This window comes from Sminthopsis crassicaudata, chromosome 3 (assembly GCF_048593235.1).
Source record: "Sminthopsis crassicaudata isolate SCR6 chromosome 3, ASM4859323v1, whole genome shotgun sequence".
Classification (NCBI taxonomy): domain Eukaryota; kingdom Metazoa; phylum Chordata; class Mammalia; order Dasyuromorphia; family Dasyuridae; genus Sminthopsis; species Sminthopsis crassicaudata.
Window position 1 is genome coordinate 515,362,574 of NC_133619.1, and position 144,179 is coordinate 515,506,752.

At 37.4% G+C, this 144,179-nt stretch overlaps 1 protein-coding gene across 1 annotated transcript; it reads right to left on the reverse strand.

The window, feature by feature from the left end:
- Positions 1-1,423: 1,423 nt before the first annotated feature.
- GUCY2F (guanylate cyclase 2F, retinal) lies at positions 1,424-60,825 on the reverse strand. The gene is made up of 18 exons (XM_074302242.1): positions 60,213-60,825; positions 57,482-57,783; positions 55,933-56,287; positions 51,322-51,355; positions 50,772-50,862; positions 50,539-50,667; positions 49,357-49,437; positions 43,389-43,565; positions 41,816-41,972; positions 40,197-40,346; positions 32,688-32,836; positions 30,772-30,935; positions 27,018-27,210; positions 17,529-17,703; positions 14,954-15,052; positions 11,404-11,498; positions 10,209-10,294; positions 1,424-2,237 (listed from the first exon to the last, which is right to left on the reverse strand). Exons 1-18 carry the CDS (start codon positions 60,823-60,825, stop codon positions 2,129-2,131), a joined length of 3,159 nt encoding a protein of 1,052 aa, XP_074158343.1. The 3' UTR covers positions 1,424-2,128.
- Between the last annotated feature and the right edge of the window lie 83,354 nt (positions 60,826-144,179).

The following is a 144,179-nucleotide window of genomic DNA, read 5'->3' on the forward strand; positions in this document are numbered from 1 at the left end:
GTCAGGGAAGCCTTCCTGCAGGAGATGGTATTTGAATTGTGCTTTAAAGGTTAGATAAAAAATTAACAGGTTAAAAAAAAGCAGAGAGAGTCCTATGAAGAAATGGAACAGTTGAAGCAAAGTCACAGAAGTAAAAAATGAAATGGGCTAGTTTGTCTAGAGTGTAGACAATAAGGGGCTAAAATAAAAATGCTTGGGAAGGGCATCGAATGCCAGGGAGAGTAGTCTGAACTCTACTTGAAAGGCAATAGGGACACACCAAAGAATTTTGAGTAATATGACCAGTCTTTTGTAAAATAAATTTGATTTGAAAAGAATAGGCTGGGGTGGAAGGGCAGAATGAAAATGGTAAGGCCATTTAGGCTATTCTAGTTTTACATGCCTGAAAAAGGTCTAATGAATTTATCACATAGAGAAAGAAGTTTGAGGAGAATGGTTGAAGCAGAAATATCTTTAGAAAGGAGATAAAGGTATTGGCTGCAGATGTTTTCAAAAAAGTGAATAGAATCCTCAGAATACATCTGAATTAGCTCCTAATTAAACAGAAGAGAAATAGAGACAAGCCATTCATTCAAGTCACATAGCTAAGTAATACCAGAGCTGGGACTCTATCTTAGGACTTCTGGCTCCATACCTGAGCCATTCTACAACATAATGACTCTAGGTGCACTGCCCTCTTCAGATGGATAAAAGTTCAGCAAGTGTAGTTATGTGTTATTTGGGGAGCCTTATGTCTCTATAGCACATGAGAATTTATCCTTCCATCTTTCCTCCCTCTTTCTTCTTCCTCTCTCTTCTCCCTCTCTCCCTCTCCCTTCCTTCCTTCCTTCCTTCCTTCCTTCCTTCCTTCCTTCCTTCCTTCCTTCCTTCCTTCCTTCCTTCCTTCCTTCCTTCCTTCCTTCCTTCCTTCCTTCTTCCCTTCCTTCTTCCCTTCCTTCTTCCCTTCCTTCTTCCTTCCTTCCTTCCTTCCTTCCTTCCTTCCTTCCTTCCTTCCTTCCTTCCTTCCTTGTTCCCTTCCTTCTTCCCTTCCTTCCTTCTTCCCTTCCTTCCTTCCTTCCTTCCTTCCTTCCTTCCTTCCTTCCTTCCTTCCTTCCTCCCTTCCTTCCTCCCTTCCTTCTTCCCTTCCTTCCTCCCTTCCTTCCTCCCTTCCTTCCTTCCTTCCTTCCTTCCTTCCTTCCTTCCTTCCTTCCTCCCTTCCTTCTACCCTTCCTTCCTTCCTCCCTTCCTTCTACCCTTCCTTCCTTTTACCTTTATTATACACATACAATATCTCTGTGTTCTATCCTGGAGAACTACAAAAATTCAATAGAACATGGTAATTGACTTTAGGAAGCTTACAGTTGTGAGTACAGAATATTATATTTTAAGGTAAATAATAAAATTCTTGATTTTACAAAAAGAAAAGAAAGGAGACAGAGAGATATGTCACAAGTCAGGAGACAGGTGAAATTTGATACAACAGGATGGGATTACTCCCAACTGGAGGGTATCAAGGAAGGTTTCATAGAAAAGAGTGCAAAGTGTCACAAACTGCACTAAGAATTTTGGGACACACTGTAATTGAATTAAGACTTGAAGGATGGACAGTATTTCCACAGATAGCATTCTAGGGAAAGGCCTTCCTGGCACAGAAAATAGTGGAAGCAAAAGCATGATAGTAGGAAAATAAGGGAGTGCTAAGTTATGTGGTTAGCTGAGGATATGAAGGGGAGCAGTGTAAAATCAGACTGAAGTTAGATTGTGAAGAGACTAGTCTGGCAGGTCTTGGGACTCCTCTTTCTGAACCTCAGTCTCCTAATTTACAAAGTAGAAATAATAATAATCCTTGTACTACCTCCTTACTGGATATGGGAGAAGGCTTTTTAAATCAACTCCTGTTGATGTGGGAATTGTTAATATTATAATGATAATCCCTTTGAGGGCTCAGCTAATAATAATTTTTGAAAATCTACCCACTTACTACCTCAGGGCAGTGCACTTGCTAATGAGCTGTGTTTCCTATCAAGGGAGAAATAAGTGGGATAGTTAATCAGGGGCAGGGGAGCTGTGGGGAAGGTGAGGTCAGGTTGCTGGAAGTGGCTCCCCAGCTTGTGCAGCATGCTGTGCCCTGTGCCTGTGGCTTCTCCTCTCAGGGGGCTGGTTCTGCCTTTTCCGAGCTCTTGGGTCTCCCATTGCTTCGGCTGGCTTTCCTGAAGGATGACTTGATCTCCTGGTTCACCATTTCTTGCCAGGCATCACTGGAAAGGAGAGAAACATCAAGAGATGGGTGGATCAGCGTGAGAGGAGGAAACAACTTCGGCAAAGAGGAGCCAGTAACACTCTTTAGGATGATCTAGGAGTGTCGACTTTGAGCTAGGAGTGCTGGTGTGTAGCTCTGGCTCTGGTTGTGCTCTCATTTCTCTGAATCCCAGGCTCCTCATCCACACAATGGAGTTAATGACACTTACCTTACCTCAGGGCATCATGGAATCAGGTGAGAATGTGTATAAGTGTTTTTATGACGAATATGGAAATATGTTTAGAAGAATTGCAGATGTTTAACATACATTGGGTTGCTTGCTAACTTGGGGAGAGGAAAGGAGGGTAAAGAGTGAGAAAAATTTCAAACATAAAGGTTTTGCAAAGGTGAATGTTGAAAAATTATCTTTGCATGTATTTAGAAAAATAAAATTCTGTTAAAGTAAAAAAAATGTCTGTATTCAAATTAGGAAAAAAGTGCTTTTTAAATATATACAATAGAAATATGAATTATTATAAGCATGAGATAATGAGCTGAACATTGGCCCATACATCAGGAGATCTGGACATGGCCGCTAACTAACTATATAATGTTGGATAATTCAATTCCCCTTGCTGGGCCTCAATTTCCCTATCTGTCAAATGAAAAGAATTGAACTAAATGCTCTTTCAAGACCCTTCTGGATGCTATAATCTATGTTCTCCAGTCTCTTTCATCTCTAATATTCTATTTGCTAAGGGCCCCTTCCAGCTCTTTTTATTTCTTCCAGCTCTAACATTCTGTGTTCTAAGGTCCCTTCCAGATTTGACATTCGGTGTTCGGAGGTCCCCTTTCACTGGTTCCCGTCCAGTGCTGGAATTCTTTATTCTAAGGCTCCTTCCAGCCTGATATTCCATGTTCTAACATTTTGCCTTCTAGGATTCCTGCCAGTAGATACTCTATAACTTCAGGAGAGATGGCACCATGCATACAGAAAGACTTCATGGATCAACAACCCTCACATCAGTCCTAACGACTGATCTGTCTTAATGGTGCATGAAATAGCAATGTTCACATATAGAAACGAGGAGTCTGTTACAGAGTTCACTGGTTGGGAGGTTAATCTGAGATGCTCCCATCCTCCAAGAAAGGCTCTCACAAAGCATTCTGGATCTGGGTAGAAAAGATATCGGGAAGGGATGGAACTTTGAACCAGGTCTTTCTAGATCTCATTCTGAGACTCAAAGCACTATTTCACAATTCCTGGTATGTAGTAAATACAAGCAAATGCTTGTCAAATGAATGGATATAATCACTGACCTTTAAATTATTAAGACATCAAAATGTCCCAAGCAAAGCTTCAGAAAGTTGGAGAGAAGCTGTTGATTGGGTCACACAAGAGACAATGCCAAAGAGATCAGTCTTTGTTGGGAGTTCAAAGCTGTCTGGCAAACCCATCAGAGCTTCCCAGCCCCCATCTCTGACAGACCTGTCCCAATCACCTTCCACCCAAGTTGCGGAATGCATTTTCCAGATGTCATCATTGGCCTCTTGGGGAGGGTTGTGTCTGGGCCCGTGGCTGGATTGATGCATCGGAGGGAGGCGGGGGGCATGGTGAGCAGGTCCCAGCAGTAGAAGAGCACTATATCTTGGGTGGGGGAGTTATGTGAGACAGTCTCATTTCCCCCTCACAAAACATGATCCTCTCTGTAGTGCACTCACCCCAAGAGTCCCCCTGCTGACTCCCAAGGCACTGGAATGAACTCTGTTTCCTACCTCCCATCTCTCCTATTAGATTTGTGACTTTATTGACCTGTGACTTGACACGGAAGAGTCTCTCATTTACTTTTTCTGATCACAACTTGTATCACAGGCTCTTTTCAAAAGTGGGTCACACCCTCGGACCTTGTTGATTCCCTTTAGTCAGCAGCTTATATTAGGGTCTGTTAACTTCAAAAAGAGCTCCCTTTCTGTAACAATACCAGTATAAATATAATAGCTAACTTCTCTATAGCACTATGAGGTTTGCAAAGCACTTTACAAACACCATCTCATTTTATGTTTAGAGACACACTGAAAGGGAGGTACTAATATTATCCTCATTTTACAGATGAGGAAACTGAGGCAAAGTTTAAATGACTTATACAGTTACTATCTGGATTTGAATTTAGGTTCATGTGACTCCCGATCCAGTGTTTTGTCCACCTCTCCACCTAGTTGTCTACTCTAGGATGTGCTGAGGTGAGAGACTGGAAGATCCTGAAACCAAACACTACAAAAAATGTCCTTTAGCTGGTTGAAAAGTAAGTAATTTTCCTATGTGTTCTGGTAATAACTGGGGGGATAGGAAATGGCAAATCTCTTCAGTATCTGGCAAATGAGGCCATGCTGAAATGACTGAATAACAGAAAAAGTAAGAAAGCTAAAATGACCGGTTATGGTTGTCTCCTCCTTAGCCCCTCTGACACTGACTTTCTCTAACCTTCAGAGTTAGGTGTAAAGGTCTCTGCTTGTCTTCCAAATCTAGAAGTGAAAAGCCAAAATTATTAAGTATCTAAGATTATTAACTAATAATTATTATTATCTTAGATCAATAATAACTACAGAAAGGATTATTGCTTAAACTGCCTCTGCAGCTACACCATCTTAGTGATGGAAGCCAGCAGTAAATTTCTTACAGGTGGTACTCCTGAGGCAATCTGTGGCAAGCCTCTCCCTTTCTCAGAGCCTCAGTTTCTTCATCTGTGACATGGGGATAATCATGTTTGTACCTCACAGAAGTGATGTAAAGTAAAGGGCATTGTAAATTCTTCAGCTCTACCGAGATAGGAGCTGATACTTATTTTGGACTGTATTTTATATCATTGCTCCAGCATTGCCTGCTGCCCATATGGGAATGGGCTTGATTGGGAAGGAAGTAGACCAATAGAAGCAAAGGAGAATCACTAGCAGCAGGAATCCCCTAGAGGGCTGAGCCCATCTCTACAGCTGCCTCATGCAACACAATAAGTATGGAAGAGGAATCAACTCAAGAATGTGTGTCCAGACCTGAGACTCCAGCCTCCACAAGTCTCTTTCCCACAAGCCTTTTAATGCTTACTGGGCAATCTGTCAAATTAACTTCCCAAAGTACTCCGTTATCCAAATAATGAACAATCAGTTCTTACCACCACCCTCTTACTCATATACCAGGGCCTTTTGTGCTATTATAGGAGCGAAGATTTAGGACTAGAAGGGACGTTAGTGATCAATAGCTCTGTTGGCCATGGAAGTGCCCGTAATCCCTGCTACGTTAGGTCGAGGCTGGTGGATCTCTTGAGCTTGGGCATTCTGAGCTTCAGTGGTTTATGCTGAAAGAATGTCTGCACTAAATATGTCATCAATATGATGGGTGGGGTGGGGAGAAAAGCACCAGTTTATCTAAGGGAGGAAATGAAGCAGGTCAAACGTCCCTGGCTTTAGAGTGGAACTGGGTCCATGAATAGCTCCTGCTTTTTCAGTCTGCACCTGATGGGGAGACCGGGTCTTAAACAAAAAACAGAGATCAAGTTGTTCAACCCCCTTATTTTGCACAAAACCAGAGAGTGCAAAGGACTGGCTTCAAATTACCCAGCTGGTTAATAGTAGAGACAGGAACAGGATACCTAGGAAGCCTAGCTAAAGAAAGGAAAAATTTCTTCAATCAAAACCATCTCCTCCACTCTGATACCCAGATGTCATAAGTGACTGCTATTAAAACTACTCCTTGGGATTATGATTTTGATTTCTTCTGTAATGGTGAAGAACATATTATAGGAATGGGGAATATTGGCAAATAAATATTTCCTTGTCAAATTTACAAAAGCTAATAGCCATAACAATGCTAAATCCATATCAATTTGCTTGCCTTCTCAGGAAGAGAGGAGAGGAAAGCTGGAAGGTGAAAAACTGGAATTCAAAATTTAAAAAATGAAAGTTTAAAATTTTTGTTTACGTGTAATTGAGAAAAATAAAAATAATTTTATTTTAAAACAATTATGTCTTAAGATTGGGTAAGTGCTTTACTTAGGTTATTTTACTTGGTAACAACCTTATGAGGAAGGTGTTATCTGCATTTTACAGATGAAGAAACCGAGGCTGAGAGAGATTTAAGTGACTTGCTCAATTACCAAGCTTGAAATCATTTGAGGCAGCATTTGAACTCAAGTCCAGCCCTATACCCATTGTGCCATAATACCTGGCTACCTGTGGGTATGAGCCAGACTCTAATTACCACGTGCACAGCAGTCAATCAACAGGGATTAATTGAGACCCACTATGTGCCCAGACTGGCACTGTAGGGATGCTGAAGAGAAGCCCCTGAGCTCAGAGAACTCTTGTTGGAGGTGTGCCTTCGTGTGAATCAGTGTTTGTATGTAATCATGAGTGAAAATGTACAGGTGTGCATGGGAACCTGTGAATGTGAATTTTGCTAAGTATAAACATGTATGAGTAAGACTCTTGTAGAGGTGAGGGTCTGGGTGTGAGCCTGTGTAAATGAAATCACTTGTCAAAGTGTGTGCAGATGTGAGTGAGTGTCTAACAGATGTCCCTGAGTGTGAATGAATGTGCGGAAATGAATGTGTGAGTGTGAATGCTTATACAAGTGTGTGGAATAATAATTTTGTTGTTGTTGGGTCATTTGCGTCATGTCCCACTCTTCATGACCCCATTTGGGGTTTTCTTGGCAGAGATACTACAGTGCTTTGCCATTGCCTTCTCCAGCTCATTTTACAGATGAGGAAACTGAGGAAAACAGGATTAAGTGAGTTGCCCAGGGTCACAAAGCTTGTAAAGATTTAAGACCAAATTTGAACTCAGGTATTCTTGACTTTAGGCCTGGTACCCAGCAGTCCATAATAATAATAACTAACTACTAATAGCCAATGTTACTATATAATCACACTGATTCGCATACTCAGACATATTTATGCTCAGACTAATAGATACTTACACATTATCTCACATACCTTCATAGGATCATGGTATTTAAAGTAGCCTTACACCTTAGAGATTGTCTATTAAGCAATTAACAGTCAATAAGCATTGATTTAACACTAAGTACCCGGCAAAGTGCTAAGAGCCGGGGACACAAAGAAAGGCAGAAACATTCCCTGCCCTTAAGGAGTTCACATTCTAGCAGAGGAGATAACATATAAATAATTAGGTATATACAGATACATACATATAGAGTAGATGGAATGTAGCCATGGAGGGAAGACTTACTTTAACATTTGCAAGGTGTTTTACAAATATTATTTCATTGATCATCCCAACAATCCTGGGAGGTGTTGCTATTATTATCCTCACTTTAAATGCTTATTGTTTAATTTTATAGGTGAGGAAACTGAGGCACAAAAGGCCAAGGTCACAGGTCACAGAACTAGCATCTGAAATATAGTGGAAATCAGCTATTTCTGACATCAAGTCCAGTGCCTCCCAGGTAAGTTCAGGAACTCAGTTTCCTACTCTGTAACAATATGGAAGCTAGACCACATAGTCTCTGAGGTGTCTTTTGGGAATAAATCTATGATCTATGCTAAAGACTTCCCTAGTTTCAGATTCTTCCCAGAGATAACATTCTGCAATTCCAGGAGTAATTTTCTCAAAGAACACAAATAGGAATGAGTTAGTTGCACCTGGAGACAAAATGGCACAGCAAAGGGTTGGGGAACCACTCCCATATTCCCAACTATTGGAGGATAGCCTTCAAGCATCCAGGCCAGTGGGGCACGTTGCCCAGACTGCTCCATCAGCAGGAAGTGCTCCCCCCCCATTACATTCCCCCACCCAAGGCCCTAAGCCTTGGCACCCCTCATCAGCATCCACGGGGCGGAAGTACAGACTGATGTAAGCTTCCTCTGCCTGGAGAAAACAATTGGACCCTTTCAGAGAAGGTCCAGCCCTGTCTGGGGTCAGGGGAGTGGGGAACAAGGTCTTCCGCCCTCCTGTCATTAATCTGTCCATTTGATTTCCCCATCCTTACACCCTTCTGGTAAAGCCCTGGTGATGAATGGGAGGCCCTGGGAGTGCAACTCAGCAGGAAAACAGACCAGAATGTTCAGTAGTTTATATCATTCCTGCCTTTTTTTTCTCCCTCACTTCAATTAAGACTCTCTATACTTTCTGCCTTTTTTCTCCCCTCTCCAAACCTCATTCCAGCGAGGAAACCCCTTTTACCAATGCAGATGGGCACATGCTCTGCAACTTAAATCCTTAGAGAGTTCTGTAGCCAAGAAGAGCTTAAGTGATTTGTCCAGGATCACAGAATATATTGGTGTCAGGACTGGAACTTCCTCCAAGATCCCTTTTCTATCCTCTGCTCTATCTCTCAGTGACACACTAGCCTGGTACAGTCAATGATGTAGGTACAGATGGTTAGTTTAAGGTAACCCCCTGTGGTAAGGATTCTTAAACTGGCTCCATGGATTTCAGGGCGTCTGTGAACTTGAATGGAAAAAAATGGCATCTTAATTTAACTTTAACTCTAACTGAAGTTTTTAGGAGTTCGGTGGATAGAGCACTATGCCTAGAGTCAGGAGGAGTTGATTTCAAATCCAGCTTCAGACACTTATTACCTGTGTGACCCTGGACAAGTCACTGAACCCGCTTTCCTCAGTTTTCTCATCTGTAAAATGAGATGGAGAAAGACATAGAAAAGCATTTCTTTGCCAAAAAATAAAACAAAACAACCCAAGTGGGGTCACAGAGAATTGAGCATAACTGAAAAATGACTAAATAACAACAACTGAAATTTAGCATATTCTGAAAAGTACAATCTTCTTAGGTTTTACCTAAGGGTCCACGATGTGAAAATGATAAAAAGAAACTACAGATTTAGTAGAAATCTGCTCCCCATTAGTAGGAATGATCCAGGAGTTAGGATACATCACATAAAGTCATCTACACTTTCTTACCCAGTCCCCACCTTCCATAATATCCTGCCTTTTTCCAAAAAAAAATGAGGACTATTTGGCTTCTGAGGTCATTCTAGGACCTGGATCAACTCAGTCTGGGTCCTAAGGTCAAGCTTCAGTAGAGGGCTAGAGTCAGGGCTTAGAATGAGGATATAGCATTTATTCCTGCTACCAATGTAGAAATCAAATCTCCCCCTCTCCCCTTTTCCCTATTCCCTTCCCCATGCCTTAGTCAGGATGCCCAATACTGGCCTTTACCAAATTCTCTCATATCTGGCGTTAGAGCTAGATAGAGGAAGAGGAGGTTGTCTTGAGACTAAGACAAGCAGTCCTCTCCTGCTTTCCTCTGTACTCCAAAGTTTTGTCTTTTATTACCCCACTGCTCCTCCACTTAAACTACTACTGAACCTTCTAGGGAAGTACTTGGGATAATTGACTGGAAATTTCCCCAAGTCCATCTCCTCTCCAAATCTCATTCATCTTTCAAGGTCTCCCTCCTTCAGGAAAGCTTCCTTCACTACCACAACCCTCCTCTGAAGCTCCATGAGATTTTAAAATGACTTTTATCTATTATCTATATGAGATTTTAAAATGACTTTTATCTATTATCTATAGTGGATTACTCCTTGCTCCAGAGGTTTGTGAGGTCCCTGAGATTAAGGTTTATAGCTTCAATTAAAATTCAAGAAACATTTATTAAACGAGCTTCTACTGCATGGACCTCTGTGAGAAACACTGGGGGAGATGCTCTTGTGGAGTTTATAGTCTAATACTGAATGAGACAAAACATGTAACTCTACTGTGTGGAAAATGCACCCGAGAGGAGCCAACTAGATTCTATGGGGAGTCCAAGTGGGAGGGGTTCTTAATAACTGGTAGGAGAAAGTAGGATTCTGGCAGCTTTCCTGGAGAAGATGGGCAAAAATTCAGTAGATGAAGAGGTCAATAAAGGATATTTTTAAGGATAAGGGGCAGAGCCACGTTTTCCTGCCTGAGACGTCTGAGCCTTGGAGGAACCCACCACCACCTCCCCTTGCTAAATCCCTTGTGCTCACCCTGGTTTGATGTCCATGGGTTTAGGGAGTTCTTTTGGGAAGCCTGTTTTTCCCACTAGCCAATAGGTTTCTTCTATACCTTTGCCCTGGAAGAAAATGAAAAACTCTTAATGTTAATGTAAAATCAAAACAAATAAACATTTCTTTTATAACCTATTATAACTTGAGAATTTAGAATCATAGAATTTAGATTTTTAGAATCATAGACTCAGACAACCTCCAACCCTTTCTGGCCAACTTATTCCACTTTTATAAAAATTTTATTAGTGGTATGCATATCAAGTCGCTGAAAACTTCATCTATCAACTATTAAAGAAAGTAGAGACTTCTCAGTACTTGGCCCTTTTCTAATAAATGAAATCACGTTAGTGTCAAATCTGTGAGCTCCTCCAGGAGATCCTGACCTCTAGGAATAATATTGTGTTAGTTGCCTTGAATCCTAAGACAATACAGGTCTCCATAAGGAAGTCCCTGGCCATAAAAGATCAGTCTCATCTTTCATACATGAAAAACCAAGTGGATGAAGAATGTATATTTTCCGGTTGCTTGCAAAGATTGGAATTGAGGGCTGCCAGTTTGTGTGGGTGTGCCTAAGACAGAGCATAGAGAAATTACACAGTGAGGTAAATGAGGTGGTAAAGAAAAGAAGGCTCTTAGCTTTAAATTATATGTTATTACATACTCTGTTATAATATGTATAGTTAGGTGACTAATTGGATAGAGTGCTGGGTCTGGAGTCAGAAAGACTCTTCTCCTTAAGTTCAATTCCACCTCAGAGACATATTATTAGCTATGTGCTCCTCTGTCATATAATCCTGTTTGCCTCAGTTTGCTCATCTGTAAAATGAGCTGGAGAAGGAAATGGCCAATCATTCCAGTGTCCTTGCCAAGAAAACCCCAAATGGGGTTATAAAGAATGAGACACGACTAAAATGACTGAACTGATATATAAATGTATGCAACATATGGTTTCACACACATGGCTTTGTCAAATGTTGGCCTTCTCTAATGTGGAGTTAGGAGGGAGATAGTTTAGAACTCAGATTTTAAATAAAAATTAAATAAAATTTAAAATGCCATAAATCGGGTCTTTATTTCTCCAGTTTCCAAAGTCACACTAAAAATTTGACAATTGGCCTGGCTGTCATGAGCCAGTACATCTGGCTCCAGCACCCCTTGGAAGAACTCTCCTTACCTTCAGTTCAGTCTGACCTCTGACTTCAATTTTGTAGCCTTCGTTCAGGCTGGCCAGGGTCTGGACAGTACTTCCGCTGACATGGATCCTGTAAGCTGGCAGAGGAGAAGGAGAGTCAGGACATGGGTGAGCTTTATCTTCACAACAGGTTCATCCTTATTGACAAAATCATGGCAATGGAGAGAGCCTTGAACTTGAGATCAGAAGACCTTGCTTGACTTTCCTGTGTGATCTTGAGTAAATCACATCATACACACAGTATTACTACTTTATGGGGCAGAGGTTTTGCTATTACAGGACCTAGATTCTGATGAGAGCTATTCAATTTATTACAATCTTGGGCAAATGCCTTTACCTCTCTCTAATCTTCAATTCTCTCCACACTAAGGGAGTGGAACTAGATAATCCATAAAGATCCAGGTTTAAAGCTATGACCCAAGCTCCAAAAATGAGGGAAATAATCATTTTGTTTCTTACCTCATGGGGTCTGGGGTAAGGATCAAATTAAACTGTGTATACAAAACTTAAACATTATGGGATCAATGTTCTATTAGCTTTCAGAAGTATCCCTGGTGCATTTTCCACACATTATAGTTACATGTTTTGTCTCATGCTGATGATGACCTCTTTTGGGCCCTCATGGCTACATCTCCTCTGCCACAGCTACCTTTGGTTCTTCTGTGGAAAGATAGAAACTGGACTTGGAGTGGCTATCTCACAATTTCTTCCTAGGAAGTTCATTTAAGATCATTAAAACAATTTTAAAAACCAATGGTTCTAGTAGGACACTGGCAGCCAGTAGTCAGACACCACAGTGCACTAAGGTAGTGGGAGAAGAGGCAAGTCCAGATCTCCTCCATATTCATAATATTATAAATAGTAATAGTGATATTGCTTAGGGATAGAGGAAGTTTAATGTTCAGCTAATTCAATGTCTTCATTTTACAGGGAAGGAGACAAGCCCAAGCAAGAGGAAATCAACTTTCCCAAAGTCACACAAGCCAGTCTATAGCAGAGCCAGGTTTTTAATTTCATTTTTCTGCTTTTAAATCCTTATTTGCTCTTATCACAGCCCCTAAGGAGAGATATGGTTACCTAAGGCAGAGCCCTGAGAAGCCCAATTCATAGGTCAACTGACAGATTGAAACCAGCTGAGTGTCTGCTGAGTGACAGTAGACTACCATGCATACTACCGCATAGACAAACATGATTGTCCCCTTTGGGAGACCTTGGAAGACTTTGTCAGAGCAGTTAAGTTCGGTTAACACCTCTTTAAGCATCTTTGCATTTTGCTCTCAGGAAGCTGAAGTCCTTCACACTCCTTCAATTGCTTTGGCTAAGCCGGCAGAGTGACTAGGATGATGACAACCAGAGCAACCCTCCAGAGGATAATAATGTTGGGAAACACAATACCTTACCATATTGACTGGAATACAGACCTCCCTAGAATGAATGGATGGATGGATGCATGGACATACTTAGTTATATAAAGATAGATGAATAGATGGATGATGGATGAATGGATGGATGGATGGGATGAACGGATAAATGGATGGATGGAAGGTGGTCAGCCATATTCTTAAAATAAGTTATACTTTCAAGACAAAATGTATATAGGTAGATGATGGAGAAGAGTAGTCATTTTAGGAATAGGACATACTCTTGTTTTATACAAACATTATATAAGTCTCTGAGGTGGAATTGAACTTTAGAAGAGTCTTTCTGACTCCAGACCCAGCACTCTACCCAATTAGCCATCTAGCTATACATATTATAACAGAGTATGTAATAACATATAATTTAAAGCTAAGATCCTTCTTTTCTTTCACACCTCATTTACCTCACTGTGTTATTTACATCAAGAACTAGTCATCCCAGGATAACTTCCTTTATTTTTAACAGGGGTTGCTGGATTGGTGGTAGAACAGGGGAATGATATGGAAGTAATTTAACTAGATTTTAGTACAGCATCTATAAAATCTTTCTTTCAGTTCTTACGGAAAAGATGGAGAGATGTGAGCTAGTCAGGGATGACCAACACATGGCTTGCTAAGTGACTTCAACCAGATTAAAATATAATTGGGAAATATTTAACCAAATAAGTAAAAATATAATAGGATGTAGATAATATTAAAAGAAGACTTTCTAAGTCAACATGTCCAGATTTGGTGGTCTACATTTCTACCTGAGTTTGACACCACTGGGCTAGATAGATTATATTATAATTGAGTAATTTGGGAGATGGTTTAAAGTCATTTATGGTTCAATATCATCTGAGAAGAAAGACTATAAAATAATGATACATAGCTTTTATATAGTGCTTTAAAATTTCAAAGCCCTTTAACAATATTATCTAACTTTATCTTCACAGCCAGAATGGAAGATTGTTGCTATTATTATCCCCATTTTATGGGTTAGAAAACTGAGGCGGTGAAGGGATTTACTCACACAGTGAGTGTCTGAGGTTAGCTCTGAACTAAAGTCTCCTTAATTCCAGCTCTACATGTCCACCCGCTGTGCCACCTGGATGCACAGAGCAGCATAACAGAGACCTGTGCATAGCCCAACATCTTTTTCTCTGACACAGATAAAGGCATAGATGGTGTGCTTATCACAATGGCAGAAGATACAGAACCCGCTGAATCACAGAACCAGGATCCCCAAAGATCTTGATAGGTCAGAACAATGAGCTAAACCTAATAATGTAAAATTTAATAGAAAGAAATTTAAAGTCTTGCATGTGGGCTCCAAGAAACCAGCTTCATGAGTCCAAGACGAGACAAGAAAGGCTACACGGCGTCAAATCTGAAAATTAATCAGTCCTCTTGATGCTGAGAAAGTCCCATAATGAGAGTGTGGAGACATGGGTAGCTGGGTGGTGCAGTGGATAAAGCACTGGTCTTGGAATTATGAAGATTCTTCCTGAGTTCAAATCTGGTCTCAGATACTTACTAGATGTATGACTGTAGGCATGCCATTTCACCCTGTTTGCCCCAATTTATAAAATGAGCTGGACAAGGAAATGGCAAACCATCCCAGTATTTCTGCCAAGAAAACTGAAAGAAGAGTCACAAAAAATCACACATGATTGGAACAATTCAACAACACACATGCTGCCACCAGGGATAGCTTTGTTACAACCTAAAAAACTGCTAGCTTGTGTCTGTTCAGTTAAAAGAAAAAAATGAATTTATCTTGGCTTTCTGTAAGAATAAAGAATGATTTTTATGATCATTTTCTCCACAGAAGCCCTCCTTTTGTGCTTTCTTGTGGTGTGCCTGTCATCTTGGGCTCTCCAAGGGTTTGCTAATGGCTCCAAGGTCAAGAAAGAACTTTCCAAATTGGACTGACAATGGATTGTCTACCTATTGAGGCTCTTGCTGGTTCAGTATGGTGGTTAAAGTTGTTTGGAAATAGAGAAAATTTAAAAACAAAATTTACAAAGGCACAGAGGGCCTTATTAGATCTATGTAAGTGGAGGGAGGAGATATGCAGATAAAATCATGGGGGCTTGAAGTAGTGACATCTCATCATGCAATCCCCTACTCACGTAGTCCTGTGGACTCCATCCTGGATGCAGTGTTTACTGTGTCTCCAAAAAGGCAGTAGCGAGGCATAGTGAGACCCACAACACCTGCCACACAGGGCCCTGAAACCCCAAATCCCACCCCAGTGATCAAAGGAATTAGAAGCAGAAAGGATGTCAGCGATCTTAGATCTTAGATCAGCCAAAGGCTCATCTAAGACCATAAATTTCTTGATATTTTCCCAACTGATTAAATCTGACTTTATTTGTGTGGAAAGTGCTTTGTAGTTGTGTTCATATAGTTCCTGACTTTCCCTTGGCAGATAGATTCCCAAATATTTTATACTATTGACAGTTATTTTGAATGGAATTTCTTTTTTGTATCTCTTGCTACTGGACTTTATTGGAAATATAAAAAAATGCTGATGATTTATGTAGATTTATTTTGTATCCTGTAACTTTACTAAAGTTCTGAGTTATTTCTAATAGTTTTTAGTGGATTCCCTAGGGTTCTCTAAAAATACCATCATATCATCTGCAAAGAGTAATAATTTGGTTTCTTCATGACCTACTCTAATTTTCTTTAATCTATCTTTTTTCTCTTATTGCCAAAGCTAACATTTCTAATACAATTGACGAATAATGGTGATAGTGTGCAGCCTTATTTCATTCCTGATCTTATTGGAAATGATTCTAGTTTGTCCCCATTACATATGATGTTTACTAATAGTTTTAAATAGATGCTACTGATCATTTTAAGGAAAAGTCCATTTATTCCTATACTCTATAGTGTTTTTAAAAAGAATGGGTGTTGGATTTTATCAAATGCTTTTTTCTGCATCTATTGAGATAATCATGATTTCTTTTAGTTCGGTTATTGATATAGTTGATTATGCTAATTAAGATCACACATTTCAAAGTAGGGATTGGAACCCAGGTCCTCTAACTCCAAATTCAGTGATACTTCATCTGCCTCCCCACAGAGAGACAGCCAGGTGGTGCAATGAATAGAGCACTGGATCTGTAGTCAGGAAAACCTGAGTTCAAATTCACATGCTTATTGCTATGGGACCTGGATAAATCATTCTGTAAACTTCAGTTTTCTTAACTGTAAAATGGGGATAATAACAGCACTTGCCTCATAGGACACTAAAGGTGGATGTGGTGAGGATCACATGAGATAGTATCTTTTTTTTATATTATGCTAAGTCACATAGTAGGTATCATATCAATCTTTATTCCCTTCTTCCTGGTTTCAGGATTTGGGGAATGCAAAGATGAGGCTGGGGTCTCCCTCCTGTTCAGCTGATACTTGGAGCAGAGAGTAGATTAATAGGAAGCTCTCATTGGCATTTGGAGGCTAAAAAAAGATCATCACCTTGGTATGCTGACCAGTTCCAGCCTTCCAAATCTGATCTCTTTATCAGATGCTTAACACTGGGCTACTTCCTACCTTCCTGACCCTTTCCAGTCCTCTGCCCTTCTCCCACTTTCATCACTTGGGAAACACTTGGAACAGTGTTGGTGATAGCTTCCCTTCTGAAGCACAATTGAATGAGGATTAGATTTGAAATTAGGAAAATTAGGCTGAAATTTCAGATTTAATATCTACTAAGTATGAACTATATATGATACTGGGCAAGTCACTTAATTTTTTTTTTTGGGGGGGACTTCTATATTCTCTTCTGTAAATTGTAAAATGTTTGAGAAGAATGTTGAAAATAGATCCAGGAAAGCTGGATTAGAATCCAGACTCTGGCCCTTCCTGGCTGTGTGGTCTTGGACCATGTTATTTTTCTGAACCTTATTTTAAAATAAATTAAGTAAAATAGCTATATTTATCTGGCGTATTTAGGTTTTTAAAGTGCTTTACAGACATTATCTCATTTGTTTCTTGCAACAGCCCTGGGAGATAGGTGCTACTTTTATCCTCACTTTATAATTGAGAAAACTTGAAGCAGCATTTTAGTCCTTTATCTAGTGACACATAGCTAAAAAGTATCTAAGGAAGGTTTTGAACTTCAGAACTCATGGGAATCATTTCAGCATCTTGTTCCCTGGTCTGTCAAAGAGGGATAGCCAATGTGGAAATATGTTTAGAAGAATTGCACATTTTTAATCTATATTAGATTACTTGCTGTTGGTGGAAGGGAGGGAGAAACCTGCAGCCCAAGGTTTTGCAAGGGTGAATGTTGAAAACTATCTTTGCATGTATTTGGAAAAATAAAAAGCTATTATTTTAAAAAAGGGAACTAACCATCTTAATACAAAGTATTTCACAGGTAATTTGGAACACTGGATAGAGCCCTAAGCTGGATCAGGAAGATCTCAGACACTGTGTGACCTAACTTCTGTCTGTTTCCTCATCTATAAATTGGAGATAATAACAGCACCTACCTCAAAAGGCTGTTGTGAGGATAATGTGTGTAAAGTGCTTAGTATAGTATTTGGCACACAGTAGGCACTTAATAAGTGCTTGCTTCTTTCCTTCCTTCTTAATCTCCCCTCTTCTCTCCGCCCCCCCCCCCCCTTCAAGGTGCCACAGCCCCTAGGACTGGCCTGGCCTTTCCCGGAGCCGGAAAACCCGGTACCCACTTACCTGAATGCAGGCCAGCCCGGATACGGACGGGCACCTCAGGCACGTGCCTCATGCGGAAGTCCCCCACAGAACTGAGGATGTCCAGGGCCAGATTGGCGATTTCAGCCGCATGCCGGGTGCCATTCCGCCGAGGAAGCCCCGAGGCCACCATGTAGGCGTCGCCAATGGTCTCCACCTGCACAAGTCAGAGCCCCTCCCCTCAGAGACTGGGCTCCGGAAGCAGCCTTCCTCTCCCTCCTTCAGGTTGCTCCTTCTTGACTCAAGAGCTTAAGGCCCCGGAAGCCTTCCTTGGAGAGCTCTACTCGCTTTTCCTGTCCAACCCCGACCCAGCCCACCTCCTGGATGGGGACTAGCCCCCTGTCTCACATCCCTTTGCTTCCGAGCTTCATCTCTTTCACTGAAGCACTGACTCTTCATTAACGGGCCCACGTGCCTTTCTTATGGTGGTGTTCAGCCTTTGTTTTCGAGGAGGACAAAAGACAACTTGGGGCGCTATCCTGCGTGCATTGGATTTAAGGGAGCCTCACTGCCTCTTCCTGAGTCACTGGATCCCAGTGGCAGGACAAAAGGCAGGATGACCGATGACTGTATGGATGCAGTGGTCCACCTTGGCAACTTTAATGTCTGGCCAAGCTCTAAGCTCTTCACAGTACCTGCTTTTGGTACTTGGAATAAATTGTTCTCATTCATCCAATCCGCTGAGGGAAGTCTTTGGGGAGGGGGAGGCTTGGAGGAGGCACCCCCTAACTCACTGATACATTTGAGGTTAGTCATTACCCTCAACCTGGTTTATTCCATCTGCTGAGATGGTTTTACTGGGCTGTGGCCATCCCACCCCTACTGCTTTCTGGAGCCTCAAGTGGAAGCTGGATCATGGCGCACACCAAAGGTAGATGGCAGCCATAGTGCATAGATTACGGGGCTATGGGTCAGAAAACTCATCTTCTTGAGTTCAAATTTAGCTTCAGGCACTTATTAGCTATCTGTCCTCTGCAAGTCACTTAATCCTGCTTACCTCAGTTTCCTCATCGGTAAAATGAGTTGGAAGAAAAAAAATGGCAAACAACTCCAGTATCTTTCCTAAGAAAACTCCAATAAGGTCACAGAGAGTCAGACATGACTGAAACGGCTGAACAATCTTTTCTATAATTAATAGTTTTAGAGAAGCAGTTTGGTGAGTGGCTCAATAGGAACTTGGAGTCTGAAATCAGGAAGACCTGAGTTCAAATATGCCCTTATGCCCTTACTAGCGGAGTGACCCCAGACAAATCACTTAATCCCATCTCAGTTCTTTCACTTGTAAAATGAGAATCACAATAGCAGCCACCTCCCAGTATTTCATGATGATGAAATGGAATAATAATTTCAAAATACTTAATGCAGTGCCTGCAATATAGTGAGTGCTATATAAATGTTAGTTATTATTATTGTTACCTGAGTTCAAATCAAAACACTAACTGCATTATACTGCACAAGTCATGCAATCTTATCTGTAAAGTGGAGATATTAACAGTGTTGAGGATCAAATACGATAAGGATTATAAAGTGCCTGGCACATAGCAGATACTTAATTAATATTTGTTTCCTTCTTATCCTTCCTTTTTAGAGAGTTCCCTAGAGGCATTGGAAGGTTAAGTGATTTGCCTGGTTTTTATGGTCAGTCTGATTTTTAACTCAAGTCTTCTTGAATACAAGGCCAGCTCTCTCTCCATGATGCTATCTGCTTCTCCATTGAATCATAGAATCTTAAAAATGAGAGAACATTAGAATCAGTCACAGAAACTCAGAACAAAACATTTGGAGACCCATGCTTGTTTCTCCTGCCTTCCTTTACACAGATGGAGGACTCTTGAGTGCAGAATATTATACATACTGTCCTATTAAATTGACTGACTACTTATTTTTTGCTGACCCACTTTTCCTCCCCTCTTTTTTATTCTATGTGACAAGAAAAAGGTGAAGAGGGAGTCTTATATTTGGAAATGAAGGCCACATAAAAATAAAAACTACTAATAATTTTTTTAAAAAGTCACAGAATCTAGGAGTTTAAAAATAACAGTATCTCAGATCTGCAATTGCAGAAACACAGGATTCAGGAATGTTGGTACTAGCAGGGGCCATGGAGGTCATTTGGTGGAACTTCACTCTCTGTGTAAAAACTCCCATTATAGCATCCATCCAGCCGCAGCTCGAGCGTTTCCAGTGAAGCTGAAAGCTCACCGCCTCCCAAGGTAGTTGATTCTGTTGTTGGACAGCTGTGATAGAAAATTCTTTCTTCTATTAAATTGAAATCTGCCTCTATGGAATTTCTACTTTCTGCACATGATTCTGCCTTCCGAGGCCAAGCAGAACAATTTTAATCTCTCTCCTCTGTGATGACAGCTGTCATTTCTACGCACTTTCAACCCTACTTCTCCTTGCACCCCCCCAAAAAAAACCCAACTTCCTATAGTACAGGCACTTCTTTGGATATATTCCAATTTGTCAATGTCCCAAGCAGTTGGCGTTTGCCAGAACAGGCTTGCCCAGCTGTCTTTGTTGTGCTATCTCTGCTTTCCACTAGCATCCCTTGAGGTGTCTTAAAAGGCTGGGTATTGTGATTCTTAGCTGGTGTCTAGCAAGACTCCTCACTCTTAACTTTCACCTTCGGCTACTTTGAAGTCAGGCTTGACTCACTCCTTTCACTAAATGACTTGAGAAACAAGAATGCACAAGACTGCTGCCCAAGAGCTGTGGCTCTCTCCATTCTCACTGCTCAGAGGGTGACTCAGGAGCTTTGGTTTAATGGAAAGGACTCCAGACTCCGAGTCAGAAATACAGAGTGCTAACATTTACAAAGCTGTGTCACCTTGGGCAGGTTACTTTCAGGGTGCTAAATGAGACAAAAGCCAGCCTCTCCCCTCATAGAGCTTACAATCTAAAGGGGGAGACAACATGCAAGTAAATACATACAAACTATATAAAGAATATATATGGAATAATTAAGAGAAGGAAGGCACTGAAATTAACCGGGTTTGGGAAAGGCTTCTTTCTTTTTTCTCTTCCATTTCTGAGAATCTAATCGAAAACTGTGGTGAGAATCACTTAAGAGAGTGACATAAAGTCCATTGGAACCCAAAGAGTGTCTAGTCAAAGAACATATATAGCGTCAAAAGATATGGATTATAATTTTAGCATTGCAACTAACCAGCCACATGATCTGACTCGGTTTCTTCTTCTCTAAAATGGAAATAATCACAAGTATTATCTAGTGTTCAGAACTGTTTTGAAGAGTGTTTGTAATGCACTGTCTACTTCTTAAATCTGTTTTGAGGTGTGCCATAAAAGCAGAAGCTTGTAATTATGGTTATGCTTTATAATAACAATGATTATTATAAATAGTAATAATTGAGAAAGAGAGACAAAGAGGAAAAAGGATGGATTATAAAACTAAAAAAATTGACGATGCTGCTCACTGGCTGATTAAGTTCTGGGTGATTAGAGCCTTCATTTTATCCTGGTAATGAATATGCCATGTGGCTATGGCCAAGGTGTCAAGTCTCTCTGCTCATCACACTTCATTTTGGGTCACAAATAACTCATTTTCAATAGAGTTAATTGTCCTAACTATTCTATTAGAACTACTGTGAGGATTAACACATGAAAATGGTTTCCAGCCTGTTTTGCAAACAGTGCCAGATAAACAGTAACGAGATCCTGATGGAGAGAAAGTCCACCCCCTGAGGCATGAGCTGTGAAGGAAGATTTCTAGTAATGCTGGAAGGAATGGGCCTCTGGACATCTGGAAAATGGTGTGCATTTTTGGCAGAAAGCTACAGAATGATTGGAGAGAGATCAGAGAAAGGCAGCAGGAGGGATGATTCAGGAAAAGGGGAGATCTCTGTGTAAGGAAAGATTAACCCAAAAGGAATGAAATCACCCCAGCCTAGCTCAGGGTGGGAGCAGGAGTGACTCAGTACTACATCCAAGTCTGGTTGGGGAAGTTGAGGAATGATGCTGCATGACCCTAGTAAGATCTTTTTCTTCTATGGGCCTCAGTGTTATGATCTGTAAAAAAGGAGAGCGAAGTCTGAACTTTGTAAATTCCACATCTCTTCTAAAATTCTCTATTCTGTCTTCTAAAGTCTGTTTTTACTCTAACATAATATGCTTAAAGATTTTCTCCCTCTCCAATATTCTCAGCTATAACATTTTCTGTTTTAAGATTGTGATTTTCTCTATTCTAAATTTCCTTTCTATTCCAATATTGTGTCCTAAATAGTTCTGACACTCAATCTTCTAGTATTTTTCTATTTTAATATTCTATGTGCTAAAGTTCCTTCTGCCTCTGAAATTATATATTTTTTGGATTCCTACTCCTATACAAGTACATTTGGTAGAGAGAGAGTCCTTTTAACTATTGGTATTTATTCTATTCTATTTTCCCCTCCAATATCACATAGTGGTACAGAGAGGATCCTGAATTCCTCTTGGTCTGGCATGTTCCTCCAATTTGAAAAGGCTTGGCATTCAGGCTTGTGATTGCAGACACTTATATATTTGTCACCAAGGACCAGCCTATCCAAATTTCAAGAATACTTAGCCCTGAGGATTTGCTGAGTACCATTAAAAAAAAAAAACTGAAGGATATCTTTTTGGCCATTGTAGGATGTCTTCTACTAAAGAAAAGGGAGGTTGGATGCTCCATCAGCAGTGGTTGAATCCATATTGATGAAATGAAAGGGTTAAAAATATCCAGGGACTTTTCATCATGATTATTGTATTTTATCCTTCTACTATATTGGAAGCTCCTTGAGGGTAGGGACCATCTAACGAGCACCATAGGGAACTGATGAATGGAGCATGTCCCAAAGAGGGTGACCAAGAAGATTGTGCTATTTAGCAAGTAGTTGAAATAACAAGCCTTACTTAGCTAGAAAAAAGAAGGAATAGAGCAGACATGTCTGCTGTCTTCAGATACTTGAAGGTCTGTCATATGGAGGGATTAGATTTATTAAGCTTGTCCATGAGAGTAGAATAGGACGATGTAGAGAGGCAGATTTAGACTCTATAAAAGGAAAGATTTCCCTAGACAGAAGTGGAATCAGATGCCTCAGGAGGCAGCGTGTTTTCCATCATTGACCATCTTCAAGAAAAAGATAGGAAGGCAATAGAGGGGATTTTTGGTCGGGTATGCATCAGGCTAAACAGCTTTTACATTTCCTTCCTATTTTGAGATTCAGTGATTCTTTATTTGTGGCTAAGGGCTTAATGACAGCTAAGTGGTACAGTAGATAGAACACCAGGCCAGGAGTCAGGAGCATCTGAGTTCAAATACAGCCTTAGACACTCACTAGATTTGTGATCTTAGGCAAGCATTTAACCTTGTTTGCCTCAGCTTTCTCACTGGTAAAATGAGATGGAAAGGAAATGGCAAATCTCTTCAGTATCTTTGCCAAGAAAACCTCCCAAAAGACTCATGAATACAATTGAAAAATGATTGAACAACAAAGGGCTTAATGGATATTAGGAGACAGAATAGTGTATTAGACCTACATAGGACTTGAAGATTTCCTGGGTTAGAATCCCACCTCTTCTACATACTATGTCACTTTGACTTTGGCCATGTCTCTCAGCTTTAATTTTCTCACCTGTTAAATAGGGATGATCAGTATCAATATCTATTTACTTTATAGCAAAAACATTGTATCAGGGTTATCCAAAAATAGAATATATGTTTCAGAAAGTGATGTATTATCTCTCACTTGGATATGTCCAGTGGGAATTGTTTTGAGATATGATTTGGACAGTGTGATAGGCAGCGTTTGAGACTGGGTTCAAATACTGCCCCAGACATTTATTAGCTATACCAGTCAATCATTTTATTAAGCATCTTCTATGTTCCAGGCACTGTACTAAACAGTAGGGACACAAAAAAGATAAAACATGATCTCTGCTCTTAAGGACTCACAGTCGAATGGAGGAGGCAAAATGCAAACACCTAGGTACAAACAAGATGTAAATAGGTGAGAGAATATATTATTATACTATTATATAAGTAACTAAACATTAATTTGTGACCCAGGCTTTTCTCCCTAGTTTATGTTTAAAATCCTAGTTCCTTTTAGGGTCAGTCTGTCAAGGACATGGCTGGTTGATGAGCTTAGTCAAGGAACAAGGTTACCAATCTTGGCTGGGACTCATCTAACTAGGTATCTTAATTTCTGTTTAAAGTGTAAGCAAAATCTAGTCTGGGATGGCCATTATACCGAGGAAAGGAACCCCTGTCCTAGATCCCCTTCATTAGAGTGCAGGATGACTCAGCTCATAAGGGAGAAAACTAGGCAGAGAGGTCCAGATGGAATGCAGTTTGCTGAAGGCTGCTGAGCCTCATGATCAAGTTATGTTATCTGCAGGAGAACATCTCATTTAACCCATTTAACTCATTGAATGTTCACCAATCAGGGTTAAGCTTCACTTATTAGGGGTATTTTCATCAGAAGGTATCTCAGGGTTTTTGTTTGTTTGTTTGTTTGTTTGTTGTTGCTTTTTTTTTTCTTTTTTGGCATACTTGGTTACCAAGAAAACCACTATCAAGTTATTGATTGCTACCTAGTGTAATTAATAAATCAATTATTAATTACTCAGAAACTCTTTCTAAAGGGGTTTTATTCATCACAAAGGATAACCTGGAGATAATCAACAGAGGCAAGGCATCAACATCAAGAATATTCAGGAAGGGCCTCTTGCTGAGAATGGGTAGCTGGAACTTGAGAAAGCAAAGGAGGCCAGGAGGCAGAGATAAGGAGGAATGATATTCCAGACATGGGGAAAAAAAACAGAGAAAATGCATAGAGTCAGATGATGGATTAGCATGTTCCCAGAACAAAAGGAGAACTTCTCTGTCACTGGATCAAAGAGTAGGGAAGAGGAGGAGAGGGTGTAAGCAGACTGGAAAGGTGTGGAGGGAAGATAATTAAAGGCTTAGAACATCAGAGGAATTTATATTTGATCCTAGAGGTGATAAGGAGCCACTGGAGTTTACTGAAAAGAGTCGTGTTTGGTGGAGGGAATCATGATATAGCCAGAGCTGACTTTATAAAGATCACTTTGACTGCTGAGTGGAGGAGTGGGGGGAGAATTTAGTCAACAGGATTTTGCAATAGTCTAGAAGTAATACAAGGAGGATCCATACTAGGATGGTGCAGTGTCAGAGGAGAGGAGGGAGCATATACAAGAGATGTTACTAAGATGAAATCTAAAGGTTTTGGTAGCAGGTCCAATATGAGAGGTTAGAAGAATTGAAGTTGATACTTGGATTGTCAACCTGAATGATAGAAAAGATAATCATACCCTCAATGGTAATGGGGAAGTTTGGAAAGAGAGTTTTGGAAGAAAGATAATGAAGTTCAGTGTGGGATATGTTGAGTTTAATTCATCTATGGGGCCTCCATTTTGATATGTACAGTAGGCAATCTGAAAATCATTAGTATAGGATATAATTAAATCCACGAGAGCTGATGAGATCAACAAGGAAAATAGGATAGAGAGATAAGAAAGGGAGACCAGGACAGAACCCTGTAGGACACCCAATGTTGATAGGAATGCTGTACATGAAGATGCAGAAAAGGTCTTATGGGTTGAAGGAGAACCAGAATAAAGCAGTGTCACAGAAACCCAGAAAAGGAGAAGAGGGTGATCCACAGTGTCTAAGGCTGTAAGAAAAGTCAAGAAGAATGAGGATTGAGAAAAGGCATTGGATTTAGCAATTAAGAAAGTAATGTTGGAGAGATCAATTTCATTTGAATAATGAAGTTGGAAGCCAAATCATAGAGTTTAAGAAGATAAAGAAAGAGTTAACAACAAGATTATGTGATGATCATCTATGATAGACTTAGCTGTTCTCAGCAATGCAGTGATCCAAGACAATTCCAATAGACTTGGGATGGAACATGCCACCTGCATTCAGAGGGAGAACTATAAAGAGCGAATATGGATCGAAACTTACTATTTTTACTTTTTTGTTTTGTTTGCTTTTTTTCTCATGGTTTTTCCCTTTTATTCTAATTTTTCTTTCACAACATGACTAATATGGAAATATGTTAAAAGTATAGTATACATATAACTAGTATAACCAATATCAGATTGCTTACTGCTTGGGGAGGGGGAAGGAAAGGGAAGAAGGAAGAAAAAATTTGGAAAACAAAGTCTTACAATAATGAATGTTGAAAACTATCTTTACATGTAATTGGAAAATACAGTTGAGTAAAGAAGAGGAGGAGGAAGAGGAGAAGGTAGAGAAGAATACTGTGAGAGGAAAAGAAGAAGAAGAAGAAGAAGAAGAAGAAGAAGAAGAAGAAGAAGAAGAAGAAGAAGAAGAAGAAGAAGAAGAAGAAGAAGAAGAAGAAGAAGAAGAAGAAGAAGAAGAAGAAGAAGAAGAAGGAGAAGAAGAAGGAGAAGGAGAAGGAGAAGGAGAAGGAGAAGGAGAAGGAGAAGGAGAAGGAGAAGGAGAAGGAGAAGGAGAAGGAGAAGGAGAAGGAGAAGGAGAAGGAGAAGGAGAAGGAGAAGGAGAAGGAGAAGGAGAAGGAGAAGAAGAAGAAGAAGAAGAAGAAGAAGAAGAAGAAGAAGAAGAAGAAGAAGAAGAAGAAGAAGAAGAAGAAGAAGAAGAAGAAGAAGAAGAAGAAGAAGAAGAAGAAGAAAGGACGAGGAGGAGGAGGAGAAGAAGAGAGAAAAGAAAGGAAGGAAAGAAGGAAGAGAGAAAAAGAGAAAGGAACGAAGCATGGAAGGAAGAAGATTATGAGAGGAAAGAAGGAAGAGGAGGAGAAGGAGAAAAAGGAAGAGAAGGGGCAGACATGGGGAATGAATTACAACTTGTATCTTTGGAGAGAATTCCCAAATGAATAAGATCATAAATCTACTTGTGTTATTTGAGCTTTTTCTGTTTCTTTGTTTTGAAATATAAATACTGTCTCATAGTTGTAACAGTAGTAGCCAAGAGATTGGGATTCAATTTTGATTCTACTTATTTTTAGCTGTGTCATTCTTGACAAATCACTTCCTTTCTCTGGTCCTGTTTCCATTATTCATTAAACAGGCATATTACTCCTTTCACAATCTCTTTCCCTCAAAGAGCAGTTAAGAGGAAAGCACTTTGTAAATTTAAAATACTAAGAAATGGGTATTATAACTTTCATATTTCATAGTCGGTAACAAACATTTATGGAATTAAATCAAATAAAAATGACTATGTTCAGCTGTCAGTTACCTCACCCTCCTGCTCCTCCCCTCTCTACCTCCAATTCCACAGCAGTAAACATCATCCTCTGACTTTGATAATTATTGGCTGAGTGGCAATGGGCAGTTCTCTTCATGTTGAGTCTCAGTGTGGTCATCTGTAAAATTGTGCTTTAAGCCTCCTAGGGCTATTGTGAAGAAAGTACTCTGTAAATTTCACAGTACAATCAGATATGGGTTTTATTAGATCTAATCTGCGCCTGGAGCTCAACTCACCTTATACACATCATGGCTATTCAGGACAGCATCAAACAGTGTGTAGAGGTCATTTAACAGGTCCACAACCTCCATGGGCTCACTCAGAGCTGAGATGGTGGTGAAGCCAACGATATCACTGAAGTAGATTGTTACCTGGTCAAAGTACTCTGGGATCACAGTGGTCCCAGCCTTCAGAGCCTCCGCCACAGACCTGGAAGAAAAAAAGGATGAAGCAAGCCAAGTCAAGGGGAGAATTGGCTTTGTTTTAAGGGATGGGGTGAATGATGGGCATTGTATTACAACTCCCTCCATAGTATCTTTCATATCTTTGTTCCTTTCCATTGATACAGCTGCTACCCTAGTTCAGATTGTAATAATTACCTCCTAATCGGTCTTCCTGCCTCAAACTTCTTCCCTTTCCAATCCACACCTGCCTAAGTGATTTTCCTGAAGTACAAGTCTGAAGATGTTGCAATATTGCTCAAAAGATCCAGTGACTCCTTATTTGATTTTAGGGCAAAATACAAATACCTCCATTTAGCACCTTACATTCTAGCTCCAGTCAACCTTTCAAGATTTGTTACACATTGCTTCTTTCATACACCCTGTCAAAAGAGACCACCCTGGGCCTTTTATATTTCATTTTATCTCCATCAGTGTGCCTTTAAATTGACTGATCTCCCCATGCCTAGAATGCATTTGCTCTTCACTCCACTCTTAGACTCCTTACCATTCTTGAAAGATTTGTTCTGATGTCAAGTCCTATGGGAAGCCTTTCCTAATTCCTCCAGGTACTAGTACACCCCAAATTGTATATTTTTCATATTTTCAAGAACCTTTTAATCTAGGAGTCCGTTTTTGTCTTTGTATACCCTGTCTGTAACAATCTCTGTCTCTGTTTCTCTGTGTCTGTGTCTCCCTCTATTTCTATATTTGTTTCTATTTCTCTCTGTGGGTGTGTCTCTATATAAAGTCATGCAAAACACATTTTTACATTAGTTATATTGTAGGGTGGAGGGAAGCAAGAAAACTAATGAAAGTAAATGAAAACATTTCAATCTGCACTCAGTTAATCAGTTTCTCAATTTAGGGGGTAGATAGCATTCTTCATCATGAATCCTTTGAAATTGTTGTGGATCAATGATTGATTATAGTAGCTAAGTCTCTTACAGTTGATGATAATTATATTATTGCTGTTGCTGTGTACAATGTTCTTCTAGTTCTACTCACTTCACTTTGCATCAGCTCATATAAATCTTTCCAAGTTTTTCTGAAACTATCTCTTTGTCTTTTTTTATATAGTATTCCATCACAATCATCTACTACAACTTATCCAGCAATTCCCCAGTTATTATTAATGGGCATCCCTTCAGTTTCCATTTCTTTGACATAACAGAATGAGCTTCTACAAATGTTTTTTTTTTTTTAAATGCATAATTTTTCTTTTTCTTTGATTGCTTTGGGGGTATAACTTTAGTAGTGGAATTGATGGATGAAAGGGTATTCACAGTTTTATAGCTCTCTGGGCATAGTTTTGAATTGTTCCCCAGAATGATAGACTATTTCACAGCTTCACCAACAGTACATGATATATCTATTTTTCTACATTCCTCCAACATTTGTCATTTTTCTTTTTTCTCATCTTTCCCAATCTTATGGATATGAGGTGGTACTTCAGAGTTGTTTTAATTCACATTTCACTAATTATTAGAGATTTAGAACATTTTTTCCATGACCATTGATGGCTTTGATTTCTTCTGAAAACTGATCGTTCATGTCCTTTGATTATTTATCAACTGGAAAATAGTTTTTATTTTTATAAATGTGGCTCATTTCTCTCTACTTTCTATAAAAAATTTCCCCTAATGTTCTACTTTCCTTCTAATTTTGGCTGCATTGATTTTGTTTGTGCAAAGCCTTTTTTATTGAATGTAATCAACTTCACCTCCCAGGATCTCTTGTTTAGTCATGAATTCATCTTCCTCAGAAACATAAAAAGTAATAAAATAAGAAAAGAGAAAACAGAGAACATTAATGTATTATTTTGTGTCTTTAAAGGTAGCCTATGGATACCCTCTCCCATGTGTGTGAGAAGTTGAACAAATTATTTCCCCTTTGAGAGCATTGTTTTTCTCAGCTCAACAAAGATGCTGAACTCCATGATTAAGACAATCCTAAGTTTTGGATGCAGTCCTTCCTCCCCTTTGCCTCTCAGAATGTTTAGTTTTCATCAAAGCCTCACATTAAAACTTATAAAATACATAAAGCATTTCCTACCCACTCTGCCCCCTCTCAGATGTTAGGGCTATTTTTCCCTTATCCCTTAAAGTAATCCTGCATCTGTTTTGTATGTATATTGGATATGCTTTGAGTATCTGTTATTTAAGGATTGGTTGAAAGAATTAAGCAAGTTTATTCCCTCAGAGGGGACTTGATAGTGTTGTTCTAGTATCTTTAGACTAGTCATGTGGGTGACTAGACTTGTTCCCTTGATCCCAGAGGGGAGGAGTAGAAGAAGAATAGCTATCATTTATAGAGCTTTTAAGATTTGCAAAGCTCTTTATACCTGTTATCTCATTTGATTTTCCCACAATAAACTTGCAAAGTAGGTGCAATTATTATCCCCTTTTTACAGATAAACACTTAGAATGAGTTGCTCGTGGTTACACCACTAAGAAGTATCTGATGCAGGATTGGAATCCATGTCCTTCTGAAAGTCCAGAACTTTATCTACTTGTTCTGGACAGGGAGAAATGAGATCAAATGGTAAAGAGGCAAACACTTTCCTATGAGTGTTCATAAGTGGAATTAGTTGCCTTGAGAAGTGGTCAGTTCCCCCTTCTTGAAGAACTTCAAGTTGATGCCAGATGACTGTTGTATGTTAAAATGGAGGCTACATTTCATGTAGTATTGTTTAGTCATTTCTGTTATGTCCAATTCTTTGTGACCCCATTTGGGATTTTCCTGGCAAAGATATTGGAGTGGTTTGCCAATTTTTTTCTTTTGCTCATTTTACAGATGAGGAAATTGAGGTATACAGGGTTAAGTGATTTGCCCAGGATTTGATCGGGTTTCCTGACCTTAAGTCTAGTGTTCTTTCCTCCATTCTATCACCTACTAAGAGCTCATGAGATTTCCCACAACAAGACTAGCACAAACTCTCTGGGGGCTTATTTGGGAGGCACTGGATCTGAAGTTAGGAAGCTTTGTTTTGAATCATCATTTTGTCATATTAGCTCTGTAACTACAAAAGTATCTGAATCATTTTTCTTTGCTCATCTGTAAAATAGATAACAATAGGTGCACTCCTTGTCCCACACAGGGTAGTTGGGAGGAGAATACTTTGGAAGCATTAAATCAATAGAAGAAATCTATTTATTTCAGCTGTTTAATTTTATCTCACTCTTCATGATTTCATTTAGCGTTTTCTTGGCAAAGTACTGGTCTGGTTTGTCATTTCCTTCTCCAGCTTCCTTTAGAGATGAGGAAACTTAGCCAAGCAGGGTTAAATGACATGCCCAAAGTCATATAGCTAGTAAATGTCTGAGACCATATTTGAACTCAGGAGTTTGAGTCTTCCTGACTCCATGTCCAGCACTTTGTGTACCACGGCACATTTAAACTATAGAAGCTGTTAACAATAATAATTAATTATAATGATAATGATAATAATAGATTTGCCTAGAATCTCACAATAAGTAAGTAGTTATGATAGAATAGATAAGAGTCTTGCTTAGGGCTAACTGCACTTAAGCTGGTCCTTCCTACTTACTGGGGAAGCATCTGTGAGAGCAACTTCTCTGTCTTCTGTTTCTCCAGCTCCAGTTCTTCTGTTCTTGCCTGGACCAGGTCCTCCAGATCATGGGAATACTTCTCTAGCAGCCGCAGCATTGAGTCTGCCACACTGCTCTTCTTGCCTTGGTTGATGCTTTTAAACTAAAGATGGAAAGAGATATAGAATGGTCCCCCCCCAATTGAAAAAGGCAGGACCCCTTCTTTGGAAATTGTGCCCTACAATTTGGAGAATGCTTTATAATACTCCAAGATGCTTTATAACTAGTGTTTTGAAGTTTATGTAGCAATGGTGCATCATAATAATCACCATAACATTTATGGAGCATTTTAACATTTTTGAAGAGTTATTTACAAATTATTTCTTTTGGTTCTATAATCCCAAGATGTAGGGGCTGGATGTATTGGAGAGAAACAGAAACAGAGAGAAACAAAAACAGAGACAGAGAGTAACAAAGACAGAGACAGAGAGACAGAAAGACAAGGAGAGATAGAGAAATTATAGGGTGCTACATAAATGCAAATATAGATAGAGATGAAGGAAGAATGTAGACTTTCCCACTTGGGAGATAGCTTAGAACACAAATTATCAGGGCAGAAAGCTTCCTAGAACAAAGATTGGAAGAACTGGGAAGAATTTTACCACAGTATCAGAGCAAAAAGGGATCCTGGAACATAAGATGTCAGAACTGAAAGGAATCTTAGAACATAAAACATCAGAGCTAAGACAAAGTTTTAGAACATAGACTGTTGGAACTGGGCAGGATCTTGAAGTTTATTTAGTCTAGGAGTGCTAAACTTTTTTTTGTCTCACATACCTTGTTTGACAACAGCTTCACAAGTCAAAATAATGTTTTTAAACAAAATACTTGTAGGAAATATTTATATCAATCACTTATTAAGTACCTACTATGTCTGGACACTCTGCTAAGTGTTGAGGATACAAAAAGAAGTTAAAAAAAGAGTCCTTGTCTTCAAAGAGTTTAAAATCTAATGGGAGAATGAAATAAAATAAATAATATACAAAGCAAAACCAATTATATAACATATAGAAAGTACATAGAAAATCAATTGAAATACTTATCAAAATATTAAAATTTCCAAGTTTGTAGACATACAACCTCCACATTTTGGCATTATAACCCAGGTTAAGAACTTCTGTCTGATGCACTTCAATCCCCTCGTTCTATGGAAAGGGAAACAGGCCAGAGAAGGAAAATTTATTGCCCGAAGTCCCACAAGTCAGTGACAGAGCTTTGGACTCCTCTCCCTTCTTCTAGCCCAGGCCTTTTGCTGCATTCCTTCTCTCACTTGGTTAACCTCTTTTCAACAATTTTTCTAAGAGTGGGGTGGGGATGGGGATGAAGAGGAGGGAAGCTGATGAGGAGGGAAATCAATAGAGGAAGTCATACCAAGTGAAATCAGTTGGTCCCCCAGGAGTCATTACCCAGTTCAGTCAGGCTCACACAATCCATCACCATGAGGAATATAACATGCACAAACTTGTTGGGTCCCCTCCCCTCCTAATCTCTGCCCTCCTGGGGCTACTACATCATGGACCACAACAGAAGGCCTCACTAGGATTAGAATTAGGGAATGTTAGCACTGGGAGGATCCCCTGAGACCAAGCTGTCCAAGCCCCTTATTTTATTGAGGAAAGAACAAAGACTCAGAGAGGGAAGGGACTGGGGAGGCAGTGTATCACAGTGGAAAGAGCACTTTTTTACCATCAATGGACCTCAGACATTTAACAATCTGGGTCACTGAAATTCTCTGTAAATCCCTAGCCTCTTAATTCTGAGCTCCATTTCCTTTCCCCTTCATCACACTGCTCTAGACAGAGCAGACTATTAGTGCAGGGGAGTAGGAGATGAGAAGGAGGGGCTGGCTACTTACCTGGCTGAAGATGTCATCCAGACTGGGTCTGTCTTCTGGATCCTCACTCCAGCACTGTTTCATCAGCCTGAGGCACTCAGGTGGTCCCTGGTCTGGAGACACCACCGGACGGCAGAGGGGAGGAGGGGACACCAGCTTCCTGATGATTTCTGCAGCAGAGACGCATGGGGGTCTCTCCTCTGCATTTCCATGCAGGTGACCCTCCCCACCCCATGCTTGGAATTTATTCACTCATCACTGATACCCAATGAAATCTTAAGGTCTAGCTTGGATAATACTTCAACCACAAAGCTGTCCTTGATTCTCCAGGAAATCTCTCCTTCCTCACCTGATTGAGAGTTCTTTGTATGGATCTCTCTTCTAACTTGTGTCATATTTACTTATGTCCATGTCCATTTATGTACTCCTCTTCTCCCCCAGCTCTGAATCAAATAGGGGGAAGGCAAATGGATACCAAGCCTTAAACTCAAGAGATAAGAATTTGAATCCCCATCTTGAACTATTATTAGCTGTAAACTCTAATCCAAGTTCTATAAGTTGCTTAAGCCTCAGTTTTTCCACCTGTCAAGTGGGTTCTAAGGACTTCTTCAGATATCACCTTGAAGTTTGAGTTCTTGAAGGCTATACCATCATTCTCCTTTGTTTAACAGGGAAAGACAGTGAAATCAGAATCAGAGGATATATAGCAGGTTACAGCTAGACAGGACCTAAGAGTTGGCTGAATCCATTCCATAGATGGAGAAACTGAGGCTCAGAATGCAAAAAATAATGTGTACAAGGTCACACAACTGGAGCACAGCAGCACTGGGAATAGACAACACTGCTCTATATAATGATGAACTCTTTGAACCTCTGTGCCAAGTGCCCAAACATGGGGCACAGGGCAGATGCTTAAGAAATATGGTTTGAATTTGTCAGCTGTCTTCAAGGATCTTGGGATTTTATTGATATGGGAGGCTGTCCCAACAAACCACCAGTTCAGATCCTAAACCCTCTGTGACTTAGTAGAAGGTTTGATGCGTTTCTGTGGCTGAAAAATTAATTCCTGGTGGCCTGCCCTCTGGCGGTGAACCTCTCTACACTCAGCTAATCTAGGCCTCAAACTGCAAACCCTGAGTCCTTAAACCTTTTCCAGCTTGGGATGGCCAGCTGTGTACACCTAGCCTTTGGGAAACCAGAGGATTCCCTCCTACCAGGAGGAAACATCTTTTAATTAACTAATCTTTTAAATTTATTCAATTCATATTTTAAAAAGCAAACACCCAACTTTCATTGCATAATAATTCCAGGTAGAAATTTTCATTCAGGATAAATAAAAAATAATTCATGGCAAATGAAATCAATCTTAGAATATGTATATTTAATATCTAACAATAATGATGAAATATAAAAAAATTAGACAATACCTGCAATCATAATATAACAGATAACAGTTATTCACTTCTTGGTTAAGAAATTAAAACAATTATGCCCTGCTAAGGTAACTTTTTTTTTTAATTTAATTTTTATTTTATTTTATCATTATAACTTTTTTTTTGACAGTACATATGCATGGGTAATTTTTTATAACATTATCCCTTGCACTTACTTCTGTTCAGATTTTTTCCCTTCCTCCCCCAACCCCCTCCCCCAGATGGCAGGCAGTCTTATACATGTTAAATATATTACAGTATATTCTAGAAACAATATATGTGTGTAGAACCGAATTTCTTGTTGCACAGGAAGAATTGGATTCAGAAGGTAAAAATAACAGTTTACACTCATTTCCCAGTGTTCCTTTTCTGGATGTAGCTGGTTCTGTCCATCATTAATCAATTGGAATTGGATTAGCTCTTCTCTATGTTGAAGATATTAAGGTAACTTTTTTTTAAAATCACATATAAATATATGTATATATTTATATATGTATACCTATACATATGTATATACATACATATATGTTTATTTGCTGTACCATCTTACTCCCAGTGGGTAGACCATTGAGCCTGAAGGCAAGAAGACCTAAATTCAAATATGCCCTCAGACACTTCTGAGCTGTGTGATTCTGGCTAAGTCATTTATTCTTTGTTTCAATTTTCTCAGCTTTAAAATGGAATAATAATAACAGCGCCTCTCCCACAAGACGTTGTAAGGCTCAAATAAGCCATTGTTTGTGTTGTATTGTGCTTAGCATAGTTTCTAGTTCATAGCAGGCACTATTTAAATTTGAATGCTCTTGAGCCTCTATTTTCCCATCTGTTAAAGGAGCATAATTGCACATATACTGTTTACATTACAGAGTTGTAAGGGAAGTTTTGCAAATTTTAAAGCCCCATAGAAATGGGTGGTATTATTATTGTGATGACTGGTTTATATGCCTTACCTTGCTTTTGCGGGACTCAATTTCCTGATGTAGAAAATATTACTTCCTGATCTAGAAAGTATTGTTATTTCATATTATATTGGGGCTACCTATATTTTAGAATATTGTAAGGAACAATTTCCTAAGGGAAGCCTTTTCTGTTCCCTCCAAATCTGGGTATTCTCTCCCTTTTCAAATTGCTTTTTTTGGCTTATTTATAAGCATGTACCCATTTATCCCCAGTAGAATGTCAGTTACTTGGGAGCAAGTCTGTAGTATTTTTAGTCTTTGTAATTGCAACACCCAGCATATATGTTCCATTGCCCCCAGCTTTTATTTTCCATGTCCCATGTTCTAAGCAATAGTTGGTGCTTACTTAATAGATGTTTCTTGCAAATGACATTTTCCTTATTTTCTTAATTTAATGATAAATAGCCCAGTTTTACATAAACTTCCAAGGAGTGATGTCTGGCCTCGTTTCTAAGTCTTTGGGATTGACCTCTGGAGGCCTAATGGGGGTTGTTGGACAAATGACTGCTTAAAACCCCTTCCTCCTTCCTTCTCCTCCACCTCATAAATATTTGGCAGGAGCCCCAGCACCTGGAACACACATTCTTGCCTCTGGGTGAGTGTTTGTGGATGGGAGAAGGAAGTCCAAGAGGCTGAGGGGTGACTGAAGCTCACTGTTCCAGCCTAGGAGATGCTTGTACAAGACTGAAAGGTGGCAAACATAACTCTGCTCTCCCCCCTGCTCTGAGTGAGGAGAGGTTAACATCTGCCTGGGGAAAACTCTCTGCTGAGGGAGGAGTAGGAGGAGAGTAGCAGTGCTGAAGGAGGGAGCAGGGCAACATCTGGAAAAGTAGGCTGTGGACCCCAGCAGGGGGGAGACATCATGCTGGGCTTAGTCTACAGGGATTCCTTAACAATATAACTGCCATGATGGATAAGATGAAAAGGGATGTAGTGTTTCATTCAGCCTGGTCCCCAAGCATCCAGGTCAGAGGCTGACATCTGAGGCTAATAGAGAGAAGAATATCTAAAGTCCAGGAAACCACAGTAAAGTAGTTCATTATTTTCTTATAATGTCAGGATCATAGTGTCATAGAAAGAAACTCAACTCAATGAATCATCAGATTCTGGGTCCCACTGACTTACTGTATGAACATTGGCAAGACCCTTTCCTTCTCTGGGTCTCAGGTTCATCATCTGTAAGAGGAGAAAGATTGTACCTCTTGATAGAGAGGTGATCAACTCAAATTTTAAAATGAGATTTTTGTCATGATCAATTTATTTTACTTGATTATGTATATTTGTCACAAGATATTAGGATTACAAGGTGCTAACTCAGGTTGTCTAAACAATTCTCTAACTCAGAATTCACACCTTTAGTTCAAACTCTCCAGTTTCTTTTTTCTTTTTCATTGCAGAGCATGAGGAGGTAGTACAGAGAGAAATAAATGCTTATTAATTGAAAAATGTAATAGGAGTCTTTAAAAAGATGAGTCAGGTTGAATTAGGTAATTTCTAAAGTAACTTCTAGCCATAATATTCTATTTCCAAAGGACCTTTCCATTTTATGTTTTATACTGAAATTGCATTAAAGGTTTTTTCCCCTACCATTATATGTTCTATTATTTGAGGACTTTGTTAGGCCTAAAACACTATTTTTTATCTTGTAATTTTCTAGGTGCTAATGTCCCTTCAAGCTCCAAGCTGTATGATCCCTCCCAACTCTGACATTTCATATTCATGTTCTAAATTCCCTTTCTGTCTTGCTATCCCATGTTCCATGTCCTCAGCAACCCAAGGCAGAGGATAGTAGAACAATAGGGTATCTTGACCTACACAACATAATTTTATTTTTTTCTTTTATTATTATTATTGTTATAGCTTTTTATTTACAAAACATATGCATGGATAATTTTTCAACATTGACCCTTGGAAAACCTTCTGTTCCAACTTTTCCCCTCCTTCCCCTCATCCCTTCCCTTAGATGGCAAGTAGTCCAATACATGTTAAATATGTTAAAGTATATATTAAATACAATATATGTATACATATTTATACAGTTATGTTGCTGCACAAGAAAAATCGGCTCTAGAAAGAAAGTAAAAAAGCCTGAGAAGGTAAACAAAAATATAAACAACAATAACAGAAAGAGTGTAAATGGTATGTTGTAGTCCACACTCATCTCCCAGAGTTCTTTTGCTGGTTGTAGCTGGTTTCAGTTCATTACTGCTCTATTAGAACTGATTTGGTTCATCTCATTGTTGAAGATGGCCACGTCCATCAGAGTTGATCATCATATAGTATTGTTGTTGAAGTATATAATGATCTCCTGGTCCTGCTCATTTCATTCAGCCTCAGTTCATGTAAGTCTCTCCAAACCTCTCTGCATTCATCCTGTTGGTCATTTCTTACAGAGCAATAATATTCCATAACATTCATATACCACAATTTATTCAGCCATTCTCCAATTGATGGGCATCCATTCAATTTCCAGTTTCTAGACACTACAAAAAAGGATGCCACAAACATTCTTGCACATATAGTTCATTTCCCTTCTTTAGGATCTCTTTGGGATATAAGCCCAGCAGTAACACTGGACAGCAGAATTTTAATGAAGGTAGCTTCTACATATTAGATTTTTAAGCTGTGTGAAGAGTGGGACTATACTCACCTTGCTTATATTTTGAATCTCCTCTCAAGATTACCACATTTCTAATCTGGAATTCTGACCAAAAAGCTACTAAATTGTTTATGCTTTTTGACCCAGCAATACCACAAATAAATATGTAACCCAAAGAGATCAAAGAAAAAAGAAAAGGATCTACATGCACAAAAAAATGTCATAACACTTCTTTTTGTGGTGGCAAAAAGTTGGACATTGAAGGAGTGGTTATCAGTTGGGGAATGGCTGAACAAGATGTAGCATATGATTATGATAGAATACTATTGTATTATAAGAAATGATGAAATTGATGATCTCAGAAAAAAATGGAAATATTTATATGAACTGATACAACACGAAGTGAACAGAACCAGTACTGTGATTAGTACCAGTAATAATATGAAGATAATCAATTATAAAGGACTTAGCAATCCTGATTAATACAATGATTCATGACAATTCCAAAGAACTCATTATGAAAAATGAAAAAAAGTTCTAGCAAGAGAACAGATGAACTATGAGTACAGATTGAAGTATATTTTTAACCTTAATTGTTCTTGCTTTTTTGGTAATATGGCTAATGTGGAAATGTTTTGCATGATTTCACATGTATAATGGATATTATATTACTTGCTTTCTCAGTGGGTGAGGCATAATGGACTAAAGGGGAAGGAGAACAATTTGGAATTGAAAGTTTAAAAATTAATATTTAAAAGGAAATTTAAAAATAAAAAGATGAGCACATTTTTTTGTGAGCAGTGAATATTAACAAATTTTTATTTAATTGATTTTACATTTATTTTCCCAAGTGACTGACTCATATTGAGTTTGCAGTCTTCTGAAGTTGATCATATCTCATAAGGAGAGTATGAACCTTCATAGCACACATGAGCAATAAGAAGTAAGGGCTATATGCTAGTTTGAAAGCCAACACTCAACATACTACGTGAAGAACTTTTCAGTAGTGGGAAGTGGAAAGAAATGGCAGATGAGAACTTATCACAGTGGGATTGAGAGTTTGTGTGTACAATCTGTAATGGGGAGGTTATAGTCACTTGTTTCTTAGCCTCTCTGCCTTATACTTGTTGGTACCTTCTCTGTTTCTCTGAAGATTTGTGTGTCTTGTGCTATGTTGCTAAATTGCACAAGTCCTTAGGCATAGATGATGTAGCAATAATAAATAAGCTCTTGGCAGTGTTTGAACTCAGAGGAGCTTTATAGGCAGAGGCTAAAGGACCTTTATAAATACTGATTTCCTCCACCTCCATAAAATAAACAGTTACTGAGACCTCACAATTTTCTAATACTCTATATATGGCAGCACAGAAAGCTATATTGATCTAATTAGGCCCAGGAGTCCTTGGTTTGAGGACTAGCTCTAACACTTATTACCCAATAGAATGTCAACTCCTTGAGAACAAGAACTATTTTTTCCTATCTTTGTGTACCCCATGAATCTAGCAAAATATCTGCCATTTAATAGGTGTTTAATAAAAGCTTGCTAAATGGATGAAAGAATGAATGAATGGGCAGCCATGGGAAAAATCATTAAACCTCTATGGGCCTTCATTCCCTATAAAATGGGGATATTGCTATTGTTCAGTCATTTTTGACTTTGTGACCCCATGGATTATAGCACACCAATGTATCCATGGGGTTTTCTTGGCAAAGATATCGCATTGGTTTGCAATTTCTTTCTCTAGTGGATTAAGGCAAACAGAAGGCAAATAGCCAATAAGTGTCTGAGGCTGGATTTTAACTCAGATCTTCCTCACTCTATGCCCTACACTCTATCCACTGAGTTATCTAGTTACCTCTAAATATGGGGATAATAACCCTTAACTTATTTCCTTCATAAGGTTGTTGGGAGAGAAAGGGATTTTTTGAATCATAAAGAATTATGGCAATAGGAATTCTTGCATACATATGTGATCATGAGTCAGAGTAGCTTTACAATTTGGCATAGAGAGCTCCAACTACTGACATTCCTCCATCCATGCAGATCAGACACTTGTCCATAATGTAAAGTTTTAGAGAATTATCAGAGGCCTTGAGAAGTTATGTGTCTTGCCAAAGATCACACCGATGTATATGCCAGAAGCAGAGCTTCCTACCTCTAAGGACAGCACTCTTGGTCCTTTGTGTTACATTGCTTTTCTATCCTTGATTACAATATAATCATTGTTGATTATAGTTAATAGTTCATTGATACATACAGTTCCTACCAATTTTAAGGAAAGGGACATTTCTTCACCAACTGAAACAATTGGGAACGTGTTAGTCATTAAAATGGGCTAATTCTCGGTGCTGTTTAGTTCTTTCAGCACAATGGACAGCGGTTACCAAAGCCAAGATTAATCCCAAGAAATAGATTTCTAATGGTGACATTTAAGATGTTAGTGGGAGAGATCATTTTGTATCTGTGAGAGGAGGTGAGGGTCCTGGATGTACAAGGCCAGTCCTATGGAGAACAGAGGTACAGAGGATGAGGTCCTACCTTCTGCAGAGAGTCCCGATGTGCAGTAGGGTGGTCCCCGAGCCAGCACCTCTTGCAAAATTATGGCAAAACTATAGACATCGCCCTTGAAAGTGCCTCTCCAAAGCCCTTCAGCCCCCCTGAGCAATTCTGGTGCAGTCCACAGCAATTCTGCAAAGAAGGCATTAGGCCAAGAGGAAAGGGAAGAAAGATAACTATGGATTGTCTGGAAACCTTTGTTTAAATCCAAGCTCTGACACTGATTAATTGGCCCACTTTGTGAAACTCATTTTCTCTCTTCTAGATCTCCCCTATTAAATAAAGAATATGGACTGGATAATCTCTAAAATTCCTTCTAGCTCTGACATTAAAAATTCTAGCATTTCATGTTACATGGAATGGAATAGCCATTCAGTGTTCTAAACAAATGTCCAGTTCCAACTTTCTAAAATTTCAAGGAACTTGGCAAGGTATTTCCTACTTATCCCACCTATTAGATTATAAATTCTATGTGATGAGAGAATAGGTCTTTTTAATTTCTATCTTCCCTTAGCACTAAAGTATAGGTCTTTTATAGGAGAAGAACTTCAGTAGGGGGCAGTGGAAACAAAATGAATTTAGAATCATAGGTCCTGAGTTCACATATCAGATACTTTAATGTACATATATCACCTCACATCTCTAGTCCTCATTGTTTCTCATGAAGAATTAAGAGATTGAACTAGGTATGGTCAAAACTAGGTATGGTCTATAGTTCTATAGATCATAAGATTAATAATGTGTATTGATGGACAGAATAATAATAGCCAGCAGTTGCATGACATTTTGAGGTTTACAAAGCACTTTAAAAATATTTAATTTTATCCTCCTGGAAAGCCTAGAAGAATGCCCATTTCACAGATGAAGCAATTAAGATCAAAGATTTTTCAGAGGCAAGATTTAAACTCATTCAGGTCTCCTAATTCCATTATTCTATCCATTGTGGCTTACAGTATTAATTGAAACCTATAAAGGAAAGGCAACATCATGAATAATGATTATGATGATGAAGATCAGAGGGCACCTAAGAGGAAAATGGAACTAGACATAAATATTAAGGAAATCAGACTTTTTTTACAGGGAGCCCTTTAGAATCTCCTTTGGGAAGCCTTCTCTGATCCCTTTTCCCTAGTAGAGTGTAATTTGTATTATTGTTATATATAATAGTTGTTTGTGCTTATGTTATCTCCTTAATAGACAATGAATTAAATGTCTGCATGTGAGGATCTAATGTAAACTCTTTATCTCTTTCAGAGTAGGACAGGGATTTGCATACAATAAATACCTGATATATGTTTACTAAATTAATGAACACTTTTCCATTGGGTCCTCCAATATATGCATCCAAATTACAAGAAATTATAGAAGGAAAGTAAAAGAGATATTTGGATGGATGGGGTAAGTTACTAATCTAGATCACCTCATGATTTATAACAGACCACCTGTAGACCCTAAGCACCAGATTAAAAATAAATGCCTACCTGGTCAAGAGTTCTCTAAGGAATAAGATTTCAACCTCCTGATGGTCAAAATACCACCTACTAGACACAGTAGTTCTGAAGGGAGAAAGGACTTATGAACAGCCCCTGGTGGACACTGACCTTCTGGCAGGGGCTGGGAATAAGGAACCCGCTGCCTCTCCAAGAGATCCAAATAACCATGGTCTGTGACCTTCAACACAAAACGCCCATCCACAACACAGTTGCGAGACTTGAGGGAACCATGGGGAAACCCTCGATGGTGGAGATACCGGACACCCTGTAGGATAAGGAGAAGATTGCTCTTTTATAATTTGCTGTAGAACTGACACAGAACCTTCAAGTCCAAAATGTCTCACATCCCCATTTAATGGTAGAGTCTCAAGAAGGGGATATAGCAGTTTGGAATAACAGAATATTTTTGATTAATGGAAAACTTATGATCTAGAATATCAAAACTATAAGGATCCTTATACCCAATAATTTCAGAGTTAAAAGAAACCTTAAAGCATAGATTATCAAAGTTTGAGGGGACTTTAGAAACTAGAATGTTAGAATTAAAGAAAACCTTGAAAAATTGCCAGAGCTGGAAGTGGCCTTAGCACAGAATGTCAGAAGGAACCTGAGAGCATAGAATATCAAGATGAAAATAACCTTCCAGACCATCCAAGACAACCTCTTCCTTTTACAGATGAGAGAACTGAGGCATAAAAGGTAAACTTAATGCCAGAACCCTGAGTAGAACAGGTCTTTTGACTTCCATTTTAGCTAGGGTTCTTTCAATTAAAACATGCTCCCTATAGAGAAGATTGTACTTATGGAAAAATGCATTGTATTCATGGTGAAAAGACCTGATTTTGAATCCTTGCTCTACCAAGATGTGTGAGGCTTTCCAAAAGGAATTAAGAATTTATTGATTTTTCAGGATTTCTGGATTGATGCACAAGCTCTATTCTTTGGACATATACTCTATAAGGACCGCAGATAAGTTATCTGCTCTCATATCAAAATAAGGTCTATTTCTTAAAAGAACCAAATACTATATATGAATGAACTCTCATACTATGTTCTTGATGAATTGCTAGGGATATGGCATTTCTGAGAGCACAAACTCTATATTTTCATATTAGTTTCCTAATAGGCAAAATAATGCAACACATAAACATAAACATTCTATAAATAAATGGTCTGATTTATAAAACAAGCTATGTGATCAAAGTAAAAGCAAATAGACAGTAGATTCCTACAAAATTAGAGTTTCAAGAAGAAAAGTTCTGAATGGAAATTTTCTCCAGTGAATCTCTGAAAATGCATAAAGGACCTCAAAATTATTCTGGACAATCCCCTACAAGATTCTAGAAATCATTCATAAGTTCTGAATTCTCTTCAGGGCCCAGTCATTTAAATACTTTAAAAGTATGGTTAATTCATTTACTCAGTCTATCATATTATTTTCTTATTGACTCAATCAAAGGTATCTTTTAGTATTCACAAAGGAACCAAGGAATTCGTGCATCCTTTTCAGTTTAATATCTCATTAATGTCCTATGACTATATTCTGCATCTTTCTTTACCACATTAACTTGGGGAAGGAGGTAGAAGAATATCCCCTTTATATAAATAAATGGTCAGAGCTAACCATTGTCCATCATCTTGTTTTCATGACCACAAACACCTAAAGAATTGCTTCCCTTACTTTAATCAAATCCATCAGGAGGGATGACTTGAAAGTCCAGTCAAGCCTCAGGGCCTCATTTTTCAGCAAATCCTCCAAACTGCCTCTGCAACAGTGCTCAAACACAATGGCAGAAACACCCAGGTCAGTAAAGAAGCCCAGGCAGAGATTCACATTCTCATGTCTCAGATCCCTCATCTGTAGAAGAAAGAGAGAAGAAATATAGAATATACTAGTGGGAAGCAATTGAGGGTTCTCTTATCCTGGTGAGTGTAATGGGAAACTGAGGACTTCTCAGAATAATAACTGTTCCCACTCTTTTCAATTGTGAGGAATTATGTGATTTCTCATAAAATTATTAACTAAGGTAGATTGAACCTATAACCTAAATTTAGTTTATGAAGGTCTGGTGGTTTGGGAAAATAAAATAGAATGCTCTTACTAGCTCAAGGAAATAGTTGTAAACCTTGTAAAACTGACCATCATAAACCCATAAACTTAGGAAAACACACCTGCAAACAGTTGTAAACCTTGTAAAACTGACCACCATAAAATTTAAGTCAACCATATGGGCCTGACTAGAATTTAGCAAACCAGTGCTACTTCCAAGCACTAAGCAAGGTAGTGAGAATTAACCACATAAGGGGAGGGTGTGTGTGTCATGGATTCTTGTGACTTTTGACTTCTGTGGGGGTTGACCTCCCTTTACTGAAGAACTCCAATGAATGGACTGTCCATTTCTTGTGAGATCCTAATAAAACTTCTATTCTTCACTTTGAGATATCTCTGAGTATTTTGAATTGAGTTTGGCATACCACATACTGAGTGTCTTAGAATTCCAAAATTGGAATGATTTTGGAGACTCTTCAGTAGTAAAGGCCTAGAGTTGTAAGACATTTTAGAAATGTTCTAAATCAAGTCTATCCTATCTCCTTCAGCAGACTGCCCCCTCATCAACCCTGCTCTCTCATCTTTAATTTCTTCCTATCTACTGTCTGCCTTTCAAATACCCATAAACATGCCCATGTTTCTCCCATGCTTAAAAAACCTTCTTGATTCATTTATCCTCACAACTTCTCATATCTCTCCTCCCTTTTATGGCTAAACTCTTTTAAAACACTATCTATAATATGTATCTCTAACTTATTTCCTCCCATTTTCTTCTTAACTTTCCATATTCTGGCTTTCCACCTCATCATTCTATGGAAATTTCTTTCTCCAACTTTATTAATGATATCTTAGTTACCCCAAACCCTTCATTTCCTCTCTTTAGTGCACAGACAAAACAATTGGGGACCAGAAATGGAAAGTCACATTCCAAAGTTTCATAGCAAATTCACGAGAGAACCAAGACTTCTGACTTTTCCATTGTACCCATTATCTTTTATTCAATTATGGGACTGCCTTCTGTTTTCCCCCATTGGGGACATAGAAGACCTTCTCCAATTCTTGCTGATTGGTTCATCTTTATGTATGGAGAGGGCAAACTTAGAATGCTCTTTGAAAGGCACCACCAACTTCTGTCATTCTTTCCTTCATCCATAGTTTACAATTTTCCATTCACTCATATCTTTAAACTATTATTAATTATTCATTCATTTGTTGTAATCATTTCCTTCTCTGAATAATGTGTTTTGAGATACAAAATTCCCCTGTGAATGAAAATATTTCTTTTTTCCTCTGATAAAAGAATTGGGACAGCAGGAAAGGTTAAAGATCTTGAGTATGGGCCTGAGTGAATGGAAGAAAGGGTAGATGAAATGGGCAAATAGAGGCACTGAAGACAGCATTTTGCCACATCAAGTTTTCTGATTGGTTTGTTGGCTTCTTTTCTCAGCATTTTTCTGTTTTTTCTTTCTCCATGACCCTCTTGGCATTAGTGGCTACATTATGTCATTTCTAGAGAGCAAAAATCCCAGTGTTTAAAGGACAGATAATACAATATATATTTTGTTCCAATGCAACAAGCATTTACTTAGCACTTACTTGAATATCTCCACTTACCCCCTTTCATTTTCTTTTCTTCCCATTTATCTACACACAAACCAGAAACCTGCATCTCTATATATCCAGTAACAAGTCAAGTCTCTGGGTGCTTTTAAGAGGTGTTCAGTGAATGCTTATTGAACATACATTATGTACACTGGGACCGGAATCATTGGAGATATAGAGATGAAAAATCTATGGTTCCTGTCTCAAAAAACTTATATTAGATGTAATTAACTAAAATACAAAATGCTATCATGAGGGAGAAAGGTGGTGATAATGGTGTAAGTAATAATGTTGATAATGGTAATGACAACCATCATGATAATGTGACTATAATGGTGTTCATGGTGCTATTGGTGATGATATTTATGGAAAGTGGTAATTATGATGATGATGTTGATGATAGTGATAGTAATATTTATGTTATCACTGATGGTGATCATATTGGTAAGGTGCTGATAGTAATATTGATAGTAGTGGCCACTGTGCTATAGCTTTTCACCCTGTACCACTTATCATTTGGGGACTTTTCAACCTATAATTGCCATACCTATATTTTGATATTTCTACCATGCCTTCCCCCTTCTCCCATTTGGGGACCTCCATTTTGGAGATGAATCTAGGCTAGTTATACTTCATTTTCTTTATTTTCTTTGTGATTGTGCTTTGATTTCTCTAAGTTTAATTACTGTGCCTCTAAATGTATATTTTCTCTCCCAACTCCCAGTTTTTCAATTCCCTTTTTGTGTTGTTTATCACTCTTCCCATTTAAATGTAAGCTCTTTGAGGGCACTGAATTCCCTTTTTTATTTTTTTTTGGCTTGTGCTTAGCACAATGCCTGCCATTATGAGCAGTTATTAAATATTTGTTTTATTGTCTGTCGCTTAATAAAAATACGAGTGATAATGGTGGGAGTGATGTTGACCATAAAATCTATAATGGCACATATGATCATATTGGTCATATCAGATTGAAGTTAACAAGATAAAAATTGGTAGGAATAAATATATAATACAACATTTGGATTTTTAAAAATCATCTGAGACAGCTGGTGGCACAGTAAATAGAATAAGGGGACTAGAGCCAGGAATATTTGAATTTAAATTCAATCTCAGATACTTATCTCCTCAACTGTAAAATGGGGACCAATAACAGCACCTACCTCCCAGGATTGTTGTGAGGATCAAATGATCTATTTGTAAAAGTGTTTGGCATATAGTAGGTACTACACACACACACACACACACACACACACACACACACACACACACACATACACACATCTGTACATATGTTTAAGCAGGAGATATTAGCATAAAGCAGTTTATGTGGGGGAAAAAACCCAAACACATAAATAATAGGTAAGGAACTATAAGCTCAATATATAAATAGCTTTCAGAAAATGGCAGAGCATTCAAGAATTAGGGAAGTGACCAGCCTATTGTTCTCTATAATGATTACCCTATGTCATGACCCATTTCAGCCTACGCCATCAAGTGCCTTGACTTTTGTCTTGCCACTAGACTTTGGAAGTCTCTCTGGAAGAGAGAACAAAGCTAATGATTCTGTGCAAGTATGCTTTATTTAAATCAAATTCTCATGCAAGTCAAGACATCAGCCTATGATGTCATTGGTCCTCTTTAAAAACAAAAAAATGAACAACTCTATCCCTAGGGAGTATGAAGCCACATTTTAGGAGAGATATTGACACACTGAAGCATGTTCAGGGGAGAGCACCATAAATGACTGGATCATGAATGACTTTAGACAAGGCATTATTAAAATCAGTTGAAGACCTGAGAACAATTAGAATGTAGAAAAGAAGATGTGAAGGAGATGTATTCAGTTTAAATATTTGAATTGCTGCCTTATGGAAGAGGAATTTGATTTTTTTTATGATTAGCTCCAAAAAGTAGGTCTAGGAACAACAGGATAAGTGAATTTTGTGAGGTGGATTTGATTGAATATAGAGAACATTTTTTTAAATAATTAGAACTTTCGCAAAATGAGATTGGAGCATTCTTTATATCAGGTTTGGATAGTGGTAGTGAGCATCCATCACTGGAAGTTTTAAAGTAGAAATGGTTGGGCATTTGTCCAGGATGTTGTAGTGAGATATCTGCTTTATGTACCTACTCTAGTTCTGGGTATTCTTTTTGATTTTCTGATGAAAGTAAAAGTTATAAAGAGATTGACTATGTGGTGATGGTGATGGAGGACAATGGTGATTATTGCAATCTCAATGTTGTTGATGCTAATGATAGGAATAGTGATGAAGGTAATGGTGAGGGTACCATAGCATTACAGAGTAATAGAACTTTCATGTTCATTAATACCTTAGGATTACTAGTCCTTACTTAATTACTTACTTAGTCCAAATCTCATTTTAGAGACAAATAAAATTAAATCCTCAAAGAAAAACTGAAAGTAGAGTTAGAATTCAAGCCCAGATATTCTGACTTTAAATACAGCACCCTGTGAAAATGATAGTGATGATAATGTTCATAGAAATACTGTTGTTCATGGAACTAAGAATAGGGACTGGAACTGTAATTTTTTTTAAATTAGAGAATTCTCAAATGGGGAAATTTTCTCTAGCAATATAGATTATCATCTTTTGTGAAATTTACAGTCTTAGAAAGTTGTCTAGACATCTATCCCAAGGAGGTCATTGATAAGAAGATAGTCTCATATTAATTAACATTTACAGTAGCAGTTTTTGTGTTAGCAAAGAAGTGGAAACAAAGTAGTCACCTACTCATTGGAAAATTAATTGAATTGATTATTAATTGAAATTAATTAAATGAATGCAATGCAATTCTACTGTGCTGTAAGAAATAATAAGTATGATGAATACAAAGAAGCATGAAAAGATCTATATGAACTGATGCAGAATGAAGCAAAGCCAAGAAAACACATACATAGTAACTACAACAATGTAAATGAAAAGAACAACAGACACAAAATGACCAATATGGAAAATTGCAACTATCTTGACTATACAAAAAGACACTTCTCACTATTTTGTCAAAGTACTAGATCCAGATCCAGAGGATAAAAATTTGTGTATATTTGCAAACTTTTTTTTAAGGCTAGGTCTCTTTATCCCAAGGAGGCTTGAAGTTCAAGAAGCTATTCATAATTCTGATCAAATTCTGATAGCTAGAAAATCCTAGACCTACTTTGTTTCTTACTAAACTAGTTCTTTTGTCCTTGGACAATCTGGTAGCCCACCATTTCTGGAGGTTCATCACATTGGTATTAGACTTAGCATGGACACCTGATTGTTTAAGCCCACTATACCTTAGAACTCCTGAACCTAAGAAATTCACTAGCCTCAGCCTTCTGGATTACAAGGAATACATGCTTTACTTTTCAGAATTTTTCAGGGTATTGATTGATTTTGCTGATTTTTTTGGTTCCTTCTTTCTCTTTTTCTTTTTTCATTTCTAAAAATATCATTTGTTTTAAGAGATGACTCTCTAGAAGAAGGAAGAGGAAGGAACTGTAGGATAATTTTTTTAAATATAAAAATCATAAGATATTAAAATTCAAAATTTTTAAAAATAGAAAAGTTATCTAAAACACTGAGATGCTAAATGATTTGTTCAGGATCACAGAGATGAAATGTGACATCAGTGAGACTTTGAACCTGGGTTTTTCTATCTTCAAGACTAGTACTATGACCTCTGTAAGACAGTGAAAGATAACAGTGGCTATAGTTTATAGACTGAACCTTCTGGTCATGAGTAGGACTTTCTTAATGAAAAGGAAACTGCAAGTTTTTGAAACTACCCTTGTATCTCAGCAAGTGTTCCCTCTATATACAGGGATCATGCACACACAGAAACACACACATATGCACACACATACATGCACCACATACATGCACACATCAATGATATGACCAAGAGTTTAGGCTTTCCTGAGCATTATTTCCCCATCCCTGCTCTGCTCCCTCCCACTTTATAACAGAGGAGTGTCCTTCCTCAATGGTACCTTTTTCAGTAGCTTCACAGAGCTCTGACGGAGCTCCGAGGATGTTCCAGTCTTGAACTTCTTCAGCCAAACCCAGTCCCCCTGTTGACAGAGCAGCATGACTCATCAGGCCCAATCTTCCCAAAGAAATGTCCTGCTTGGGGACTCAGGCGTTGGGCTAATAGGTTCTTATCAGGACTCCTGGCATTCAAACTGTCTTCAAAAACATTGTTATCACATATACAATCATTACCCAGGATACCTAACTTTCTAGTGATGAGCCTTGGGGAATTATCCTACCTTGTTCAATCTCCTCCATCCCACATATGCCACCTGTGATCAGATCTTGTCATCTGTACTTTCACATTTTTTTCTATATACTTCTCTCTTTCCACTCACCCTGCAACTCCCTGGGAATTGTAAGGAGACCCTGGAGCTCATTGAAGTGTTGAGGAGTGACATGGACAGGCCAGTGACAGGAAAATCACTTTGGCAGCTAAGCGGAAAATGGACTGGACTGCAGAGAACCCTGAGACAGGCAAAGTAACCAGCAGGCCATTAAAATAGTCCCAGCATGAAGTGATAAAATCCTGAACTAGGTTAGTACAAGAGAGAATGTTGAGTGGAGAGAGTTGGTCACCCCAGCAAATGGAGATTGATTTTAGCCAGAACAACTCAAAGTTTGTGAGCTGTATCAGTGACTTACTAATCTTACCAATAAGATCATTGATTCTTGAAGTATTATGATCCTAATATTGAGGCAGCTAAGTCATGCAGTGAATAGAGTACTGATCCCAGAGTCAAGAAGATATAGGTTAAAATTCAGCCTTAGACACTTAATAGCTGTGTGACACTGGGCAAGCCATTTAATATTTGCATGTCTCAGTTTCCTCATCTGTAAAATGGGGATAATAGTAATATCTACCTCATAGGGTTGTAATGAGACAATATTTGTAAAGGACTTAGTTTAGAGCCTCTCACATAAGTAGTTAATAAATGTTTATTTCTTTACTTCCTCCCTAATGATCACTACTTTAAAGCTTTATGACTCTAGGCAAGTTGTTTCACCTGAGACTCAATTTCCTCATCTATGAAATGGCAATAATAATGTATATAGTACCTATCTCCCAGAACTCTAGAGCAACTCTAAGTGTCTTGCTTATCTAATGCTCTCCCTAACGGACCGGTGATGTGAGGCCTCACCTGGTACAAGGCCATGTTGGATGTCTCTGGTGTGGCTGGGAGGACCCTCCCTGGAGACTGGACCTCTGAGCTAAGACTCTTGCCATCTGAGGGACTCCGGGAATTGCTGAGGGTGTCCAAGGTGAGTTTCTGGGAAAGGGTCAGAATCAACCTCTCAGGACAACTGGGGTAACAGCCATAACCCCCTCCCCAACCCTCACCACAAGAGGCCCCGTGAGAGCTGCGGAGTTTACCCGCTGGTTCAGTCGAGGATGAGTGAAGGTGAGGTCTACCATAGTCAGTATAACCTTGTTGGGGCCTCCTCCAGGCTGGAGCTGCAGAGTCCTGAATGTGGGAGAGATATTTCAGCTGGAAGATTCTATAATCTAAGATTCCTTCCAGTTCTGATATTTTGTTTTCTGTTGGCCCCTTCCAGCTTTGATATTCTAGATTCTGAATTTCTTAATATGCTATGTCCTATGGTCCATTTCAGTTCTAAGATTCTATTTTCTAAGGTTAGTTCTAACTTTAATATTCTATATTTTAAGATCACTTCAAGTTCTGAAATTCCTGTTCTATAGTCTGACCCTCTACCATCTGTGTAATAAGTTTCCTTTCAGTTTTAATAGTATATGTTCTCATTCTCCATTCTAAGATCTCTAAAATCTCTAACTGTTCTAAGATCCCTTATGGTCTTGACATTGTATAAATCAATGAGGCAAATGCTGAGGGGAATGAAAGGGGGATCTTTAGAAAGGAATCATCTTCACACACAAGGTCTTAGTTTTATTTGAGAATTCTTACCTCATAAGGTAAATGAGACCCAGACCTCCAAGCACTAAGGTAGACAATGATATCACAATCAGGAGGGGAACCAAGGACCACCCATCTGCAGAGGGAGCAGAAAACAGAGATGCCATTTGGTATATCCCTGGAGAGTATCCATGAGTATACAGAGCTCTTGGGTTTGGAAAGGACTCTTTGGGCCTGCAGGTCAGTTGCTATCCTATGAATAACCTTGATGAAATAGCACATTATGAAGCACATTGACTTGGGAGTCAAGAAATAATGGATTCTGGATTATTCAATGGATAACGTATTCATACTAATTTAATGTGTAACATTATTATTGCACTGTACATGTAAGAATCATAGTTCTAGTCTTAGGAGCAGAAAGCAGAGCAAAGAGAACCTACTTCTTTCAGACTCTATTTCTACCTGCAGACTACTCTTTCCTACCTGGACCAGCCTAGCTTTTTCTCAGGATTTCTAAAGGGGCTAGTTGAAATGAGACTGACATCGAAGGAATGAGGTTTTCCTTCTCTTTACCAGTTTTTTCACATCTTAAGGGTATATGGCCTGCTCATCACCACTCCCACATAAAATAACAACTAGAACCCACCGAAAGGAAGAGGGTTAAAAATCTCTGCTTTGTCATGGTAACCAAGGAATGAAAGAAAAAGTAAGTGCATAAAGTGTAGGGCTTAGAATTAGAAAGATTCTGGGTTTACATTCCTCCTTTGATACTTATTAGCTAGGTAACCACTGGTAAATCACATAACCTGAGTTTCAGTCCCTAAGACTGTAAGGGACCAATGGGTCAGACTTTAATATATAGACCTGGCTAGTGTTGTGGGAATAACAGAGGAAGGTAGGTAAAAGCCAGGGCCAACTCAGTGAAGGGAACTGTGGTCTAGTGAGAAAAGTTCAGAGATTTGGTGACAGGAGACCTAAATTCAAATTCTCTTGATTCCTCTTACAAGCTGTGTGACTTGACCCACAGTTACCCTTGCATTTCCTATTTTACAGATGCAAATCAAAAGATCAGTATCGATGCTCTTTGTCAATCCCGCACCAATGACTAGGGCTATTCTTGAGGGGTTTAGCTAAACATCAGCTAGCCCTTTGACCAGTCAAGAATCACATCCCAATAGAAAAATGAAAATCTTTTTCTGAGTTCTCTTAAGGCTGGGAACACTTTCATTACAGTAGTAAGGTATGGGGCTGACTGGGGGTTATGGGGATGGTGGAGACAATCAGTCCTCTAAACAGAGTGTCCCTTCCCCATTGAAGAATTCCTAGAGTTTACATGTGAGAGTTTAGAGAAATCAGAATACATTATTGTGTTGTAATATATCATGATATATTATTATATTATAATGTAATATAATATAAAATAGCATACCTTGGGGAAAGGGAAAGGGAGAGCAGGGAGTTTTATAAGATTTATAAGAATCAGAAAAGTGAGGTAAAAAGCATTAAGCCTTAGGGAACTCTACACTAATAAAAAAAAAAAACTATACAGAATTTAATCTCCAAGGGATTGTTTCTGGAAATGTCTTCCACTGTAACCACTTGCAGGGATTAAGAACAAATGTTCTAGTCAGTAGATCTGTCTTATGTGTTGGAGCTGGGAAAATTCCTTTTAACAGAGATCATGGTATGCCAAAACTAGAAAAGCTTTTAGAAAAATGGAATACTAAATCTGGAAAGAACCTTAAAATACTAGAAGGTTAAAGCTGGAAGGTTACTATGGAATGTACAAAATAGAATGTCAGAGCTGGAAAGAATCTTAATATATAAAGAGGATTGTGGATACAAGGCTGAAATTTTCATCAGGAAGACCTGAATTCCAATCACATCTCAGACTCTAGCTACAAGACCCTGGGCAAGTCACTTGATTCAATTTGCTCATCTATAAAATGAGTACAAAAACAGCACCTACATCACAGCTTTGTTGTGCATCCAATGAGATAACATAAAGTGTTTACAAAACCTCAGAGTGCTATACAAATGCCAGCTGTATTTCTTATTTGAATTTCTTATTCAATATTTGAAGCACTTGATTCTGTCTTACAGATGAGAAAAGTGAGGCTCCAAGATGATGTTATCTAAAGAAAGCACTTTGAAAACTTTACTATTACTTGTGTGCCAGTTGTTCTTGTCATGATGTCATTCTCATCTCTTCAATGTGATTCAGAGAGAAACATCCCAGGGACAGATTATTATCCCACTATTATGCTTAAGTTAATGTTCTATGAATTATTATACAGGGGAAGAACAAACAGATGCTTTTTGTAATTACATAAAAGTATTAGGCTATAAGTATATCATGTGCAGGTTCTTTGGGAGGCATCCTGTGCTTGGTACACTCCAATAGTCCACAAGATTACAAGACTGAGAAGCATCTTATCATTTATTTCCCCATGTGATTTTGATTTCCCCTTCTAGGTCTCAACATACATTTTGAAAGTTTTTCTTTCCTCTTCTCTTCCAATGCTATCAAGCTTAGGTATTAAATCTCCTTGGTATTTATTTTTCAAATTGCTCACCTTTTTCTGGATTAATGTTATCTCTCATTGTGGGCAACAGTTCAATTAGTGAGGATTATTATTAAATGGGGGTGAGACAGTCACATGTGAGCCAAGGTCACATGGCTAATAATTAGCCAATGCTTGAATCTTGATCTTCTGATACCTAGACCAGTTTTCTTTTTACTACATTCCATATTCTAGGACTTGACAAGAGCTTCCAACAGATTAAAAAATATTCTGAAGAGAATTTTGCCGGAGATTCTCCCCCTGTTTCCCTTCATATCTTCCAGGAAGCCTTTCCAATTGTCCCAAACCCAGAAGGAGGAATTTCTAGTGTGAATCTTGTACTCCTTTCATGACCTTTTCTAAGACCCTTATCACACTGCCTTGGGCAGTAATTACCTGTCTTTTTATAGTGTATTCCCTAAAGACAGGACATCTAACTATGTCTTATATAACTATGCCTTCCACATAGAACCTTCACATAGAACTATGACCCTGCAGAAAGCATGTTCTCAGAGAATATCTGTTGAATAAATTCATTCAATACTTTTAATGATGAAAAGAAAAATCCCCAACCAGATCTTGTCAAATATTAAGGAAAGAAGGATCTCAGAAGCTATCAATATAATCTGCCTGTGTTCCTCTGTACCTTTTCATCAACTTGATTAGTCACACCATTCTACATGGAAAAAAATCCTCTCAATGGAAAGATTTGATTGGGTCCCAGGAAGAGTTTTCTAAACCCTAGAGATCTCAATACAATCCCTGTTATTCCCCTATTGTAGTGTCAATCTATTTTCCTTCTTTGATCTCTTTGGGGTAAAGGTATAGGTGTGGTATGTTGTTGAATCAAAGGCTTTATCACTAGCTTTATCACCATTAATTTGGGTATAACTCCAAATTGCTTTTTAGAAATTTGGGCTCACTCATAGCTCTATTAATAGACATTAATAAGCTTATGTGCTTGTTTTCCTACATTTTTGCCAATCTGATGGGCATGAGGTAGAACTTCATAATTGCTTTAATTTGCATCTTCTGACTTGAAGCATTTTTTTCACATGACTATAAATATCCTGAGTTTCTTCCCTTAAGAAATTCCTGTTCATATTCTTGGACCATTTATTTTTGCAGAATGGAGGGATCTTGGATTTTGAAAACTCTTTTTTTCATTTTCCAGAGTCTCCTGCACATAATAATATCCCTGGTAAAAATTGTAGCCTAGAGCTTATTATGATCAATTAAATTCTTAAAGATCAGTTGCAATCATCACAGAGCAGAAATGAAACACACAATTAGGATCAAGGAGTAGAAAGAAAGAGAAGGAAGTTAATCTTCAGCAATAACTTGGATCTGCCCATGCCTGGCTTTTCAAAAGATGTCATGCACCCCTCATCTTTTGCAGAGGCTGAAGACTAGGTATCTAGGACATTGTCTATGCTAACAGAACTGGGTGTGTATGTGTGTTTATGGGTGTATATACATATATGCATTTATACATATGTATATGTTTGTATCTGTACTTAATTGTAGTCTTCTTGGGGGAGGGGATGGGAAGCAAGGGAGAAGAAAGAATAAAGTAAAAAAAGTACACAGAAAGAACAAAAGAAAACATATAAGGAAGCAAAGAAAAGATGGACAGTTATGAAAACAATATTTAGTATTTATTATATAAGCTTTTAAAATGTTTTATATTTTGAATCCTCTCAGGTTCTGCTGTACACATGGCTGTGTTGTTTTCTAGTTCATATTTGTTTTAAATTAGTTAATTTTAAAAAAGAAAAAATAATTGTTTACTGAACTAACTTTTTTGAGTAGAGGGGAGGGATATATTTAGAAATTAAGGTAGCATAAAAACAAAAATCAATTGAAAAACATTTTAAAAGAGTGTTGGTCTGACTATAATCCACTTCTTTCTTCATGAAGAGGTTTCTACATGACTCCTAATCAATAATGTTATTGAGTGTATATCTCTACATTTTTTTTTATTTCAAAGATTAGACTATGACCTCCATTCAGATGTGGTCTATATTTTGATTAATACAGGACTTTTCTTTCTCAAAATTCTCAATAATTCTCATTGAATAAGAAAACGAATTACCTCCTGTACACAGAGTATCTGGATCAAACCAACAGTTGGAGTCAGGGGGAGGGGGTGTTCCTTGTGGAAAGTGAATAGGTCTTCCCAGTGATTGTACTGATAGAGTGGACATGTCCAGCAAATGGGTTGGAATAAGCTGATTTTTCTGACCATCTGTATCCAAGATCACATAGCGGGCCAATCTATTTCCTCTCTCATCTGTCTGGATCCTCTGGCTAAAACCAGCCAGGTCCAGAGACATAACGTGATCCTGAAGATGGTTTCCTGAGAGCTGACCCCCTTCTTTCTTAGAATGATTCAGAGCATTCACTAGAAGAAAGATGGCATCATAGATGGTCCCAAAGAGTGGAGATACCTGTAGGATCAAAGGCAGTATTATTTGTTCAGCATATAATAAGAAAAATTCCCCTGGCTTAGGCTGCTCAAAAATCTAGGGATTTTTATATTCATTGTCATAGCTTTAATACTATTACTTTCTCTAAGTATCCTTTTTGGCTGGTTTGACCTGATCTCATCATAAAGATTATTAGGACCATCAGGACCATTCTCCCAATCTCCATCACTGTTATTGTTATTACAATAATAATCCCCATCATCACCATCCATATCATCAGATCATTATAATTACTAATACTCATCATGTAATTACCACCATCATCATTAACACCCATCACTAAAAAAACATCAGGCAAGCAGGCAAGCAAATAAAGACACATAGGGAAAGGGGAGAGAGAGAGAATCAGAAAGAGACAGACAGAGAGAGAGAGAGACAGAGAGAGACAGAGAGACAGAGAGACAGAGAGAGAGAGAGAGAGAGAGAGAGAGAAAGAGAGAGAGAGAGAGAGACAAAGACAGAGAGAGAGAGAGAGAGAGAGAGAGAGAGAGAAGAGAGAGAGAGAGAGAGAGAGAGAGAATAATGATGATGAAATCTGGAGAGAGGAAATAATGGGGGGGAACAACTAAAGAGACAAAAAGCATTTTCCCATCAAAAAGGCATAGGAATAAAAAGTAGGACCTATGATTTTAATAGTGTAGAGAAATTTTAAAAAAAGAAATTCCCTCCACCAATGCATATCAGCACCATCTCTGCAGTTTATATTTTAAAGGAATCACTTAGTCTTAGAGCATTGAAAGATTAAGTTACTTGTCCAAGATCACACAGGCAAAATTTATGAAAGTGGGAACCAACCCAGGTCTTTTTAGTTCCAAAGAGATCCCTCAATCAAAGCAAAAAAGAAAAAGTACTCTCCTCAGGAAGCCCTAAAAAAGGAAGGAGGAGCAGAAGAAGGAAGAGGAGGAAGAGAAAGGGGAGGATGAGAGGAGGGGGTAAAGAAGGAGGAGAAAAAGAAGAAGAAAAAAAGAGAGGGAAGAGGAGGAAGTGGGGTAAAAAAAGTTAACATGCCAAATAGCACATATACTGGCAAGTCACATATAGGTGTATGCACACATACTGTTAATTGTAGAGTCTAGTGTGTGGCTAGATGGAGGGAAGCAGAGGGATCTTCTGCCCTACCATATTGTTACTTAACCACCATGGGTTGTGACTGACTTGCTCAGGCTCTGTGTTGGCAGTGATTTCCCCATTCTTCCTGGCAGCTGAGAAGGCTCCATCGAAGTCAGTTGTACCAGACTCCAGACTGATAGTCAGCACGGCATCATAAGCTTCCAGAAGGCCACCAGCATCCCTCAGCACTGGGTAGGACCGGTTGCGATAGGGCGTCCCATAAAGCAGCGCATCATAAGGGATGAAAACATACCTGCCATCCGTCAGTCCAAGTGCATGAGCTTGGGCAAGCAAGACTTCCTGCTCAGAACCACCAACAAGAAGCGAGTGCATGCACATTACCACCACTGCAAAGCAAACAAGTGAAAGAGTATTAGACCCAAGATTCCCACAGATCCAAGGTAATGATCCAAGAAGAAAGAAAACAACAGCAGCAGAAGTATGATAGAGGTTTTCTTCTCAGGGAGTGGTTGGATTAAATCCAAGAATGGAGTTGGAGACTTTCAATACAGTCCTGGACATACCATGAGTGTAGAAAGTAATCTTAGCAAAGACCTTTCCCCGATTTTGGATTTTGGATAAAATAATGGGTTGGAATTAATGATGTCTAAATTTAATTAATTAGTTAATAGGATCATATCATCCCAGATCTTAGAGTTACAGGGAGTTCAGAGAATGTAGAATCCAATCTGTATATGATCAGGTATCTCTTCTATGGCACCCCTAAAACAAACGACCATCCAGCTTTCCATGCTGACACTCTTCCAAAGAAAGAAAATTCTCTAAGCTCCTGAGCCAGTTCATCCTTCTTTTGTTGTTGTTCAGTCATTTCAGTCATGTCCAATTCTTCATGATCTCATTTGGGGATTTCTTGACAAAGATACTAGAATGGTTGCCATTTCCTTCTCCAGTTCATTTTTCAGATGAGGAAACTAAGGGTGAAGTTATACTAGTAAGTGTCTACGGCCAGATTTGAACCCAGGAAAATGAATCTTCCTGACTCCACACCAAACTCTATCCATTTGGAAGCACCAAATTTGGAGAATTAGACAGCTATTTGACTACAATTTCCTCTCATTATGTTGGCTTCTCCTTTCTAGGGTCAAGTGGAAGAAGTACTATCTCTCTTACATAAACAGCAATTTAATCCCCTTTAGTCTCTTCTTCCAAACACACCCAGTTCTTTCAGCTTTTCACTGAATGCCCAGCTCTTCTCTTTTGGTCCTGTCATCTTGGTGTAGGCTTTCATCATTTCATATCTAGACTGTTGCAATAACCTGCTAGTTAGTCTCCAGTCCATCCTCCATTCAGCTGTCAAACTGATATTCCTAAAACAGATCTAACCATGTCACCAATTATTCAATAAAGTATTCCTATTACCTCTAAGATAAAACATAAAATCTTCTATTTGGACTTTAAAACCCTTTATGGCTGTAAATGGATCCAATCATTCCAGAGAGCAATTTGGAAATATATTTAAAGGGCTATAAAACTGTGTGTACCTTTTCATACAACAATACCACTACTAGATCTATACCCCAAAAAGATCATAAAAAGGGGGAAAGGATCCATATGTACAAAAATGTTTATAGAAGCTCTTTTTATGGTGGCAAAGAATTAGAAATTGAGAGAATGCCTATCAGCTGGGGAACAGCTGGATAAGTTATACATATGAATGTAATGGAATATTATTGTGCTATAAGAAATGATAAACAAGTACATTTCAGAAAAACCTGGACTTACATGAACTGATGCTGAGTGAAGTGAGCAGAACCTGAAGAACATCATACACAGTAACAGCAGATTGACTGTAATAGACTTAGCACTTCTCAGAAATACAATGATCCAAGACAATTCCACTGGACTCATGATGGAAAATGCTGACTACATCCAAAGGAAGAACTATGAAGTTTTAATGTAAATTGAAACTTTCTTTCTTTTTTTTTTTTTTGGTTTGTTTCTAGTGGTTTTTCTTTTTGTTCTGAGTCTTTCATAATGTACCTAATTTGGAAATATATTTAACATGATTGTACCTGTACTATATAAGATTGTTTGAGGTCTTAGGGAGGGGAAAGGAAGGGAGAACCGCCTCTGGAAGATTCTAGCTCACCTAATGACTGTCTTGAAACATGGTGCCCAGAATTGGGCACAACACTTCAGATGTGAACTATGAGAGAATAAGATAATCACCTTCCTTATTCAAGACCCTATGCTTTTATTCCTTAATATGTCCTTTAAGCTTCCATATTACACTAGGTATGGAGCAAACTAAAATAGGTCTTTGGCTGGTATTTCCTCCATCTAGTGCTTGTGTAGTTGATTTTTTAACCCAAGTGGAGTACTTTACATTTATTCCTTTTAAATTTCATCCAGTTATAGTCACCCTGTAATTTCTAGACTATCAAAATCTTTTAAACTTGTTTTTCTATTATCCAACATATTAACTTTCTTATGTCATTCACCAATGTGACAGGTGACTCATTTATGTCTTCATCTAAATCATTAATTAGCATTTTGATTGAAAAACTAAGTGATAAGTCATTGGGACACTCTACTAATGTCCCATATTGACTTCAACCATTATTGTGTTGTCTTTGATTTCAGTCATTCAACATATTCTGTATTCACCTAACCATGCTATATCATCTAGCCTACATTGGAATATTGAGGAAGACAGTACATGTCTGATTAAGTCTGAAGGATGTTTACTAACACCTCAAAATAAAGAATAAGATTTATGCAATGGAGGGATGGAACAGGATGTAAGTTTACTTACCCTTCAACCTACTTGTATCTTGAAGCTGCTTCAGGGCTCTAATAGCTCCCTGGCCTCCAGGCCCCAGAGAGGTTACTGGCCCCACAGGCAGTCCATGAGTCCTGAGGGCTGAGATAACCTGTTGAGCTGTGTCCACCCAGACATCTTGATGGGAGGAAATGACGGCCACATGAGCCCAGCCAAAGTGCCTTAGGACAGCCAATAGGACCTGGATGGTGGAAGGCAGAGTGGGGACCAATGTGCCTCCTGATTCTGGGGCTCCACATGCCCAGGAGAAAAGGGCCTTGCCCCAGTTCTGGCCCAGGAGTGCTGCTGCTGGGCAGTAACCAGGATTGGAAGGCCCCACAAAGGTGGACACAGCACCTCTATAGGAGAGAAAAGCAGCCAGGGACTGGGCAGTATTGCAGCCCTCCTCAAGGATCACATAATCCAGTCGGGTGCTCAGCTCCAACAAGAAATCTCTCTTGGCTCGTGTGATGGCTAGGTGGGCAGCCACATGGGGGAGTGCTTTGGTGAAGAGGAGGTCACACTCCCATGGACCTAGCACTCCCACAGTGAAAGAGTCCTCATCCTGTGTTGAGTTGGGGCTCAGAGGAGCTCCTAGGAGGAGCATGACACTGAGTAGCACCAGCCAACGGGCCCTCAGAAAGCTGAAGGGAAAACCCCATAAAGGTCTGGGAAGCCATAGCCACAGGCTATTGTACACCAGGCAAAGAAGGTCCAGAATCTTTCCATTCAGAAGATCCCAGAGAGAAGTTTCTGGTATCATAGTTCCCCAAGGTCCTGGGAAAAGTAACAGAAAGCAAAGTCAAGGTCATTCTCAAGTCCATCTTCCCATCCATACCCAGCTCTGACTCAAGCAGGAAAAAAATTGTCATCAAATTTTAGAATCTTTGATGCAGAATTTCAAAGTAACTAATCTAGACTGTACCTATCCTTGCAACATCCATTCATGTAAGCCTTTCTATGATTATTCTGTTTTCTTCATGTTTGTAGTTTTTCTGTTTGTTTTTTTAGTTTTGTTTATTGTTTTCTTTTTCTGGTTATACATGTACATTAATTTTTAATACTCATTTCGTTATAAATCATGGTAGGAGATAAGAATCAGAACAAAAGGGAAAAATCATGATAGAAATGAAAAACAGAAGAAAAAGAAAAAAGTAAATATGGCATATGTTGATTTATATTCATTCTCCACAGTTCTCTCTCTGGATGCAGGTGATGTTTTCTATACAAGGTTTTTTGGAATTGTCTTGGATCATTGAACTTCTGAGAAAAACCAAGTCTTTCATAGTTGATCATCACACAATCTTGCTGTTATTGTGTACACTGTACTCCTGGTTCTACTTGTTTCACTCAGCAGCAATTCACATAAATCTTTCCAGGCCTTTCTAAAATAAGCTCATTCATCATTTTTTATAGAACAACAATATTCCATTACTTTCACATACCATAACTTATTTGATCATTCCCGAACTTAAGGGCATCTACTCATTTCTCAATTCTTTGCCAACACAAAAAGAACTGCTAAAACATTTTTGTATATGTGGGGTCTTTTTTCTTCCTTTATGATTTCCTTAAGATACAGATTCAGTAACAGCACTGCTGGATCAAAGGGTATGCACAGTTTTATAACCCTTTGAACATAGTTTCAAATTTCTCTTCAGAATGGTTGAATCATTTCACAATTCCATCAACAATGCATTAGTGCCCCAGTTTTCCCACGCCCCCACCCATATGTATCATTATCTTTTCCTATCATGATAGCCAATCTGAGAGGTATGAGGTGGTACCTTAAAGTTGTTTTAACTTGCATTTCTCTAATCAATAGTGATTTAGAGCATTTTTTCATTTGACTATGGATGATTTAAATTTTATCATCTGAAAATTGTCTGTTTATATTCTTTGACCATTTTTCAATTGGGGACTTGTATTCTTATACATTTGACAGAGTTCTTTATATATTTTAAAAATGATGCCTTTATCAGAAACATTGGCTATAAATTTTTTCCCCAGCTTTGGCTTCCCTTTAAATATTATTTGTGTTGGTTTTGTTTGTGCAAAATATTTTTAATTTAATATAATCAAAATTGTCCATTTTGCATTTCATAATGTTCTCTAGTCCTTCTTTGGTCATAAATTCCTCCCTTCTCCAAAAATGTGATAGGTAAACTATTTTCTGCTTTCCCAATTTGTTTATGCCCAAATCATGTACCCACCTTGATCCTATCTTGGTTTAGGGCATAAAATTTAGGTCTATGCCAACTTTCTGACATGTTACTTTCCAGTTTTCCTAGCAATTTTTGTGAAATAGTGAGTTCTTATCCAAGAAGCTAGAGTTTTGGGGTTTATCAAATAGTAGATTATTATAATCATTGATTGTTGTGTCATGTGTAGCTATTCCACTGGTTTACCACTCTATTTCTTAGTCAGTACCAAATGGTTTTGATGACTGCTGCTTTATAATACAGTTTTATATTGCTATTTATACCCACTATGAGCCATCAAAATCCAAACAATGAGCAAGTGAGAGCTTCCGCTAGGACCTATTATTGGTCAATCAGTGATAGCCAGAGTGATTTGAGTTTAAAGGCAAAGTAAAGTAGCTCTATTTGAATCCCTATGAGCTTTATCAAAGCATGGTTTTCCAGAGTTTTCTTTCAAAAAATCATAAATGAAAAATACATGAAGCAAAAAACATTGTCCCAGTTTAAAAAAAAAAGCAATGATAGAATAATTAAGTAGGAAAGGAAAAAAAATCTAGCCTCCAAACCCCAATGTATCTTGCAAAGTTTTAAAGCTTACCACATGTAAGGGTTATGATTCCCCTCATGGACAGAGGAGAAACTGATACTAACTGACCTCAAAACAAAGCTAAGACAGAGAAAGACAGCAAATATATGTTGGAAAACATGTATCAGGAGTAAGGAATAAGAAATCAGGACTGATATGCTCTTCAGAAACTGTAAGCCTATATTTTATGTATATGTTTTTAAAGAAAAAAAATCAAAAGGTGGTAAATATGGAAAATACCTAAGAAAATCACAAGAATAATACTAATTTTATTTTGAAAGGAACCAGCTTGTTCCTAATGTGGAAACCATTGCCAAATACAGTCAAACCATCTTTATGTTAGGAAAAAAATCTCCAAACTATTACAAACAATAAAACTGAGAAAAAGATGGTATGCTATTAAAAGACTGCATCTTGGCATATTTAAGCAAGTAATGGTTGCCAGGAAATGGTAAATGGATGGAAGAAAAGACACTGACAATGATTACAACAATTTTATACAGATGTTTAACCTATGTAAATCAATCTCCCATAATTTACAAATCAAAAAAGCCAACATATCACCATAGTCAGCAAATGCTTGGCTTACTTGCCAAGCAAAGAGAAGGATTCCAGCCAAATAATATAAATTGTTTCATAAAGTTTTACAGAGAAGAATGATGGAAGAGTTTGAGCAACATTATAAGAAATTGCAGAGAGGTACCCTCTGGTGAGAAGCTAGATGAAAGAATCCACTAATAAAAATCATCCCAAGAGAATATAAGGATGAAATCTAAAGGACAACAAACAGACAAATTATGACAATCATTTTCAAGATTTTATACCAAACTCTTCTTATGATCAAGCTTCCCCTACCCTCTCCTAGAGTCTCAAAGGAGTACCACTTCTTTTAGACACTCACTTCCCAGCCTTGGGAGGAAATGAAAATAGAATTGAAGAAAAAAAAAAGATAAAAAAGCAGCTGGGCCAAGCCAAAAAAGACAGAACGGGTTGGTTGTACAATATCTGAAGAGAGAGAAGCCCCACATATAATCACAAATCCTTGAAAAATTGCAGTAAGTTGGGATGCATTAATCAAGAAGTAGTTTTCCCTACTGCACTGGACATAGGATTTTCTCAACCTCTAATGATTTTAGATAGGGAAGCATTTCTTTCCCCTATTTATAAACCAGATTTTAAATACTATTTCTACCTAGAACAAAAACTGAATTTTGCTCCAAACACACTCATACTATATCACCTCCATACCTTTGTTTATTGAATTCCCCATTCCTTAGAATGAACCTCCCTTCATCCCACACCTATCTCTACCTATTGATATCCTATTCATCCTATAAGACTCATTCAAGTGCCTCCTCCTCTTGGAATCCTTACATGATTCCCATTTGAAAAAAACAAAACTTTTTTACTTTTTCTGAATAACAATTATAATGAGAGCCAACATTTTAACTGTATTTCATAGGTTAATAAAACTTGTTTTTTTCTGATTTCATTGAATTAACCAGTCAGAATACCAGTTATTTGTATTTCTCCCTTGCTCTCACCATGTCCAGCCTTATTTTGCAACTATATATTGTATTTTCACTTCTCTTTGATTATAAACTCCATGAAGGATAAATCTTCTCACAAGGGAATAGGGCCATATACACAGATGGCTCTTAATAAATGTTTGCTGAATGACTGAATTATCAAGCAACAATTTGTTGAGCACCTTCAGTGAGCAAGGTGCTCATACCTCTGGTGAGGTATGTAGGAGAAAAATAATATGGGAATCCTCCAGTTATTTCAAGTAAATATGATCAGACCCTACTATATACTAAGTTTAAAAAAATTATTATAGCCTTTTATTTACAAAACATATGCATGGGTTAAATTTTCAATATTGACCCTTGCAAAACTTTCTGTTCCAAATTTTCCCCTCCTTCCTACCCACTCCTCCCCAGATGTTAAATATGTTAAAATATATGTTAAATGCAATATATGTTTACATATTTATACAGTTATCTTGCTGTGCAAGAAAAATTGGATCAAGAAGGGGAATGTAAGTAAACACCAACAGAAAGAGTGAAAATGCCATGTTGTGGTCCACACTCAGTTCCCACAAACCTCTCTCTGGATATAGTTGTCACTCTTCATCATTGAACAATTAGGACTGGTTTCAATCATCTCATTGTTGAAGAGAGCCATGTCCATCAGAATTGATCAACATATAGTCTTGTCACTGTGAATATACTAAGTTTTAAGCTAAGCCTAATGGATCCAAAATTAAGCTAAACTGACATCAGCAGCTTACAATTTTTTTCTAGGAGAATGGGTAATGGAAGTTAAAATGGAAAATAATTTGAGGGAAGGGGAACAATTCAAGGGATAGTGTGGAGATAGAATTGACCATCTATTGGACCATCTATTTGGAGACATCAACTATAAATACGTTGAAAGATAGCTAATCACACAATTCAGGACAGAAGTACCAAGTGAATGATTCTGTAATAATTCTGAATGGTTTTGAATCATCAGTGATGGAAGGGACCTCAGAAACTTCCTAAGCCAACTCTTTCATTTTATAGGAAAAGTTATAGAATCTCCCACTGGCAGGAACTTTAGAAAACAACTGTACTTGAACAAGAGTCTCCCTTACAACATCCCTGACAAGTGGCCATGTAGTCTACAGTAGCTAAGAGGTATGGCAGGTAGAGCAATGAGTTCAAATCCAGCCTCAGACACTCACTAGAGCATGACCCTAGGCAAACCATTTACCTCTGTTTGCATCAGTTTTTTCAAGCATAAAATGCAGGTAGTAATTGTACCTACCTCCTAGGATTGTTGTGAGCATCAAATGAGCTCATATTTATAAAGCACTTTGTATATACAGTGCCTGACACATAGTAGGTACTTAATAAGTGTTCATTCTCTGCTGAAAGATATCTTATGATAGGAAACTCATTACTCCAAGAGCCCGACATCTTTTTTTCAGTTATTGTTAAGTAATTGCTTATACTATCAAACCAAAGTCTGCTTCCTGCCACTTGGTCTCTTTTTAGAGGAAGGAGATCATGGACTGAGTTGGTCAGTAAAGGCTTCCAGGAAAGAAATATATGATATTCTAATCATTTTTTAAGGATTTGAATTGGCATAGGACAGAATCCAATTTCATTGATATATTTTCAGGACCCTATTATCTTTATCTTGGGAAATATAGAACTTGAAGGACCTTAAAACATGGAAAATAAATGTTTAAGACTAGAAGGGTCATTAGAACATGTAATGCCAGACATGAAAGGGATGTAAAATTATGGAGCAGAAAGGATATTAGAACATAAAATATGGAATCGCTTAATTGAAAATGGCACGTTAGGTAATCTAGATGCTGAGATATCATAGAATAATGAGATAAACACTGAATGTGGAATTAGGAAAATTCAGATTCAAATCTTGTCTCAGAGACACACTGGCTATGTGATCTTGGACAAGTAACTTTGGTTTTGTTTTATTTTTTTAAATTTCAGTTTTTCAAAAATGTTGTTAATTTTCCAATTAATATATTTTCTTTCCCTTCTATCCCACCCAATTTAGAAGGAAAAGAAAAAGAAAACTCTTGCAACAAATATGCATAATATGCATGTCTAACAAAACAAATTCCTGCATTGTACAATTCCAAAAGTATATTCATTCTTGACCTCTCTGTCAGGAAGTATAGTCTTCTTTTTCATGTTTTTTTTCTCATTTATATGTAAACAAAATAGCATTCTCCATTATTAGTTGCCTGGACTAATGGGACATTAAATTGATCAGAATTCATAAGTTTTTCAAAGTAATTTGATTTTACAATATTGTTATTTTTTGTGAATTGTTCTCATGGTTCTGCTCAATTAGCTCTGCTTCAGTTCATATAAGGCTCCTGAATCCAACTCTTCCATTTTTAATGGCACAATAGTATTCTATTATATTTAATAATTTGTGCAGCTATTCAATCAATTAGTGGGCATCCCCTTAGATTACAGTTTTTTGCCACCATGAAAAGAACTACTATTTTATGCAGTTGGGTTATTTGCTTTTTTCTTTGATCCCTTTGGTGTATAAGTCTAATGGTGATATCACAAGACCAAAGTATATGCAGGTTAGAGACTTTTGGGGCAAGTGCCAAATTGTTTTCCAGAATGATTGTACCACCAACAATGCGATTATATCTGAACAAGCCCATTTAACCTCTCGGATCCTCAGTTTCCTCATTTGTAAAATAAAAACATTGGACTTAATGGTCTTTGAGATCCCTTTCAATTATAAATATAGAATATAGATCCTATATTTAGGACACTGAAATCCAGAAAAGAAAAAGAACCAGCCTCACTCTCCCCATTTCCAATATGGGCTACTTCACCCTTACTTGGGCAGCCTGGTACCACCCTGATCCACTAGTGCTTTTGAACTTAGCTCAGAGAAATTTTAGCCCTATTGGAACTCAGAACTCCAGAGCTCAAGTGGTCCACTGTCTTCTGCCACCCAGGAACAAGGATTACAGACATGCATCACCAGGACTGGCTTTTTTACTCTTTCTTATTAAAAATAGCTTTCTAGATGCTGGGGTGATGGTAGTATGGATTGGAAAATTAAATTAATATAAAAACAAAAGTTTAACTTAAAAAGAAATTTTAAAAAGGATGGAGCAAGACTCAGGAAACCAGGATTCCAATATAGCTTAATGTGTAACTCTGCATGAGTATAAGCGTAAGTCTCCTAATTGGTCAAGAAGTAATAAAATCCCTACTTTGCCCTACTTTCTTCTTAAACCTGTTGTGAGAACCCAATGAGAAAATGGATATCTAAACCCAACTCTTTTGAGCTTAGTATTTTTCGAAGCACTATCTCATCCCATTAACTTTCTTCATTCAATTGTACTACTATGAATTCAGTTCCTACTACATGCTCATCCCTGTTGTCAATCCCTGAGGATACAAAGAAAAAACAATCAAACAATAATTTCTGCTTTCAAACAGGTTAAAATCTAATGAAGAAAAGAAACATATGCACAAATAAATACAACACAGTATAGAATATGTTTAAGTACATAAAAGAAATAGATTTGCTTAAGAGATTTGGAGTAGGAGAACTTAGTTGGATCTGAGAGCAACCAAGGTAGAGTTCATGGAAAAGGTAGACTCTGAACTGTATCTTGAAGGAGGAAAAATTCAATAGGTGAGGGAGGATGCAGTATAGGGAATCTATTCTAAGCATGTAAGAATTGTGTGCTGAGGTATACTGGTAAAAGGCAGACAGAGAAGATGGGGAGAAAGTGGTTCAATTTGTCTGGAACATAGATATAAGTGAAGCTCAATACTGAGAGTTAGGGATGGAAAGGCAGGTTGAAGATAGATTGTGATGGGCCCTGAATCCCAAGCTAAGAAGTGTGAAATCTATCTTAAAAGTCATAGGGAATTGCCAAAGGTAGTTTTGCTTGTTTGTTCTATCAGGGGAATAACATGATCAAAACTGTGCATTAGAAAAATCATTTGGATAATTATTAAAAGGTTCATCAGAGAAGGGAGAATGTGAAAGTGAGTAGCCCTTTGGGAGGCTACTGAAATAATCCAAGTGAGAAATTATGAAAGTCTGGGCTAGAGTGGCGACACTAAGAGTGAACAGAAGAAATGTGAGGAAAATGAAAATGTTAAGACATACAGCATTTGGCAGATGATTGGATATAGGGATGTGGGGGATTTGAGGAATCATAGGACGCACAAATTGAAATGAAATCTAAAAAGTCATCAAATTCAACACATAATGTTACCTTCTACTACATTCCTGGCAAATCTAGCCTCTGTCTGCAGACCCTCTAGTGAGGGGGAACCACTATCTCCTAAGGTAGCCCATATCACTTGTTCTAATTGTAAGGAAGGGCAGCTAGATGGCTCAGTGGATAGAGTGGTGGGCCTAAAGTTAGGAAGACATCTTCCTGAGTTCAAATATGACCTAATATACTTTCTAGCTGTGTGATCCAAGACAAATGACTTAGCCTTGCTTATCTCACTGTGGACTATAGAAAAAAAGGGCAAACCACTCCAATATCTCTGCCAAGAAAATCCTAAAAATGTTTGTGGAGAGTAGGACATGACTGAACAACACCAAATTATTAGCAAATTTTCACACCCCCATTGCCTCTACTTGGGGATTGAGAATGGTGGTAGAAAATAACATTATATATACTCAGATGGTTCCAGATCCCCTAAAAGTATCCATTGCCAATAATTCTGTTTGAGGTCAAGGTGAATGGGCATAATTCCTATTTCACATAATGGTCCTTAAAACACTTGAATAGAGCCATTGTATTGGGAGAATGGAGATGTATTCAGTTTGAGATATGTTTGTATTTGGGAAGCTAGAAAGATACTTATGTAGAAATGTCAAGAACTCAGGAAAGAGATCTTGGAGTTGAGGAAAGAGTGTTGGATTTGGAGTCAGACTATTTGGGTTCAAATCTTCCATCAGCCACCTCTACTACCTTAAAGAAATCAATCTACCTCTTGACCTCAGTTTCCATTTGTAAAATGAGGGGTTTGGGCCCTCTCTGGCAACCCTCTCTGATCTAGCTTTGTGATCTGATAATTCACCAAGTCTCTCCTGATATCTGCCTCAGATTCTAATGCCCTTGCTCCCCAAAATACCTTATATTCATTTTGTGTAGATTTTATTTATAGTTAAACTCCTGAGGGTACACACTATTTCACTTTATATTTATATCTTAGTGCTTAGTACAATGACTAGTTTATAAGTGCTGAATGAATTCTTATAAATTGATTGATCCCTGTGAAAGTCAAGACTGAGCTTATGTCCGTTTTACAGCTAAGAAAACTGAGTGTAAAAAAAGAGAAAAAGGAAAATTGCCTTGCCTAGGTTCTCAGAGCCTTTTTGTTTAAAAGCTCAATATAGATATGAATGATGATTATGTGCCTTTGAACCATATGAGCATGCATGCCCAGGATTAATTGGCAATTACTCCACTTATTCTAACCATCTGGACCCAGGTGCAGGTTGGAGGGAAAATTGTGAAGTAGTTGAAATAAGTTTTAATATTCCCTCTGCTACTCGCTTTCTTCCAGGATTTTAGGGTTTTCATAGTAGCTCTTGGCTATAATCCAAATTTTGGCATAATAGATAGAGTCCTAAATTGGACTCAGCAAGAACCAAGAGAGATTTGACTCTATCCATATGTTCTTACTGTGACCCTGAGCAAGGGACTTTCTCTTTCTGAGTCATATTTTCCTCATCTACAAAATAATAATAATTATACCTTATTAGGTGATTCTGAAGCTCAAATAAAATAATATAAGTAAAGTACTGTGGTTGCTTTTGTTGTGGTTGTTATTCTTTGGTGATAGCCCTCCCCCTACTTTGTGGATAAAGTTGCCCTTGCTTCTTATCTCTACTTCCAAATGGTATAACAAATCATTATCACCATCAACAAAAACATATGGTCAAATTGAAAGAATACTGGACTCAGAGTTGCGCAGCCTGATTAGGGGACCCTCCTCGATGTGGAAAACTGAGCAAGTCACCAAGCCTCAGTTTCCTTCTCTGTAAAATTTGTGTAATAATTCTGGAGAGTTCATAGGACTGATCTAATGAGATAATGAATATACAGTACTATATAATAAAAACTATGATTATCTTTATCATAGCATATTATAAAGACAATAAACTTTGATTTAGATTGTGCTCCCAAATATCCATCCTCTTCCTCCCTTGCCCATTACAACTATCCTACACTACATCCCATTCTGTTAGGATCCTGCTTCATCCTCCTTTACAGTATATTCATGGTTATTAACTATATGCCTTAATGAGTTTATGTAATTTATCACTTTGACTAAAACAATCATCAAAATAATTGCCCATATTTCTGAAGTACTATAAAGTTTACAAAGTACTTTCCCCATAGCCCAGGGAAAATTAGTTGTCTGGAATGAGGTTGCATAATTCCTTGGGACAATCTTTACCCCCAAACAAATCAGATGTGAGGTGAATAAGGAGCTCCAATATGCCCCATCACCACTTAGGGCCATAGCACATGAAATTCAACCATTATTGCATCCTGGGACAGTCCTGCAACATGCCAGTTCTAGGGCAATAAAAGAAATCTTTTCCCCTTTGAGAATTCCTTCTCCTTTAGCATAATATAATGGACTAGGGATAAGGAGACCTTGGTTCTAGTCTTGGCCTTAATACCTATTAGCTGTATAATGACAAGGGAGTCATGTCTTTGTGTCTTGGTTTTTCCTCTTTAAAATGAAGGTAATGATACTCACACCATTTATCTCCCAGAGTTGTCTATAAATCAGCTTATTGAAATGGGGATTCCGCCTTTCTCCTTCCTATGCCTTCTAGGACCTTTTTCCTGCTGGAACTCTACCACAAGGAGAGAAATCTGCTGAACCACTATAGCAATGGTATAGCTTGAATGTTAAAATTTTATTCATTCATCCACTTGTCCATTCATTCATCAACTACCTATTAAGCAACTACTGTGTGCAGAGTTCTGTTCTACCATTGCATATAATATAAAGATAAGTAAGATATATTCTCTGACCAAATGATCAAAGACTCTTTGAAAGTCTTGCAGGTCTGCTCAGAGAATAATCAATTCCTTGCCTCAAACAGTAGCAAATTTTCTGTCACTCAGTGTTACTTTAAGAAAAGACTAGATAAACTAGGTGGCTAAGGCTGGATAAAAGTCAAGGATAAAGATAGCAAAGGTATTTGAGTCAATCTGACACAGAAGTGAAGATGGTATTAAGTATCTCTATTTATGCATCTTTGGATATAAATTGTATTAGTTACATTCTCAGATTCCTTTCCAATTTTGGGTCTTTGATTCTATAACATGCTCAATGTAATTTGGTATCAGAATATCTGGATTGGAATCTTAGTCTTGATGCTTTCCATTCGTATGATCTTGGAAAAGTCACTTCCCCTCTCAGAGTTTGTTTCTTCCTCAATGAAATGGGTTATAGAAGGAAAGTGCCTTGTGAATCACACAGCACTAATATGTGAGGTTTTTTGACCATGTCAAAGAATTTGAATTTAAAGGTGAAAGGTGCCAAAGGAGAAAAACTCTAATGATGACATTTCAGTCCTCATGGCACTTGGATGAATAGAATGGTATTTTACATTCTAGTGATTGGGATAAAGGAGGGTCTTTAGAGGGCTTCCTAGGTCGATCCTAATAAACAATGCTCTAGTTAACGTATTAGTTAATTTGTTACTGGTTTTATCTCTGTGAGGTTAAGAAGCATTATTAGCAGTACAGGTCACTCTTTACAGGCTGTTCCCACTACATACCACACAGAGCCTGGCCCCAAATTAAGGTCCAAATTCAGCAAGTGAAGATGCAAAAATGAGTAATCACAACAAAACACTGATTTTAAGAATGGATTCAGGAATTCACAATGCATAAACTAAGGAGAAGAAAATGATTCCACATCACTTCCAAATTAATCCTCAAAGAAAAACACAGGTCTGCCACAAACTCTACCAAACTAAATGGAAGAAATGATTGATCATGTAAATGAAAAGAGACCTCTAGAGAAAAGAACTGGAAAGGAAATGAAAACCCAAGAGGAAAAAAAATTGAAAAAACAAACAGCTTGGAACAGGAAATATAAAACTTTACTCAAGCACACTTTCTTTGAAAATTAAGTTAGATCAATGATGGCCTGAATAGGGTGAAATTTAGTAAGCATAAAGGAAAAATCCTATACATGTGCTTAAAAATATTGATGGCACAAGTAAAAGATAGGAAATCCATGGCCAAACAATAATTACATAAAATGGGCTGGAGGCTTTGGTGAACTGCAAACTCAATGTGAATTAGCAAAGCAAGAAGGCACAATAAAACACTAATTCAGTCCTCAAAGGGATGTAAAACAAAAGAGGTACTAGATTTGCTCAGATTGGCCTTCAGTAGCAGATCAAAATCTACTTATTGCCTGCCTACTTGCCAGAAGCACTGAATCATCTCATCTAACATCCTCAACTTATTGATAAAGAAACTAAGGCCCCAAAAGGAAAACTACCTGAACCATTGTCCTACAATTTAGTAAAGAGTGGAGTTGGATTTCAAATCCAGTATTCTTGATTCAAGAAATTGCAGCAAGGCATATTTTGGTGACTTATAAGGATAAACCTCTTAACGATTAAATCTGCCCAAGGTTGAAGGACTGCTTCAGGACACTGGGAATTTCAAGTCACTTTAAACATAGACTGATTGACTACCTGTCAAAAATGTTGTGGAAGGGATTCATACTAGAGGAAGGGAAGAAAAAAGGGGAAAAGAAAAAGAAGGAAAAAGGGGGGTAGGGAGAGAAGCAAAAGTGGAAAGAAAAGAAGAAAATAAATAGATTAAGACCTGTCAGAGCAACTCTAGACTTCCACTTGGAGTTATCCTTTATTTTGCCACCCAGTTATTTTTCCAGTTCCTTGCCCCAGAGCTAACATTTGGAAGTAAAGCCCAAGTTATTCAGACACTTTCTCTCTTTCAAATGGCAGAAATTATGGAAATATTGGGAGGGTATGCTGCAGTCAGAAGTATCCATGATGATTCTGAAATAGTTATCCCTTTTGCCCACCATTTCAAGACACTTACCTGCCATGTCTGAAGAGGGAGAGGGGATAGTCAGATCAGCCTGGATCCCAAATTCAAGTTTAGTTCTCCTAGTTTTGATGAACCTAGTGTTTTGCCTCCAAAAATATTCTATACCTGAGTCTGTAGTCACAAAATAGTACAGTTGGAAAAAAACTTAAAGGTAAATTAGTACAATCTTTTGAACAGGAATAAAATGAGATCAAGAAAGAGAAGGTATTTGTCCAAGGTCACACAGTCTGTCAAGGACAGAAGTCAAGACAGCTGAAAATTCTGCCTAACTACCCAGGGCTATTTCCACTATGCTGCCACATGGAGTCAAAATCAATCTGCAGCTGCAGTTCATCCCTGCCTTTGATTTTCTGTCTAAATGCCTGCACAGTGAGCTTCTGATCCACTTGAGTGAAGCCTTCTGGCTCTGGGCACCCTGGAGAAGTTCTTGTGCTTTGCTCTCTGCAGTATGTTCTTCATATGAAGCTGATTACACCTCTCCTCCTCCATGACCTTGTCTTAAGCCTCAGGAGAGAATAAATGATCCAGAGAAATGCATTCCAAGGGCCCAATATTCTTGTAGTAGCTAATGATGGGAAGGAGGAGGGAGGAGAGACAGGAACAGACTTGAATTGTTTTTCAGAACCATGGACAGTTCTATTGAATTTTGGAGGAGGGAAGGCAATTTCTTAGTATTAGAAGGTAGGGTGGACCAAGAAAACTACTCAGGAGTTGAGATCATGACATCATAATACTTCAGAGTTGAAAAGGACATCAGAGATTTTCTAATCCAATCTGTACCTGAATAAAAATCAGTTCTACAAAACCTCTGACAAATTGTTATCCAGCCTCTGCTGAAAGATCTTCAGTAACTAGAAGCTCACAGTCCCCAGAAGCAGTTCATTTGCAATTTTAACATTTTTCTTTGTTAAGAATTTTATTTACTATATTTAAAATCATTTCATGTATTTAACCTATATCAAATTGCTTGCTGTCTTGGGGAGGAGGAAAGTAATGGAGAGAAGAAGAAAAATTTGAAACATAAAAGTTTTACCAAAAAAAAAGTTTACAAAAATAAATCTTTTAATGTATTTGGACAAATAAAATACTATTGAAAACTTTAAAAAAGAATTTTATTTACATCAACCTGAAATATGCCTTGCTATAATTTCAAAGGTTAAGAGCACTTGGTCTGGAGTTAGGGAAACTGGATTTGAAACTAACCTTTTTACTAACCTGTATGATAATGACTGAGACACTCCCCCTTCCTGAGCCTCAGTTTCTCCATTATAGATTTAGGATGTTAGATGAGATCATTTTTACTCCTTGTAGGAGAGCAGGTAGAAAATCCTGGTTTCATCTATTGAAAGTCAATGAGAATAAATCTAACACTTTTTTAGGTTAAAACTAGTTTGATGGCAAACCAAGAGAATAATTATTAAGGATTTAATGCCAAGTCAGGGAAAGTCTTCAGTGAAGTACCACAGGTATCTCTTCTAGGCCCTGCACTACTTCATATTTTCATCATTAGCTTATACAAAAGCATTAATCGTCTGGTTATTTACTTTTCAAATGAATTAAAGCTGGGGGCATAATTAACACATTCGATAATAAGAGTGATGATTCAAAATTATCTTTCTGAAATGATAGGCTCAAACATTGGACCAAATCTAATCAGATAAAATTTTAGTAGCTTGATGAATGTAAAGATTTAAATGAGTATTTTTTAAAAATCATTATGCCAAGTATAACATCTCTACATACAATTTTATCTGGAAAAAATTTAGTGGTTTTAGTGGGCTACATGAATTCATCAATGTGATATAGAAGTCAGAAATGCTTCTACAATCTTGGGAAAAATTAAGAGAGACACAGAACAAAGGAGTTTATGGTCCCACTGTACTCTGATCTGCTCAGACCATATATGGAGTACTGTGTTTAATTCTAGGTGCCATATTTTAAGAAAGACATTGAGCATTTATAAGTGAAGAGTTTTGAGTCCATGGCATATAAGAAATAGTTGAAGGAATGGGGGTTGTTTAGCCTAGAGAAGAGAAGATTCAAGGGAATATGATAATTGTCTTCAAGTACTTAAAAACTTGACACATGGTAGAGGGATTAGACTTTTTCTGTTTGACCCTAGAAGGCAAAACTAAGGACAATGAATGAGAGTTGAAAAATCGATTAAAGTTTGATGTCAAGAGGAACATCTGAATTAGAGCTATCCAAAAGTAGCCTTGCTTGCCTCAGAATGTAGCATGTTCCTTAATTCTAGAAATTTTTGGACAGAACCTGGATGACTACTTGGCAGGCAAGTGGTAGAAGGGATTCTTGTTTTGACAAACCATTGAAGTTCTTTTTAATGCTGAGATTTGGTAATTCCAACAGGTGTACTCTAGTATTCGAAGGGAATCTTGGAGCAGACTGTGGAAGGCCTCAAATGCCAAGCTAAATAAAGAGTTATATGGGTCAATGAAGCCTCTCCTAGTTAAGAGAAATACAACTTTTTTTCACTGGGATTTTTTTCCAGGTAAAATTTTCCCCGACCCTTTAACTCATACCTCTTGAAATGTCCCCAGTTTATTAAAAGATTAAACACCAAACGAATAATTATGAACTCTCAGAGCCACTGTAACATGGATTATGGAATGAGAGGACCTAGTTTAAATGTTGCGCTTTGCCTGTCATAAACTCCCCAAGATTCATTTTTCTCACTTGTAAAATGAAGTTTGGACCAGATGACCTCTGAGATCTCTTCTAACCCTAGCTTTATGAGACTATGAGCTGTCAGAGGTCATTCCATGTCAATTTAATTGAACGAAAAGTTACTAATAACCATCACATTGTTCAAGGCCCTATGTACACACTGTTATATAAAAATAGTCAATGCCTCAGAAAGCTTACAATCTAACTGTGGGAAGGAAGGAAGGAAGGAAGGAAAGAAGGAAGGAAGGAAGGAAGGAAGGAAGGAAGGAAGGAAGGAAGGAAGGAAGGAAGGAAGGAAGGAAGGAAGGAAGGAAGGAAGGAAGGGAAAACTACACAAATAATTGTATAGTCCTGGTAGCAGAAATTCCCTATATCATTGAAATAACAGATCTTATCCAGAGCATAAGCTAGATAGTGGTAGTGATGATGATGATGATAAATCATTATTGCTGATAACCTTTCCTGTTTGCATAGAGTTTACAATTTGTAAAATTCTTTCCTATCCATTATTTCAGTTGGATTCTCATAACAAAAGGTGGGAGGGAAGGCATTTTAAAGATTTTAAAAGATAATAAAGGGGAAAACAAAAGAATGTTTATAGCAGATATCTTTTTGATAGTAAAGAACTGGGAATTGCAGGGATTCCCACTGGGGAATGTCTGAACAAATTGTGGTTCATGATTGTGATGTAATACTGTTATGCAATAAGAAATGATGAGCTCATTGATCTTAGAAAAACATAGAAAGATAGTCACAAAATAATGGAGAGTGAAATGAACAGTACCAAGAAATTACTGTACACAATAACAGCAATATTATTTTAAGAATGACTTTGAGTGAATAAGTCAAAGAACACATGAAGAAAGACACTATCTGCATTCAAAGAAAGAACTGATTAATAGGAGTATATATAGAATATTAGAATTTTATAGAAATAATAAATTATATAGAAAAAGAAATTTACATGATAACATTTAAATGGAATATTAAGTTGTACATAATAGATTTGCAGTTTGATATGCAATCTTTTTTGTTGTACTGTGTTATGAAAATGCTTGTTTTATCTCATAAATATAAAATGAATAAAAAACTTTTAAAAGATGGGGATACTGATGGGGATGAATAAAAAAATATTTAAAGATGGGGAAACAGAGTCAGGGAAATAATGGCTGCTCCAAGGTCTTACAGCAAGTCTATGGCATTGTTTTGACTCAATTCAGATTCCCAAGCTTCTAGGACAGGGCCATTTGTATTTTGCTCTCTTTTTCCCTCCTTCCCTGAGTCCTGTCCTTTGTCTAAAATATATAGGTTTCCATTTGTGAAAGGCAATATGATATAGCAGTCAGCACTATAACGTGACAAGCAGAAGACTGAGTTTGGAGTCACATTTCTCTTACTTATTGTGTTTCTTTGGGCAAATCATTTCCCAATCTAGCAAATGAGGATAATATTCCTCACAGGAATTTTGTAAACTGTGAGATTACTGTGGAAATGGGAGTAACTCTGTCAAGTAGGAATTTTTGAGGGCGCATAATATCCTCACTCTCCCTACTCTAGTCCTTACTCTACAATGGATTGTCAAGTCATGTCAGTGTGGTTTGGAACTTGTGTAGCCAAATGAGAACTTATTTCTTGTTTCAGTCTTGATCAAAGGGAAAGAAATCTGAGGTCTGAGCCTCCTCCTCATTCCTGAGGGGATTATGGCAGTTCTAGATTCCATCAAAGTTGCTTTGGCTTCTAAAAACTAGTTGATCTACTTACTGAGAGTCACAAGGACACTTGGTAGGATGGAGAACTTTGCCACGAACCTAAAACTACAGGCTGCAGTTTGACATTTCTACTTCACATCTTTTCTCTGATTCACTTCTTGTTCAGCAGCATATTGTATCTTAAAGTTTCAGAGAAATGCCTGTGATACATAAGGTCAATATGTATTAAAGGCAGAACTTGAATTCAGCTCTTTCTCACTCGAAGGTTCACTCCCTTTTCACCAAAAACTGGCTTTCCATGTGTTTGCTGTTCAAAGTATCTCTCCAGAAGGGGTAGGGGAAAAGCTGGAACAAAAGGTTTTGCAATTGTCAATGCTGAAAAATTACCCATGCATATATCTTGTAAATAAAAAGCTATAATAAAAACAAAGTGTCTCTCCATTGCCCTTCAGCGACCTTAATCATAATTTCAACACTAAAATTATAGGGAAAATACCCAGAGGAAGACAAAGAGAATGGAATAATAAAATAGCAGTTACATTGTCCTTTAGGGTACAAAAACACTATATGTGTTGTCTCATTTGCTATTATTATCCCCACTTTACAGATGAGTTAACTGAGGCTAGGAGAAATTAAATGACTTTCCCAGAGTCATATAGCTAATAAGTATCTCATGTAGGATATGAACTCAGATGTTCCTGACTCCAAATTTATCACTCTTCCCATTTCCATTGTGATAAGTATGAAAACTAATATACTTACTTTAAAAATCAAAGTAGAATGCTGTATAATTATAGCGAACAAGCATGACCTCAGTGGAAAGATATGAGAATGTACTTTCCTCTTTTCTTTGCAGAGATGGGAGGCCATAGGTGTGGTATGCCATATATACTATCAGACTCTATTAATGCATTGCTCAGTTTTGCTGAACTGCTTTATTTTCTTAATTCTTTGTTATAAGAGATGGCTTTCTGGGAGGAGGAGATCAGAGACATACATTAGGAAAAGCAGATAATATAAAACAAAAGATAGTAAAAAAAAAAGTGGAAAAAATTAATCCTTTTCAAGCAAACTAAATAGTGGACTTTACAGTTTCAGTTTTGACCTTTCAAAATCTTATTTTTGTATATTTGAGTGCTTTTTTGTTTGCTATAGTAGGTTACCAAATTTAAAAGAAAACATTTTTCAAAGGAAAAAGAAATGTAACTATCACTGAGAGTTCTTCCTATAGTTCATCTAATCTGTCTCCCTTGACCTTCTCTGTTATTCCCAGTTTTGCTCTCTGGGGCAAAGAAGAAGGGGTGCAGGATAATTTCTCTATCTCCTGACAACTCAGCAGGGATCTAGCAAATGTGGATAGAAATCTGGACTGTCATTTTTCTCTCAAGGTTATCATTCTGGAGACTACCCAGCAGAGGGCTCCCTATCTCCACTGTCTCTGACATTGTAAAGTCAGAAAAGGATGCTGAGGGAAGGTGTTGCAGCCTGCGCATGAAAAATTGTACCAAGAAAAGAGGCTGGCCTCAGCTTTGGATTTAAAACCTAAAAGATACAAAAGGAATTCACAATATGCTCTTATAGGGGCAGGATTTTGGAAACTCAAAACAACAGAGTTCCAATCCAATCTAATAAGCATTTATCAAGTGCCAACAATAAACATAAATAAAACAAATTAAACACAAATAAAACAATAAATCAGTGTTCCAATAACTATGCTAAGTGATGAGGATACAATTGCTTCCCTAAATTAGTTTGCAATCTGATGGAGGGAAAAAGGAGACAACGCACAAAAGGAGGCAAGAAAGCATGGGGGTGGATACCAATGGGTACCAATAGAGGCATCTTGTTCCATGAAGCTGAATCCAGGAAGAGCAGCTAATGCCAAGTGGAGTTGAGAGTCTGCTTTCTGTCCTCTTGCAAAGGAATGCATTGGGAGGAGTTGAAAGGATCATAGATTTAGAGCTGGAAGGGACTTTAGAGGCCATGTAGCCCAACCACCTCAGTTTACAGATGAGAAAACTGGGGATCAAAGAGATTGATTTATTTGGCCATGGTGAACAGCAGAGCTGGGATTCCAATCCATATCACCTAACTCTGAATCAGTCCATCCATTCAGTCCATCATGCTGTTTCATGGGATTTTAGAACACAGAATATCAGAACTAGAAAGAGATCCCAGAACATACTGTGAGAGTTGGAAGATATTGTAGAGATTATCTAGTTTATTCATCTTCATTTTGCTCTATAGGAAAATATAGCCCAAACATTAATCCAAAAGGAACTTTGTTCTAGAATTCCAAGTTGTAAGCTCCTATAAGAGTCTATAAATTTGATTCCTTCAAACGTCATGTTCTATACTTCAAACACTTTACAAAGAAAACTACCAGATGGATAAAAATGCCAGTAATCCCCTTTATCACAATGTTTTTAAGTTTTACAAAACCTTCTAAAAAGTATTAGCCCTAAGTCTGAAAAGAAAATGTATACTTGTTTTACAAAGGAAAAAAATGAAGCTCAAAATGATGAACTGACTTATCTAAGTAGTTAGCAAGTGTCAGAGCTGAGTCTCTTTCTTAGTGTGTAAAGCTATTTCCCTAGGTGGAACATATGCTGATTTTATTGCTTTTGGATAAAATGAACCAAGTATGATTTGAGCTTTTTTTGATAACTCAGAACCATCTTTATCAATGTTAATGGCAACTGGAGTATCAGTCAGTCAATAAACATTTGTTAAGTGCCTACAAAATGTCACGCACTAAATTAAGCACTGGAGATACAAGTAGAAAAAAAAGAAAGGTAGTCCCTGTCCTGAAGGAACTAACAATCTATTAGGGAAAGACAATGAAAAAAAGAAGCTGAAAGAGGGTATTAGGGAAGAGAAGGTATTTGGAATAAGAGCATGATGGAATACATGTAGGTAAGCTATGTGGGTGTAGTGATGACCTTGAGGGTTACTGAAAATATGGCTAGATCTGAATCTACACCAAATGGTGCTAGAGGGTATGTTTTATTCATTTATTTGTTACTGTATTGAACAAACCTCTAATGTATACCCAGGAGCCTATGGCAGACCCTATAGGGGTACAAAAGAGGAATGAGACACAGTCTAGTCCTCAGGGAACTTGAAGTCTAGTATGGTAAATGCCACATTGACCATCTAAATATAGAAAAATTTTCTAACAATTCACATTTTCCCAGAGTGGAATAGGCTACCCAAAAAGGTAATGCACCTCCTTGCCCTATAGCCTTTAATATGGCAAGATCCATGGTGCCCTTCACTATCTCAGTGACCAACTTCTAGACACCCATCAATGGTCTTCCTGAATTGGTTCCCAGAATGGAAGACAGCACTTCAAATAGGTTTTGAGTTCAATGGAGTTATCACTTTCCTAGAACTAGATACTGTGCCTCTAGACTCAAATGCATCATAGGATAATATTAGAATTGTGAAAAGGGGTACTTAAACTCAGTATGCCAGCACTTAGCACAGAGCCTGCTACATAGTAGGCGTTTAGTAAATGTTTATTGATCTACTGGCTGGCAGCCATCTCAAACTGGTAACATATAATTCTTACAATTCAATAAAACTTCCAGATCATTTTGAAAATAATTGCTGTCAAGTTGTGTCTTCCCTGTAAAATTTTATTAATCCATGAATAAAACTTTGCCGTTATCCCTAGTGAGTTTCATATTATGAGATTTCTCCCAATATTCTAACTTGTCAAGATACTTTTCAATTCTAACTGTTGTCCCATATATTGGCTATTCTTCCCAATTTTGTCCTTCACAAATTTGCTAAGCATGCCACCTATTTCCTTACATCATTATGTTACTAAATAAGTTTTTGATTTAGAAAATGCTTGACCTCAGAGAACCAAGGATAGATATCTAAAGCACTGTATTAATGACTTCCTCTTCAGCTGACATTGAACCATTCATGACCAGTCTTTGCATCCAGTCAACCAACTAGTCTTAAATTCATCTAGCTTGTACTAATGTTTAGCTTGGATCTCTCTATCATGTTTATAAGATCTCTCTATCATGTTTATCAAAAGTTTTGTTAAAAACTGAGATAAATTCTATTTCTAGCATTTGCTTGATCAGCCATTCTGGAAATTACATCAAAAAAGAAAATGAACTAAGTTTGGCATGAGCTGGTCTTGGAAAAATTCTCTTTGTGATCACTGCTTCCTTTATTAATTCCTTTAAAAACTATGTTCTAGAATTGTATTCTGAATGAAAGTCAAGATCACTGGCCTATGCTTGGCAGACTCCATTCTTGACCCCCTTTTGAAAAGCAGAACAGTGTGAGTTCTTTTCCAATCCTGAGCATTTTTTTTCCATTCTTTGTCATCTTTCAAACATCATTGACTGATTTCTGCAAGTCACATCTCCCTTTTTTCATCTTTCAGCAGCCTAGATAAAATTCATTTGGATTTGATGATTTTAACTGATCAAACTCAGAGAGATTCCCTTAATGATCTTCTGTGCCAATTCTCTATTATCCCTTTTTATTGTTTTTTCCAGTCCAAAGATCACTCACCTTGACAGAGAAAATAGAGCCAAAATAAAAACGGAGCAGATTTATCTTCTCTCTGTCTTGTTATTGCCACCCAATTTCTACACTATGCAGGTATCCTAAGTCTTGTGGTGTTTCTTCTCTACCTCCAACCCCCAACATAGCTTGTAAATTCTTTTTTTTCCGTCTTGAGCTTTCCTTATCTGCTCCAGCTTATTAGAAACTTCCTGGCTTATGACATGTTCTTACAGAGCAACCTCATGATTTTGCTTTCATTCTCCATTAACTTCCACTATTCCCATCTTCTATATGTGCTGTTCTGCTGGAACTCTGTCTTCCCAGAAATCAGCCGGAGTCAGGATCACTAAACGTCTTTATTCTTGATCTTTTACAGTCAAGGTCAGGGGATTAAATCTAGCAATCTCCCCACACACTTTCCTCTCTCCAACGACACGAGGGACTGACTGTGAGCGTCTCAATTTCCTCTTCCTCCTCCTACTCCTCCCACACACGTCACTTTCCCCTCTTTGTCCCACCAATCAAGTCAGCACAGAATAGCTGGGGAGGGTCAACCTTCAAACAAGTTAATAGGGAACCTTGCAATTAGCAATTAGTCTCTCGGGCTTCATTATCCAAGTGCATTTGCTCAGTTCTAGCCCTTTACACTGTTCAAAAATATATGTCAACTGTTTAAGTCTTTTCTGTATCCAGATTGGTCTCTTTAGACAATTCCAATTTTCTTATTGTCATATTATTTCTCTTTGTGTCATCAGAATTTCATTCTTGAGAGCTTCTCATCCTAGATTGGAATTTTTGGCTATGGGATCTTACCTGTACTTTCCCTGAACTCTCTGAAATGTGTTTTCAATGTCTCAATCAAATGTTGATTAAACTCCTGCTATGTGGCACTGTGGTGCTGTGCTAAACTCAGAGGACAGAAAAGAAAAAAGGGAAACAGTCTCTGCCCTCAGGGAGTTTACATTCAATTAACAGACACAACATGAACATGTGTAGGGAAGTACAAATGCAAGGAGATGGGGATGGTGGTGATGGAATCATATTAGCAACTGGAGGAATGAACAAAGTGATCTTTGACAAAAAAAAAAAAAAAGACAAAGTTTGAAATACTAGGAGATGTGACCACTCTATCTTGGAATTTTTAATAATGAAGGAACAGAAACATGGGTATGTTATCCTAAATAAAATGAAAATTCCTTGAGAGCAAAGACTGTTTCACTTTTATCTTTGTATCCTCAGTAACTAGTCCTCGGAGATATTTTATAAATGCTTATTGAATTGAAATAGAATGCCAAGCACTCTTCAGTACTCCAGTTGGCACTAGTCATCCCTCATGTCTAAAACACACTCTCCCTTTACCTAGCTTGAGTATCATTTTCTATATAAAGTCTTTGTTTATTCCTCTAGTTGCTAGTATGACACATGGCATAAAAATTTGACAAATTCTATAAGAAAAGGGAAGTTTGAGGTAGAAATTGAGGAAGGCTCTGTGGGAATGCCAGAAGTCCCTGGAGAATATAAATGGTTTGAAAAGAAGAATTCAGGATGATTTAAGTAAATGCACAAAATTCTATGACGTGGAAGTTTTAGAGATAGTTTTGAATATTCTACAAGAACTTTGTAAGGTCAAAGATAATTTGGAATTCAATACAGTGAGAATTATTAAGCACTCATATCTTTCCTAAAACAACATCACTTCCCTTCTCTTCAAGCTATCATATATTTTTCCTTAATTCATAACCAATCTCCTAGAAAAAGCTGTCTACACTAACAGCCTCCACTTTTCTTCTCACTCTCTTCACAACCCCTTATAATTTGTCTTCCAATCTTATCATTCAATAGATTTTGCTCTTTTCAAAGTTAGAGTTGCCAAATCTGATAGCTTGTTCTCAGTCTTCCTTCTTCCAGACTTCTCTGCAATATTAGACCCTCTCGACAACTCACTGTCTTTTCGTTGGATTTTTATGACACCTCTCTCTCTCTCTCTCTCTCTCTCTCTCTCTCTCTCTCTCTCTCTCTCTCTCTCTCTCTCTCTCTTCTCTCTCTCTGTCTCTCTCTCTCTCTGTCTCTCTCTCTCTCTCTCTCATTCTTTCTCTCTAGTTCTCTTTGTCTTTCTTTTTGTGTGTGTGTCTTTGTCTCTTGTTTCTTATCTTTGTCTCACTGTGTGTGTACCTTTCTGTGTGTTTCTATCTCTTGTCTCTCTCTGTCTCTGTGCTTTGTCTCTCTGTCTCTTCCGTTGCTCTTTATCTCTATGAGTTTGTGTGCCTCTATGTGTATGTCTCTGTCTCTTGTCTCTCTATCTCTATTTCTCTCTGTCTCTCTTTGTTTCTGTGTCTCTCTGTATCTCTCTGTCTCTGTCTCTTTGTCTCTCTCTTGCCTCTTCTCTCCTATTTCCTATCTAGCTCCTCCTTATTACTCTATTTTGCTGCATCTGGAGGTACTCCATAACACTGCCTTTCTTCTCTACAATCTTCCCTTGATGAGTTTATCAGCTTCCATGCACTAATAATCATCTCTTTGTATGATATTCCCAGAACTATGACCGAAACCCTGGTCTCTCTTGAACCCCATTCCCATGTGCCTGATCACTTTAGACATTTTGAATTGGATGTCCCATAGGTATATTAAAGCCAACATGTCCAAAACAAATCTCATCTTTCCACTCCATACAATCATTCTTCTGGATTTTCTTATTTGTGTCAAGAGCACCATTATCCTTTCAGTCCCCTAGGCTTACAACCTCAGAATGAGGTTATATTCCTCACCTGGAATATAACAGCACTCAATCAGTACTCCTCAGGTTTATATTTTCAAGGCACTGAGTTACAAAGACAAAAAAAATGAAACTTTCTATCCTCAAGAGCTTACGTTTTGCTGAAGGGATACAAGAGGCTCACATACAATGTATGAACAAAGTAATAAAACAGTTATCACAAGAGAAAGAAAGAAATAGAGATGACACAAAAATTCTCCAATAGAGACCGGCACTTGAGCTGGACTTTCATGGAAACTAGGAATTCTACAAGGGTAAAATGGGGAGGGACACAAGGGACTTCTTTTTCCCAGACATGAAAGCAGGAGGTAGAATGTAAATTTAATCCAATCTAATAAACATTTTTAGATATCTACTATGTACTACAAACTGTGCTAAGTACTGGGGACACAACTGATTTTTTAAAAAGATAGTCCCCACCCTCAAGGAGGTTACAGTCTAATATGTAGATATACTAGTATATGAAGGGAAGAAAAGTGAAATGATGCTGGGAAAGTGGGTAGCAGCCAGATTGTCTCATGTTCCAAATATCAGGCTGAGGATTTCATATTTTCTCCCAGAAACAATAGGGAAGCACAGAAGGTATTTGAGTTTATATGTCTATATATACATGTATGTTGCAGGTATGTTGAGAATCAAATGTCTATTTTTGATAATCATCTAGAGTTTAGGAGATTCTATAATAATATAGAAGGATTGAGAGAAATTCAAAATGTTCCAGAAAGCTGCAGAATCTTTTCTGAGCCAGTGGAAGCATTCCAAGTGTTCTTCCAGAATTTAAAAGATTCTACAAGATTGTAGAAATATAAATGAGAATTCAGAAACTTCTAAAAAGATGCAGAAGAATCCACAAGGATGTGGAAGGCTTGAATTGGATCTAGATGCTCTTCCCTAGAAAAATGAGGAATGCTCAGGGAAAAGGAAGCAAAAGGTTTTCTGTGATTGGGAAGGTTCTGTGAGGATGTAAACAGCTTTGAGCTAAGTGAGTTCATCTGCTCTCCTTATGGTATTTATTAAGTATGCATTTAACAGACCAGTTAGTAATCTTTAGTGCAACATGTGTAAAATGGGAACAAATTAACATTTTTATGAGATCTGTAACTTCAACATTTCCTGACGTCTGTATGTTTAAATTTGCAATCTTAATGTTGCAGTTTGGGAGGTAGGATTTCTCTCTTTTTTTAATTTAATCATCCTGATGAGTATAACACCCAATTTATACTCCAGACACATGGGGGGGGTTGGGCTGATTTGGGAGTAACTGATCAGAATGCAGCATGAGGGAGAAAGCCAATCCCAAATTTTTAAGGCACAAAAAGAGAAGAAAAACAAACAAACAAACAAAAAAACCCAAGAGTCAAGTCTGCACACAAGGTTGAGGAAGTTTCCAGCTGGGAATAGAATATATCATCAAGAATTTAGGATTTACAGAGTCCTTTTTTTTTTTTTTTTCAAAATCAGCATGCTAGTAATTTTCATTTGCAGTTTTTGTTTGTTTGAGCTCACCAGTCTTGCCATAAATCTCAGGTAGCAAAAAGAATGCTGAATTTGGAGTCAGAAGACCTATGTTCAATTCTCTGGGTGATTATAGGCAGATTGATTTTCCTTTCAGAGCTTCAGCTTTTCCTCTATCAATGGAATTGGCTGAACTAGATGGCCTTGAAGATGTGGGATACATTGAGCATTCTTTGAGTCTAAGGCAGGTTTCTGCCAGGACCGAGGCTAGGGAAAATAGTCCTGGAATGAATTTAGAGATTTCAAAACAATCAAAGTCCTACTGCTCTCTTTTCATCATAAAACACTCTTTGAGTGTCCAACAGATTAGTTCAGTGAATTAAAGGCTAACGTTGAAGAGGACAAGGCCATAGGTTTGACTCTCTGAGAGTTACCTTTCCCCCTTCCTTTCTCATTAATTATATCCAGCACAGTTCCTTCTGCTGACCTTCAAAAGTTTTCTTCTCTGTCTGCTTCTCTTAATTCCCTCAGGTACTTTCCTACTTCAGGAATTCCCCACCTCTTCCATAGATGGTTGTAACAGCCTTAAATGGTCTCTCTGCCTCCAGCCTCTCCTATCCCAACATCCATTCTGTGTATTCAATAAAACAGCCAATAAACAGGTAGGAAGGGCTCTCTATGGCCAGGTGCCATGTTAAGTTCTGGGGATATAAAGAGTTAAAAGATAGCTCTCAAGGGGCTCCATCTAATAGAGGAGACAACCCATAAACTCTATACAGGATAATTTGAGAATAATCAATAGAAGGAAGGTTTTAACAGTAAGGGGCATCAAAGGCTTTTGATAGGTGAGATTTTAGTTGAGACTTGAAGGAAGCCAGAGATGAAGAGAGAATTCTATGAAAGAAAATGGCTGATGCAAATCCTATAAGCAAGAGATGCAATGCCTTCAATGAAGATCAATCAGAAATCCAGTTTTATTGCAATATGACAATGGATAAGGATTAAAATGTAAGAAGACTAGATGAAAGACAAATTATAAAAGGCTTGAAATGGCAAAGAGAGGGTTTTATATTTACTTCTGGGGGTGATAGGGAGCCACTTAAGTATATTAAGTCAAACCTGCACTTTAGGAAGATAACTTTGGCAGATGAATGGAGGATGAACTGGAATAATGTGTGGCCAACAGACCAGTGAGCAGATTGTTGCAACAGTGCAAGACTAAAATAAAAAGAATCTACAGCATGGTGGTAACAGTGTCAGAGGAAAGACATATATGAGAGATATATGAGATATTATGAAGGTAAAATCAGCAGGTTTTAGCAATATGTTAGACTTGAGAAAGTGAGGATTCAAGAATGATACCTTGGTATCAAACTAAGAGTAATAGTGAAATTAGGAAAGGGAAAATGTGGGTTGGAAGAAAAATAATGAATTGAGTTTTGGAAATACTGACATTAAAATACCACCATCAGTTTTCAAGTCAGCATTGCATCTCTGAATCATAGATTCAGAACTGAAAGGGACCTTAAAAGTTATCTAGTTCAACATTCAAACCTTTACTCTACACACACACACACACACACACACACACACACACACACACACACACCATTCCTTGGCCATTTTATAGCAAAGAAATGGACATCTAGAGTGGTTAAGGCCCAAAGCCATATATGAATCAAGTAACAGAGTCAGGAACCTAATTCTTCTAACTCTAGATCTAACTTTTTCCAAAGTCCCACACTGTATGTCACTCCTCACCCTAACTCAGTAGCAGGTATTTTCTAAGCACCAGGTGTATCTTTCCATCTTCACAGAATCACAATATGTCAGAACTGGAACAGAACTTTGAGACCACATGATCCTAGATATAGAAAATCTGAATCTTCATCTAATGATTGAATGTAGAGTTAATCATCACAAGATCATTATTTTAGAGCTGGAAAGGATTTTAGAAGGTAGAGAGGTGAAGGGTTCCCAAACTAGCAAATGGTAGAACCATTGAATTTACAAAAAGGAGAAATGATATCACACCTGCCCCACTGAAAATGAAAGTTAGATGTTCCATCTGCAACAATAACTATAGTAAAAATGATTTTGATATTTCATAAGACCTCATTTCCTTGATGTATGTGCTCCTTTACTGGTACAGATTACAATTCTTTTACCTTCTCATTCTGAGTTTTTGTTTTGTTTTGTTTTTTATCAGTGGCTCCCTATAAATCATAGAATCACAGATCCTTAGCTATAAAGGACCTTAGAGATCATCTAGGTCAGCACTTGGTGGCTAGATGGTATGGGAAATTGAGTAGCCCAAGCTCCAGATTTGAAGTTGGGAAGATTCCTCTTCCTGAGTTCAAATTTGACAACAAATACTTATTATCTTATGAATTTAGGCAAGTCATTTCACTCTTTTTGCCTCAATTTTCCCTTCTGTATAATGAGTTAGAAAAGGAAATGGCAAACCCCAAATAGAGTCATGAAGAGTCAGACATAATTGAACAACAAGTTCAGAATCCATTTAAATAGAAAAAGAATATGGGGCCCATACAAGTGAAGTAATTTGCCCAAGATTACACAAGGATTAAGTGTCAGAGATAGGGATTCTGAACTACTTTCTATTAAGACCCAAGCCAACTTTCTCATATACCCGTTTTGAACTGGCTTGTACTGCTTATATCTTCCTCTACCTTCTCAGATGAGTAGCTATGGAAACCAAACAAATTGAACTGTGAATTTCCTAGAATTCCTGGGTCTAGAGCGCTCTGTGTATTCTCTTGTGGTTGCCTGGGCCTAAAAAAAAAAAAAAAAAAAACTTTGCCAAGCAGATGGTTTTTTATTTTCTTGTTTGTTTATTCAAGTAGTATCTAAACACAAAAATTCAAGGTGCTAGACCTTGAGAATAATAGAAAATTCCAGGAAAATAATCAGAAAAATAGAAATAATGAAAATTTAATAATCAATTAATAAACTATGTGATCTAGCTTCAGCACACCCTCACTTTGGACAGGTAAAGTTTGAGGCACTGGTGATAAACCCAAGTGGGGATAGATATTACAAGTTGGCATTGCAGGCCTAAAGTTCAGAAGATAACAACAATGTGGTGATATAAGGCAATTCCATTAGACTTGTGATAGAAAATGCCAATCACAACCAGAGAGAGAATTGTGGAGATTCAATGTGGATCAAAGCATAGCATTTTCATTTTTTTTTCTGTTTTTTTTCTTTCTAGTAGTTTTTTTTTTCCCCTTTTTGGTCTGATTTTTCTTGCACAACATAACAAATATGGAAATATATTCAAAGGGATTGCACAGTTAACCTGTGTTGGAGCGCTTGCTATCTTGGGGAGGAGGGAGGCAAAGGAGGAAGGCTAAAAATTTGGAACACAAAGTCTTACAAAAATAAATGTTGAAAACTATCTTCATATGAGAAGATAGAGAATCCAGAAACAGTTTTCATAATTCTCATAGAAACACAAGAGACAATGAAGAAATGCAAAATGGGCAGAAATGGGGGACAGCACTTTACCCACACCTTGAACTCAACTTAAGGTCTCCCTACTTTGTAGCCATTCTTCTTTCAACTGCAATAATCATAACTAACACTTATATAGGGCTTTAAGGTTCACAAAATTCTTGTCTATTATCTCATTTGATCCCCCTAAAGTTCTAAAACCTTCCCACAGTTGATTATCTCCAATTTATCCTGCATATAGCTTGTTTGTAAGTAGTTGTTTGCATGTTGTCTCCATCTTTAGAAAGTGAACTCCTTGGAAGCAGGAATCAAGTCACCTTTCTTTGTATTCCCAATGTTCGATACATTAGGTACTTAGTTAAATGTTTATTGACTAACTAACATCCTCCCAACAATCAATTGGTAGAGCTAAAATCATATAGCTACATAATTGCCTGAGGCTAGATTTGAACTCAATCCCTCCAGAATTCTGACTCAGAAATCTACTCTGTCACTTACCTGTCTCAAAAAGACTTCCATTCTATAAGAGTGACCTTAATGAGACTATATGAATCTCTTTTATCTAAGACAAGAAGCATATCTCCTTCTGATTGGCTGGTTCCACTCAGAATCACCATTTTAAGGAGGCTGTCCTGGCCAATTAAATCTTCATTGCTCTCCAGGCTGCCCTTCTGATTCCTAGACTTTCTCTACTATAGCCTTGCAACAGACATCATCATCTCCCCTTTCCTATTTCCCTTTCCTTTTATGTATTGCATTTCCTCCCCACCTAAACCACAGGTGAATATATGCTCCTTAGGTGAGGGGACTGTCTTTATTTCTGCTTGTATTTATGTTCTCAGTAATTAATGCACTGCCTGGATAGTAAGTACTTAATAAAAGCTTGTTGACTTGACCAGTCTTTTAAAAAAAAATCCTTTCTTGGGAGAGAGCCAATCCTGAACACTAATTACTAAAATTCAGGTACAAAGTCAGAAGGAAAACAAAAGCAAGACTGAAATGCTGGTAAATTTTGACTTGGGTATCCCCATATAGGAAGAGAGAATCTAAGAATTATATTAGACATAATATTTGATTTGGAATTAAGAAAAGTCTGAATTCAAATTCCACTTCTCAGGATGCTCTTATGATCAAAGTGAATTCTGGAATCCAGAATAGGGATGAATCTGTAGGTGGGGGACCATATGTGAACACTATAAAGGCATGGGAGTAATGACTATGTTCCATGTAGGGCAACAATGAGGTGTAATGCCCCCCCAAAAGATGCTAACAATATCTTGGACTTCTTTAAGGGAGCCAGAGCATTAAGGAATGAGGGACTGACTGTCTTGCCATCTTCTGCCCTGGTCAGACAGCACTGAGCTGTCTGAGCATTGTGTTCAGTACAGGATGCCCCATTTCAGAAAGGACATTGATATAATTGAGATTATCTAGAGAGAAACCACCAAGAGAATGAAGAGTCTTGAACTCTTGCCTTGTAAGAATCATCTGAAGGAACTGCAATAAGTGAAAGTTCCTTGCAGTTCCTTCATCTGATTCCAAATCCACATCAGGAAAATCTTCCTCACAGCATGAACTTTGCAAGAATGGAATGGTCTGCCTGGGGGCCAGGAAGGAGGGAGAATGTCTTGCTGGGAATCTTCAAGCCAAGGCTGAATGACCACTTGTCAGATAAACTGTAAAAGAGATTAGACGGAGATGAATAGGTAGAGATAGACCTATTATTTCATTTCAACTCTGAAATTCTGTGATTCAACAATCAAATGTATAAACTGCCATCCCATTTGGTGATACCTGCATTTTGAGACTCAAATGGAGACTTGAATAGCAAAAGATTTCAAGAATAAATAAATGTCTGTCTAATGGTACAATTTCAGGCAGAGTAATTGAAAGGAAGCTCTGGGAGAATAATAGCTTGACATTTAAAAGGCATTTTAGGATTTGCTAAGTGCTTTCCTTCTACATATGATCTTGATGAAGCCCCCAACTGTGTAGTAGATAGCATGGATATTATTATCCTGTTTGCAATAAATGAAAGACTCAGGACTTAGAACATTTGAGACCAGTCCATAGCCACTCACTTTGCTGGCAAGTTTTGACTCCAAGTCTTCCCAACTCCAAGTGCAGTACTTTTCACCATCCTACACTGTTTCTCAGGAAGAATAATAGAAAGAATTGTGTATTTAGAGTCAGGCTCTGATTCTCTGACATAAAGATAATTGTGCAATCATGGAAGGATCATTTAACTTTCATAAGCCTCAGTTTTCTCATCTGTAAAATTGGAAAAAATATTACTTGAGTTGATTTGTGGCACTAACTTTCTAAATCATGAAGAATCATAAAAATATGAATTTTTCCCAAGTATATCACAGCGATTCATAAGTCCAATCAACTAAGATTCTATGCCAGGAAATTCTAATGATTGGTTAGTGACAATGGATGTGGAGTCAGAGGACACTTGAATTTAAATCCCAATTCTATTACTTATTACTATATCTCTCTTAATTTCTCTATGTCTCAGTTTCTTCATCTGCAAAATGAGGACTTCGCACTTAATGTAATCTATCAGCTTTAATGTCCAGAATTTTAGGTGATCAGAGATCTTCAAAACTGGAAGATGTTCTGAGTGCATCATCATGGTGCATTCCCCATCATTGGAGGTCTTTAAGCAGAGGTAGTTGGGGATGAAAAAAGGAAGACAGGGAAGTTAGAGGGTGGCTGGCTGGAAGGGGTTTTGCCCAACCCAAAGTCAAGGAGGAATAAATACCTTGGGAAACTTAATCTTAATATGTTTCTTCTTCCACTGCTAGTTGCAATTTATTATGTTAGTAACATTACTAGATTCTATTAAGTTCTCTACCAAAGTTTTGTTTTTAATTTTTCAAAATAGCTAATACATACAGAACCTTAAGATTTGCACAATGGATCTTTATATCAACCCCATAAAGTAGGTACTACAATTATTGTAATGAGGATTTTATATACTAGGAGAGTAACTGTCATAGAGTTGTTTAGAGAGTTAGTAATGTCATAGGTGGAATTTGAACCTGACTCTATAATTCTTGTATTTTATCCATTCACATAAACAATCTCTAATTTAAACTAAAGGAAAAAAGGTTTTCTTTCTACCCTTAGATAAGGAGAGCTGGGGAAATCTGGGCATTCTAGAAGATGCTTGCTAGGATGGTTTGAAGCACCCTACCTTTAGAATATAATAGATTACAATGCCTTTCCCCTTTTCCCTAGCTATTTATTATAACATATGTTCTGAGGAGGCTATCCCAACTCCCACTCTCACTGACAAGTCCCCAAAGTATAATTATAACTTCAGGGTTCAGGGGTAAAAGGATTGCCTTTTGAATATATCTTTGATTATGATTGCCTTTTGAATATATCTTGTTTATGAGTCAGACTTAATCACACTGTCAAAAAGAATATGCAACTCTGTGAGATAGTTGATTAAAAATATCCTTGCCCAAGTTTTAGTCTTTCATTAGTACACAGAGAAAAGAGTACAATCCAGTCTAGTAGAAAGTGGACTCATACTCACAGAACTCATACTTTAATAGAGAAACAGTATTTACATGATCTGCATAGGTATTGAGGGGAGTTGAAGTCCCTTTAAGATTCCTTTCTAATTGCCCAACCCAGGCTGACCTTGATTCACAAATCCTGGTCAAAGTCACCCTTTGAATATCCGGGCCCAGCCCCCACCCTCAGCTCAGCTTCCCCCAGCCCCCACCTGATCTGAGCTAACTGAAAAGCCCGCCGAGAACTTAGGGGTACTGTCCATCATCTTTTGGGTATAAAAGAGGTGAGCCGGAATGCCCTCTTGGCAGGAGCCCTCCCACCAACACATGGTATCCTTCCAGCCATGTAAGAGTCCCTGCCTGCCCAGCAGCCACCTTTGGCCCTGGCCTTTTTCTAACTGAGCTTTACTTCCAAATTTCTACAATAAACCTTTTATTTATCAATCTAGGTTTCCGGGCCTGTAAATTCATTTTACAGGGGACACTGTGCCTCATGGGATTATCTATGTGCCGAGAAATGGGTTTCCCCCTTTCCTTTCCCTCATTAGTATAAATTCTAGGATTCACTATGTTATGTTCTTGGTGGTTGAAAATTAATGATTGGTTCATAATTATGTCCCAAATGAGGCTCCTGAAGTAGGAAAGGTCACTTTCTTTTACAGAGCTCCTGGAGCTGCCCCATACCTTCATGCCATAAAAAGGGATACAAGGAAATGCAAAGGATAGAATTAACCACAAGTATTTATGACAAATAAGACTAGATCAGTCAGATGCATGAAAGGACATGAGTAGAAACAAGTACCAGTCACAGCCAGCTGAAGTCACATAGGGCAAAGTGGTAAGGACTGCCAGTTCTTCACTAGCTATTTTTTTATCATGACTCCAGACACCTAAGTGCCTACAATTTTTAAAAAATCATTTTCTTATACTTTATTATTTATTTCTCTAGCTTTCACCTCTTGGAGTCTTCTTTGTAGGCAGAGGTTTGAAGAAGGGAATCACAGATATTAGTACCACTGGTTGAAATTGTGAGGATGCTGCTCCTTATATCTGGGAAAACACTGTTACCTCCCCCCTCTCTATGTGTCCTCTTTCAAGAGATCTTTAAAACTCCCCCCCTTTGTTCTAGCTACTGCTCTTCCTATAATAGGGGAAAAATAGAACTTTTTCAGCATCTTTACCAAAACAATCTCCCTTTCAAGGCAGTCAATTGAAGCCCTGTCAGAAAAATATCTTTCCATATGTATATACAAAATAGGTATATAGAAAATATAGAAAGAAGATGCAACATATTCTTTGTAGCCTTTAAGCATAAATGATGTGTCAATCTTGTGCTCAGTTCTAGAAATACAATGAGAGAAAGAATCTCTGGTTTCATAAGAGCTTACACTCTAAAAAGATAAAGTTTTATAAACTAAGATTTCTTAACTTGAATTGATATGACTTTACCTGTCCCCTACTAAAAGTCCTGTTCTGATGTCTTGCTGTGGCAGAGGTGTCTCTGGGTTCTTGAAGATTCTGCTGTCAGAGTCCAAGATCTAGCAGATCCTATTAAGCTCAGAAGGCTTCAGGGCTGTATCTCTGGGATTAGACAACCAGGCTAGCTAAGTTCAGAAAAATTGATTACCAAAGTTTGGATATCTAATGGGACAGAGGCTTTAGTGGGCCACAGCAACTAGAAAAATATTCAACTCAGGTGTAGAGACATTGGTACCTGTGTCCATGGATGCCAAAAACTAATGAAATCCAAGTGAGAGGAGTGGACAAAATAGTCTTTCTACTTCCAGATTGCTCTAATATTCCATGCTTTTCTATTGGGTTTGGGGGTCAAGTGCTGTACCTTATTATAGACATATTCAAACAATACAGTGACTAGCTGTTGTGTCTAAGAGAAAGAAGACAGACAGAGACACAGAGACAGAGAAGGGAGGGGAGGGAGAGAAAGAGAAAGAGTTAGTTAGGGCTAGAAAAAGACCTGAGGTATTCTCAGAAGTTCCATTAACTGCTCCTTGAAGGCTGCCCTACCTGATGTAGATAATTTACAGGACTGGACTTTCCATGGATCATAGTGGAAGAGGAGACTTTTCTTTACACATGGTGGGAACACGAATGGGGCCGCATTGCTTCAGGAACCTAGGACTCCAACTGTGATTCTTAGTCTAGAAATCCAGACAAGGCTAGGTAAAGAAAGGAAAGGAAAGATAGAGGGGGGACTTGCAATGAGAAGAAATTGAGATTGAATGGGAGAAAGACCTTTGAGGAGGAAGCAATAAATAAGAGGAGGGGAAGAATAGAGGAAAGAAAAGAGGGGTAAAGAAGGTAATAGAAAGATAGACAGTGATAGAGAAAATAGAGAAAGGTGCAAATGGAAAGAGAAGGGAGATAGAGAAAATTAAATCAAAGACTAAGTGAACAAGGTAAATGTATATGGTAGGGAAAAAGAAGGGAGAAAGTAGGGAATCAGATAATATTAGAGCTGAGAGACATGAGGGAAGAAAATAAAAATATCAACTAACATTTATATAGTGCTTTCTTCAAGAGAGATGGAAAGAAAGAAAGCTTTTGAGCCCATAAGGTTTAGAGATGAAAGGAACTTGAGAAATCATTTCAGGCTGAGTGACAGCAGTGCCTGCAGTCCTTGAAGCTAGGGAGGTTGCAGATGGTGGTTGGCTTGAGTTTGGGAGAAAGGAATGAAGATTGGTTCAGTCCCCTCTTTTACAGAGGGGAAAATAAATACTTAGAAATAGAGAGCATCGCAGACAGGAAAAGTATGAAAATAAGAACAGATGGAAGAAAACAGAGAGTTAGAGAGGGATAAAGACAGAAAAAAGGAGGGCAGAGAGACAGAGCAGCCAGAAGCCAGGGAACAAGGCTCAGGCCCCTGCTGATTCAGCTGATTGAGGCACGGGTTTCACAATGATTTTCTGGCATCAAGGACAGACCTATGCACTAAGAGCCCTTCCTCTCCAGTAGCATAACAGGCTCAGGGAACCTTTGCATGGACTCCAATCATAGCTTTAAACAGAGAAAGAAAGAGTGTTTGAGAATTTTATGATTATGTTGTGTTTATGAGAACAAATGTGGGAATAATGCCTGTGTATGAATGTGTTAATGAGTGAACAATGCATTGCAATTTATATATAAACATAGTGTGAATATGCAATTTGAATGTGTGTGTGTGTCTGTGTTTGAGGTGGGGAGTCAGGAAATTAGAATTAGCTTTGCTATTGGCTTGAACTTGAGCAAGTCACTTCTTCCTAAAAATGTCTCTTCCTCAATAAAAATGAAGGTGAGCTGGCTTGAAAGTCTCTAACATACCTCTCAGCTCTACGTTTTCTGATTCAGACTTATATTAATGTTAACCATATTAAGTATTTGAAGGAGTACGATATCTAAATGGTCCATCAGATGGCACTATACTCAAGCCACCAATCATGGTTCAAGGGGTTCCATTAGAATTACTATGATACTCCTGTAGGAAAAAAATAAAGGCTATCAGAGAACATTCAACCTGAAAACTCTAGTACTATTCCATCTCCCACCATTGCTTATTTTCTCACTTTGGTGCCAGATTCTTTTGGCAGCCTTCTCTCTTTTCAGGACCAGGTTCTGAATTTAAGTTAGGAAATGAAAATGAAATATCACTCCAAAATATTAAATCCAAAATTTGCACCCATCCTGTATCTGTGCCTGTGAGGGGATCCATTCTCTCTATTGCCCCATGCAATAACTTAATCACCCAATATATTGGAGCTACAAAGATTAATGAACATAGGAAAAGGTGAAAAAGACATAGTTTAAGAACTCTGAGAGGAGCATCCACTCAACCATCTCCTGAAATTCCTCCCTCGCCCAAAAGTTGTAGAAATGAAATTAGGGAGTCAGTCAAAAAATTATTAAACTCCTACTATGTGCCAGTTACTATACTAAAGTTCTGGTGATTCAAAGAAATATTAAAGACATTCTTTGTTATCAAGGAACCCACATTCTAATGGAGCAAACAACATACAAACAATTACATACAAATAGGGTCTAAACAAAATAAATTGGAAATAACCAGCAGAAAAAGTGTGCAAAAATGAAAAAGAATCAGAAAAGATATACTATATAAGGTGAGACTGGGATTTGAAGAAAGCCAATGAAGCTAGGAAAGAAAGGATAAAGGAAAAGGAGTTGGGGTGTGTGTGTGTGTGTGTGTGTGTGTGTGTGTGTGTGTGTGTGTGTGTGTGTATGTAAACCCAGCTCAGTAAAAAAATAAGGAAGAAAGGAGAAGGGGGATGAACAAATCTGTCTTCCTCTCTATTTCACTAATTGAAGAAGTTTTCACAAACTATACTACTTGGCAATCTCTCTACTTTCATTTCCAAATACCCAATCTTGATCATCTCATTTTTTTATACAGATTCTCTGTCAGGGAAACTGAAGAGGGCATTCCTACACTTGGGCACAATTTATACTTGATCCTTCTGAGTTTTCTTCCTATCTTGATATTCTATGATTCTAAACTCTCTTTGGCCATTCAGCCCCATAGCATTTCCCTTCTCTGCATTTTTACCTCTTAATACCTGAACCACATATTTGATTAAGCTTACCTTTCCCAATTAATAAAATAAGTCTTATCCCAATTAGACTAAGTTTAGTTTGGCAGGGTGTGAATCATAAAATACAGAAAAGGACCCATATGTGCAAAAAATGTTTGTAGCAGCTCTTCTTTTTTGGGTGGCAAAGAATTGAAAAGTGAGTGGATGCCCATCAGTTGGGTAAAGGCTGAATATGGTATGTGAAAGTAATGAAATATTATTATACAAAAAATTATAAATAGGATGATTTTAGAAAAGCCTAGAAAGATTTGTATGAATTGATATTGAGTGAAACAAGAAGAACCAGGAAAACATTGTACACAACAAGAAGACTATGAGATGATCAACTATAATAAGCTTGGTACTTCTCAGCAATTCAGTGATCCAAGGCAATTCTAATAAACTTTGGGTGGAAATTGTATGGAATGTGGATCAACACACATTTTTTTCTTCTTTTTAAATCTCATGTTTTTCCCTTTAGTTCTGATTTTTCTTTCCCAACATGACTCATATAAATATATGCAAACAACAGGACATGTATAACTAAAAAATTAAAGAATAGATCATATCAAATCTTAAAGGATCCATAATGAAAAATGCTATCTATCCCCATAGAGATAAAACAGATGAACTCTGAGTACACATTGAAGTAAACTTTTCTCACTTTATTTTTTTTTTGCAACATGGTTGATATTAAAATGTATTGCATAATTTGAAGATAAAAAGAGAGATCTGGAGGCCAGCCTTTACTCTATATCAGTGTGTGCAAGTAATCCCTCAAAACTTCAGTTTTCTTACTTACTCAGAGTTGGAAATGGCCTCAGAAACCATGTAATTTAACAAAAACTAAACATGAATCTCATCTGCAAATGCCTCACTTTGGTTGAAATTGCCAGCATTAGAACAGCCTCTCTCCCTCCTTTCAGGTATTAGGAAACTTTTGCTTTTCATGATAAATGTGGAAATAACTATAGAAGAATTGGACATGTTTGACATATATTGGATTGCTTGCTATGTAGGGGAGAGAGTCGGGGAAGGGAGGGAGAAAAATTTGGAATACAAGGTTTTACAAGGATGAATGTTGAAAACTAACTTTGCATGCATTTTGAAAATAGAAAGATTATTTTTAAAAATATCTGCTTCTCTGCATCTTCCACTCATCACTTCTAGTTCTGTTCTCAGGGATTAAACAAAATAAAACTAATATCTTTTCTGCAGAACCAGGTTGTTCTACATATCATCAATGTCATTTATTCCACTTAACCCAAGCAAAACATCAAAGTTAATTTACAGCAAGTTATTTTTTACCCACCTGCATTTTTTCCATTGTACGAGAATAATGATGTAAAGATTTGGAACTTTATGGTGCTAAGGAGTTTGGAATCACTGAAAGCATTACTCAGTTTCCCAAATAAGACCAAGCTCAACCTTCTCCCTCAACCTCTTCTACAATTCTGGGTACAACTAATCAGTCATCTGTACAACCTGTTCAGGATATAATAATAATGTATTGTCCAGAGATGGGGTACTTATATATTTAAAGTGTAACTCATAGTCTATATGATAAGAGTTCTTTGTTCACTTCATTATTCTTCTAGTATGGACAGCTTGAACTAATTCGACAAATATCTATTAAGCACCTATTATTCATAAATCCCTGTAAGAGGTACTGGGGAGAAAGGAGGAAAATAGGCATTTATATAAAGCACATACAATGTGTCAGACACTTTGTTAAGTATATATATTTACAAATACCATCTCATTTGATCCTCACAATAACCATGAGGTAAGTATCATTATCCCCATTTTAAGGTTGAGAAAATAGAGGTAAACAGTGGCTAAGTCACTTAAATTCTATGATCACATAGCCAGTTAAAACTGAGGCGAGATTTGAATTCATCTCTTTCAGATTCCAAGAAAAGTAGTAAGTAAAGACTGAAATGTAACAATGTCTACCATGAAAGAGCTTACATTCTCCTAGAAGAGAAGGTAATATAGATAAATATCCTACAAAATGGGGCATCATAAGGATGAATCTCTTTCTGCGCTTTTTGAAAGCCCATTGCAGTGCTCTAAGACTTGATGGAATTAATGCAATGCTATCTGGGTATGTAACATAAAGTATATATACAACAATAACCTCAGATGATAAATAAAAGCAGGGATCTATCTGAACTCTCCCAAATCACTCTCCTCCTTAAATAACATTGAAATAGCACCACAAAATGAATTTGGAGCAGCAGAATTAACAAAATATAAAACATAAATGTAAAACAACAATATGCAATATATAATGATATGTACTTATATATTTATGCAATGGTATCATATATAAATAAATGTAAAAATATAAAAAAATAAAATCTATAAAAAATTTTCCAGCTAGATAGCACAGTGAGAAGAGTGCATGTTCTGGAATCAGGAAGACTCATCTTCCTGAATTCAAATCTGGCCTTGGAAACTTACTAGCTGTGTGATCCTGGACGAGTGACTTAATCTTGTTTGTCTCCATTCCCTCATCTATAAAATGAGCTAGAGAAGGAAATGTCAAAACCACTCTAGTATTATGTGTGAGGTATTGCTCTCAACCCAACATCTACCAGATGGTGTTCTAGTTTTCACAGAAGTTTTTGTTAAACAGTGATGAAATATTTTTTGAATAGTGAATATCTCCCAATAAATGGGGTCTTTGGATTTATTGAACACTAGACTATTAGGTTTGCTTACTTCTACATGTTATGTGCTTAAAGCTCCACAGATTAATATAACTATTAATCTATTTTATATACTAGACTACTAAGTATGTTATATATTTAATCTGTTCCATTGATCAACCTTTGTTAACCAGTACCAAATTGTTTTAATGATTACTGCTTTCTAGTAGAGTTTGAGAACTGGTACTGCCAGGCCCCTTTCCTTCTTTTTTTTTTTTTCATTATTTCTCCTAAGATTCTTGACCTTTTGAGGATTAAGCCAAGATAGTAAAGGCAAAGATTCTCCTGAGCTCTTTCAAATTCACCTCCAAACAATGTTAAACTAATTCCTCAAACAAATTCTGGAGTAGTAGAACCGAGGACCAGATGAAATAATTTTCTAGCCTAAGAAAAACTGGAAGGTTGGCAGAAAAGGTTTGTCTCACTGAATAAGAATAAAGCATAGTTCATTTCTGGCTTCACCCAGCAAGCCAGCCACAAGTTTTGGGGGTGACTGGATTGGAAGAAATTCTTACAGCAATCAGTCAACAGACAATAAAGGAGTCAGTCAACTGGACAAAAGGTGGTTACAGGGGACCCTTTAATGCCATTGGGAGCAGAACTTTGTTTCAGTGCCCATACATTATCCCATGGCAAGGGGAAAGAACACTAGTAGGAGCAGGGATCTAAGCCATACTTCTAAAATGGAAAAGAGTCCTTGTGATCAGTTAAGTGAAAGTTATGACTCCACAAAACATCAAGAATCAATCAAAATCAAAAAATAAAAGAAAATGTAAAATATCTGATTTGAAAAACAGCTCAACTAGACAACAGATCAAAGAGAAAGAATTTTAAAATTAGTTGACTACATAAAAGCTGTGACTTTTTAAAATAACCTACATCATATTTCAAAAAAATTATCAAGGAAACCTGCTTATATCTAAAGGCTAAAATGAAAATTAAGAGAATCCATCAATCATCTTCTGAAAAAGATCCCGAAATGAAAATTCCCAGATATATGATAACCATATTCCAGAGTTTAACAATTCAAACACCATGAGGTCACAGTCAGACTGACACAAGATTTAGCACCTTCTACAGTAAAGGATTGGAAGGCTTGGAATATGCTGTTCCAAGGGCAAAGGGGTTTGTTATTACAATAACTTACCCAGCAAAGCTGAGTGTAATTCTTCAAGGGAAAAAAGATATTTAATGAAATAGAGGATTTTCAAACATCAAACATCAAGGAAGAAAAGAGGCATAAAAAGATAGGAAAGAAAAATCACAAGGGATTCAATAAGGTTAAAGTGTTAATATTCCTACATAATAAGACAAAGTGTTATCTCTTAATAACTTTATCATTATTAGGGCAGTTAGAAGAAGTAGTTAGATGTTAGAAGAGGCTATGGGTATGAGTTAACTATCCTATGATGGTATTCAAAAATAAAATTAATAGTTAAGAAAGAGGGATGTACTAGGAAAAAAGGGAACGGGGGAGAGAGACTGGTTATAAATTATTTCACATAAAAATATAAAAAAGCTTTTATAGTGGAGGAGAAAATGCATAATGGGTAACAGATAATACTTAAACTTTAGTCTCACCAGAATTGACTCAAAAAGGAAAAAACATAGACACTCAGTTGTGTATTGAAAGTATTTTACTTTATAAGGAAATTGGAAGAAGGGGATAAGACAAAACCTGAAAGGGGAAACGGGATGCTGACAGAAGGGAGATCAGATTGGAGGAAGTAGTGGTCAAAAGCAAAATACTTTTTGAGGAAAGACAGGATGAAAGGAAAGAGAGAGAATGATAAACAGGAAGGAAATAGGATAAAGGGAAAGACACAATTAGTAATTATAACTATGAATATGAACAGATGAGTTTCACCCATAAAATGGATTTTTAAAAATGCATAGCATAGTAGATCATAAAGAGTAATACTATAAGCAGATTAGCATGGAATAGTTAGCTATCAGATAAATGAATAAGAAGAGAATTTGTGATTAAACAAGAGATAAAGACCATTACTAGAAATAAAATGGATAATTTTGATTATATTACATTTAAAAGGTTTTACACAAACAAAACCAATTCAGCCAAGATTAGAAGAAAAGCAGAAAACTATTGGGAGGGATAATAAGATAATGACCTCTGATAAAGTTGCCATTTCTCAAAGAGATAGAAAATTGAGTCAAATTTATAAGAATACTAGTCACTCCTCAATTGATAAATTAAGGTTACAGGATGTAAACAAGCAGTTTTCGAATAAAAAATTAAAAGAGAGGACTTTCAATCATCTATAGTCATATGAAAAAATGCTCTAAATCATTATTGTTTAAAGAAATGTAAATTAAAACAACTCTAAGCTTCCTCCTCACACCTATTATATTGACTAATATGACAGAAAAGAAAAATAACAAATGTTGAGGGGAATGTGGGAAAATTGGAACACTGATGCACTGTTGGTGAAGTTGTAAACTGACCCATTTATGTGAAGAGCAAATGCTGTGCCCAAAGTGCTATAAAACAGTGAATAACCTTTGATGCAGAAAAAAAAACCCACTACTAGTTCTGTATCCTAAAGAGATTTTAAAAAGAAAGAAAGAAAAAGGACTTATATGTACAAAAATATTTATAACAGGTCTCTTTGTGTGATAAAGAGCTAGAAACTGAAGAGATGCCTATTAAGTGGGGAATGGCTAAGCAAGTTACAGTGTTTAATTGTGATGGAATACTATTGTACTATAGGAAATGACAAACAAGCTGCTTTCAGAAAAAGCTGAAAGACTTGTGTGAACTGATGCAAAGTGAAATGAGCAGAACCAAGAAAACAGTGTACACAGTAACAGCAATATTAGATAATGATTACCTGTGAATGATTTGGCTATTCTCAGCAATGTGATGATCTAAGGCAATTTTTTTTTTAGCTGTATTGACATTAAAATTTATGTATTTGGTTGTTCTATTGGTTTCCAAATATATCCCTCCCCAAAAAAGTTGTACTTAGTGAAAATTTTTAAAAATGGAAAAACATAGATTTAGCAAAACTAATCAACCATGTCTTATAGTTTATGTAATGATTACCCATAGTCCCCTACACCTTCAAAAAAAGAGAAGGAAGTATACTTTCTCATCTTTTCCTTGGGGCCAAGGCCTAGTCATAATTACATAGTGGTCAGTTTAAATTTTTTCCTTCCATTTACAGTTATAATTATATAAAGTGTTTTCTTGAGTCTATTTACCTTACTTACATCTTCATATTCATAATTACTTATAGTACAGAAATATTCCATTTATGTAATACAGTTTGTTCTATCATTCTCCAATTAACATGCTTAATAACTTTTTAAAAAATATCATCATAATTTTTTTCTCAGTGAAATATAAAAACAATTTTTAACTTTTACAAATTTTGAGTTCAAATATCCTTCTCCTCTCTCCTCCTTGAGAAGGCAAGCATTTTGAAATAGATTTTACCTGTGCAGTCATGCAACACATTTCCATGTTAGTCATGTTGCAAAAGAAAACAATTTTGAAGTATTTATGATGAAATATGTCATCCACTTCCAGAAAAAGAATTGATGGAATCTAAATGCAGATGGAAGCACACTTTTAAAAACTTTATTCTTCTTTGTTGTTAGTTTATTTTGCCTGTGTTTTCTTTCACATCGTAACTACTACGAGAATATGTTTTGTATGACTGCATAGATATAATGTCAAATTGCTTGTCTTCTCATGAGGGGGGGGTGGATTGAAAGGAAGGAGAGAAAGAATTTGAAGTAATGAATTTAAAATTGTTTTACATGTAATTGGAAAATAAAAGAAAAAAGTTTAAAAATATATAAAACTTATACAATAAATGAATTAAAATCCCATTACTGCTATTGATTATCTGTTTGATCTTGGGCACATTATAATCTCTATGGGCTTTTCTTTTCTTCTTTTTTTATTCTTCTTCTTATAGAAAGGGTTGAACTAGATGAACTCTAAGATCCTTTCTAATTCTCTACCCATAATCCCGTTATTCTATAAAACTTTCTGATGTCAAGTTCATTACTTTTTCCATTACAATGAATTGTCTCTCCCCTGAGATTATTGGCTCATTGCCCTAGACAGAAAAAGCAAACAGCTTAACCCTAATTTATTCAGCTCAATAAATATTTAGAGTCTAAACTCTAAAAGGATAAGAATGATGTTGATTTCTAGATTTCTCTAGTACTTTTTACACAGAAAGTCTGAGATTAGTTCATAGAATCACAGATTTAGATTTTCAGGAGATTTTAGGGGTCATTGAGTTCAAACCCTTCAGTTTACAGATGAGGAAATTGGGGCACAGGTAGTTGAGATAATGGGCATGGAGTCACATATTAAATGCCTGAGGCAGGATTCAAATCCATACCTGTCTGACTCCAAATCTAGCAGTCTAACATTACATTGCTAGTAAATATCTGAGCCAGTCTGGAGCCCTGCTATCTGACCTCAAATCTAGTGTTCTTTATATCATACAAAAATGCCCAATATGAAGTATTGACCACAATATCCAATAGAGTTGTTATGCATGTAAAAGGAGCTCTCTCCACATTATCAGAAGGCCTAGAATATAATTAGAGAACATCAATGATATATTCAATTTATTTAAAAAAATGTCCTTTTCCTTTTATAAAGTGGGAATACCTAATCTAAACCAAGAAGAGAACAATAGATTGGCTAAACTGATAAATTAACAGAACCTCTGGGAAATTTAAATAACTAATCCCTAGATAAATTTCAGTGATTAGAAAAAGTGTGGAAAAATGATAAGCTAGGGAGTGCCTGGGAGAATAGAAGGCAATCTCCTTCTTTCTTATTAGCCATGTAGTTTTGAAGAGGAGCTGTTCAGCCAATAGGAGACACAGTAGGATATATCCTGTAGGAAGCAGAAATACTCACTTTAAACATTCATAAATACAGGCAGTCATTCAAGAAAGGAAATACCTTTGAGGAACAGGATCCTTGGCAGCAAAGAAAGCCATCTATGACTAGAAATAGCTTCTGGGAACCCACTTGAAAAATCCACCTAGAAGAGATGTGGTAACCAGTAAGAGGCAAATGGACGATAGCAATGGAGCGACACAAAGCCCTCAGTACAGATGCCAAACCCAGCAAGGAGTTTTTGAGAACTCTTCAAAAAAGAAAGGACATTGAGCTCCTACTGTGCCATTGCCTGAACCATATGTTCCATATATAGATCTCAATACCACTGTACTCCACATTTATATCTGCTCTTGCTATAAATGACACGTGTTTATGAGAGTGTTCTACAGGGAGGGAAGAGATATTTTATAGCTACTGTTTTTACTATGCCAGCTTATTAAATGCTTGTTAGCTCTTTGATAAGAGCTAATTATCTCTACTAGCAGCCTGTTAACAAGAAATATAAAGTGAAGGCTCATGAGCTATGTTGTTCAGTGCTACCGAATTACCCCTAGAATCCAGGATAGTAGCAACCCTTTGAAAAACTAACCTATTAATGTGACTGTGAATTGAGAAAGGTACATTGGAGAGTGCTACATGTATTAAAAAGATAAATCAAAGAAGAACGTTGATTAACTTTATGGGCTTAAAGAGTGATGAGTATTTATTTTGGACTTTGTCTTTCAATGAAAGGAATGGGCATATCTATGGGAACAAAGACATTTTATAAGTCCCATCTGTTGGAGATGAATTAGTGGCTCAAGTAGCTTAAATTGAAGTCACTCATTTGTACTGGTCCTGTGTTTTGGGGTTTTTGTTTTGTTTTGTTTTAAAGAATACACTGGGATAGGGATCAATTGCAGAGTTAGCCACCCCTTCCCTTTTTTCAGAGAGATAGATTCTAAGAATTGAGAGCATAGACCAAAAAGCAACACAACCAAGAACCAAGGACAGTCTAGGTCCTATGTAGTAAAAATCCATGCATCTTCTATTTGCTTATGGTGGTACATGAAGTTATCATAGAGAATGAGAGTGATTAGTGGATCTCTTAGATTTGGTTTTTGTGATCTATAGTGGACTATGCAAATAAATATGGCACCTATATGGTGAGCCCCCAGGAGGGGATAGGATGGGTAGAAAGTAGAGAACCAAGTTGCCTAAGGAAGGGGTAAACTGACTCAAATGGAGAAAAGAACAGATGAAAATACCTATGCTGATCTGGAGTGGGATTAAGCCAGTGAATATTGTTTGCCTCCTAATCAAGTTGAAGAGACCCAGATTGTAAAATAAAAAAAAAATCTATGGATAATATAGAGCCTCTTCTCCTGACTTCATTGCAACAATTATGTTTTAGTTACTAGTGCTTCAAAGCACTGAATTGTAGAGAAAGGTAGTACCTGGACTCTGAAATCCTAGATCCATGTAGAAACAGTGGTATAAATTCTTAGTCCGAGAGATAGTAATCATGGAATAAGGAGCCATCTGGCTAATTAGTGGAATTTTCTGAACCTTACATTGATAGTCCCTGTTCTGAATTCCACCTTCAGATATAGATAAGAGAAGATTATTTGAGGAAAAAAGTCAAGTTTCTAAAGAGTTTTCAAAACCTGGATAAGAGAGTGGAGAAAAGGTAGTATGGCAGAAGATAGATTTCCTGCTAAATGTTTTATTCCTGAAGAATGTGGCTCTGTAATCTTTTTTATTTTACTCTTTTTTCCTTTCCTCTTCTTTTTCTGTTCTATTTTGACTTTTGAGCTGTTTACCTCCTCTCAACCCTAGGCCAATATTTGACAGAGATATATACATACTTCCATATATCAGTTTTCCCCCCACTCTGGAAGTGGATAGCATCTTCCCTCATAAATCCTTTATACTTGATTTGAATATTCATATTACTCAGAATAGATTAGTCATTCACAGTTATTCTTTGAACAATATTGCTATTACTGGGTACATTATTCTTTTGGTTCTGCTCATTTCCCTATTTATTATTTTATGCAAAGCTTTCCATGTTTTTCTGAAAAATCAACCAGCTTATCATTTCTTATGACACAGTAGTTTTCCATCACAATCATATATCACTACTTGTTTAGTCATTGATCAACTGATTGTCAAAATTTCTAGCTTTAGCTCAAAGAGAGTTGCTATAAATATTTTAGAACATAAAAGTTCATTTTCTTTTCCCCTGATCACCTTGGGAAACAGACCTGATAGTGCTATTGCTAGGTGAAAGGTATATAGTATTTGAACATAACTCCAGATTGCTCTTCAAAATGGTTGGATCAGTTTACAATTCCACTAAGAGTATATTAATGTCCCAATTTTGCCATTTCCTTCTCTAGTGGCCACTGGATTGGAAAAGATCATTTTGTGCCCCAGTTCTAAAGGCCAATGTTAAGGAATGTTCAAATTAATATGCAATTATGCTCAATTCACATGCCAGAAAAATTATCCTCAAGATTCTATAAGAATTAAGTATAAAGAGTGGAGAAGTAGTTGTGGATATGGGTATACATACACACACACATATATCATTATGCACACATATGTAGACCTACCTACATATAGACACATACACATATATATGTACATACATATATTCATCTAAAACAATTTTAATATGGTTGATTGTCTAGACAATATTCCAGTCACTAATACAGGTAGACAATGTGTGACTTATCAGCCAGGAAAAGTAGTAGCATCAGGTTGACTGATACAGACTCCTAATAAGCAACCTGGTGATAATTGCCCAGATTCTGACTCCAAGCAACAAAATCCAGGAATATACTGGACAGCAGCTGTGACAGCTGACCAACCTATGCTCACTATCTATATAAATGGCATACCATTAGAAGGATTGGTAGATATTGGTGACACAGTCATTTGAGGTACCAACTGGCCCAGTCACTGGCCAAAGATTAAGGTAGACACCTACATGTCTGGTGTAGGAGGATCAATAATAGCTAAAGTTAGTCCTATCCCTTTGAGATGGACTTTTGAAGGCAAAATAGGAGTTTTCACTCCTCATCAATCTGTGGGGAAGAGACATTTTACAACAATTAGGATTAAAAATGAGTACTTCGGTTTTTTAGGGAGGGCTACTGTTGAAGGCCTGCCAACACTTTCACCTGTTCCTAGCCAGTGGAAAACTGATACACCAGTGTGGATAGAACAGTGGCCCTTCGGTAGCGATAAAATTCAGACCTTATTAGATATAGTACAGGAGCAACTTGACCAAGGACACTTACAACCTTCTCTAAGTCCTTGGAATTCCCCAGTATTTCTTGTAAAAAAGAAATCTGGAAAATGGAGGATGTTGACTGATTTAAGAAAAGTAAATGAACAAATGGAAACTACGGGAACTCTTCAACCTGGACTTCCATCTCCTACTCAATTGCCTAGAGAATGGCTTCTTTGGGTTATAGACATTAAGGATTGTTTCTATTCTATCCCTCTAGATAAGGAGGATATGAAAAGATTTGCCTTTTCAGTGCCCAGCGTTAACTTAGCTGAGCCTTATAAAAGATATGAATGGACAGTTTTGCCACAGGGAACGAAAAACAGCCCTACTATGTGTCAAATGGATGTTGCTGCTGCTCTTACTCCAGTAAGAAAAGCATTTCCAAAGGTAATGTTACTATATTACATGGATGATATATTAGGATGTGCACCTGAGGAACAAATGTTTGAAGCATGTCTACAAAAGATGATAGAAACACTAAGGAAATTAAAAATTGCACATAGATCCATAAAAAATTCAAAGACATGTTCCTTTTCAAGATTTATGATATTTTGTTTCCATGCTCCTCCTACACTCCCTCCAGGGAAGAACCCTCATGGTTTGAGACCTAATGAAATTTGGCAAATCTTTTGGTCATCTGTCTCTTATATATGTTGTAATAGACACCTTTTCAGGATTCACTTTTGCAATACCAGAAGCAAAAGAGACAGCCCAAGTGGTCACTGAATTCCTTATACAAGCATTTGCAAATATAGGTGTGCAATAAAACAATAAAAACAGACAATGGACCTGCATTTACTTCTAAACATTTTGCACACTTTTGTGCATAGTATAAGATTTTACACACTACTGGCATACCCTTTTAATCCTCAAGGAGAGGCAATAATAGAGAGGAAAAACAGAGACATTAAGATGCACCTCCAAAAAAGGGGGGGGAGCCACAGGTGATCCTAGAGAACTTCTAAATCTAAGTCTTTATACTATTAACTTCTTGATTTTTGACAAAGATGCACTGGTTCTGGCAAACAGGTTTTATAACCCACTGGAAAGGCAGTGTCCAGTGAGAGCAGCTCCACTATCTTTAGATAATCACCAGGTCATGTGGAAAGACCCAGAAAGTGGTGAATGGAAGGGACCATATATGTTAACTGCTTGGAGGAGAGGGTTTGCTTGTATCTCTACAGATGGAGAAGGAATCAGATGGGTGCCAACGAGCCATATGTGCCTTGTCTATCGGAGAGAGATGGAGCAGACCCTTGAAGCAAAGGAGAAGACTCAAGAAACATCGAGTGGTTCTGTAGTTGACTGTGCCCACCCCTGAAAGAGCATGATATCTATGGCATTTGACTCAGGGATATCAAAAATTATTGGACTTCAAAACCCTCAAAACCTTCAAAATCATCGGATTCCTGAGGGTCATTGAATTCTCTGAGACATGATAAGACTGTTGTAGGACTTGAAAACCCACAGGAATCATTGGATTCTCTGAGACATGATAAGATTGTTGTAGGACTTGAAAACCCTCAGGAATCATTGGATTTTCTGAGAAGTGATAAGACTATTGTAGGACTTCAAAATCTGTAGGAATCATTGAATTCCCTAACATATAAAAAGACTATTTCAGGACTTCAAAAACTTGTGGGGATAATTGGATTCCCTGACATGTGAAGCAATGGACAATAGATTGGTTTGGGACTATCTCTTGGCTGCTGAAGAAGGCGTATGTGTGACTGATGTTTACATACCCTTCTTCTAGGACTTCTGGAAATCCTTTACAACACCATGTTGATTTATATTGTTTGCTATATCACTACTTACATGTACAATTCATGTTTGTTATACCACATTGAGCCTGCACTGACTGTGGGGAGAGTCATCACTAATAGCCTGTGCATTATTGCTATGTGCTTATATACCTCCCATGCTGGTGGGTTTGTGCATACCTGTTTCTAATAAGACCCTTCAGCTCAGAAACCTGCCAGCAATCCCCACTTCCCTTTGGTGCTTTTCATCTCCCTTCCTGAGAAGTCAAGGGGGCAACGTGATCACCTCCTTTTCAGTGTTTTCACCTCCTTTCCTGAGAAGTCAGGGAGAGCGTGATCACCTCCTTTTAGGGGTTCTCACCTGCCTGAGAAGTCAGGGGAGGTGTGACCACCTGTGTTCTAAAACAAAAGAAAGTGGGAGCTGTAAAGGGCTGAAATTGAGTTGCACTGAGGTCTGAGCACTTAAAGCTAATTACCAATTGGACAATACTCTATTAACATATGCTTGGAGAATGGCCCTGCCCAACTATTCTGTGCTGGCTAGATCTGTAGGTATAGACAAAGAATTGTGAGAGGAATCAGAGGGTGGAGTAAGACAAACAGGAATCACTTTTTGGTGGAGAGAAAGGAGGTGTGGAGATTCCCGTGTCCATTCTCCTGACTGCTACCTCAAAAGACCAAGAATAAAGATCAAGGACTTTTGCTTATCCTGACTCCAACTGATTCTAAGATATCCAGGGTGCTAATTCAGTTTTCACAGATGATATATAATGTAGATTTCTCTCTTGACTGAATCTTTAAGTTGGAGTTTGTCTGAGATCAATGATTACTGCCCTTGCTTTTTTTCCCAATAAATTCTACTCCTGATAATTGTTATTTGTGTTTGATAATTACTGTTTTATAATATAGCAAAAGATCTGGTACTGTTTCCTTCATATTTTTTCATTAATTCTTAAATTATTCTTGATCCCTTATTCTTCCAAGTGAATTTTATTATTTTTTCAAGCTCAATAAAATCATTTTTGGTAATTTAATTGGAATGATACTAAATAAGTATATTAGTTTAGGTAGAATTGTCATTTTTATTATATTGGTTCTGCCTACTCATGAACAATTACATTTCTCCAATTTTAAAAATCTAAATTTATTTGTATAAAAAGTATTTTATAATAGTATTTATATAATTCCTGGCTTTGTCTTGGCAAGCATATTCCAAGATTTTTTATTAGTCTACGGTTATTTTAAATTAATTATCTCTTACTATTTCTTCTTGAAAATTTTGTTGATATATATTATATCCTACTTAATTTGCTAATTTTATTTGATAAAATTATTGTTTCAATTAACTTTTAGTTAGATTTCTAAGATTTTCATCTGTAAAAAGTGATAGAGTTATCACTTCATTACCTATTCTGATTCCTTCAATTTCTTTTTTTAATTGCTATTGCTAGAATTTCTAATGAATATTGTTAATAATGGAAATCCTTGTTTTGTTCCTGATCCTCTTGTTAAGGATTCTTGCTTACCCCCCATTACAGATAATGCTTGCTGATAGTTTGAAGTAGATACATCTTATCATTTTAAAGAAAAATCCATTTATACTGATGTTTTCAAGTATCTTTAATAAGACAATATTGTATGTTGTCAAAAATTTCTGTATCTATGATATAATCATAAGATTTCTGCTGCTTTTGTTATTGATGTAATCAATTATGTTAATAGTTTTCCATATATTGAACTAGCTCTGCATTCCTGCTATAAATTCCATTTGGTGACAGTGTATAATCTTTGTGATATATTGTTACAATCTTCTAGCTAGTGTTTTATTTAGGATTTTTGCATCAATATTCATTAGTGAAACTGGACTATAATTTTTCTTCTCTGTTTTCATTTTTCCTGGTTTAGGTATCAGCACCATATCTGTTTCATAAAGGGAATGTGGTAGAACTTTTTCTTTGCTTATTATTCCAAATAATTTATTTAATATTGGAATTGATTGTTCTTTAAATGTTTTATAGAATTTACTTGTAAATCCATTTAGTCTTGATGTTTTTTTCCTTAGAAATCTCATTTATGGCCTGTTCAATTTATTTTTCTAAAATAGGCTTATTTAGGTATTCTCCTTCCTCTTCTTTTAATCTGGATAATTTAATTTTTGCAAGTATTCTTTCATTCATTTAAATTGGTAAACTTATTGAGTATATTTGGACAAAATGACTCCTAATAATTGCTTTGATGTCATCTTCATTGGTGGTATATTTATCTTTTTCAGTTTTTTAAACTAGTGATTTGGGTTTTTTATCTCTCTTTTTAATCATATTAAAGATTTATTTTATTGGATTTTTTCATAAAATCAATTCCTAGCTTTGTTTATTAATTTGATGATTTTCTTACATTCAATTTGATGAATCTCACCTTTAATTTTAAATATTTTCAATTTATTGTTTGGGAATTATTTATTTATTTATTTTTTAGTTTTTTTTAATTGCATAGTCAATTGAGCTAATCTTTATTTTATTGAAGTAAGCATTTAAAGATATAAATGTTCTTCTAATTAACTGCTTTTGCTGCATCCTATAAGCTTTGGCATGTTGTTTCATTTTCATTCTCTTCAATAACATTATTTATTGTTTCTATGACTTGTTTTTTAACCCACCTATTCTTTAAGATCAGATTATTTAGCCTCCAATTAATTTTTACTGTGTTTTCATGGTTTCTATAAAATGTAATTTTTACTGTATTATCTGAAAAGGTTGGATTTAATGTTTTTTGTTTCTCTGTATTAAACTATAAAGCTTTTATATGTCTTAAGATATAGTCAATTTTTTGTAAAGATATCATGTACTACTGAGAAAAAGATATGTTCCTTTTTATTCCCATTCAATTCTCTCCACATTGCTATCATATCTAGCTTATGCAAGACTCTAATAACCTTTTTGACTCCTTTTTTTTTATTTTTGGCTAGACTTATCTAGTTCTGAGAGAAAAAGTTGAAGTCTCCCACTTTGCTATCCATTTCCACCTGTAACTTATTTACCCTTTCCTTTAAAATATTTGGATGTCATAGCATTTTGGTCCATATATATTTAATTGATATTACTTCATTATACATATATATATATGCATAATGTAGTTTCCTTGTTTATCTCTTTTAATTAAATCTGTTTTAGTTCAACTTTGTCTGATATCATAATTGCTACCCCTGCTTTTTTTACATCACCAGAAGCCTAATAAATTTTACTGCAACCTTTTATTTTTCATTTTTAAATGTGTTTCTTGTAAACAGTATATTGTCAAGTTCTAGTTTTTGATTCATATTCTATCTGTTGTCCTTTCATGAGTAAGTTCATCCCATTCATATTCTTTTTTTATGTGTTATTGGATTTTTATTTTTTGTTTTATAATTTATTTATTTATTTAATGTTTTCCTTAGCATTTTTTCCATTTGCTTTTAAAATTTTTGATTTCTAGGATCTCTCCCTAATTCCCACCCACAACTAGGAAACCACATGTGAAATTTCGTAAAACACTTCCATAAAAGTAATGCTGTGAAAGAAAACAATCTCCTACCCTAAAGAAAATAAAAACCCAAAAAAGAGACAAAGACAGAGAGAGACAGAGACAGAGAGAGAGAGAGAGAGAGAGAGAGAGAGAGAGAGAGAGAGAGAGAGAGAGAGAGAAAGAGAGAGACAGAGAGAGAGACAGAGAGAGAGACAGAGAGAGAGAGAGAGAGAGAGAGAGAGAGAGAGAGAGAGAGAGAGAGAAAGAGAGAGACAGAGAGAGAGACAGAGAGAGAGAGAGAGAGAGAGAGAGAGAGAGAGAGAGAGAGAGAGAGAGAGAGAGAGAGAGAGAGGGAGAGAGAGAGAGAGAGATGCTTCAATCTATATTCAGACCCAATCAGTTCCTTCTCTGGGTATGGATAATATTTTTCATCATAGTTGTCATGGATCATTGTACTGCTGAGAATATCAAAGTCATTTGCAACTCATCTTATTCATATTCAAAGTTACAATTACTAGTTATGTATTTTCTTCCATCCTATTTTCCTCATTGTTTATACTTTTCTCTATCTTTTTACCCTATCCCTACACAGAAATCAAATTTTCTTCTGGTCACTGCTTCCTTAATCCATACACCCTTCTAAGAGTCTTTCCCTTACTCTATCCTCTTACCCTCCTGTTTTCTGTAAATTTAAACTTTAAACCAAACTAGATATTATTCCTCTTTAACTCAATTCTGATGAGAATGAGGAACTATCTGCCCTTGATGCCCTTCTCACCTCCACTGTAACAGGGCTTCCATTTGTGCCTCTTTTGTTTAAGACAATTTGCTCTGTTTTACCTATCTCTACCCAATTTCATTTTTAAGGATCATCCCATCACAATAAACTCAATTCCAAGCCTTATATCTGTGGAGTGTATGAGTATTCCAGGAGGACTAGTATCTGTGGTGTAAGAGTTTACAAAGCTCTTTTCAGGGACTGCTCATCCACCTTTGGTATTCATCTCTCATCCAACTTTCACCTATGATTCTAAGAAATTGTAGCATACACAGTGGCCAGAACCCAGTAAAACCATCTTAACAGATGAGCTAACAACAAGCTTCTAACCTTATGAGTTAGGGAGATATCTACTCTGAGCATGTGAAGACTTTCTCCAGCAGAATGGCCAGATGAGAACAATTAGACCATAAGATAGCTGAAGCAGGTGCTGTGGAACATTTAGAACTTGGTCAGACATCAAAGATACCAAGGTCATCCACTGTACCCTGGGCCATCAAAAGTCATTCTGACTATTGTCTTGCCATTGGACTTTGATGAATCTAGAAGAGTGAGGCTGATAAGTTTGTGCAATTCTGCTTCATTTAAATCTGATTACATCATGAGTCAAGATATCACCCTGTGATGTCATTTGTCCTTTTCAAAAACAAAGAACAAACAATAAGGTACTAGGTGACACTACAATCAGGCTGATAACAAAGAAAACTAAATAAATAGTCACAAACAAAGACAAAGGAATCCGAGGCAAAAATGATAAAAGAGAATATTTTAGGTTGGGGGAGAAGAGGTGGGCAGAGAAAATTCTTAGACCCAAAAGATAGAGTATCTCTTATTCATGGAACATCATTGGATCAAAGAATTTAGATGGGAAGGGAGAGGGTAAGGTATAAGAATACAGAAACGGTATGGGTGGCACGAGGGGAGTGGGTAATAAATTGTGAAGGACTTTGGTGATAGAAGGCATTTGAGTATGGGGTTGATAGGTCTGACTGCTAAGGAGAACTCAAACTCTTAGTATATCACCACAGACAGGTCTTCCTGATTCCCAAACCACAGGTGCACTATGAGTGTTAGGGGCTATATAAGTTAACAAATCAAAAAGCATTTATTAAGCATCTGCTATGTTCCAGGCACCATGTTAATCAATGGGGATGCAAAGAAAAATAAAAGATAATTCCAGTTCTGAAAGAGTTCAGGCTAATGAGGTAGACAACACACAAATAACTATGTCCAAATAAGATAAAGATAGGATAAATTGGAGAAATTTTGATTGGATAAATCTTAAAGGAAAGGCCCCAATATTATGTAGAAGCAGAAAAGGCTCCTTTCTTTATATGAGACTTGAAGGAAATCAGAAAACTGTAGATGAAGATGAAGAGAGAGAGTTCAAGGTATGGGAGGAGAAGCATGTCAGTGAAAATGCAAAGTTGTCTAATTTGAGGAAAAGCAAAAAGGTCACTATTACAGGGTGTCCTGAGTACACAATGAGGGTTGAGGTGCAAGAAGACTGGAAAAATAAAAAGGGACCCGTTTATGAAACCAAACAAAAGATTTTATATTAGCTCCTGCGGATAATAGGGGGCCACTGGAGTATATTAAGTAGGAGGGTACTCTGGTCAAAGCTGTATTTTAGAAATGTCTTTTCCTCAGGGAAAGATAAGATTCACAAGAGAAGGAGAATTATGTCAATTGCTTATGGGTTAGCATGAATCTTTTATTTTTCTTCATTTGTTATAGGGTAAAACCAATAAAGCTGTCCTTTTCCTGATATGCCTTATATTCTTATTCTTATATAAAGAGTCCTCTGACCTTTTTATTACATATGGGGAACTTTAGACAGTAACTATTTGTGAAGTTCACAGAAGAATTTCTAGGTAAGGACACAAATGAGACAAAGAAATATAATTTGAAGGGAAATTTAGATTAGAAGATACACAAGATTAGATTCAATTCATATAAGCCCTGGAGACAGCTAGATGGTACAGGGGGATAATGCACCAGGCCCAGAGACTGGAAAACCAGACAATAACCATCTTTGTGAACCTGAACAAGCCAATCAACCCTGTTTATCCCAGTTTCCTTCATCTATAAAATGAGTTAGAGAAGGAAATGGCAAACCATTTCAGTTTCTTTGCCTTTCAAAAAAAATCCCAAATGGGATCCTGAAGTCAGACATGACTGAAATGACTAAACAACAGCATATAAACCCAAAGTCCCATTTCTATGTTCATAATAGTTTTCACACTTAAGAAAGCATCTGTTCTCAGGGATTCCTCAGTCTAAAGAGAAAAAAAAGTTTTCAGGTGAGGGGGTGTCATGATCTATAGGGTCCTTGCCCTCAGGGAGCCTGTAGTCTAACTGAGGACACAGACCTTCTCTTTCCTTCCTCCTGGAGAGAGTTGCTAATGAATTCCAGCTAAAGAACACCAGATGTTTGTGCCTATTTGTTCTTTCAGGGGTCTTTCTTTCTACTCAATAAGGGTGATTGTCCCAGTGTTCTGATCCTTACATCCTAATTCTATGTTCTAATTCTCTGATTCTATTTTTACATTCTGATCTTTGCATTCCATTTGTTACATTTGTATACTTGCATTCAAATTCATCTTTTTCATACTTTGTTTCTATTTCTTATGGTGTAATTCCCACTTTCAAATCCTTATGTTCTAATTCCTTCCAGCTGCGATGAAAAGCAATATTCTGGCTGTGTGTGTGTGTATTGGAGGAGGAAGAGAAGAACAGCTGAAAGGGGTGGAGGAAGAGCACAGCCTCCCAGAGAGTTTCATGACTACTTTCCTTGTTCTGAAGGCCCCTGCCCCCCTTTCCCAATCACAAGTAACTTTTGTGATGGAAGTTTGAGGGCAGAAACAGAGGGAAAGATTTGGATTTAATGAAAAAGCTATCAGCCCAAACTATCCCTCAAATGCAGGGCTAGAGCAGACCTGGAAACACAGTCCTTGCCTGGAGGGCTCAGACTAAAACATCTCAGGGGACAGGAAGAGCAGGATAGCGTTACTGGGCCTTCTCCCCTGGGAACAAAACTGGTTCCCTCATTCATTCATCCATCCATTCATTCATCCATCCATTCGTTCACTGTTAAAGAAGAATGGTCTAGGTGACAAAGCCTTAGGCTAACAATCAGAACATTTGGGTTTTAGTTCAAGCTCTGTCCCAGGTTCAATCTATGACCTCAAAGGAGGCCTTAGCTAGGGACTTTGGATTTGTACGGTTGCTTCCAATTAAAAGATTCTAGGACTAAGTGATAGTGGTGCTATGGAGAAAGGACCTCTGCTGGAAGAGAGAATAGAAAGGAGAAAGTTTTCAACGCCCATCTGGAAACAATCAGGGCCCACCATCTACCCTCTCCCCACCCTGACCCTGTCCACCAGGCATCCGGCCAGGGAGAGATTGCTAAAACATAGGAATTAACATTTGGCTCTTTCCAAGTCCTGCTGCATCCTTTTATAACATCACTCACACACAGAAGACTAGAGGGCTGAATTGAATGAAATCACCCAATTTAAGGCTTCAGGGATGGAAATTGGACGGGAAAAACCTGTACATACATGCTTGTACATAGATGGAAGTTATAGTCATATTGGGAAGGGAGCAAGTATTTATTAGATGCCCTACTATGTGCCAGGCCCTGTATCACCATATAGATATCACTTCATTTGATCCTAATAACTACCTTGTGAGATAGATGCTATTATCCCCATATATTTCATAGTTGAGAAAAATGAGGTAAAGTGAATTTAAGTAATCTGTCCAGGATCACATAGCTAGCAAGCATCCAAAGCTGTTTTTGAATTCAGCTCTTCTTGACTCCAGGCCCAGCATTCCATTCACTGTGCCACTTAGCAAAAATCTTAGGATTTGGAGAAATCTAAGAACACACAATCAGAGCTATGAGAGATCTTAGAATAGAAAATGTTAAGCTGGAAGGGTCTTTAGAACAAAGAATGTCAGAACTGAAAGAGATATTAGAAAAGACAGTGTCTCAGAATCTCGGTATTGGAAAGGACCTTAGTAGCTACCTGGTCCAATCTCTATTCAGAAAAGTAATCCCACCATAACACAACTGACAAAGGACTATCCAGATTTTAATGGAAGACTTTTAATGATGGGGAGGGACAGATACATGGTTTAGTGAACAGAGTTCTAGACCTGGAGCCAGAACTTTGTAAGTTCAAATTGGCCTCAGATACTTCTAGCTGTGTGACCCTGGGCAAGTTATTTAAACTGCTCAACTCAGTTTCTTCATTTGTAAAATGAATTGGAGAAGGAAATGGTAAACCACTCCAGTGTTTTTATCAAGAAAATCCTAAATGTAATCTCAAAGCACTGGCCATAACTGAAAAATGATTAACAACAACAATGAAAGGAAACTCATTACCATCCAAGGAAGCCTGCTCTATTGTTGAATAGCTCTATTTATTAGAAAGTTTTTCCCTTATGTCAAGACTTGTGTTTAATAAGACAGAAGTTTTTCAGACTTTTTTCCCCAATATACTGAGAATTCATCCAAGCATAGAGTACCAGTTTTCATATTTCTAAACTTATAAATTTGATTCCTACATAGCCACAATTTTTTTCAGGGTATATTCATCTTTCTTTTCTCACCTACAACAATCTCTAAGAGTTATTTGCCATGGAGAGGTTCTGGAGAATCAAGTGTAAGGCTCAAGTATTCCTTATTATCTTATAATGGGAAAAGCACTACATTTGAATTTTTGACTGACCTTGAGTGAAGCACTTATCTCTCTGATCCTCAGTTTCCTTAAATAAATAAATAAATAAATCTAAATAATATTTGCATAACCTGCTTCAGTCTGGTGGCAATGAATATTAGCATAGTACAGTGGAAAGAATGCTAAGTTTGTAGTCAATGGACCATCATTAAGATTTGATAATTCAGATGATCAAATTTGATAATTTAGTAAAAAATAATTTGATAATTTGATAATACTTGTATAACCTTCAGTAAATCACATAACTTCTCGATGCCCCAATTCTTTACTTGTAAAATGAAAAAGTTTAAACTGGATGTCCTCTAAGATTCCTTTCCATTACAATTCTGTGGTGCCAGATCTCTAGTTCTAGATCTGTGGTCCATGATCTCCCTGAAGCTCCCTTCAAAAGTGTTGATTGCAACCCAGGAACAATCAATGCAATTCTTGCCCATGTTCTCCAATGAATTGGATTAATCCGTTAAAGTTCTCTAGTACTTTAGGTCTTTTTACATACAAAAATTACAGCCCTTGACTCAGGAAAAGACCCTGAATATTGCCGCACTTTTTAATCTAACTGTAGAAAGCAGGATTTGGATTAGATGTCTCAGAGGTCCTTTCCAGATTTGAAATAATGAAACTAAAAAGCTATAAAAGTGAATTTTTGTTAAAATAATCATTATCATAGGCTTGCCTTTTTAGTAAGGAGACAATAGTGATTTGAAAGATTATCCAGTAGAATTAAAATATACTTGGGAGAAAATATGCTTGTTCAATGATGTGATACAACAAATCATGGTGAAAGGTGTATGTAGTGTAGAACACTACCCTAGGAATGAAAGGAAATACAATTTAGATTAAATAGATTCTTGACTTTGAGGGGCTTTTAGCCAAATATAAAAAGATACATAGATAGCTCTACTATTCAGAATCACATAAATGAAGGGCAAACAAAAATGTTATGAGAAGTGGATTTGATTATCAAATTACTAACTTTGTCAGCTATGTGTAAGATAACTAAAGTTTAGGATAATTTTCCTTAACTAAAGTCAAAACATGGCTAGGAAGTGGGCTGTGTGTTTTCCAATGTTTTCCAATTTTCCAATTCCAATTCCTAATACTTTAAGAGTCAGCATGAGTATTAAATAAAGGGCTAGTCTTGGAGTCAGCAAAATCTGGGTTCATGTAATACCTCTGGCATATTCTGACTGTGTGATCTTGGACCAACCATTCATCTTCCTAGTTCCCCAGGCAGCCCTCAAAGACTAAAAACTGCAGAGAAGTTGCTCATTTCCATGACTAGACTTTACTCAACAAACGTTCCCTATTATCAGTGGACCAAAAGCAAGAACACTAAAGCTTAGCATCAGCAGTGAAGCAGCCAGAGTGACATTGATCTAGATTTGAAGATTTGATTTTTCAATAATGCAACTGGTTAACTGAGTCAATTAAAGAACAAGGGCAGGGTCATAGATCCAAATCTCTTTCTAAGCTAGTTCAGTATTGCCCTGGCCCATAGCCACATACTGTGGATGTAATCCCAGACTGCAGCCTGGCTAATGCAAGTCCTTGGTCACAAGGGCATCCAGATGACAGATTGGTGCAATCTCATCCCCATACTTGGCAAAACAAATCAAGGGCATCAAAGATGGTACTATCCGGAACATCATCTTCTTATCCTATTTTTTGTTAAAGTCCAGATTTTTTTTAAGGTATCTCTTCTCCCTATTCATAGAATTGAATTTTAAGATTTTTAAAAATATAACTAGAGGAATTCTAGGTCATCTAACCAACAAAATAGAAGACTAAGATGTTTTCTTTAATTCTTACTACCTCTGCAAACCTTTCTAAAATAGGAATTATTCACAAGAGAGAAGGCTTTTTTAGTTCTCTCCATGGCCTAAGACACTAAAAACCTATTGAAATAATGAGCTAACAGAAAAAAAAAGCTAATACTAATCTTAAAACTTTAAAATGTTCACTTAGAATTCTTTCCCCTATTATTCGCTACGTTTTGGTAGGACTGCATAAACTAATACAGGAGCTTATAACAGAAATCAGCTCTCCACTATTCCCTCCACGAAAATCAAAAGACAAGAGGTTGTCCTCACCTGTTGGATAGTAGTATGTCTGTACTCTGTGTTGCAACAGAACTCAGCCAGAGAATTAAAGTACAAGGGGAAATGGGACAGAAAGTGTGTATGTGGCTGTGTGATACTCCACTAAACTTCTAGAAAATTAAAAAAAAAAAAAAAAAAAAAACAGCTTCCATCTGAAGGCAGTTCTGTCTCTTTAGATGTCACTTAGGGCAGAAACTGAAACTATTGAAACCATAATTGTCTGTCATGGGGAGGGGAGGTGACTTTAAGGCTCAACCTTCAAAGAAGCTGTCTTCAAAGGGAAAGGAGTCAGAAAGTGACAGATAGGAAAACATTAGGGAGCATTTTACACCAAAAATAGTGAGAAGGCATAGACCCAGGAAGGAGATTTCATGGCAAATAGGAAAAAATAATAATGGGGGAAAGGGCATAAATATAAATAACAAATTGCATATTCAATGGATGCAGGAAATGTCTTACTGTAGGATAACAACCTTTCTCTCACCTGTAGGAATTGTTATTTATAAAAGTGAGATAAAACGACAAAAAAGGAGATTGTCTTTGGACATAGAAACTATTTGCAAAAGGAAACCCAAAATAGGTTCTTTAGAAGCTTAGAGACTAAAGAAGAACTAAAAAAAGTATTAGGGCCATGAATCAAAGAATAGACATATAGACCAGTAACAACAGCAACAACATAATTAAATAATAAAGATAACGAAGGACAGAAATTATTTTTAGGAAAAAGCACAAAAATGAAAAATAATGAACAAAATAAGCTAATGGGGAAAAAAATAAAGGGATTTTACTTACCTCTACTAAGAGGAAAGAGGGGAAGAATTAAACAGTGACGTTTAAAAAATTCTAAAACTGGAGAAAGAGGTAACAAAGGTGGAAGAACTTTAGGATGAAATGGGAAAAAGCTGTTGGAAATAGAGTTGCCCTAAAGTAGATTAAGCTAAATATCAAAATTTTTTAAAATGTGTTTTATTTTTAATTTATGAAGTAAAATAAGTATTTCCATAACATAGTATAATAATTTTAAAAGGATAATTGCATGTGAAATTGCAAATCTACTTTGCATAACTTGTTATTCCTTCTTTTGTTTTGTTTTTGCAAAGCAACTGGGGTTAATTGATTTGCTTGAATTATCTAGTTAAATGTCAAGTTCAGAGGCTAAATTTGAACTCAGATCCTTCTGATTACATAGCCAGTGCTCTGTCCTTGTCATTACTTAGCTGTTTCTTATTTCTCTCAAATACAACAACAAAATTATCATTTTTCTTTTTTTTTTTTCCTACCTCTCAACTCCCTAGAAAGGGCTGTTTTTAGACACAAATAGGTATGTGTATGTACATATACATATATATGCTTACATATATATGCATGTAAATAGGTCTATATAGGTGTGAAAATTATTTTATACCATAATTTTACTTATCAGTTCTTTCTCGAGATGCAGATAGCATCTTACATAACATCCATAAAGATATATCCTTTGTAGTATAGTCAAAAAAACATTCATTCAAAGTTGTTCTTAAAACAATATTCTCTTGATTCTACTCATTTCACTCTTCATTATTTCAAGAAAGTCTTTCTGCTTTTTTCTAAGATCACTGATTTTATGATTTCTTATAGGACAGTAGTATTCCATCATAATCACATCCCACAATTTATTTAGCTATTCCCCAATTAATAGACATCTTTGCAATTTCTACAATAAAGAAAGATGCTCTAAATATTTTAGACATACAAGTTCTTCTCCTTTTTTCCCTAATCATCTATGGAAATATATCTGATAGTTGTATTTCTGTGTCAAAGAGTAGAGGTAAATTTAATAAATCTTCGGACATAATTCCAGATTACTCTCCAAAATGGTTTAATAAGTTTGTTTGTTTTTCTTTACTTTATCAAATTTTAAAAGGACAATTAGTATCCTTCACAGAATATTGTCAAAAACTGAGAAAAAAAGCAAATTACCATACTTCTTTTATGACATAATCCTAATACCTAAATGAAGAAATACTAAAGCACAAAAGAGTTAACAAATTATCATTAACAAATTAACAACTATCATTAACAAATATCAACTAAATATTTTAAAATAAAATCCTGCCAAATAGACTACAGTGATTGATCCAAGAAATCATTCACCTCAATCAATTTAGACTCATATTCATGATACAATAATTCAACATTCAGAAAATATTATATGTAAATAGTCATATTAAAAACCAAATCATCCAGAATTACATGATTATCTCAATAGATGAAGAAAGTATGTGGTAAGGTACAAAATTCATTTATACTAAGAACTCTAGAGTATAATCATAGAAAGACCTTTTAAAAACATAAAAAGTTTATATCTGAAACTAAAAGTTTCAGTTTAGAAAGTTTAGAAACAATGTGGATACTCTGGAAGTTTTCAGCAAACATGGGAGTAAAGCAAGCATTCCTACTCTCTCCACTATTATAGTCTTTTTAAATAGTTCTAGAAATGCTAGCAACAAAAGTAAGACTGTAGTGGGCGTAGCCCCTTTAAGATTCCTTGTCTGATCTACCTTTGGGACAAGATATTCCTAGGGGAAAAGATCCGTATCTGAGCCAGTTTGGGCTGTACCAGCCCCCCCACCGGATCTGAGCTGGCTTAGATAAAGCCTGCCAAAAATCTGGCCTTCAAAGAATTAACCTGAGCTCCGCCCATTACTTCTTCAAGCAGATAAAAGGAGCAAAGCTAGAATCATCTTGGGTTCAGAGATTTGAAAGATGCCAGCTAAGATGCTTGCATCAGAGATTCTCTGTCCCCGCCACTTTCTGCATATATCTTCCTCTATCTAATGCCTTTTACTAACCAGACCTTAACCTTGCTTCCAAACCTGGCAATAAACATCTTTTACCCATCTAGGTTTTCGGGCCTGTAAATTCATTTACAGGGGACTCTTGCCGCCACTAGACCTGACTTAACTTTGTATCCTTGCACTGAATCCTAAAGGGGTTGCAGGGGAGCTCCATGTGACTCCCTGTACCCTGAATCCTGCCACTAGACCTCACTTAATCCTATTGAGGTATATACCTCACCATTAGGTATTTACCTCATGATTTGGTTCAAGTTACCTCATCATTTTGAGGTTCCCTATTACCTCATCAAGACCAAAAAAGGAGATTAAAGTCATAAAGATAGGTAACAGTTAGATAAAAGTATCTCTATTCGCTGATAATAGTATGTTTTACTTTAAAAAAAACTTAGGAAATTACCAAAATGCTAATCAAAACAATTAATAATGGCAACAAAGTTGCAGGCTATAAAATAAAACTTTAATTAAAAAAATTACATTTCTACATAATGATGATAAAATCCAAGTGACAATAATAAAAGGGGAAATTCTTTCCAAATAACTACAAAACACATAAAATATCTGGGGACCAATCTACCAAAAAAAAAACCCAAACAAACAACTTGGAAAAATTCAATTACAAAGTGCTCCTTAAAGAAATAAATAATTTGATATCTGGAGGAATCTGCAATGATCATGACTGAGCTATGATTATCATAGTAAGCATTATTAAAATAATAAAGTTAATTTATAATTTTAATACTATACCAAAGTATCAAAGGGATACTTCATATAACTTAATAACATAATAACAAAAATATTTGAAAAATTAAAGACCTAGAATATCAAAAGAAATAAGGAAAGAATTAGGAAGGGAGGGAGAATAAAACTTCCAAAATAAGGCAGCAATCACCAAAATTATGCAATACTGGCTAAAACAATTTACAGGTAGATCAATGGAACAGACAAGACATCTTCATGCCCCCATTGGAGGTTTACCATTTCCTTCTTTATTTCATTTTGCAGATGAGGGTTACATGACTTGCCCAGTGTCACCCAACTAGCAAGTGTCTGAGGCCGGATTTGAACTCAAGAAGACATGTCTTTGGGACTCCAGGCTCAGCATTCTATCCACTATCTTCCTTTAGCTTTTAAAAGGACACAATACCCCCAGCAGCAGAGAAGAGAAGCAGCTATGATTTCAAGAGAGACTCAGCCTTGGCTGTGAAGAGTAGAGCAGACCCTAGCCGTTCAATCTGCCGAGCAGAGATACTTAACTTCAGAGGGAACTATCCGGACTCCATGAGAAGTAAAAGGACATCATGGACCTGCAACTCCGCATAACATGAGCCACCTATGTCCCAGATAGGCAATGTATTCCTGATCAAAAAAGGGAAGGAGGGAGTTACCAAAAATAGATGTCTTTGATTACATGAAATTGAAAAACTTCTGCACAAATAACATTAATATAGCTAGGATAAAAAGAGAAATGGTTAAATGGGGAAAATGGTTTGTGTGTTCTCAGATAAAGGTTAGATATCCAAGTTATATAAATAATTCACACATACATGTATGATGAGTGTACAACACTATATTCACATACATATGAATGATTACATACATAAACTATAATATATATACACAGATAGTATATATGTGGTATGTATTTGAATGGTATATGTGTGTGTAAGAAAATATATGTATGTGTGAAGAGGAAGAGAAATGAAGGCATCTTAAGACAGTTCTTGAGACCATTTACAATTAAGCAAGTGTGATCTGGAGGTATATCAGGCAAAGGAGATTGAAAAAGAGAAGTCAGGCAGGTAGAAGGATACCAGGAGAGACTAGTGTTTAAAAAAAAAAAAAACTTAGAGAAAAGAGATGATCAAGGCGATGAGGCTGATCAACAGTGGCAAAGGCTTCAGAAAGAGGAAGAAAGATGAGGATTGAGAAAAGGCTGGTGAATGTGGCAATTAATTAAATTCGTAGTGATTATAGAGAATTAAGAAGACAAATGTAAGAAAAGCAAGTAGGGGCTCCTACTGTAGGCAAAGAATTTAGCCCCAAAGCACAGAAAATATAAATATAGAACATTAGTTATCAGGGATGTGTAGGTCAAGTGGGGGGGGTTGGAGATGGGGGAGATATAAATATGCTTGTAGGCAGCAGGGAAACAGCCAGTGGGCAGGGAGAAGAATCAAGATGGAGAGAAAAGCCCTTGACCAGAAATGAAAAGATTCTGGCTAACGTTGTTGCAGCACATTTGTTTTGCTTTTGTGACCTTGAACTTTGGACACAACATCACTGAGGCTCAGTTTCCTTCTTTTATAAAAATGGGGCTGTAGCACCTGCACTACCTACCCCTACAAGAATGCTCTGAGGAAGGCACTTTATAATTATGATATGCTACAGAAATTTGAGCCTTTGTACTACTGATATTTGTTTTGGAATAATTTGCAATCAGTCTGGGCCAGGTGCCAGAATTAATGACTCTGAGGAGTTAGGCTGCTGGAGGTCTAAGATCGTTGGTACAGGTTGCCATCCATTCACAAGGTGAAGAGAGGACTCCCACATTGACAGTAATCAGTGAAACAGCCTGGGGGCCCACTCCCACTGAGCTCTGCAATCCCCAGCCTCCAGCCTCCCCCGCCCCCTGCAGGAGGCGGCACAGTAATAGTCTAATTCCTGAGAAAACACCTGCAAATGAATTGGAGTAGATTCTATGTTCAGAAATAGAAGAAATAGCCTCTGCAATTTGCTTGTCTCTGATGGCATCCAGCCGGCCAGGGAGGCACTTATAACTTAATCAGTCTCTCTCAATCTCTCTCTCAATCTCTCAATCTCTCTCTCAATCTCTCTCTCTCTCTCTCTCTCTCTCTCTCTCTCTCTCTCTCTCTCTCTCTCTCTCTCTCTCTCTCTCTCTCTCTCTCTCTCTCTCTCTCTCTCTCTCTCTCTCTCTCTCCCCCCACATCTCTGTGTGTGTGTGTGTGTGTGTGTGTGTTTCTTCTCTATATTTCATTGTCTCTTTCTTTATCTCTGTCTCTTTGTCTCTGTCTTGCTATCTAGCTCTCTGGCTATCCTCCCCCCTTCCCTCTCTCTCCCTCCCTCCCTCTCTCCCTCTCTCTTCTCTCTCCATCTCTCTTTCTTCTCTTCTCTTTTCTTCTCTTCTCTTTCTTCTCTTCTCTCTCTGTCTCTTCTCTTCTTCTCTTCTCTTCTCTCTTCTCTTCTCTCTCCATCTCTCTCTTCTCTTCTCTTCTCTTCTCTTCTCTTCTCTGTCTCACTCTGTCTCTCTCTCCGTCTCTCTCTCTCTGTGTCTGTCCTCTATATCTCACTGTCTCTTTGTCTCTGTCTCTGTGTCTCTCCCTTCTTCTATCCCTCCTTCTCTCTCATCTTCCCCACCTCTCTCTCTTTCCTGGAATGCCTTCCTCATTTCCTTTCATCTGAGACAGGTGAGTTCTAGTTAAATGATGATATATGTGAAATTGAAATGTTCTTTTCCTCTCCCTTTCGGGCTATGATAATAAGTTAAAAGTCATAGAATCCAAGAATCACAGAATCTTACTGAGGTGGGGGAGGGAGAGGAAGAGTTGGTCAAAACATCAGTGATCAATTCCTTCCCCATCATCTTCAACCTAGTTAATGACACCCTGGGAGGACCATGTATCAGAGACATTCAGGTGTTAATTTTGGAAAGGTAATACAGTTAAATAAAATACCTTGTTGATTTGTAATGAAGTAGGAAAATGTTTTATTTGATGGAAGTGGAGGTCAGTTTTTTATTGATTGGCTAAAGACTGGCCATGCAACTGGTGGCCTTTAAAAATGACACAATTGCCCCTGGCAACAGAGAAGAGAAACAGCTATGGTTTCTTTTTTCTTTTTTTAATTAATTTTTATAATTATAACTTTTTTTGACAATACATATGCATAGGTAATTTTTTACAACATTATCCCTTGTACTCCCTTCTGTTCCGAATTTTCCCCTCCTTCCCTCCACCCCCTCCCCTAGATGGCAGGCTTTCCCATACATATTAAATATGTTATAGTATATCCTAGATACTATATACATATATATATATACATATATATATATATATATATATATTTGCAGAACTGAATTTTGTTGTTATTGTTGTTGTTGCAAATGAAGAATTGGATTTGGAAGGCAAAAATAACCTGGGGAGAAAAACAAAAAAAAAATTGCTAACAGTTTACACTCATTTCCCAGTATTCCTTCTCTGGGTGTAGCTGATTCTGACCATCAATTGGAAATGAATTAGATCTTCTCTTTGTTGAAGATATCCACTTCCATCAGAATACATCTTCATACAGTATTGTTGTTGAAGTGTATAATGATCCCCTGGTTCTGCCCGTTTCACTTAGCATCAGTTGATGTAAGTCTCTCTAAGCCTCTCTGTATTCCTCCTGCTGGTCATTTCTTACAGAACAATAATATTTCATAACCTTCATATACCATAATTTACCCAGCCACTCTCCAATTGATGGACATCCATTCATTTTCCAGTTTCTAGCCACTATGAAAAGAGCTGCCACAAACATTTTGGCACATGCAGGTCCCTTTCCCTTCTTTAGTATTTCCTTGGGATATAAGCCCAGTAGTAGCACTGAGCAGCTATGGTTTTAAGAGAGAAGCATCCTTGACTATCAAGAGTAAAGTGGGCTCAAGCAGCCCAGCTGTGCAATCTGCTAAGTAGATCTTCACCTTAGAGAGAAATATTAGGACCCCATGAGAAAGGAAAGGATATCCCGACTCTGCAGTGCCACGGAGCATGAGCTGCTCACCTGTATATATTATGTGTGTGTGCCTCATTGTCAATATCTCTTACATAAATTGGTAACTCTTCCCATTGACATACATTTTCATGGGAAAATATGCTCCAAATTTTTGAGAGGAATTTTTTGTAGCCACTCTATTTACTATGGGACAGCTAGGTGACGCAGTGGGTAGAGTTCTGGGCCTGGAGTCGAGTTCTCATCTTCCTGTGTTCAAATATGATCTCAGGCACTTGCTAACTGGGTGATACTAGACAAGTCATTTCACCCTCTTTACCTCAGTTCCTCATCTGGAAAATTAATTGGAGAAGGAGATGGCACACTACTCCAGTATCTTTGCTAAGAAAACCCCAGTAGGACATAATTGGAAGACAACTGAATAACAACACTGTATTAGCTTATCTTAGTAAATGCCTTTGCTTTGCTATATGTATCCACTTGGACTCATGGAAGTTTTTCTGAACCTGGTGTCAACCTCCTGGGGAGGTTGTGGATATGAGTTGTGAGAAGAATCCAAAGAGATTACTACATCAGAATTACAGCATTGCATCATCTTAAAGTGTGGAATTATAGATTGTAAAGAATTTCAGAATGGAAAGGAAGATCAGGTCATCTCACCCAACTCTGGCTTTGTTCAAATAGCTTCTGCAGCATCTCTGCTTCAATCTCTGACTTCTTCAGGCAGATTTTTTTTTGCTATGAGACAGTTCTGATTAAGATTTTTTGGGGGGATTTTGATCTGGAATCTGACTCTCTGTAATATCAACTCTACTCCCACACCACTACTACCAATCATCCTAAGTTTTGCTTTCTAAGGCTACATAGACAACTCAGTTCCCCCTTCTTCCTGACTGATATTCTGATATTTCAAAAATAATTATCATGTTAAACATATTTAACATGCAATTTGAGTTCTCTCTCTTCACTCTGGTAGAAGTGGTTTAACACCAAATCATGTACACTCATCCATTCCTCTTAGTAGTAAACTGCATCCATTGATGAGTAAGTATGAGTACTGTAGCCTTAGGCAAGGAAGGACCAAAATTAATTCTAAGACTGGAGTTAAGGTTCAATTTGTGATCTGATCCAAGATTTAGTAAGAGAACAGTTAATTCATGGATTCAGGATTTAGTCTGTGGCTACAACTGAGGGTTAGTCTAGAGCAGATTTTACCCTTTTTGTGTGTATGATATAGATGTCTTTATCAGTCAAGGGAAACCTATTACTTCCTTCTCTAAATGAGTGAAATAAAATAGAGATCAGAAAGGAAACCAATTATATTGGAATACAGTTATCAAAAACTTAAATAAGAAACAACAAAAAATTTCAGGTACCTTGAGTTAAGAACCCCTGGTTCAGAATTAAGGCTCAGGTATGGAGAAGAGTCAATTCTCAATTTGGAACCAGGGTTAAGGTCACCATCTGGTTCTTGGACAAAGAGTAAGTCCAGGTCAGAATTTAGTCTAAGGACTGGGAGTAAGAGTTTAGTCAAGGATCTGCGTTCAGTCAGTCAGTCCAAAGCCCCAGACAGAGCTTTTTACTCCTTGTGTAGCAAAATACCCTTTCCATTTCTGAGCCTGGTTTCTCCATCCATTCAATGAGGTGATTACAGTGACCTTTCCCTAAATTCCTTCTAGCACTAAAATTCTGTGTGATTCTGTGCTTCTGAATAAAGTCAGATTAGCAACCTTCACTTTTATTAGCTGCCTGCTGTGAGCAAACACAGGTTTAGAGAGGGGTCCACTCCTCTTACTTCCTTTTCCAAGAGTTCATTCTCCCTCCAACAGTTCAAAGATAAGGAGGGTAAACAGTCTACCTTCTATGAGGAGTGCCCAGATCAAAGCTTAACAAAGGATATCTTTTCAATTCTTCATCTAATGACACAAAACTTTACCACTCTTTGGAAAGTACTTTAATTCTACAATAACAGGACTATAAGGAATGTAGAGCATTAAAACCCTTCCTATGTCCCAGCCCATCTCTGCCAGCCCCCTTCCCTGTGTCTTTTGTCACTCAATTTGATCAACAAAAGTGGGAGGGGTATGTCATGGGGACACACTCTCCAGGGTCTCCCTTAATATCTTGTGAGACCTAGCCTAACTTCTCCAACTTAATCCCAGCTCCAGTAAGAAAAAACATTTTCCTTGCTGGATTTCATAAGACCATCTAATACATTTATCATGTAATTGAATATATCATATTAATATGTGTATATATAATTTCCCTTACTAGAGTGTAATTTTCCATGAGATCAAGGACTACTTGATCCAGAAGTCATATGGTACAGTGAAAAGGATCCTTAATTTGGAGTCAAGTGATTTCAGTCCAAAATCATCATCCTGCTGATCCAACTATAAAATAAGAAAGTTGGAATTAATCATCTCTAAGACTTCTTCCAGTTCCAAATCTATGAATCTACACTTTGTATCTCCTCTAACAATTAGCCTAGGGCCCTATGTACAGTGGACATCCAACAGATTCTCTTAATTAAATTCTTTACAACCCTGAAAAAATCTTAGTACACTCTAGCAAGTCTCCAGAGAGCCCTAGAAAGCTAAAGACAAACATGTTTGAACAGAAAATGCATCAGGTGAACCTGCTTCCCCCAGTCATATTCTTCTCTTCTGAACAAGGAATGGGTAAACTTTGGCAAGGCCCCAGGGGACAGTGACTGAACATTGTTTTGGTCTATAACTCATGACCTCATGATTCTCCACGCAAGCAAAGTTCAATGAAGTGTCTGAAGTTTCAGCAGAGGCTGGGCCCAGAATGTACTGTTCCCAAAGCTAAGCAAACAACCCCAAGTTCGCTTGGTCATCTAGGTCATTTTTGGAACCACCAGAGAACTTTAACCAAAGAGTAGGCAAGTTAATGGTCAAATACTCTATCTTTATAGTGGGCTCATAGTGTCCTGCATAGTCTTGGACTTAGAATCAGAAGGCTTGTACTTCAGATCCCAGAACAAGATCATTAATTGAATAGTCTTCGGTAAATCTTTTAAGCTCTAAACATAAGTTTATTCCTCTTTAAAATGGGGGAAATAATATCTATCCTCTTTCACAGTGTAGTTATAAGAAAAGTACTGGGTAATCTTAGCTTTGGAGATATTTAAACTTTTATAACCTTAATTTCCTCTAATATTAATATATATTATTAGTGTTCTCAAATAGACCACAAGGACTCAGGAACTGTGCTTTATTTTTCCAATCTCTTCTATTTTACCCAGGCAAGGTTGGGTATAGATTACAGATCTTCAGGAAGAGAATCCTGAGAGGAGTGAAAAACTCTGGGAGCAAAGTGTCAGGACCTTGAAACCCATACCCACCCATTTCTACACACACACACACACACACACACACACACACACACACACACACACAGCCAATCATTCTCTTCACATTGTTCATTCCTTTTCTGTCTCTTCTGGGAGTTTACCTTATCAATCACTCTCTCATCTGCTTCCTTCCTTTTTCTGTCTTCTTCTTCTCTCCCTCCCCCTTCTTTCCTAGTTTTTCCCTACACCCTTTCCTACTCCTTCAAATATATTCATTTTCCTCTACCCTTAAAACAAAGCCTTCACTTTATCTTGAGCTTTACCCAAGCACTTCCATCTTTCCAAAGACAGAGAAAACATCTTCTAAATTTCTTGTCTCTGCTTCTTCACTCCCACTCATTTCTTGATGCCATGATTGGACTAACCCTCTTCAAGGTAACCCAAGGCTCTCTGAACTGCCAAAACCAGGTAATAATGTTTTCTCATTCTTATCCCTTTTAACCTCATAGTAGCTTCTGACAATTGATTGTCTCCTGTTCCTGGATGTTCTCTCCTTTCTTGCTCTCTGACATTGCTCTTCCTTTGTTCTTCTACCACCTATCTGGCCACTCATTCATGGCTTCCTTTGCTCAATTATCCCCATCTTTGGCTTCTCAAGCATGAAAATTCCCTATGGCTCTGTACTGGACCCTCTTCTTTCTATACACTCCTTTTTCATTCATTCAACTAGCATTTATTCATTGTTTCAATGGGCTCACCAGTTCACGTGGATTCAGTTATTATCTTCCCCAGAGTTTATATAAATATCTATATGTAGATAGATAGTATATGTAATTATATATGCAAATATGATATATTCACAATTAATAATATGTTATTATAGATTTCATATAATTGTGTATATATGTATATGTATATATATTCTTTCTTTTGTGTTCCAGTATACCTACCAGCTAGTAATCAATTCAATAGGTATTTATTAAATACTGGGCATTGGAGACACAAAAACATGAATGGATATCCTTACATATATGCCAGAATATATCCCAAAAAGAATATATGTTAAAACATACTAAAAATACAGGGTAATTTGTGGGAAAAAAGGAGGATCTGGGGAAGGAAAACAGAATCAGAAAGGGTTTTTCCATAGGAGGTAGAGCTTAAGCTGAAGGAAATTATAAAATGCAGAGGTGAGTAAAGAGTACATTCTAGGCATAACAGACTATACATAAACCTATACACATATATACGTATACATACATATATATATGTATATATATACATTGACACATATATGCATAAATATATAAAAATACATATCTATGTATATTATGTTACATAAATGACTATATTTATATATGTGGATTTATATCAATATGCATTTATATTCATATATGTATTCCAAATCTATATATGTGTGTATATAAGTATACATATAATATATATAATCATAGTCCATATGTGTTGCCTTAATCTCTTCTGACCTCTAATCTTATGTCACAAATTGTATGTTAAATGACTCCTACTGATAACACTTCAAACTTGCATCTAAAACAAAATATGTTACACACATATACACACATATACACTACTACCACCACCTCTGCTACCTGGTTAACCTCATTTTTCTTCCACACGTCTCTATTTACATCTAGGACATCACTGTTCTTCTCCCAAGTTTACAACTTCATAATCATCTTTATTTTTCTTCCCCAAATCCAGTCAGTTTCCATTCCATTTTTTGATTCTCTCTCCCCATGTCAATCTTCTTTTTACCCAGATGTCCCCTATTATAATACAGGTCCTTCTCCCCCCACTCCATCCTTTTTACTTTTTCCATAAGCCCCTTTTTGGTCTCCTGCTTTCTAGTTTCTCTCTTCTCTAAATCATGCAACTGTCAAAATACTATGTTTTAAGGCAGAAATTACTGTGCTCAAAAGTCTTCAGTGGACAACTGACTATTATGGAAATAGATTTTGCACAACTACATATATATAAGTTTTTTAAAATTGCTTGCTTTCTCAATGAGGGGGGTGGGAAGGAATCTAGAACTTAAAATTTTTTTTAAAGGTAAAAAAATGTTTTCATATATAATTGGAAAAAATAAATATTAAAATGATGAAAAATCTTCAGTGGAGGAAGGAAGGAAGGAAGAATAAATGGATGGATGGAAGGAAGGAAGGAAGGAAGGAAGGAAGGAAGGAAGGAAGGAAGGAAGGAAGGAAGGAAGGGAGAGAGGAAGAATAGATGGAAGGAAGAAAGGATGGAAGAATAGAAGGATGGAAGGATGGAAGGAAGGAAGAAAGGATGGAAGAATAGATGGATGGAAGAAAGGAAGGGAGGGAGGGAGGGAGGGAGGGAGGGAGGAAGGAAGGAAGGAAGGAAGGAAGGAAGGAAGGAAGGAAGGAAGGAAGGAAGGAAGGAAGGAAGGAAGGAAAGAGGGAAGAAAGGGAGAGAGGATGGAAGAATGGAAGGATGGAAGGAAGGAAGAAAGGATGGAAGAATAGATGGATGGAAGGAAGGAAGGAAGGGAGAAAGGAAGGAAGGAAGGAAGGAAGGAAGGAAGGAAGGAAGGAAGGAAGGAAGGAAGGGAGGAAGAATAGATGGAAGGAAGGAAGAAAGGATGGAAGAATGGAAGGATGGAAGGAAGGAAGAAAGGATGGAAGAATAGATGGATGGAAGGAAGGAAGGAAGGGAGGAAGAAAGGAAGGAAGGAAGAATAGATGGAAGGAAGGAAGGAAGGAAGGAAGGAAGGAAGGAAGGAAGGAAGGAAGGAAGGAAGGAAGGAAGGAAGGAAGGAAGGATAAAAGAATGGAAGGATGAAAGGATGAAAGGAAGGAATAATAGATGGAAGGAAGAAAGGAGAAAACAAGCATTTATTAAACAATACTATGTACCATGCATTGTGCTAAGCATTTTACAAATATAATTACATTTGATCCCCACAACAATCTTGGAAAGTAGATGTTACTATTATTATCCCCATTTTCAGTTGAAGAAACTGAGACATACAGCAATTAAGTGATATATTCAAGATCACACGGCTAGTGTCTGAGGTTAAATTTGCAGAGAACACTTATTTCAGACCCAGTGTTATATCTGTTGGACCATTGAGTGGCTCCTTGTCGTCTCTGGGATAAAGTACAAATATCTGACATTTGAAGACTTCTGTAACCAGGATTCAACTTAATTTTATGGGTTTATTTTATATTATTTCTTTATATGAACTGACAATGCAATTGCCTTGTTAACTGTTTTCCAAACTCAATCTTGTTTCTCCTAATCTCCACATTTTTGCTAAGGTTGTTTTGCTGGAAATTCATTTCCTTCAAACTTCTACATCTTAGAATCCCTAGTTTAAAGATGGGATGATTGAGCGAATCAATCAAGTGAAATCATCCCCTTAAAATAAGTAATAAGATGCTCGCTCAATCAATCAATCGCAGTCATAAGCTAAGTGTGAATCTTTTAAAGCCATCAGATGAAGTGAAATTATTCCAGACGGGAAGTCTGTTCCAATTAACTGAAGAATTTCATCATGCTGTCTAGTTTCTGTATAAAATCATCAAACTGGTTGCTGCAATACTAGAGTTCCAGCAAGTGACAAGGCAGCAGTGTTCCAAGAAAGCCTTTGAGGAGGGCTCCCCTTAGAGGTGGGTATGGGAAAGGAGAGGCTTTGACTACTTTTAGCCTTGATCTCTTCCCTTGGCTTAGCCTCCCCTACTTACTCTACCCACTTTGACTTTAAAAGCTTCAAAAGGTCCAGAGAATGTTGAATTTCCCATCCTCTCATCAATATCTTACTGAATATCCCTGAATCAGCTTTCAGATTGTTTGCATTGGGAATCAAAACAGATTAGCTATAAGTCCAGCAAAGAAACTATATATACATAAAATTATTGCTAAACTGATAAATACAATAAATGTTAACAAACAACTCTCTGAAATAATAAGTTCAATCTGCATTATTACAATTTTCTCCACTATTTTCTTAACTTTAGACAATTAATAAAATAATAAATCTGGATTGTGTAATATTTGCCCATTTCTGAGGTGTAAATGCTCATACTGAAAATTTAACAAGTAGCTCTTGTAAGCTGATTCAACCTGGCTCCAGTGAATCCCTTTGAGTAAAGCGAACTTCTAGAATACCCCACAAATGAGAGGAATCATGAGTTGGGAATTACTTTTTTGCTCCTAAAACTTAGTTTTAACACATTCTCCTTGACTCTAAGTGGTTGTGGGAGAATGAGTTAGATTTGGGGGGAGGGGAGATATTAGAATAATTATTTTTACTCTCTTACCTAAATAAATATTCCTTTCTAAAAATTCTTTAAGATTGATTGATTGAATTGATTCTGATTTAATTATTTTGGGTAGCAGTTGGGAGCACTTTGGTGGAGACTTGAGACAATGACATTAGAAAATTACTCCTGAGGAGGAAATGTAGCCTCATTCAAGACTCTGTAAGAGCAGGAATTAGGAAAAGCCTTTTCAAAGCTTAAATGGCCTATACTATCCTCTTTCAAGGCTCAGTCAGGAGCAACCTCCCACCAAAATATTTTTGCTTACTTTTCTTTGCATATTGTAATCTGTGGAAAAATGTAAACTCCTTGAGGGGAGGAAATTTTTATCTTTGCATCCCCAGAGATTAGTATAATTCTTCCAAAATATTTGGTACTACTACCATCTTCTTTATTCTCTTCATCACCCTCCTACCAGAACCTTTGACTCAGATCTTGCAACACTGATCTCTGATAAGTAAGCTTACTGAGAATCAGGTCTCTAGATAACTTCCTGGCCATTTCCAATCTATGTGTGCCCACCTTCCCCTTTCTCTTCCTCCACTAGAATGGAGCAGCTTGAAGGCAAGGTCTGTTGTGATTTTTCATATCTGTGTCTTTGGTGCTTATCACAGTATCTGGTAGATAGAGGTCACTTAATACCTGCTTCATCATTCATTTATTCATTCATGTAACAGCCTCTATCTCTTGGCTCTGAGCATTTTCTCTAGTTGACCCTCATGCCCAGAATGTTTTCCCCCTTCTCCCCAGACTACTGACTTCCTTGCCTTCCTGTAAGTCCCAAATAAAATCCCATCTTGTACAGGAATTCTTTTGTAACCCATCTTCCAGTGTCTTCACTTCACCTAATTATCCTGTATAGCTTGCTTTGAATATATTTGTTTGCATGATGTCTCCCCATTAGATTGTAAGCTCCTTGAGAGCAGGTCTTTTGGGTTTTTTGCATCCTTAGTGTTTAGCACAGTGCCTGGCACATAGTAGGTGCTTAATAAATGTTTATAGATTAATTGAATATAGAGAGCTTGCTGTCCCCCTATGCAAATCATTCCAGTTTGGGTCAGCTTTAATTATCAGGAAGCTTTTTTCCTTAACAAGAAGCCAAAATCCACTTCTCTGCAGTTTCCACTCATTACTTCTAGTTTGGCCCTCAGGACCAAGCAGAGCAAATTTAATTCTTATCCTGTAAGGCAGATTTCCAAGTATATAAAGACAGCAATATTGTGTCCTCACTCCATGCCCCCAAATCCCCAGCCACATCTTCTTTTCTCCAAGATAAGTATACCCATTTCTTTCAACTGATTTTTGTATGGCCTGAGGTAGTAATCATGATTTCTAAGACCTCCTCTAGTCTTAGATCCCATGAACACTATGAAACTAGAAAGGACTTTTTCATCTGTAAATCCTCTTATAAACTATAAAGCATTTTAGAAGCCATAAAGGGTTTTGTAAACTCTAGAAGCAATCACTGTTATAACCATCCTAGTGAATCCCCAAAGATGGCAAGATTTTCCCAAAGGCATCTTCTCCTTTCTGTTCTCTCTGAGGAAGGAGAGAATAGCCAGACAGGGTTGATCTCATCCACAACAGTGACACTCCTCTAGCTGCTTTAAGGAAACTCCTTTCTCTATGTGGAAGGTTGCCTGACTGAGAAAACTTTGTACTGACTTAGCATGAGCAAAGGAGTCATTCGGAACTGGCTCTGGTTCCAGGGTCAGCTATCTCTGTGGGATCTCTTAGATAAGACTCATTTCCCCATCTAGATTCCAATTCTGAAATTCTTTTTCCCCCAAGGCAATTGGAGTTGAGTGACTTGCCCAGGGTCACACAGCTAGGAATTGTTAAGTGTCTGAGACCAGATTTGAACTCAGGTCCTCCTGAATTCAGGGCTGCTGTTCTATCCACTGCACCACCTAGCTGCCCCTCTGAAATTGTTTTTTAAAAAGGGAAAAGAGACTTCAATTGCCTAATGAAAGATGAGAACAAAATATAAGAATATGCAGCAAAGGTCAATTCTAGTCCTGCCTATGTCACAAACCAGCTGTTTGGCCTTCAGCAAGTCACTTCCTTCTAGGAGCTATCTTATCTATAAGACAAGAAAATTGGGCTTGATCAGTTGTTCTCAAAAATGTTTGGTTGTCAGATCCCTCAAAAATTATTAAGGCTTTCCCCCTCAAAAAAAAAAAGCTTTTGTTTTATACGGGCTATGTTTATTGATATTTACTATGTTAGATAATTAAAAGTTCTATTATTATGAAACTAGTTTTGACCCTAAGGACTCATTGACAGGATCTAGGACTACTTGAGTCCTGAGATCACACTTTGAGAACCACTGGACTAATTGATTTCTAAGTTTCCTTCCATAGTCTAAGGTCTCCCAAGGCTCTGACATTTTCTATTCTATGTTCTAAGGTCTCTCTCAATTCTGACATTTCTCAGTTCTTACCCCTTGGGGAAAGAGCACATAAGTGTGGAATCTTTTTCAGCCTTTACTGAAAACAGAGGTTGATGGGAGAGGCAAGATAGGTCAAGAATATTCCTCAGGCCTCAACAAGCAGAAGAAAACTTGACTGATTTCCTCATTTTTCCAGGGCTGGACAATCCTGATTTTCCCCATCTTTCTATGATCTTGGGTATTGGGGTTTCAGGGACTGAAAGTTTTGAGAGCTAAAGTTTAGACCCCAAAGTTTGTAACTGGAAAGAAGCCTGGCCCTCCAGCACTGGTGGGACAGAATCTGCTGGCTGTGAAAACAGCCACATGGACACATACAGAGTTTTGAATAACTCCCAGATTCTATCTCATCTGTCAAAACATTGTACTGGAAGAGGCCCTGAAAATTTTACAGAAAAACAGAGAGTGGAGGAAGCATATGGGACAGAAAAGAAACAGAAGGAGGACAAAAGAGGAGAGAAGTAAGAAACAGAGACTGAGATCATACAAGACCTACAGAAACAGAGAGACTCTCACGGAGACCAAGAGAGGGAAGGAGAGACAGAGGCAGAGATAGAGAATGGAGAGAGAGTGCAGGGATGGAGAGAGAAAGAGATACAGGAAGAGAGACAGAGGGAGATAGAAAAAGACTGAGACAGAAAAGAAAGGGAGAGGAAAAGAAAAAGGAGAGGGAAAAAAAAAAAACTGGGAAAAGATGCCAAGAGACTGTAACTTGGGTATCATAGAACAGAGGTTCTTCAACTTTTATGTGTCATTGCACTCTCTGGCAGTCTTTCTCAGAATAAATTAAAAAAAAACTTGTAATGGGAGGAAATGCTAAATTTAAGTTAGAGATGAATGTATTTCTTGCAATCCAAATTCAGGGACCCTCTGAAATCTATCATGGACCCCAGAAGAGGAGGAGAGGCTCCATACATGGACACCTCCCCCAGACAGAAGGACATGAAAACCATAAGGGAAGAGATTGAACATCTTTTTCCAGGAAGTTCTTGTCATTCCACCTCTCCCTGAGGGCTAATTTGTCACTAGACCCCCTGGAACTCAATTTTTCCAGTCATGAAGTTCTCTAAGGACTCTTCCTGGGCTAACATCTTAGAATTCTAAACTTGAGTACTTGACCTCTCTAGCCCAGGTAAAGTCACCCACTTTGGTCTCAACATTTTGCCATGGGGCAAAATGTCCTTAGCTGAAGCCCTTCTATAGCTCCCTGTCCTTCATCCCATTCTAACCTTCTTCAAACCATTTTTCTTTTCCAATGACTGCTTTCATCATCTAGTTCCTCTGACCAAGAACCTGCAGTGCTTCCTAATTGAATTGAAATGAGTCCAAACAGCTTCATCTACTTAATTCCATCCATTATGAGCCTTTGGGCAAACTATTTCCCTCTTCTGACCTCAATCTATTCTTTTGTTAGATGAGACTGAACTAGGCTATCTCCCAGCTTCCTTCTAGTTCTAATATGCTACACTCTAGAATTTCTGTATGCTAACATTCTATATTGCATGTTCTAGCATTGTATGTTCTAAGGTCCCTTCTAGTCCATGTAGTACTCTGAAATCCCTAGATCTTTTTACCATCTAGAATACCTTTTTTACCCAGTCCAGTTCATTTTGAATTCTATTGATTCCTTGTAAATGACATTTTATTATTTATCTTGATATCATATCCTGAGGTCCTAGCTATATCCCATGATCCTGAGAAGCAGCATCATGGAAAGCACTGGAGTTGGAATCAAGAGTCCTGCTTTCATATCATGAATCTAATATTTGTTAATTATTGATCTTGGGAAAGTCGGTGCCTCTATATCCCTAAATTCTGCCATCTATAAAATGGGAATGATAATCCTAGTATTATCTCACAGGGTTGTTGAAAGTAAAGTGCTTTGTAAACTTTACTGTACAACAGAAATGGGAGTGGTCATCATGAGCTCATGTACTTTGCCTGAAACTAAGATAGGCTAGCCCTAGAAGGTGATGTCTCTTTGTTGTTCAGTTGTTTCATTCATGTCCAACTATTTGGGACCATATGGGCTTTTCTTGGCAAAGGTACTAGAGTGGTTTGCAATTTCTTTCTCCAGCTCATTTTACAGATTAGAAACTGAGGCAAACAGGATAAAGTGACTTGTCTAGGGCCACATGACTGCTAAATGTCTGAGACCAGAACTGAACTCAGGAAGATTAATTTCTCTGACTCCAAGATGGCATTCTATCCACTGAACCACCTATCTGCCCAATAATGCCTCACTCATGGAAATTGAGAAGTGGAAGATCTCTACAGCCAGATTTTAAGAGTTAAAGATAATTATTGGTGCAAAGAAACTTTCTCACAGGCCAGATGCAAAACTTTGGAAGACTTTAAGAGATAGGACAGAGTTTTTGTCAGGAGAAGAACATTCACTCATTCACTATTATTTATTGAGCTGACATGTGAAAAGTTCATATTAAATGCTTTAGGAAGAGAGACATGGTCCTTGCCTTTGAGGAATCCCCCTTTCTGGCTAAAGCTACAGATCTTCAAGGCAGCCCTTCTGTCACTTCTCAGGCCTCCTAAGAGCATGAGACAACAAATCATATCTTCTCCTCCTCCTCCTTCTCCTTCTTCTCATTTTCCTCTTCTTTCTCCTCCTCCTCCTCCTTTTCCTCCTCTTCCTCCTCTACACTTGCTCGTTGGAATCCATCTTTGGTTACGTTACAGCCTGCTCACATCTACCATGCACCTCTCCACTGCCCTCTCTATGATGCTCATCTTTAGTTCATCAGAAGCTATGGAGTTCCACATATCACTGTTGCATAGCAGCACTGGTAAAATGTTGCTTTGGCTTTTCTGAGAAACTTAAGGTCACTAATAGAGTTTTACAATTTCTTGAAAGCAATCCTCCTTTTCAATTCTGGGTCTAGTTCATTGTCCATCCATATTGTCTATCCTGGGCTACAAACTGTTGTACAAGCTCTCTAGGATGTCCATCTAAATGCCTGTTGAAATCTGGGCAATGATTATTCTTCATCCACTTGATCTTTCCTGAGTAGATGACCAGACCAAATTCCCTTAAGTGATTGCAGATGTTTTCCAGGAAGCTGTGCAGTGTCCTAGAGTTTGGTGCAACCATTGCAAAGTCCTTCACAAACAAGGACAGTTATTTGTTTCATTCAAAAAAAATTCCCATTCAACTTGGACTTTGCATTGGATTGTCTCTATCACAGTGGCAAATACTTTGTCCAGCAGACTATCTGAATTGTGGGCCTCCTGATATCTATTAACCCTATTCATTTAACAGGTTTATTTTTGTCTTCCCATCATCCAAAAACTCTTGAGTAATCTTGATTACTTGTTGCCTTCTCACTTGGTATGTTTCTCTTAGTTTTCTCAACTATAAAATGAGGGTACTAATAGTACCTATCTCCCAATATTATTGTGAGGATAAAATGAAATATTTGTGAAGCATTTAGCTCTTAGCCAAGCACATAGTAGGTGCTATGTAAATGCTAGTTATCTTCACCATCTTATTCACTCTTTCCTTTTTGTTTCTCATTCTTTGATATTGCTATATGTGCAGTTTATTTTATAATCATTAATTAACTCCCTCATAACCATTCTTCAATTTAGGGAGGGAGAAGATAGAAAAAAATAGGGAGAAGTGAAAGTATGAGAAAAGATGACAGAATATCTCTGGATCTGAAGGATCATTTTCCTTCAAGCCAACTAGTGAGTCAGCATCAGAATTGTAATGAAAACAGGAGTGAGACATTGGGTTGAACCAGGGTGTGGTTCATACATAAGATGTATGCTGCCTCTTTGGGCTTCTTGGGAATAATTACGAGTAGGCCTGGGAGAAGATGAATTAGGCAATCTGTTTGAACAGGAAAATCCCCCTGCCACAGATTATCTTCCCCCATTCATCATTCCAGTATTTGAAATTTCATCATTACAGTCATTCCTTTGGGTTGACAAGCCTCCTCTGTGAGAACAAACCTTCCCTGGGAGGGGCACCATATTCTGTTAGGATGAATGAATACAGAAGTTATTAAGCCCCCACCTCCTGGGTTAAGAAGAGGCCTGAGTTATGTGCCCTAGAGACAGAAAATTCCAGTAAAATTATTCCGACCAACATAGAATGTAGAGTTTATGAGAGAGACAAGATAACAATAACAAATATTTGAGCACTTAATACGTGCTAGATACTATGCTAAGTAATGTGGATACTGCAAAAAGACCCCCAAATGGTTTTACATTCTAATATGACATCATACAAAACATATGCACTCAAATAACTATAATACCCAACATTAAAGGGACTCATAGCGTTAGAACTAGTCATGATCACATTTAGTTCAAACATCTCAGTTAACACATGAGGAAACTGAAGTCTGGAAAGATCA

Coding starts and splice junctions, on each gene's coding strand:
- GUCY2F (XM_074302242.1), bottom strand. CDS start 60,825: ATGCTCCTCCTAGGAGCTCCTCTGAGCCCCAACTCAACACAGGATGAG. Junction 41,973..43,388: donor TCCTGATGGATTTGATTAAA/GTAAGGGAAGCA, acceptor CTTATCCTACAG/GGTGTCCGGTATCTCCACCA. Junction 27,211..30,771: donor CTCTCACAGATGCTTCCCCA/GTAAGTAGGAAG, acceptor TTTTTCTTCCAG/GTCTGTGGCGGAGGCTCTGA.